The sequence below is a fragment of the Ambystoma mexicanum genome, chromosome 6q (genome assembly GCF_040938575.1).
Source record: "Ambystoma mexicanum isolate Mex_15411 chromosome 6q, UKY_AmexF1_1, whole genome shotgun sequence".
NCBI classification, from domain to species: Eukaryota; Metazoa; Chordata; class Amphibia; order Caudata; family Ambystomatidae; genus Ambystoma; species Ambystoma mexicanum.
The window spans coordinates 536,194,137-536,338,315 of record NC_090937.1 but is presented as its reverse complement, the minus strand read 5'-3'; positions in this window follow the sequence as shown (position 1 = coordinate 536,338,315).

Genomic DNA, 144,179 nt, shown 5'->3' with positions numbered 1-144,179 from the left:
TCTGTCTGAGTTCCCCGAAGGGGGAATAGAATGGATTTTGCCTTGTTCACTCTAAAGCCAGAGAATTGCCCATACTCGTCCATTAGTCTAAGGACTTGGGGAATTGACTCTGTGGGATTGGTCATGTGTAAGAGAATGTCGTCCGCATATAGCGCTATTTTATATTCCACCGGGACTAGTCAGAACCCTTCTATTGCAGGGTCAAATCTTATCCTTTTTGCTAGGGGTTCTAATGAAAGGGCGATGAGGATCGCGGAGAGGGGACATCCCTATCTAGTCCCTCGTTGTAATTCAAACCAACGGGAGTATTCCCCATTTACGGATATCGATGCTGTAGGAGATGTATATATCGCCTGTATGCCCCTCCTAGTTTTGGGGCCTATTCCAACCTTCTGCAGAACGGCTCCCAGAAAATCCCACTCGACTCTGTCAAAGGCCTTTTTGTCATCAATTGATAGCAGGACGGGGTCCCCAGGGAGGTCGCGGGCCACATGAATGAGGTGCAATGTTTTGCGCATGGAGTCGGCTCCCTGTCTCCCGAGTATGAACCCAACTTGATCTGAATGGACCAGGCGGGGCACTAGCGTTTCTAATCTAGCCGCCAATACCCTGGAGTAAATTTTGGCATCAAGGTTGAGAAGGGAAACAGGGCGATAGGATCCGCAGCTTTTGGGGTCCCTACCCTCTTTGGGAATCACCGTTATCAAGGCTTTTTTAAAGTAGTCCGGGGCCTGCCCTGTCTCTAATATTACATTAAATAGAACCAAGAGGAAAGGGGCTAGTTGTTTGGCAAAGGTCATAGAGAAACCGGCGGTATAGCCATCTTCACCCAGGGATTTACCTAGTGTTAGCCTTTTGATTGTTTTGTGCACTTCCTGTTCATTAATTGGGGAATCCAGAAACTCAGTTTCTGCGTTCGTTATCGTGGGCATAGGGATTGAAGATAGGTAGGCTGATGGGTCAGGTTGGCCGGGAATTATCTCAGAGGTGTAGAGTTTCTCATTAAATTTGGCAAAGGATTCTGGGATATTAAGTGGGGTATGGCGAGGGGGGACAGGGTCCTCGATAATTTAGTTCACTCTACGATCAGCTCTCTGTTCCCTAAGTCTGGCGGCCAATAAGGCGTCGGCCTTATCTCCTTTCTCGTAAAAGTTCTGTTTTAAAAATTGCAATTTACGCACCACTTGATTGTGCTCCAAGAGCCTCAATTCTTCCCTTTTCAACTGCGCAGTTTTCAATTTGTTAGGGTCAACTCTATGTTCTTTTTTCATCTCCGCTTCTAGTAGACCTATATCGGCCCTCAACTGTAGTTCTATAATTTTCCGTTCCCTTTTCTTTGCGGCCCCCTCCCGTATTAGAGTCCCTCGCCATGTGGCCTTCCCTGCCTCCCAGATCACTTGTTTGGAAACCTCCCCATCGTCATTAATTTTAAAGTACTCTTCGATTTCGGTCTCCATCGTCGCTTTGAAAACCGGGTCCTTCCAGAGGGTTTCATTGCACCGCCATTTCCCTCCCATGGTGGGTAGGTCCGCCCAAGAAATGTCAGCCTGTACCATGTCGTGGTCCGACCAGGTTATTGGAATAATATCTGAGTGCTGTGTGATTGGTATGAAGTTGTTCGACATGTATATATAGTCAATGCGCGTAAAAGTGTGGTGGGGATTTGAATAGATGGTGTATCCAGCTACACCGGGATGCATTATTCTCCATATGTCCCCCATGTTGTACAGGTCCGTTATCTCGACAAGGTCGGTACGTCTCTCTTTAATCTGACTCCTTGTGTTTGGATTCCCCGGTTTCCAATCAATACCTGGGTCTGCCCATTGGTTGAAGTCGCCCCCCAGAATTACGTGCCCCGTTGCCTCCATCATTATTTTTGGGATTACTCTCTGTAGGAATGCAGTCTGACCAATGTTTGGGGCATATACAGTGGCAATAGTCACTTTTACTCTGGCTATTTTCCCGTGATCAGGAGGGCCCGACCTGCCACATCAGACCATGTCTTTTTTACCTCAAATTGGATGCCCCTCTTGAGCAGGATGCCAACCTCACCTTTTCTCAGTGGGCCTGAGCCCCAGAATTCCAGACCCCCCGCTTCCCGATGATGCTTCTCTCCTCCCCCTTGGCAAACTTGGTCTCTTGCACGAGCATTATGTCAATGTTGGATCAGCGGAATTCCCTTGCTACTAATGACCTGTTAGTTGGAGAGTTCAGCCCTTTTACATTAATGGACGCCACTCTGAGTGAGTCTTTCTTTTTTGGGTTATCAAAAGACGCCATCTTCGAGTTTCTCTGGGGTGTCTCTCAAGACTGTTGGCCAGACAATTGCTCGCTTTTCAAGGCCCATATCAATGTTGGTGTTGCAAACGAATCCAAATGGTGCTTTCAGTATGCCCACATCCCTAACCCTCATAAGTTGTTGAGGCTCAAGGAAGCCCAAGAACTGAGGGTGCTGCATCAGCAGCTTTTGACGGCGTCCGAAACAGACTTGGTGACAGTGTTCCGTCCATTGTCAGACCATCAATGGGGACCGTTACCTCACGGTCCCATTCAAATTTTCCATCAGAACATAAGGGTGAGCCCCCGTCCCACTCCCCCCCCTCGCTTCATGTAATACAACAGTGGTAACAACAATAATCATACAACGATATATCAATATAACGTTACGTGCATTCCCGGGGTCATCTCACTCGGGTTCCTACCCCCTCTTACTTCAGAGGGGTGTTCTACTTCCATCGTCCCCCGAGCACTTGACGTCCCAGCTCTCGGTCTCCATACGACCAGCGTCCTGTGCTTCAACCATGGGTACTAGTGCTTCTGGTCATGGCACTCAGGAGGAACATCCTCACTTTTCGTTATCGGGTGTGTTATTGGGGCTTCGGTATTTTCTGGATCCTTTTACTCTTTTGCGCCTAGGTCCCTGTTGTTCCCATTGCATTCCGTCTCGTTCGTCATCCCCATTGTCGTTGTCTTTCGGGCCTGTATTCAGAAGGTCGGCGATGCATTCTTTTATGTCATCCTCTGATCTAAGGACGATTTTCTTACTTCCGAGTTCAAAAGTTAGTGAGAACGGGTAGCCCCATCTGTATCGTATGCCCTGTTCCTTGAGCCATTTTGTCAGGGGGCTGCAAAGGCGTCTAAGTGCTAACGTAAGCGCAGATAGGTCCTGAAAGATCGTAATTTGAGCCCCTCCCATCGTGAGTGGGCCTCCGGATCTGGCCTTCTCAAGAATCCTAGTCCTGTCCTGGTATCTATGAAATTTGGCCAGGACCGAGCGGGGGCCACCGGGGGGTCCACCAGCTCGGTGTATTCTTTCAGTTTTAGGCTCATCGATTTCTTCATCGGCCGTTAGAATTTTTATGATATCGTGGATCGTGTCCTTGAGATCCTTTTCGGTTTCCCCTTCACGTTCCGGGATTCCAAAGAAGTGCAGGTTATTCCTTCTTTCCCTATTTTCTAAATCGTCCATTTTAAGGCGCATCTCCTCTTCCTTTTTCTCAAAGTTCCGTATCCTCATGTCCATTTGTATCTCGAGTGTATCGATCGACGTCTGATTGTTTTCGACACCCTCCAATCTTTCTTCGAAGCTGTCCATTCTCTTGGTAATCTTATCGATTTTGCCACCAAGGTTGGAGCCCATGCTTTTGATCTCACTTAGTAGTGCCGCAATGTCCCCCCTATTGGCCGTGGCTCCTGCCTCCGAGGCCTCCAGCGACATGGTGGAGATGTGTCGAACAGTCGGAGAGGATGGGGTGTATGCGAATCTGGAAAGTCTATGTCGCACGTTCATAAAATGAACCCACCGTCAGAGGAGGCACACGCCACTGGATCGGGGGCCTTGCCCTCTGCGGGGTCGCGTGGGGTCCTAAGCACAGGACAAATTCGGATGCTTCGCTTGTGATTTCGGGATGGTCTTCAGTGCGGCTTGGGTTCTGCGTATCACCAGGCCGCGGTTCCTCTTCCTCAGGCCGTTGACTCAAGCGCAAGGACGCTCCTCACGCGTATTCAATGTGGGGCCTAATAGTGTCTGGGTTCGGGGGTCTAAGGCACGATGGTAGTGTGGTGCCGTAGATCTTCTTGCGCCTCGATCCGGGCTTGGGTCTGGGGTGAGAGGAGGCACACGCCCCTGAGTCGGGGGCCTTACCCTCTCCAGTGTGTCACCGGCGATTAAGTTCCGGGGGCGTTCATACACTGATACAAGGCTGTCATTCTAGGCGGCAAGGCAGGGTGCCAACTACTAACTCAGATCCTCACCGTGTAGCCTGATGTTAGGGTTGGGCCACAGTCTATGACCGGCAAGAACGAGGGTTTCAGCTCGGGATTCTGATGGCACGGTGTTCCTGGGGCGCTAAAGTGGCTGGACCCTCCTTAATTACTATGTTCCGTACTCGAGGGGCACATACATCCACATTCAGCGGGGGCTGGGAGATTCGCCTTCCAAGCACCGCCCACACGATCAGTGGGTGCAGGAAGTCTTCCGCCGGATTGCCGTGACGCGAGGGCGCGGTCTCACTGTCGCTGCTGGGCCACCTTCGGGCCTAGATGTTCACACGGTGGTATCTCTGCTTCTACCGGTCCGATTTTGATCGCATTTTCTCCCAGGTGAGGAGGGGGGCCCTCATACAGCTCCTCAGCACTTCTCAACTGGTGGGGGGTCGTGAGACGGGGGCTCAGGTTGCCTCAGGGACCATGGGTGCTGGAGCTCACGCGGAGGTGGTGTTCATCTGCGTGCCCCCTGGTGGCCAGTCACCAAGCTTTTTTATGAAATGATTGAGAGTTGAGTATTGAGCGATTGCTGATGTTCATTGTACTCCCTGTTTTAGTTTATTGCATTAAAACAGAGAAACCTTTGCCAAGCTTTGTGTCGTCTGAATTTTTGATGTTTGATTAAAATCTGCATCTCCATCCATCTCCAGGGTTTTCCTATTCATCTTAAAGGGATGGAAGTCTCCAGTTCAACTGTCAAAAATTGGTCATCTATTGTATCAACCATTAATTCAACCTGTCAAATGCATTGAGTACAACAAGCCTGAACACACTGTAATGACATTGCCTATTGAGCAATGGACTTACTTATGTACATATGGACACAAAAATCAATAGCTGAAATAGGTGAATATGAAACAGTACCCTTATTGCAAACCCAGAATGTGTTTTTCCCAATAAATGTTTAAGCACCGTAAACAGGCACAACTGGCCCTGCTGACAGGGGATACAAGTGTGATTGCGAAATCATAGTATATTTTGGTTTGCATGGTAACATTCTGAAAGGGGGGTGAACACTGCAGATCAGCGGCTAAGTGTGACCGTTATCATGCAGAAATATATGACAAGGATGAGAGGAAGGTTTTACTTGGGACTTAAAGAAGTGTCACAGGCTTTTGATGGTGTGGAACATGGTGTAGGAAATGGAGTGACCATCCCTATTACAGTCTGAAAATTTTATTTGAAGCCGTAACCCTTTCACAACAATGCGGAATGGCTGTATAAAATACAGTGAACCTACACTGCGGGCCTGAGGTGAAGCATGGTCTGTATACTCACCACGTCACATATTACTTTGTACAGTAATGGCCAAAAAAGGAGACTAAAGTAGTACACTCCCAATTTAACCCCATACTGGTCCTGATATATGAATATGATATAGTTTAAAGGTTGTGCTTGCTTATCCTTCAACATATATGATTAAATACATAGGTAGAAATCATCCATCACAGGGACCTGAGGGTAAAGCAAATATCGTTTGCTTACCTATTCAATGGCCAGAAAGAGTGAGAAGTTGGAAGTTGGAATGGGTAAAAGAGTATCTTAATATGACGGTATGCAAGGATTTCTGTTGGATGCAATGTGTGAGAGGTGTGAGAGACGTCTCAAGGGAACCGGACCATCCTGCAACATAACATCTTTATGTCATTTTATCACTGGAACTAGAGGAATGTGCATATATCCAAATAATTATAGTTTTGAAAATAAAGAAGCCTTAAAGCAACCGAGGGCGAGTTCTCAGATTATTTGTGAAAAATATGTTTTGTGTGATAATGGTCTGCAAAACTTGATTCACTTGATATTGAGACTGCCCAATATGTGATTACAAGGGGAATAAAAGAAAGGAATCCTTACATTGTGCCAATTTAACTATGTATTGTGAGTTCTCCATTGGTTAAGGATCATTCCTCTTGTGTACTTCTAAGTAAAAATTGTTCCTTGGCATGTGTTTCCCCACCTATATTCGGTGGTACGTCAGAAGGATACAAACAAATTATATGTGTTGATACACTCAAACTAAATTGAGTCCATTGAGTGTGGATGTAAATGTTGCAATAGGGGGTAGGATTTCGATTTTCTTCTATACCTATATTTCTTTGTTTATATTAATGCCAATTTTGATGAAAAGGTTTCCCCAGATACAATTGTCCTCGCAGCGTTGGCATCCAAATAATTATCACAATAATTGTACTGAACAGACATTGAGGGTCTACACACAACTAAAATAATTTGGGAGACGTCTTCAACTTACGTTTGAATCTAGCACTGTAATGTTGCATCAGGAGCAAATCATAAAGGATCTCATGTTGCCCCGGTGAATGCAGTAAATTAAAGGTTTAAGGCTTTTACACCTTCCATTCACATCCCAAACTATTTTCATGCATTTCTATTTTGGAGATGCAGGCTTTTGTTCCGGCATGGATTTGTATGCCAGTGCAAATGCTGTGGATTTCTTTGGAGTCTGCAAGCTTTTTACACCAGCAAAAAGCAATAGGACTCTATAGGAATGTAAATGCAGCATGCCATGCGTACATGGCAGGTGGCAAACAATGCAATTGCAAGTTTCATGCGTTTTACTCTTTGACATTTCTGATTAAATCAAAATATGTTTTGCAAGTGATTTACACAAATGCTTTAACATGGGAAAGTCCTATTGAAATCTTTTTTCAAAATCAGGCCTTAGTTTGTATAGAGTATTTCAGTTATATGCAATCTATTGTTTCATTGATTTCAAATAAAAAGAAAGAGTTTCTTAGTTTTCAGAAAATAATCTTCATGCAACGAGGAATAAAATATATCAAGAGTCTATTCATTTACACTATACATTTGGTCTTTTAAGGAACTCTGGAAAATATAAAACAATTCGAGTTAGGACAATACACAGCTTAGAGGAGGCTGAACACAGCACACATATGTTAATAGCATAACAACTATCCACACACATGCCAAGAATAGACAATAAACCAAGTACTAGAGCCTTACTTAGAGTGAAATCTATGTTGGCTAAGAATTGGTGATAGAAACGTGATGATTCTATTTATATATGTGTTTAAAGTGACAACATGATTATATTCAATCATAAACAATTGTATCAAGGACGTGCAGCAGGTCATGAAATGGGATTGACTAAGAAGTGTTTACAGAAGGCTAAGAAGGAGGAGGTGACACAAATAATATGGCTAAGAAGTGTTTAAAGGAATATAATTATCCTTGATATATGTGTATATGTTAACATTGACTAAGCTAATATATGTATGCATAATCAATTGTATCAATGGCCAACAGAAGGCCACACAATGTGAATGACCGGGAAGTGTTCACAGATAGCTAAGCAGTGATGACAACAATACAACTGTTTTCCTGACATTGTTCATCTGACATGATTTGTATTTTAAAAGATATTAGATATAACCTCATTTCTCTCTGTATTGACCATTGAAGGATGAAAGACTGAGTTGGCTTTGGTGAGATTCATACCTGCAACCTGCAGATCACACATATATCGCAGCAGAAAGCGCTCAGCCCGCTGAGCTATCTTCCACTTGAAATGGGATTCCTCAGCATCAAGTCTAAGTAGGCACAGGCCAATAGCATGGGAATGTCACACCGGGTTCCTTGCCTAGCTTGCACTGACAATGAAAAAAGGTTAATTCTGACAATGAGCATTCCTGAACAGTGTTCTACTTCTTAGCATTAAAATAAACTTGCTTTTAATGGCCAGCGTATGAAACGCTAATTCAGAAACAATGTGCTGGACAGGGAGACAATGCGAATGGTATTAAAGAATTAATACTAATAGTAACACATGAAAAGCACATCAGGCAACATATATGATGATTTATGTTCAACAAAACATTTAAAACAAGACATGTTAATGCAGATAGGTCTTGTGGGTGTACGCCCATGCAGCTGAGTGTGTTTTGGTCATCACTGCCGTGCAATGTGTGGTTATAATCTTATCTTCTTTCAGTCTATTCATTATTAAGTATTAGCATTTTAAATGTAACACTTTGTGTCAGCTAGTTGCTTGAATATTCATTTCCCGTATTTTTATTTTCCCAAGAATCAAGAGAGAGAGAGAGAGAGAGAGAGAGAGAGAGAGAGAGAGAGAGAGAGAGAGAGAGAGAGAAAACAAGCAGCCATTGAGTTAAATAAGATCATGAGCACAGGACGGATTGGTCATGCATACCTTCCAAGGAAAATTGCCATCTATGTGGGCAATTTATTTAACATGTCATCCTTTTCAAATGGCATTCATTTGATTCGTTAAATTGGTATTTATTTCATTAGTAAACCTTTTATAGAATGCTGAATCCAGTTGATACATTGAAAATATAAATTAACGTTGTTTAATGCTCTTTATCTTTCTGACCTTGTTTGTGCTAAAAATGAGACTCTCTGGAATGGAAGGCATCATTTCATACTCTCTGGGCTTAAAGACATGCCAAATAGCTTCAAAAGACATTTTAATTGCTAAAATGAAAAGACGACACACATCAAAGAGTCCTTTTATATTTTTGTTCATGGTCATGCCTGCATGGCGTTTTTTTACTCATCTATTTAAAATGGTTAGGCGTCTTCCTTCCCTTGAACATTTCTTTCACTAATGCATGTTACTAGCCGCTGACAGTATAACGAGAAATTACAATGTGTGTTAAAAGTAAATCTTCAAACTTTTTTAAAACTTATTTTTGTTTCCGAGAGCATTTTTATCAATACATTTACACGTAAGAGTTTTGTTAAAAGAAACAGTGGAGCAGTGTCTTTTTTTAATACGACATATGTACACAATTCGGATTCCTTATGCAGTATTTTTGTAGCGTCAAGAAATGTACTCCTTGTACAGAAATTAAACAACTAAAAAAATACATTTCTATCTCTTTGAAAGTGGGACAGCAAGGACTGAGACTCTTACTATCCCGTGAAGACATACATTGAAGGATGACTAATGACCAAACTCGTGTAGTGTGTGCCGCCAGTCATTTCAAATGTAAATCTCATTGATCGTTAATATAGCATTGGGATTCCTGGAAATGTCCTCTGGCACCTCTGGATTTCCACAACTAAGTAAAGGGATTCGTGAAAGGGCACCAACATGTGTCCATCTGCACTGTCCTTTAAGAATAGATGACAACATATTTTCATGCAAGTGGCACGTATGTTCTTGGACTTGTTTTTATAAAGTCCAATTTTACATCCTCCGTTTGAATTAAGGTAACGTTACAAGTAATTTTGGGAGAGGTGTGACTAATATTTATTTTTCATATTAACCCCATTAGCACACTGCCCCTTCTCCTCGTTGCAGCTGGTATGTTTTATCCATTCCTCCATACAGGTAGAAAAAAGAGCAACAACACCTCTTTTTGTTTTGTTGTTGGACTCTCCCTCAAAGAAGGGGGCAATGCTCCCAGCAACCACCTTGTTGTGCATGTTTTGAATACAGGAATGGGATGGTGGTGGCACTTCTCTGCGAGATCTGCATGTAAGGCCACTGGACTGGGAGCTTGTTGCCACACATAAGCATAGCTTTCCACAGCATAACTCTGCAGCTCCTTGTGGTGAAGTGCTACCTGTCGACTGAGAAGGGCCCATGTGGTGGGTTATAGGCCCAATGTCTTTTTAACATGTCATTGATTTGGTTTAAGTTTCTTGCATTACAGCTAATTCTGTTTTTCCCTTGAGTGATATTGATGCACCCAATTTGGTCATCTGATAGAAGTGTCCGCTCAAGGATCCAAATAGTTGTAAAAAGAGGAAAATGATCACTCTCTTCAAACGGCATAACAGTCAAATACAAATCTACGTTAAATAGCTCTTCATTAGCAAACAGGTCATTGATTACGGAAGCACTAGTTGCAGAAACTCTGGTGACATTTTCCAGCGTATCTTGGGGACATTGACCATTTAACATATGAAGTCCCTGGTTTCCAAAGAGACTAGACCATTCCTCACCATGAGAGTCTTGTGTCTGTTGTAATAGCATGGAATCGGGCATGGCTTCTTTAGGGAAAAGCTGGAGAGGCATTCTCGCATTAAAGTAACCAATAACCAACACATGGTGACTGTTACTATAGGACTCATGTAAATTATGAACTGTGTTTGCCATAATTAAATTGGTTCAGTGACCTGGGGATCATGTATGTTAACTATCAATAGATTAATTAAGTATCCTGTGGGAGCTTTCCAGATTAACGTACCTGCTAAAATGTAATATGAATACATAGGCAATTAATTAAATGAAATGTACATGTTTGCGCAAAATATGAATCCCCCCTTTGGCTGGCCCATTGTGCCTTTAGTTGATAAGTTATGGATGGTACATCTACTATCAAGTGTAATTTCCTCAGTTAACCAAGTTTCTTTGGGAGCAATGATGAAGTCATTAGTATGAGTGAGTAAGCAATCCACTTCGAGAAGAGGGAAATGGCCATGTGTATTCCATGATAACAATGGGGAAGGAATGGGGAGATCCAATCCCTGTTTTGTGTGCAATCATTTTGTTTTAACATATAAACTTTTCTCAAGTCTCTGTAATTGGTTTATATCTTAATATTATCACAGTTGTTCTCTAAAGATTATGTTGGTTCGGGGACTTGATTTGCATGGGAATAATATTTGAAATGCAATTTGATGGTGTCTGTCAAAGAATATTGAGACTTACCCAGAGGTGCTCATTTAGTAATTGGGAAAACATTTAACTCAATCAAGCAATCATAGAACATTTGGCAACGTTTCTCTTCAAAAACCATGATGAAATCCAAAATAGATTCAGAATAAAAATGAACAAACATAGTAACAGGTTTTCACTAGGATTTGTACTATGTCTATATCAGAGAGGAGATAGCCCTCCAAGGTAGGATTTGGTGGTAGAGATAAAGGAAAGAACACAGTGGGCCCTGAGAGTTTTTTACTTTGAACTTGGTGGGTCGTTGACGATTTCAATCAAAGGATTTATTTAAGTGAGCTAGAGGAGATAGTAGTAGACCATTGAATATGGTTAATTGGTGCCAAAGGACTGGGGATTCTTTCACAAATTATATGAGTTGGGAAATCATTACTGTTAAAAATGCAAGAGGAATGATCTATGGACTATCACATGTCTAATGTGTGTGACTAGTGATTTCAGATGTGCAATTTTTAGATGGCTTGTTTTCAAAGTCAGTAAGAGATTTACATTTCTTTTTAGCAGCAGAGTCCACAATTTCATAATTGCCCTTTTCATTTGTGATTAGAATAGTCTAAACTGTGTTGCTGTTCAGTGAGTGTGTCTTATCAGGTCAAGTATGAATTGAGGATTTAGAACTTCTCATTTTATAGTGTGTCTTATTATTATTATTATTATTATTATTATTATTATTATTATTATTATTATTATTATTATTTTTCATCACCTTTTTATAGACCTTTTGCTTTCCATAAGAGAAAACGAGATTCTATCATCAGGCTACTATCTTTTTTCTTAGAGTTACTATTGGCAATATTTGTAACTGTTTCAGAGAGGATACAAGCACCATTAGTCATTGCTCTCTTGGGGGCCATTTGTCCAATAATCAAACTTAACAATATTGTGTGCTCAGGCATATTTTTATGGAGACCCTCACACAGTCTTACTAGGTATGTAAAGAGAAAGTCAAGGGCTCAGAATTGGAGTCAGGACAGAGTGACATGGTCATCTGACATTTACAAGTAGTTTTCCTCATAGAGATTGGTGTACCAGGTGGGTCCCCGTCCCTTAAGGTGGAGTTTAATGTAGATAGTTGGGGAGTCGATAACAAACTGGCATTCATTAAATGATTGTTGACAGGAAGATGAATCTCTAAATCATTTAAGGTAATGATTTTCGTTTTCAAGATAATATTATCATCTGTATATTTTTACACTTTCTCACCAATATCCATGATGCAGTTTTGTTGGGCTATATCAACGATAATTGAGCATGGAAGTTTCCATGGGGGCCACCCAGTCATGAAGTCCTTGGAATTCCAATGGAGTCACAAGATTATTGCTCACCATATTAATGCCAGAAATGAATTTCCGCTGAACTAGTAAACCGAACGTCGCCAGTGGGCACCATTAGAGAAGAAGTGAAATTATAATGACTTGTTTAAAGTTACTTCACAAGAACGCCAATGATTTAGATAGAGAACTTTTAATTTTATGTTCATACCAGAAGTGGATTCTGCTGCTGTTGAAAAAAAAAATAGAGATTTTAGGGTTGGCTTTCACAGCTGTCGGTAAAGAAGTGCAGGACTTGAGGTGAGAAGACTTAATACAGAGACTGCATGTCTTTATGTTCATTGGAGCAAGAGAAGAACTTATCACAGTTATTGTTGAGGAATGAAAATGCATGCTGTCCAAATCTTTGGAAGGCTTCACCTTGGGTCCACTTGAGCAACAGGCTCCAGTCCATCATCCATCATACTGCCAGACGGCAAGACAGTGACACGCTTTGCAGGCTTCATGTGTGTCGCTGTTGCATAGCTTCAGCTTTGTGGGATGTTTACTAGCAGGGGGATGGGCAATTCAATGGGTCTGAAAACACCAAGCATTCACTGCCACAGGCACAGTAAACTCTGTGGAACAAATAAGTGAGCATCAGTCAGCTCCACTTCTGCTCTGTGACCTGTTTTGGGGGAGGTGTAGGGGGCTCTGCAAAGGGCCTGAGAATGTCCAGCAGTCACTGCTGCACATGCATCAAGATTCGTGGAACAGGTAAGAGAGGAACAGTCAGCACTGCTTCAGCTCTTGTAGCAGGGTGATGGGGTGGATCAAAGGGCCTGAGAACGCTCGTAAGTCACTTTTGCACACACACATCAAGCTAAGTGGAACAGGTGAGGATTAGTATAATATGATAATTAGTTTTGCATATCAGGAGTTAGCTGAGGATTCCTGCACTCTCAACTGCAGCAGAAATATCAAAACATTTGGTAGAAATGAGATTCCGCATTGCACTTCTATTCTTATGCACCTTGCCACTCTGCAGATGATGAGGAGGGAATGGAGAGATATTGGTCAGATCCAGTTCCGACATGTTATGGTTGTAGCCTACCATTTGAGAACTTGCAGAGGGATATTCCAGGGACAGTTAACACTGATTTGTAGTTGGCTAACAATTGAGGAAAATACACTGTTTCTTCCAGCAATGCTACACTAGGAAACGTGAAATGTTGGGATGAATCAGCACTCAAAATATTTGAGGCTAGTGTTGCACTGGCCAAATGTGCCCACCCGTGATACTTGGGAATATTACTCAGTCTTAGGATGCCCCTGAATTCACAGATCAAGTACAACAATTGAGGGTCATAAAGATTCCTTTTCTCAGCACACATTTCTTAGACCCTCCACTTGAAGGACAATGAGAAAGGCATTACATCTTATAAAACAGTTACTGTATCTTGTATTGAACTCCTGGGCTCCTGCATCAGTTGGCACTTTGAAGATCCATCCATTATATTAGGACCTCTTTTTGTTCCCCATTATGAACTACACAGGAGAACAAGAAATAGGGATGTGTTAGCTGCGTCCTCACACTTACCCCATGAGACAGAGGAACTGCCTTCTCTTTCCAAGCTTTTGGACAATATGGGATACCACTGCTCTCCAGTGTTTGTCAGGCTCCTCTTTTCAGGAATAGCAGTAATGCCACGATTCAGGTATTTGGGTTCTAAATAATCTGTTTTAGTGTATGGAAGTCCATCTCACTTTTACCATCCTAAGGTACATAAGTCACACATTGGCTCATATGTACTAGAAATTGAAGTTCTTCCATACTGAGGAACTCCTTCAAATGGCAGACACCACTCTGGTGCCTCATTTGAAACATGGCCAGGGAGAATAGGCAATTGTTGTTCTAGTGATCATGGTCTCAGGCAAGAGCCACCTTGTCATCACATTAAACCGGTTACATTCATTCATCCAGAACACCTATTTCAGAATGGGGGCCCTTCAGCACATTTTACCTCATTTGTCCCAGGGGGACATCCTATTGTCTTTTCATCTGGATGATCTTTACCTACAGATGCCTGTTATAGCAGTTCAACAGTGGTTCTTCAGAGTCACAGTAGGGGATACAACATTACCAATTAGGTCCTACCGTTTAGCCTCAAGTCACATCTGAGAGTAATAACTCTCCATGTCTTCCTCAAGCCATCAGTGACATCATTTTCTTTTTTCACAGTTTGACTCATTAGAAAATGTCTTTGTCAAGCTGTTGTTTTTCAGACTATAGGCAATGGGCCTCATTACGACCCAGGCGGTAATCTCCCGTCATTACCGCCATGGCGTAATGAGCGTTTACGCCGTGGGCCGATGGCATAAAGAGCGCCACATTACGACCCATCGCGCACGAGCATTACGCCATGGCGGTAATGCAATTAACGCCATGGCAGAAAAGGCCCTTACCGGCATCGTAAAGCGATCAAGGTGCACTTCCGCCACCGTAATTAACCGCCACCGTAATTAGCGGTCACCTTAATTTGCGGTGGCCGTAAAAAGCTGAACCGGAAATAGCGTCATCGCGCCGGAACGGGAAACAGCACCTCGGCCATCTTTAAAAACACAATCCATTGCCATCCTACCGAACAACACCAGATCCAACCCTGACACCTGTCCCAACCAATCACCCACCCATCCAAGTACCCGAAAATGCCTAAAGTTGTAAAGAAGGCATGTGACCGCCAGCGCCAGGAGAGATTCAGCCGGGAGGAACTCTGCATGCTTGCGGAGACCCTGCAAGACAACGCAGGTGTCGTATTCTCCCCGGAAATGACCAGGACAGCGATAGCGAAGAAGAAGGCCATCTGGGCCCTGGTGGCTGAGCGCGTCAGCGCGGTGGGGACTGTACCCCGCACCCCACAGCAGTGCAGGAAGCGCTGGGATGACCTACGCATACGGGTCAGAGCCGTCATCTCTGCAAACCGCAACCTTGCCCTGGGTACCGATGGAGGGTCGGAATCCCCACTAAAACTCCAACCGTGGGAGGAGATCTGTGCAACCACGATTGGCATGGAATCCATTGAAGGCGTCGGAGGGATGGAAAGGGGAGCTCCGACATCAGGCGATGAAGGTAGGTGCCTCAAACAAGACATGCCATAGTCACTGCAGTCCATTCATGTGTAGCACAAGGTTGCCCTACAGTGTAAATGCAACACATTTCAACACTGCCCATAGCCACATGCGAGCACCACCATGTATACACTGCTGGCACCCGCATACCTGCATCCACATACCACACTAAAAGGAGACAACCTGCATGGCCCTGCCTGAAATCTGCCTCATCTACTGACCAGAATAATGTCAATCATTGTCATTCCAAAGTCCGCAGACCCATCAATAACGCCCTCCCTCCTTTGCTCCACCACAGGCACAGATTCACACCCCGAGGACCAGGACACCCCTGCGACGAAGAGAGCCAAGAAGGCCATCAATACCGTCCCCGCACCCTCAACCTCAGCTGCAGTGAGGCAGACCCCACAACAAGCAGGACCCACTGCGAGCATACCGGACGTCCCACCGGCAAGCACCCCTGTAGGCAGCAGGCCAGCAGCAGCTGCTCCACCTCTACCGACATTGCCTGCCACAGAAGGCACCGGGTCAGCGGCCAGCAGCAACATCGGTGAGACAGCTGCAATAGCTGCATGTGTAGACTCAGACATGGAGCACGAGGTCAGAAGCCCCACTGACCTACTACATTCCCCCTGTTTCTCAGACGCCAGCCCCCATGAGGATCACACACAGGGGCACACAGAGGTAGAGGAGTGGCCTTCCACCCCATGCCCAGTCCTCACTCCACAGGAGGGGAGCAGCCCCTCCATCACACCACCAGCACTGGCCATGGGCCAGCAGGGGCAGCAGTCCCTCGAGGACATCACAGAACGGCAGCAACAACTGTCCACGATGCTGACTGAGCATGCCGCGGAATGTGTGGGGGCTAGGGCAACCATTGAACAGGCCACGGAGACCCTAAGGGCCGAAGTAGCGCAGTGCACTGCCACCCTGAGGGATGCCATGCAGGCCATGTCCAGGGACATCTGTGCTGAACTTGCCGGCTTGCGTCGTGCGCTCACTGAGCACACCCACACCCTACAGGACGTGCATGCACGGGGGCAGGCAGGGACATCCTCCACTGCCAGTTCTGCACAGAGCAGCCCCGTGCGACGTTCCGGACGTAACCTGCGCTCCACAGCCAGGGGTGCCCCGGGGGCCGGGAGAGGGGGCTTGTAACAGCCTGTGGCCACTGTCACAGGCATCTGTTGACACCTACATGGGGTGTGTTGGGGTGTGCAGGGGGGTTGTGGGGGGGGGTGTGTTGGGGTGTGCAGGGGGGAGGTGGGGGGGTGTGTTGGGGTGTGCAGGGGGGAGGTGGGGGGGTGTGTTGGGGTGTGCAGGGGGGAGGTGGGAGGGGGTGTGTTGGGGTGTGCAGGGGGGAGGTGGGAGGGGGTGTGTCACGTCGTTTCATAGTTTGAATACACTTTTTTCTTTCCGAAAAAGAATTGTGTGGACATTTTCATTGCGTATGTGTGCTTTATTGTTGTACAGTCCACAGTGTGCATGTCCCAGAGCCACACAGTGCCCCAAGTGCAGTCACCATGTGATACACACCAGCCGTGTGTGCTAGAAGCAGTGGTCGATGATACTTTGGCGCATTGCACGCCCCTCCTGTGCATCGCCTCCTCCATGGGGTGCCGCCCCATCTGCACCCTCCTCATCCTCATCGTCAGGTGGTTGCAGTTCTGCGTCAGGGGGCAGGGGCACATTCCGTCTGACGCACATATTGTGTAGCATGACACATGCCATGACGATCTTTGCCACCTTCTCATGGCCATACAGGAGTGCCCCACCAGACCTGCTGAGGCTTCGGAACCGTGCCTTCAATAGGCCGAATGTCTGCTCTATGACCACACGAGTACGTGTATGTGCACGGTTGAAGTCCTCCTCGTGCTGGTTCTGTGGGTTCCGGACTGGTGTAAGGAGCCACCTCTTCAGGGGATAGCCTGCATCACCTGTATGTAGGCGAGAATGTATGTGTCAGTCATGTTGTCTGATCAAGAACATGATGTTCCACCATGGCTTGCATCCAACTGTTACTTTGGCTCACTTCTACATGCACTAATTGATTCACACAATGCAACCAGTATATGCTCATGGCTCCCATGGCCTGTTTTGCATGCCATCACCCAATGTATGCAGAGGGGTTGTGTGCATTGTGAGTGCCCATCCTCTGTCTCCGTTCTCTGTGTTACTCACAGCCAGGTGGTGTATGCATCCCCCCCCTTTCAGCCAGGTGGAGTATGCATCATCCCCCCCCTTTCAGCCAGGTGGAGTATGCATCATCCCACCCCCCCTTTCAGCCAGGTGGAGTATGCATCCCCCCCCCTTTCAGCCAGGTGGAGTATGCATTCCCCCCCCCTTTCAGCCAGGTGGAGTATGCATCATCCCAACCCCCCCTTTCAGCCAGGTGGAGTATGCATCCCCCCCCCTTTCAGCCAGGTGGAGTATGCATCCCCCCCCCTTTCAGCCAGGTGGAGTATGCTTCCCCCCCCCCTTTCAGCCAGGTGGAGTATGCATCGGTACGTCATTCACCTGCCCACTTCCATGACATTGGACTCACCGAGTAGCCAGGATCTTGGCCCTGCATGTCGCTCCATGTAGCGTGGTATTGTGGAGTTCCTCAGGACCATAGAATCATGGGTTGATCCGGGGAATCGGGCACAACGTGTGATGATCTTGTTGGAATCACAGACCATTTGCACGTTGATTGAGTGGAACTGTTTCCGGTTGCGGTACGGTACCTCCATGGCACGTGGAACCACCAATTCCACATGGGTGCAGTCGATGGCACCAATGCAACCGGGTATGCCGGCTAGTGCATAGAAACCCACTTTGGTGTTTGCAATCTCCTGGAGAGTCTGTGGTAATGAGATGTGGTCGTCTGTGTGCTTGAGGAGGGCATCGAGCACTTGGATGAGTGTTTGTGAGAATAATGGTTGTGAAATGCCATGCAGGTGCCCCACTGTGTGCTGGTAGGTGCCTGTGGCCAGGAAGTGGAGTACAGACACTACCTTCAGTAGGGGGGGGTGGCGGTTGGAGTTTCTATCATGCTGACGGTGTCGTTGTGTGTCATGTCTACGATGGCGGTGATGGTGTCCCGGTCCAAACGGTACAGGGTGTGGATCTGCTCAGCAGTGAGGTTGAATGGATTGGCTCTGATGCGTGGGATTGGGGGCTGCCTGCGTGGTGGCACTGGCTGTGCTGGTGGGGCTTGCTGGGCCTGCTTTGCCCTCCTTCTCCTCCTGCGTCTCCTCTGTGCTGCCTGTTGTTGTTGTTGCTGTTGTAGCACATGCATTGCTATCAGGTCCTCCAGCCCCAACATTGCTAGTCGTATTGGTATCATTGTGGAGTGTGACTGGGTGTGGGAAGGGGTGGGGTGTGCTCTTTTTGTACTTCCTGAGTCTGTATTGCCTTCACCTGTGCTGTTTCTGTGCACCTGTGGCAGCTGCATTCACTTAACATGGCCCTTTACGGTTGGTTCGCGATGGCGTTATTAGCACCATGGCGGTAAGGTACTTAACGGGCTGGGTGATGGCGTTAGGTGCATGTCCGCTTGCGTCGGCATTTGCGTACCTTTCCGCCATGGCGCTAAGTACGGTGTTGGCGGTCGCGTGCGTGCACCCTTGGCGCAGTTAGCGGCAGCGTTAACTACGATGCCGCTAATGGCATCGTAGTTAACGGTCACGGGTCATGATCGGACCTGGCGGAAAACGATGGCGGTAACCATTTACCGCCATCGTTTTTCACTTAGCGCCAGGGTCGTAATGAGGCCCAATGAGTTCTATGTCCAAGGCTTCAGACATTTTGATTTTTTGTTTTACAAAGTGTGTGGTTATTAAGCAGGTGACATTTAAGGTTGCATTTATGATCTTCAGGAAATTTTTAATTCAGTGAATCATGTGAATTTGTGGGTTGTTACAATTAACCTAACTGTAACGCTCACCTGATTCCCGTAGAGGCGCCGGTCTTGACTGGGCGTATACCGTATCTTCAAAGGTGATGTGTTACACACGGCTGGCTCTTTGGGCTGGACCTCTGTGCACTGTATGTCTGGCTCAAAGGGTAAGATGTCTTAGGTAAGTGAACGCCGTGCTCTCCATCTGCCTCGGGGCAGGGTGCCTTAACCAGTTTCTTCACTGGATAAGGGGAGCAGGCCTCTTGACTTCAGAGGACTGCTGTCCGTCGTTTACTGCACGAACGGTAAGTCTCGAGTAATTCTAATGTCTTTAAAGTCTTTAGTAATGATGTCTCTTGTTTTGCAGGGTTCCGGCGATGGCGGATGACGGGCTGAAGTGAGTTGAAAATGGAGCCCGTGTGATGAATAGAAGCGCCTGGAAGCACGTAAGTAAGCGCTTGTTGCCTGCTTCACGATGCGCTCTAACTGTCTTTTTATTTTGCAGGTACAAGTTCGGAGCGGCTGCAGGGTGCCGGAATACCCACTGGGTTAGATGTGGAAAGGAGTAATGGCACGTGAGTATTAAAGTTCCCCAATGTCTTTAAACGCACCTTGTTTTGTCTTTCAGATGCGGGATGCAGCGCCGAAGGCCTCCGGAACGTGCGAAGAGTTGGTAAGCTTTAGTCTTTCAGATGCCGGAATGCAGTGTGAAGACCTCCGGAGCGCACGAAGAGTAGGTAAGCCTTTGTCTTTCAGATGCCGGAATGCAGCGCGAGGCGTTGGTGACAGCCGATGGACCAGGTAAGTGAAGAGCTGTCACTGAAGACCGTAATGCTAACCTGTTCTTTCTTGTCTTTATAGGTGTTGCTGAAGACTGGATTCAGGATGGTAAGCCTTTTCCCTTAGGCCCAGGATCAGATGCAGAAGACACGATGAGCGTTCTGCTGCAGAGGATGCAGAATAACGCAAAGCAGGATTCATCCATCGGGTGTGTTTTAAATAGCCTCCTGTAGTGCTTAGGTGTCTCCTTCCACAGCCACGCCTAGGTAAGAAAAGAGTTCCTGCTTTCCAGAAGAGTTCCAGTGTTCTGAATCTAGGGCGTGGCTCCTGCCCCACCCAACAGGAAAAGTAGTTCCAAACAGAAGAGGATCAGAGGCTCAACTGGCAGGCAAGTAAGCAGCATGGTCTGCTGCAGGTAAGTCCACCCAAGCATTATGAGCCCGGCGCTTCCAGCGCTGGGACTGGGCATATTTATGAGCCTGGTGCCACTGGCGCCAGGACTGGGTCCAAAAGGTCCCAATTGGGACTGGTTGGCACTCGGAACCTGGGTTATGGATCTGCTTCCAAGGGAGTTGGGAAAACCCTGACCTTTTGGAAGCAGAGATCATGACAGTACCCCCTCTCAAGGCCCCTCCCAAACCGGGCTTCTCCGGGGGTTTTGGCTTGTCAGGAAATGTTCGGTGAAATCTTTTGATTAGGCGAGGAGCGTGGACATATTCAGCAGGTTCCCAGGATCTCTCTTGGGGGCCGTAGCCTTTCCAGTCAATTAGGTAAAATAGTTTAGATTTGGAGATCTTGGAGTCCAGAATGCTTTTGACTTCAAACTCGAGTTCTCCATCAACTAGGATAGGTTTTGGAGATTTAGTTAGTCGGGTTTGAGGTTGCACGGGTTTTAATAGAGAGACGTGGAAGACCGGATGTATCTTCATGTGCGGGGGCAAGTCCAACTTGACCGCTACTGGGTTTACTATGGTAGTGATGGAATAGGGACCAAGGTATCTTGGGTTGAATGTGCGTGGCCCTTTTAGAGGTAGATACTTGGTGGATAACCAGACTTGATCCCCTACTTGATATTGATGGGCTTCCTTCCGATGTTGATCTGCTCCTTTCTTGTATTGTTCTTTAGCCCTTTGAAGGTGAGAAACAGCTTCCTTAAAGGCTTGGGTGATTGTAGAATGCAGGTAGTCTACTGCTGGTGTTTCAAGATCTTGGAGGGGATCCAACTCCGAGGTTCGAGGGTGACTGCCGTACAAAAGAAAAAATGGGGTTTTCCCAGTTCCGGAATGGACAGAGTTATTGTAGGCATATTCGGCTATCCAAAGGATGTCTTTCCAAGTTTTTTTAGTTTGTTGCAGCATGCAGCGTAAATACTGTTCCAGAGTTTGATTGGTCCTCTCGGTTTGTCCGTCGGTCTGAGGGTGGTGACTGGTCGATAGTCTCACATCAATTTGAGCCGACCGACAGCAACTTCGCCAAAAATGAGAAATAAATTGACTACCTCGATCCGAAATTAGAACCGAAGGAAAACCGTGCAGTCGGACGATGTTTTCGAGAAATTCTCGGGCCAGAGTTGCTGCTGTTGGCAAGCCTTTGAGTGGAATGAAATGCGCCATCTTGGAGAATAAGTCCACGATTACTAGAATCGTATTGTATCCGGAGCATGGAGGTAGATCGGTGATGAAGTCCATAGAAAGCGTATGCCAAGGGCGAGGTGGGATGTCAATAGGGCGTAAGAGGCCTGCTGGTCTTTCCTTTTGACTCTTGTTTTGGGCGCATACTCCACAGGACATTATAAAGTCTCTGATATCTTTTTTCCAAGACGGCCACCAGAAGTAGCGCTTGATCTTTTCTGAGGTCTTGGCCATACCGGGATGTCCTTCCATTAAAGAATCGTGATAACAAGAGATTACGTTTTTCTGTAAATCTGGGTTGGGTAGGTATAATCGTTCTTGGAAATACAATAAGTTGTCCTTTACTGCAAAGTCCTTTCCCTGCAGATGCCAATTCTGTATGTCTGCTCGAGTTACAAGTTGCCTGGCTTTATCCTTAACTTCCTCTATGGATTCTGTGGCGATTACACCCAGAATTCTTTGTTCGGGAATGATTGGTACAGGTTTAGGGTTGATCAAGTGTTCTTCCACTCCCATCCGAGAAAGGGCATCAGCTTTACCGTTCTTTGTACCAGGTCGATAGGTAATTATGAAGTCAAACTCGGCAAAGAATAATGCCCAACGGAGTTGTCTAGAGGATTGGGCTTTTGCGGTTTTCAAATATTGCAGGTTTCGGTGATCCGTAATCACAGTAACGGTGTGTCGGGCCCCCAGCAGATAATGCCGCCAAGCCTTAAAGGCAGACTTGATAGCCAGAAGTTCCTTGTCAGTAATCGTGTAATTGATTTCAGGAGGCGAGAATTTGCGGGACCAAAATGCCACGGGATGCAACTGATTGGTTACCGGGTCCTTTTGTGATAGAACTGCCCCCATGGCAAGGCTTGAAGCATCAGTTTCCACGATGTAGGGGAGTTCGGGGCGAGGGTGTTTTAAGATTGGTGCAGAGATAAATTTAGTCTTCAAATACTGGAAAGCTTGTTCCACCTCGGTAGACCATTCAAAACGTTTGTTTTTCTTTAACAAGGCAGTGATGGGCTGGACTATTCAAGAGAATTCGGGGATAAACCTGCGGTAAAAGTTAGCGAAGCCTAACATGCTTTGCACACCTTTTACGGAGGATGGTGATGGCCATTTGAGAACTGCATCGACCTTCTTTGAATCCATACGCACTCCGCCAGGTGATAATATGAATCCCAAGAATTCAACTTCAGTCACGTTGAAAACACATTTTTCCAACTTAGCGAAAAGTTTGTGTTGACGCAATCTTTCGAGGACCATTTTCACGTGTTTCCGATGTTCAGATTCCGATGAAGAATAAACGAGGATGTCGTCAATGTAAACAACAACACACACATCTATGAGCTCTCTGAGGACATTGTTCATAAAATATTGAAAGGCGGCCGGGGCATTGCAAAGTCCGAAGGGCATGACCTGATATTCAAATAGCCCATACTTAGTGCGGAAGGCCGTCTTCCATTCATCGCCCTCTTTTACTCGTAAAAAGTGGTAAGCTCCTCTAAGATCCAGCTTTGTATATATGCATGCTTTTCTGACTTAGTCCAGGAGTTCAGGGATCAAAGGTAACGGATATCTATTCTTGACGGTGATCTGGTTCAGGGAGCGATAATCTATACAAGTTCTAAGGTCTCCTTCCTTTTTTGGAACGAAGAACAAAGCTGAAGAAGCAGGGGACTTGGAAGGACGAATAAAACGATTTGCCAGGTATTGATCCAGGTATTGTCGAAGGTGAAGGTTCTCAGGCTCGGTGAGGGCATAAATTCTACTACAAGGAGGAGTAGATCCAGGTATCAGGTCTATCTGGCAGTCATAAGACCTATGAGGAGGTAGAGAGTTAGCCTGATCCTTCCGGAAAACATCTTGGTATTCTAGGTATTCGGGAGGTAACTGGGGAGTCTCTGAAGAAATTGCTGCCAGTGCAACACCAGGTGGAGGGTGACAAGTAGAGACACATTCTGGAAACTGGACCGTTCTTGCTCGCCAATCGATCAGAGGATTGTGTTTCTCTAACCAAGGTATTCCTAGAATAATCTGAAACTGAGGGGCCTTGATCACATCGAACACGATCTTCTCATGGTGTCCATCTTGACTTACTAGCGTCACTTCTTGAGTGGTATGCGTTACTGGCCCGGAGGCTATCTCCGTACCATCCACCGTAGTAATGACGTCCTTTACAGCCTTGGGACAAAGAGTTAGATTCATCCTCAAAACCATTTCATGATCCACATAATTGCCGATGGCACCGCTGTCGACGTAAACTTCAATTGCATGTAATCGATCCGGATTATCAGGGCTAATGAGGACCATAGGTATCACGAAATGCGAGGTCACGGAACTGGTTTTCACGCTCGGCAAGAGGACCTCTATTCTTGTCGGGCGAGGTTGTTTCCCTGCTCAGAGTTTGTAACTTTGGTAACTGCAGCTCCTACTGCCTTCTTGGCAGGTTTCACCGGACAGTCTCGAAGAAAGTGCCCTGAGTTTCCGCAATAGAGGCATAATTGCAACTGTTTTCTCCTTTCCCGCTCCTTTTGTGTTAGAGGACCTTTCAGACCCCCTATTTGCATGGGTTCCCCGGAGTCTACTCCTTTGGAAGGAGTTGGCGGTTTGGAAAATACTCGAGCATCAAACTTGGAACGATCGGCCTTCCTGTTCTGCAGTCTGTGATCTATTTGAACGACTAAGTCTATATAGTCCGAACAATCTTGTGGGGGATTCACTACTTGGGCTAACACATCTTTGAGCTCTCCACGTAGACCTCTATAAAACAGCGTAATCCTTTTGTCCTCAGGCCATTGAGTTTCCACTATCAGTCTGTTGAAAGACGCAATATAAGCCAAAAGGTCTTGATTACCTTGTCGCAACGAAAGAAGCTAATTGTCCAAGGCCTGCCCCTGTGAATGTCTTGTGAACAGTTTTTCCATACTGAGCTGAAAAGCTTGAAAATCATGGAGGACCGGATCATCTTGATTTACTAAAGGGATCGACCAGTCTGCCGCATTGCCACTAAGGTACGAAAGCACAAAAGCTACTTTAGCTTGATCAGTTGGAAAGGCTGCTGGCCGGCATAAGAAATGCAACCGGCACTGATTGATAAATACTGCAAACCTCTTTGGGTCACCAGAAAATCGTTCGGGCGGAGCCAGAGGTACATTCCCAGGTAGGTTGATCTGCACTGGATTCATAGAGGATGTAGAAGGAAGATTTCCCCCAGATGTGGGTAACGGGGTCTGTCCGGCTTGTGACTGTAGCAATTGTCTAGCGAGATCATCTGTTCGCTCCTTGGAAATAATCAGTTCCCTTCTTAGAGCGTTCGTTTCCTGACGGGCTGCATGCACTTCTGCCCTTAGTTCCCCAAGTAACTGGGCTAGCTGGTCGGTATCCGAGGTTTCCATAGCGCCTGGACGGGAGTTTTGTGGTAGGCTTTGCGTTCTGTAACGCTCACCTGATTCCCATAGAGGTGCCGGTCTTGACTGGGCGTATACCGTATCTTCAAAGGTGATGTGTAACACACGGCTGGCTCTTTGGGCTGGACCTCTGTGCACTGTATGTCTGGCTCAAAGGGTAAGATGTCTTAGGTAAGTGAACGCCGTGCTCTCCATCTGCCTCGGGGCAGGGTGCTGTAACCAGTTTCTTCACTGGATAAGGGGAGCAGGCCTCTTGACTTCAGAGGACTGCTGTCCGTCGTTTACTGCACGAACGGTAAGTCTCGAGTAATTCTAATGTATTTAAAGTCTTTAGTAATGATGTCTCTTGTTTTGCAGGGTTCCGGCGATGGCGGATGACGGGCTGAAGTGAGTTAAAAATGGAGCCCGTGTGATGAATAGAAGCGCCTGGAAGCACGTAAGTAAGCGCTTGTTGCCTGCTTCACGATGCGCTCTAACTGTCTTTTTATTTTGCAGGTACAAGTTCGGAGCGGCTGCAGGGTGCCGGAATACCCACTGGGTTAGATGTGGAAAGGAGTAATGGCACGTGAGTATTAAAGTTCCCCAATGTCTTTAAACGCACCTTGTTTTGTCTTTCAGATGCGGGATGCAGCGCCGAAGGCCTCCGGAGCGTGCAAATAGTTGGTAAGCTTTTGTCTTTCAGATGCCGGAATGCAGTGTGAAGACCTCCGGAGCGCACGAAGAGTAGGTAAGCCTTTATCTTTCAGATGCCGGAATGCAGCGCGAGGCGTTGGTGACAGCCGATGGACCAGGTAAGTGAAGAGCTGTCACTGAAGACCGTAATGCTAACCTGTTCTTTCTTGTCTTTATAGGTGTTGCTGAAGACTGGATTCAGGATGGTAAGCTTTTTCCCTTAGGCCCAGGATCAGATGCAGAAGACACGATGAGTGTTCTGCTGCAGAGGATGCAGAATAACGCAAAGCAGGATTCATCCATCGGGTGTGGTTTAAATAGCCTCCTGTAGTGCTTAGGTGTCTCCTTCCACAGCCACGCCTAGGTAAGAAAAGAGTTCCTGCTTTCCAGAAGAGTTCCAGTGTTCTGAATCTAGGGAGTGGCTCCTGCCCCACCCAACAGGAAAAGTAGTTCCAAACAGAAGAGGATCAGAGGCTCAACTGGCAGGCAAGTAAGCAGCATGGTCTGCTACAGGTAAATCCACCCAAGCATTATGAGCCCGGCGCTTCCAGCGCTGGGACTGGGCATATTTATGAGCCTGGTGCCACTGGCGCCAGGACTGGGTCCAAAAGGTCCCAATTGGGACTGGTTGGCACTCGGAAGCTGGGTTATGGATCTGCTTCCAAGGGAGTTGGGAAAACCCTAAACCTTTTGGAAGCAGAGATCATGCCACTAACATCTCCCGCCCAAACTAAGCCTGTCCTCTCTCAAAGACCTGTCACTGCCCACTTTTTCTTCCCAACCACATCACCTCATCCCACCCTTCCAACCTACCCCCTGAGACCCTGCCAAACACCAACACCCTCCCAACACTATGACCGGCCATGCCGTACCCACCCCCCCCGACACCCAGAGAAGTGCCAACCCTATCCCAGCCAACAAGTTCTACTGTCTTCTAATCAATGCCCACTCTGTGGCCAGGAACATGCATTGCATCTTTGATCTCCTCATCTCCGAAAGCCCTGGTCTCATAGTCATCACCGAAAATTGGTTTTCAGACAACTTCAAACCCAATGCACATAAAGCATTCCCCCCTGAAATTTCACTTCTCACCCACAACCGACCCTCTAGACGAGTCAGAGTATCCTTCCCACACAAACCACACATAACTATCACATTATTTGAAACAGAGTCTTGCACAGCTAACTGCAAATCCCTACTAATCAAACTCTCCTGCATATCTCCCACAGTTTCCTACTTATTTACAGCCCCCTCAGATACAACTGACACTTTGCCAAAACCCTATGCTACTCACTAACAGCCATAATGGTCACCTACCCTGCATTTACCCTACTGGAGGATGTCAACATCTGGTTTGATGCCCCTAACAATCCCAGAACTCTACCCCTGGTCAATAGCCTGGTGGCACTCAACCTTACCCAGCAGATAATGGACCCCACCCACACCGCCAGTCATACCCTTGATGCCATTTTTAGCTCAACCAACCTCATCACCTTTGTAAGCGGATTCAATTCAACACTACAGCTAAGTCAATGCCTAGTCTGGGATGCTGAGGGAAACCTTTATTGATATATTTTTATGTCCAGTTCGTTACTCTGGATGACTACCCTTATATAACGCCCCTCTCTTAGAATCCCCCTGACCCCAATGATGAGCCAAGAAGTAGGTTTGTTTTGCAAATTAAAAGGTTTATTTGAAAATTAAACAATATATCTATATATCACACGTTTATAAATAAATTGATAATTTATAGCACACTTGTGAATATGAGCAGTAATCAGCAATAGGTAATCCTACAGTAGCACAGTTCTTGGTTACTTATAAATAGGAACAGAAGAATAAGGTGGCAGAGAATGCTTTATATGGTTCAAGGAAAGGCAAGGTGAGACAGAATGCAGCACAGAAATAACCTTAATATGATTTCAACCAAAAGATAATATGATCACTTTTTCTTGAACAATTCACTCCCCCCCTATGCAATGTAAGGAGATGAAAAGGAGAGCATACAGTTCTCAGGAATGCAAACAATCTAATTCAGTTCCACCCCAGCAAGCTTAGAGGAAAACAGGCAGGAGTTTTAAACACAGGCAAGATACTTTGTTGTGGTTGCAATTAAGTGAAAAATATGCAAAAAATGCTTTTAATTCCCTATAGGAGGTTCAGGGTGAGTGAGAGATACTTTAAATGAATTCAAGATCACTTTAGCAATGCTCTATGAATGATTGTCAGGTTGCACACCAATTTCAGAAAGGAAAGCAAGGACAAATATTTTTACACGTGGCTGAAATTAAGCAAAATGTCAAATCGAAGGCAAATTTAGTTGCATGCGTCGAGCGCAATTACGGAGGCAGTATAAGGAGAAGGAAGTCGGGCCTAGGCAAGTTGGAAAGCTTAGAATATTAGCTTTAAGATGACAATTAAAACTCGCTCCTAGCCCAAACGGTTCCGGAGATACGATTTAGTAAAGGTAGTTTTTTGGATTTGAAATTTTAAAACTTAGAATGACAGATGACAGTTTTCAGTTTTAAAAATGACAGAATGACACGATTTTAGGAGGCAGTTCTAATAGGCTAAAATAGTTTGGATTAGATTATTTTAAACTAAGAGATTGGTTTTGCACAGTGAGTACTCACAGTATATTTTTGAAATAAGCCGTCAAGGTCTGGTCAAGTTAGACGGGACTTCCGGCGTGTGGTTCTGAAGTTCCCAGCTATCTGGGTCAGCTCTGCTCTCTGGGTCTGTCAAGCACTGGTTCTGCTCACAACGGTCTGGTTTGTGGTTATCTCTGGTTCCGGATACAGCACTGCTTTCTGGATACTGCTACAGGTTCTTGCAAATGTTCTTGGCAAAGAATTCAAACAGCTCGCCCGGCTGTTGCATAGTTTGGTTGGTTTTGAGGCCAACTGAAGAGAACTCAGCTTGTGGTTTAGGCCTTTGCTTTAAATTGTGGAGTCAGAGTTCTAAGTTCTGGTCTCTGTCTAGCTGGAGTCAGTCTAGGTCTCTGGAGATTGATGGATTTGAAGTCTGGAGTCTTCCGGCAAAGCGTTCCACAAGAAAGTGGAAAGTGAATGTCTCTACATGGGTTTCAATGTTCCTTTTATGTGTTTTGAAAATGGGTGTGTGCCTGGGCCTAGTTAAGCCTGCCCCTCTCACTTATCATTGGCCAAGCTTTCCTCTCTCCCTTGATTGGGGGAAATAAATGGAGTGTCAGAGTGATGCTGTAGGTTTTATGGTCAGAGGAACCTCCCCTTGTCAAATTGCACACAAATCTATTTCTGACCCAAATACATATTTATCAATGTACCATTTTTCTAATATTATAGGTCCAGTTAACATATTTTCTGTAGCACCAAACTATCCGATCCCTGTCTTCGGACGATGTTGTGTCCACTTATGACCGAGTTCTCCCCTTTTCATCCAGATAACGACCTTTAAACCTTTTTAGATTTTACACAAATGTGCCCCAGGGATATGGGTTGCAGATGATAAAGTGTCAGATTTTTAACATACATACTTTTGGAGTAACAACCTTTTTCCCCCTACTATCCCCAAGAAGATCCCACAGGGTCCTAACACCTCTTAAAATGTGCACAGAAAAATCACAAAAATGATGATGTTATTTATATAATTTTGACAAGTCCGCACTGTGAATTATCTATCTTTTTAAAATCATGCTCTGGCCCCAAAGGGGTGTGGTTTTCCAAAGCACATGGTGGAATTTCTGGTTTATCCACTTCCCCCAAGCTCAGCTTGGTCTCACAGGCACTGCCCCTCCCAGTTTCTCCCAAGAGGAAGCCACTTTACAGCCCCCCAATATAACATTTGCCTGAGCCAGTGACAGTGCTTTGTTTAGTTTCCTGTAGTCCCCAGGTACCACTCCCCTAATTCAATCAGAGAGGTGTCACCTCCTTTTGGTGGCGGCAGCAGGTTGCAGCCAGGCCTGGGAACATTTGTTGAGCCAGTTCAACTCCTGTCGAGGGTAGTTATCAGGCAGAATTCAGCTCAATGTCACTTTAGTTCCCAGTTTTCTACATTCAGATCACACTGACAATTTGTACACATGCAGCTAGAACACTGATTCTAAGTTCAAAAGTATGACATTTAAACAATTGCAACCTATGTGACACTCACAAGTAGGTCACTCATTTATTCTAAACAATTCGATTTTAGTGGCTTTAAACCCAAATTCACTTAAGCTGCTGACATCCCCAGCTATTTTTTATATATACATTAAATAATTACTTCCTTCAAGTCATTTCAGAATATAGTTTTACATTGTATCCACCTCTTAGCAAGTCTTTCCTTGGCCTGGTCTGGGTTCATTTGTTCAGTTTTACACAAAAGTCTGGTGGTTTTAAAACGCTGACTTTCTGATAGTGGTGAGCACCAGTATTGCATCCATTTTTGACATTAAGAAAATGAATTCCCCACAGTTCTGGGTTGCTTTTGGCAATCAGCATTGCCATTCCCAATGGTTTCAGGCTACTGTGTGTGTAGCCCAATGGTGGTTTTAGGCAGTGCCCTCCTGTGCTCACAACATAGGCAAAAATGGGTGGCAGCCTATTCTTCATGTTTTCCCTGTGCACTCTCTGGGGAGTTCTGGCCATCATAATGTTTTCAATGCCAGTACTGCACAGTTTTATGGTAGGGCTTGGCTGCATGGTAAAAACATCCCACAAGCCCCCCCTCTTGCGATGGCCATTCTGAACTTTCACTGATGGAACTCGCAAGATCTGGGATGTTCGCCTCATCTTCTTCCAGTTCCGTAGATGGCACAGTTCAGCATCTTTTCCTCCATCCGGTTGGATCGATCGGTTTTCCTCGCCTGTCCTGATGGGAATATTGGGCGGTACCCCGGGCCCCTCGGATCTTTGCTCCCGGTCTCCGGGTCGTTCTCCTTGGTCAGTCTCCGTGGTTTCATCTCTCCTAGGATGATAAAGCAAAAGCGGCAATACCTATTCGTAGACATTTCTCCACCACTATTAATGGTGGGGCGGCATATACATTTTATACATCAGGATACATTTTTCAGTCTTATTTTAAAACAAGATATAACATGAAACATTTTTTTTCCAATCATAATATTTTAGAGACTATATGTGGGATATTTTAGGTTGGAACTGGATTAATCTGGAGCGGTCCCCTGTGGGATACCCGAGGATTCCTCCAGTTGTTGCAGAGTGTGCCTAGGATGGCAACACTTTAGCTGATTTATATGGACCCACTTATCTTCCCCTTCCGCCACACTACCTTTGGGGATGCGGATCTTATACACTACTGGGGAGACCTTGTCTATAATTTCAAATGGTCCCTTCGATGTAGGCAAACATTTTCGCTGTTTGGCCTGGTTTCTTTGGAAATCGTATAGATAAACCCAGTCTCCCACATTATATTCCTTCCTGGTGGTCTTCAGGTCGTAGTGGGTCTTCATGTTATCAGCTGATCTTTCTAGATTCCGCTTAGCATAGGCAAAAGCATGTTGGAGGTGTTTCCTTAAATTCTCCACATACTCATGAGTTGTGGAGGCATTTATCAGTGTCTGCTCTTGGGTCCTGTAGAGCAAATGCTGGGGAAGCACCATCTTGCGTCCGGTCATCAACTCAAATGGTGACATTTTAGTAGCAGATGAAGGGGTAGATCTGATGGCCATTAGGACCAGAGGTAATCGGATATTCCAACTTGGCCCAGAACCTGCCACAAACTTTTTTAAGATGCTCACAATGGTTCGGTTGTATCTCTCTACTGCTCCAGAAGAAGCTGGCCGGTAAGCAATATGTAGCTTCCTTTTAACCCCCAGTATGTCCCACATCTTTGTCATGACCTCGCTGGTGAAATGGCTACCTCTGTCTGACTCAATCCTTTGAGGTAGACCAAAACGGGAAAAGATGTGGTTAATCATCAGGGCAGCTGCTGTTTCTGCCTTGCAGTTTGGGGCCGGGAGACATTCCACCCACTTGGTAAACAAGCATGTGACGGTCAACATGTACTTGTTTCCTCTAGACGAGCGAATTACAGGGCCTACGAAGTCGATTTGCAAATCTGACCATGGCAGTGTCATCCCCCTCTTTTGGAGAGGTGCACGGTGTGTGAGGGATGATGGCTGAAATTGTGCACACACAAGACACCCCTTCAAGTATTGGTGGAGGTCCTGCCCCATGTGTGGCCAGTATGCAACCTCTGTTAAGATTTCCAGTGTTGTATGAAACCCCCTATGACTGGCGGTGGCCGCATCATGGGCGTGACTTAACATCAGGCTTCGGAATGAGGTAGGGACCAGGCCCGCTTGGGATTTCCTTACCAACAAACCCTCTTGGATTCGGAACATCTTTGGACATTTCATCAACACTCTAAGGTCCTCCTTCCCAATGTAATTGGTATCCGTCAGGGGAAAGTTCTCAGGGTCCTCAATGTGTTGGTAAAACTAACCAATTATTGGATCCCCTTTCTGAGCAGTAATCAAATCAGCATCAGGGGTTTCCTTACTCCATTGTGCAGTTGAAAGATCATTGTGATCATTTGTCTGGGACCTAGTGATAGCAGTGACCTAGATTTCCCCCAACAGGGACTGTATTTCTATTAGATCCCCTTGGATGGCCCCGGTTTTGGCCAGCTGATCAGCTTAGTCATTTCCAGTTTTGTCTGGTCCCTCTACTTTGGAATGACCCTTGATCTTTTTCCAGTAGATGGTCATCCCATTCGAGGTGACCAGATCATCAATGTTTTGGATTAACTTCCCATGTTTCAAAGGTTTGTTATTAGCACATAGCATGCCTCTGGTTTTCCAGTTAACCAGGTGCTCCACTAACCCGTTCCGTACATAATTCGAATCTGTGATTATGACCAGTTCGTGGAGTTGATGTTGGACAGCAGTGAAGATGGCTTGATGCACAGCCATCAACTCTGCTACCTGACTACTTCGGGGACCAATTTTGTACACAGCGGAGGGTTCTGGAAACTCCTTCACCCATGCATTCCCTATGCTGGCCACCAGTTCTTTCTCCCCGTTGTTGTCAACATGGTAAGAGCATCCATCCACATAGACAGTGGGCATTCCCTCACACTTGTCTTCTTCAAAGACTTTGTGTGGGGAATTAAGGTATGCCTCCATGTTGTCCTTGACTTTCGTCCTCGAGACAGTTTTCTCTGGCACAATCATGCAAGTCAGCCAGACCTTGCGCGAGGGGACTCTTCTTGTTTTGGCCATATCTGACCTCCACAGGAAAGCCTTGCATTGACAGAATCCAGGTAGTAATTCGGGAATTACTCACATTCCCGTCCCGGATTCTGTCACTTTGGAGGTATTGCAGAGGCTGGTGTGGAGTCTCCACTATGATGTGTTCCCCCTGGATGAACGGGCAGTAATTCTTCAATGCCCACACCGTTGCCAGGAGTGCCTTCTCACAATAGTTGAATTTTTCCTCCACAGAGGATAAACTTTTGCTCGCATAGGAGATTACTTTATTCACCTTGTCATGCTTTTGGTATAACACTGCCGTCAAGCAATGTATTAGAGAACCCTGTCTCCAGAAAGAACTCCTTGTTTCTGACAGGGTAGGCTAGGCAAGGCGCTTGTGAGAGGCTTCTCTTGAGTTGCCTTACTGCCTCAGATTGTTCTGGACCCCATTCCCACTTGACCACCCCTTCAAGAGATGAATCAGGGGTCTAGTGATCTCTGCGTATCCTTCAATGAACTTTCTGCTGTAATTAGTCAGTCCAAGGAAGCTCCTTAGTTCCCACAGAGTTGTGGGATCCTTCAGTTTCTGAAGTGCTTCCACTTTCTTTTCTTGGGGACAGAGACCCTGAGGAGTAATCTCATGCCCCAAGAAATTAACACGGGTTCTACACCACCGTGCTTTCTGAAAGGAAAGTTTTGCTCCGGCGGCCCTGAACTGTGTCAGAACATAACAGATCACCGCTATGTGTTCTTCCACAGATTAACTTTTGATGAGGACATCATCTACATAAGCCAGGTTACACCTCGCAACCAGGACGGGCATGGCCTTATGTAGGAAAATGTTGAATTCATTGCCGGAATTGAGGTATCCGAAGGGAGTCCGGGTCCATGTGTACTGCTGGCCCCCAAAGGTAAAAGCCAGTTTGTATTGGTCCTCACTACTGACAGGCACAGTCCAGTATCCATTGGTCAGGTATATTGCAGTGAATGCCTGTGACCCCTGGATCTGGGCCAGCCCTTGGTCAATGTAGGGCAGAGGCCATCGGGAAGTATGGACCCGTTTGTTGAGCTCCCTAAGGTCGGCACAGAGTCTCCACTGGCCGTTTGGCTTCAATATTCCCAGCACCGGATTATTGAAAGTGCTGTGGACTGGACGGATTATTCCCCGGGACTCAAGGTTCTTAATTATTTCAGTAAGGGACTCCATGGATGCGAGAGGCAAGAGATATTGCTTCACAAACACTGGAGTCATGCCAGGGTCCATGGGAATTGTTGTTGTGTGGATGTTGGTGTGACCACAGTCATATGAGTCTACCGCAAAGAGATCTTGGAAATCCAAGAAAACTTGTTTCAACTTTTGCTTCTGTTCCAGAGTCACACAGGCATCAGCTAGGGTGACTCTCTCTTCCACCATCTGCCTGAAGGCTAGAAAGACTTCTGGTTTGGCTATCTCAGCGGCCTCCTCAGCTCGGTGGAGAAGTCCCTGGTCAGAGTTCTGATTTGGACTGGAGGCTTCAGGTGGGAAAGGCAGCCCTCATGGACCTGGAAACTCACCTCATCCCTCCTGAAGTCACAAGTCACATCTTCCTTACCATAAGGGCAAGAAGTGTACACCAGGAAGTTCCCCCCATGCCGGGTGAAAATCCTGTCTGGTGTTGTATTGTCCTCACTGTCACTGTCAAAACAGTGCTTGGGGATTGGTCCTAACAGTTCATTTCCTAAATCAATGGAGAAATGTCGGTCATCAACCGCCATTCCAATAATGGTGCATGCGGCTAGAGTAATACTCTTTAAGTCGCTGTTATCCACCTCTATTGGAATGGTGTCATGTTCTATGTTGACTAATGGTGTTGGGTTTACCCCTAACCCTTGTTGTTGGAGAGAAGCATTTAGATGAATATACGCATCAGGGTTTTTCAATTTTTGTCCTCTTTTAACATTCACTTCCAGGGAGAATTGTCGGGTCCTTTCTGGGATGGTGACTTTCTCTTTAAGCTAAATTTCAACTGCATAAGGTAGCAATTGAGCTGACCTAAATGCTTTTTCATGATCATCAAAGCCCATGGAATTATCCGCTAATCGGGACCAAGCTTTGAAGTTTATTAGGTCCAAACTAATGGCGAAGCGATTGAGAATGTCACTGCCTAAGTAAAAGGCGGCAGTGACGTCTCGCACGACCCAACAATTATGGACTATGCTCTTGTTGCCAATGGAGATTTTGAGCATACACCTGCTTGGCAGGAGATGTTTGGAATTGGGTGTTTCCAGATCCATCTCCCATTTGTCTATCAGTTTGAATGTGGGAATGGCTGGATCTTTTGGGAGTTGGCGGAACATGGCTTCGCTGATGAAGCTCTTACCATTGTTCACACACACTCGAGCGAGAACAGAGTCCTTCCCATCATTTAACTGAACAGGAATGAACAACTGATCTCTCATTTGCTGAATATCAGCCAGGCTCTGAGCTGATTTCACATCCTTTAGGACTAAAGGAGTGGGAGAGTCTGATTGTGGATTGGTAAAGAATTTCAGAGTGTTTCCTTCCAGTGTGGAATACTACCTTAAACTGGAAGGAATGTTGATTTTTAGAAATAGAGAGGACCCCCCATCACCAGTCTGTTGTCCTACTGCTATTACTGTCACGTCTGGAATTTGGTTGTTCTGGAAGTGAAATTCTACTTGGTCAGATTTTTGTTCAACCATGTGGCAGGTGCCATTTAAACTAACATGGTTGTTTTAATTTTATTGGTCGGTTAGTCTGGGTCCAGAGGACCTTGTTTACACAATCTATTAGGGGTGACAACCTTCTCAGGAGGTCGTTCCCTAGTAAACAAGGGGTGCCCTCTGGAGTCACTACTATGACCGGGTGTTTCACCTTGTGTCGCCCAATTTTGATGTCCAAATCTGCAGTCCCCTCGACAGGAATTTCCTTCCCGTCAAAGTTCTGCAGTTGTCCAGGAAGAGAGGTGAGAGGAATACGGTAATTCTCCCCCCTTCCTGCATTTAGTTCATCAAAGGCCCTTTTGGACAGAAGGGTAGCTTGGGATCCAATGTCCACCAGTGCCAAAATTGTACCCTGCCCCTGTACTTGTACCAGGGCAAAGTATCTTCCCTCCTTCTCTTCAAGCGGGCACAGATAATGCAAATTTTTGGGCAACTGGTGGGCTAATTTTCTGGTTTTGGACATTGCTAGCGAAGAGATTTGGGCAGAATTCTGTGGAGAGCCTGGGAAATCTGAAAGAAAAAGTTGGCAACTGGAAATGGTTTCGGGTTCTGGGCCGCCCCCCCCTTTTTGGAGGCAGTCATCAGGATGGGTTTGACCCATGAGTTGGTTCTGGGATAGAATGATGGGCGGCGACAGCTCAATCCCCACATCTACCCAGTCTGTTGATTCGGTTTTAGGTTCCCCTGGTTCTGGGCCGCCCCTGTCTTTTGGGAGGCAGTCACCAGGATGGGTTTGAACCAGGGGTTTTTGGTTTTGTTGGTTCTGGGATAGGATGATGGACAGCGACAGCTCAATCCCCACATCCACCCAGTCTGGATTGGAATCTCTTGGGACCCATTTTTCCTTGGGAGGAGTTCCCCCATCTCTGAAAGAGAAGATCCTTTTCCCAGGGTCCTCTGAGGATCCCTCTCCCTCAAATTGGAAGCCCTATACCTCCTTCACAAAGTGGGTCTGTTTGGGTCCTTTGTTTCTCCTACCTCCTCTCTGCTCCTTGGGGGGCAGACTTTCAGGGGTAGGAGATTTTGGTTCTGGTTCCTGGTTTTCCAGGGGCTGTTTACAAGTTGGGAAGGAAGCTTCCTCCAAGGCTTTACACCCCTCTTCCCCTTGTGCCTCCTCCCTGGGAACCGGTGGGCTATCGGGGTGCTGCCGCCATCATTGTTCTGGAGCACCAGGTCCAGGGTTTGGGGTATTCTGCGGTGACATGCTCATCTGAGGGTTCTGTTGAGCCCTCAGTATGTGACCCAGATCCGGTGCCATATTTTGGACCTGGTGCTCAAGTTGGGAAACCCGCTCTGGTTGATACAGGGTTCTGTTTTCTCCCCTTGGCTGATGTAGGAAGGGTAGCTATCCCTTATGTCGTAATACCCTGGGTTGGGAAGATTTGGGTACCCCTCCACCCTTGGCCTCCCCTCTCCCGGATTAGGTTGTCTGGGCTCAGGGAATTGGGGAAAGAAGGATGGATGGTTTTGGGGTTGGACATTGGGTGGATACCTGGGGAAAAAGTTCTGCCCAGGATTTGGTGAATTTCTGCCCTCCCGGGGGAAGTTAGGAGGAAAGTTCCCCGGGATAGGCGCTTGGCTGGATTCCCCCCCTTGGGCTGGAGGAGTCCACACATAACCCAGGATGGGTCGGTTTCCCTTGTAGCGGGGACTTACATAGTCAGGGGAGCGGGGGACCCCATTTGTGGGACTACCTCCTCGACTCCCTGTCTTTGACTGGCACGAGGGCCTTCTGGGATGTGAATTATTTGGTGCAGGCAGGTTTTTAGGCCCCCCCCATCTCCAAATCTAAAACGGGGGCAGCCTTTACCTCTGCCACCTTGGCAGAAGCAGGGGTGCTGTTGGTTTTGGGGTTTTTCTGCGCATTACTTTTATTTTCTATGGGCTTCTGCACCTCATAGATCCGGGTGCCTTGCTCAATGACCCAGTCTAAAGATCTTTTCTCGTGAAAATCTCTCACGAGCTGGGTCGTCATGTACTTGGGAAGAGCATGGAAAAATGTGTTGATGAATTCTCTGCTGTCCGTGCGCACCCTTCTGGTGGTCTGCGCAAACGCACGCTTCAATTCTTGCACAAATTCTTGTGGGGCCTAATCCTCCCCACATTGCAAATTGTAGGCTGCCTTGCGAGCCTCTTGGGGATTCCTATGTACAGAAAAATGTTTCAAGATGGCTGCCCTATATGTGGACCATCTTGAATGGTTTTTGTCCTCCAGCCCCGCAAAGAAACTGGAGTATTCAGGGGAGAATGTCCATTTGACGTATTAGATGCAGCTACTGCTGTCCTTCAAATGGAAAGTCTCCATCATTTGCTCATAGAGCTCCAAGTGTTCCCAAACAGAATACTTGGCGTTCTTATGATAAGGCGTGATGACACTCCTGATTGCCTTAATCTGTTTTAAGGGATCCTTAAGCAAGGCCCTTTTCACCTTATTGGCCTTTTTGGTTCAGGTAACCCTGGTCCATTCATCCTCTGATTCAGAAGCACTGCTCCCAGAGGTGCTCGTCTGATCTTCCAGGTTTTCCCGGATTCTGCGAGCCTGGGAATAGCTGGCAGAATGTGGGGACCTGGTCTTCTGTGTCCTGTGACGCTCAGAGGAGTCTTCAGATCCCTCCTTGCTACCAGGATTTGATGGGTACCCCCCACTGACCTAACTGGGCAGAGGTTTTCAGGATGCCCTTAGTGGGCCTACTCTCCTGGGGTTCCCCACTAAATTGGACTGTAATTAGGTGCCCATACCCGGATGCCCGCCCCTCCATTCTTGGGTGGTACTGGCCTATGAGCCCCATCCTTTTGGCTGGATAGTAATCTGCCATCCCTGTGGCCCTGTGCTCATGTGCGCCAGGGGACATGGGGGTGGCAGAGTCCAGGGAATGGGAGAGATGAAGGCCTCTGGTACAAGTGCTCCTGAGGTTATGCTCAGGCGTTTCCCTTTCCCAGTGAACCTCATCTCTATCAGCCCCTGCTCCCTGTTGCCATGCAAGAGCCTGCGCTTTCAGTTACTCAGTTAAGGCCTTACTAGACTCTATCAGTCTCTACTGCATGGCTACCTGTTGCTGGAGCCTATCATTGTGCTGGCAGAGAGCCTCATTCTCTCTCTGTGCCTCCTGATTGGTCCTGGAATACTGGGCTAGTCTTTGCTGCAGGAGGGTTATCTCCTACAGTCCCATCCCTACTGGCCTGCTCCTTTCTTGCCAGAGCCACTTCCACCCTCCTGGTGTGCTCTAACAGGTTCTGATGCTCTTTTTTGGAGGTCACCCAGCCCCTGGAGGGCCAAGTGATTTTCTTCAGTTTTTCTTTTTAAATGGCAGACTTCCTGGTCTAAGGTGTCCCCTTCCTGACTAAGAGTCTGCATCTGTGCCGCCAGGTCGTCCCTTTGCCTTTGAAGGGCACCAGCTTTCTGGCGCTCCTGACCAAACTCTGCCTGGGTACCCAGGTCTTTCAGGATCAGTTTATTGCTCTCTGCCTTTTCCCTATCTAGGTGGCTTTGCAGGGTGACTACCTGCTCAGCACATGCCCTATTGAATTCTAATTGTTGCTCCAGCTTTTTTTGGCTCTGCAGTAGGGAGTCCAAACCTTCTTGGTACTCCTTCTGCAAGGCCAGAAATCTGGTATCCTGGTCAGACTTTTCCTGTTGCAGGATACACATGTCCTCTTTGATTTTAATGAGATGCTGTCTGCTCTCATTTTCTGACTCCTGGCTTCTGTGCATCCTCTGCTCAGAGGAGATCAGGTCAGATTGGGCCTTCTCTAACGTGATCTGTTGCCTATTTGCCAGATCTTGGCCTTCAGCACATTTGTCCTGCATGGCTCCCATATATAGATACAAATATGCCGCTATCCTAACCATCTTGTCGTGTTCATCTTTAGCTTTAGGAGCCATGTATAGTTCACTCAGGGCCACATGTAAGGGACCCTGATCTCTCCAGATATCTAACCCAGTTGCAGTGACCTGTCGTGTGATTGCCTCCAACCACGCATCCTGGCCCTGCTCAGTCCATTCACCTCTCACAAATAGCTTATGTAAGAAGTGCTCTCTGGCAATTTTGATGTCTACCAGTGTCGTCATTCTGGAATTTGAGTTCCTTCCTGATTTACATAAGTTTGTATTTTATTTTGAAAAACAGACCGTTTACTTAGAGCGTTCCTTTGAGGGGTGCTTTCACAGTGTAGAACAGCATGGCGATCTAACCGGATATGTGTATCCGGTCAGTTGACACACTGTATTAAGCTGCACAAGTGGTAATCCTAATCCAGAATATCCCGGCTACGAGCCCCCACTTTGTAAGCGGATTCAATTCAACACTACAGCTAAGTCAATGCCTAGTCTGGGATGCTGAGGGAAACCCTTATTGATATATTTTTATGTCCAGTTCGTTACTCTGGATGACTACACTTATATAACGCCCCTCTCTTAGAATCCCACTGACCCCACTGATGAGCCAAGAAGTAGGTTTGTTTTGCAAATTAAAAGGTTTATTTGAAAATTAAACAATATATCTATATATCACACTTTTATAAATAAATTTATAATTGATAGCACACTTGTGAATATGAGCAGTAATCAGCAATAGGTAATCCTACAGTAGCACAGTTCTTGGTTACTTATAAATAGGAACAGAAGAATAAGGTGGCAGGGAATGCTTTATATGGTTCAAGAAAATGCAAGGTGAGACAGAATGAAGCACAGAAATAACCTTAATATGATTTCAACCAAAAGATAATATGATCACTTTTTCTTGAACAATTCACTCCCCCCTATGCAATGTAAGGAGATGAAAAGGAGAGCATACAGTTCTCAGGAATGCAAACAATATAATTCAGTTCCCCCAGCAAGCTTAGAGGAAAACAGGCAGGAGTTTTAAACACAGGCAAGATACTTTGATGTGGTTGCAATTAAGTGAAAAATATGCGAAAAATGCTTTTAATTCCCTATAGGAGGTTCAGTGTGAGAGAGAGATACTTTAAATGAATTCAGGATCACTTTAGCCATGCTCTCTGAATGATTGTCAGGTTGCACACCAATTTCAGCAAGGAAAGCAAGGACAAATATTTTTACACGTGGCTGAAATTAAGCAAAATGTCAAATCGCAGCAAATTTAGTTGCGTGCGTCGAGCACAATTACGGAGGCAGTATAAGGAGTAGGATTTAGTAAAGGTAGTTTTTCGGATTTTAAATGTTAAAGCTTAGAATGACAGATGACAGTTTTCAGTTTTAAAAATGACAGAATGACACAATTTTAGGAAGCAGTTCTAATAGGATAAAATAGTTTGGATTAGATTATTTTAAACTAAGAGATTGGTTTTGCACAGTAAGTACTCACACTATATTTTTGAAATAAGCCGTCAAGGTCTGGTCAGGTTGGATGGGACTTCCGGCGGGTGGTTCTGAAGTCCCGGCTATCTGGGTCAGCTCTGCTCTCTGGGTCTGTCAAGCACCGGTTCTGCTCACAACGGTCTGGTTTGTGGTTCTCTCTGGTTCCGGATACAGCACTGCTTTCTGGATACTGCTACGGGTTCTTGCAAAAGTTCTTGGCAAAGAATTCAAACAGCTCGCCCGGCTGTTGAATAGTTTGGTTGGTTTTGAGGCCTGCTGAAGAGAACTCAGCTTGTGGTTTAGGCCTTTGCTTTAAATTGTGGAGTCAGAGTTCTAAGTTCTGGTCTCTGTCTAGCTGGAGTCAGTCTAGGTCTCTGGAGATTGATGGATTGGAAGTCTGGAGTCTCCCGGCAAAGCGTCCCGCAAGAAAGTGGAAAGTGAATGTCTCTACCTGGGTTTCAATGTTCCTTTTATGTGCTTTGAAAATGGGTGTGTGCCTGGGCCTAGCTAAGCCTGCCCCTCTCACTTATCATTGGCCAAGCTTTCCTCTCTCCCTTGATTGGGGAAAGAAATGGAGTGTCAGAGTGATGCTGTAGGTTTTATGGTCAGAGGAACCTCCCCTTGTCAAATTGCACACAAATCTATTTCTGACCCAAATAAATATTTATCTATGTACCATTTTTCTAATATTATAGGTCCAGTTAACATATTTTCTGTAGCACCAAACCATCCGATCCCTGTCTTTGTACGATGTTGTGTCCACTTATGACAGAATTCTCCCTTTTTCATCCAGATAACAACCTCTAAACCTTGCCAGATTTTACACAAATGTGCCCCAGGGAAATGGGTTTCAGATGATAAAGTGTCAGATTTTTAACATACATACATTTGGAGTAACAACCTTTTTTCCGCTACTATCCCCAAGAAGATCCCACAGGGTCCTAACACCGCTTAAAATGTGCACGGAAAAATCACAAAAATGATGATGCTATTTATATAATTTTGACAAGTCCGCACTGTGAATTATCCATCTTTTTAAAATCATGCTCTGGCCCCAAAGGGGTGTGGTTTTCCAAAGCACATGGTGGAATTTCTGGTTTATCCACTTCCCCCAAGCTCAGCTTGGTCTCACAGGCACTGCCCCTCCCAGTTTTTCCCAAGAGGAAGCCACTTTACGGCCCCCCCAATATAACATTTGCCTGAGCCAGTGACAGTGCTTTGTTTAGTTTCCTGTAGTCCCCAGGTGCCACTCACCTAATTCAATCAGAGAAGTGTCACCTCCTTTTGGTGGGGGCAGCAGAATGCAGCCAGGCCTTGGAAGAGTGGTTGAGCCAGTTCAACTCCTGCCGGGGGTAGTTGTCAGGCAGAATTCAGCTCAATGTCACTTTAGTTCCCAGTTTTCTACATTCAGATCACACTGACAATTTTTTACACATGCAGCTAGAACACTGATTCTAAGTTCAAAACTATGACATTTAAACAATTGCAACCTATGTGACACTCACAAGTAGGTCACTCATTTATTCTAAACAATTCGATTTTAGTGGCTTTAAACCCAAATTCACTTAAGCTGCTGACATCCCTAGCTATTTTTTATATATACATTAAATAATTACTTTAAATCATTTCAGAATATAGTTTTACATTTTACCCACCTCTTAGCAAGTCTTTCCTTGGCCTGGTTTGGGTTCATTTGTTCAGTTTTACACAAAAGTCTGGTGGTTTTAAAACGCCGGCTTTATGATAGTGGTGAGCACCAGTATTGCATCCATTTTTGACATTAAGAAAATGAATTCCCCACAGTTCTGGGTTGCTTTTGGCAATCAGCATTGCCATTCCCAATGGTTTCAGGCTACTGTGTGTGTAGCCCAATGGTGGTTTTAGGCAGTGCCCTTCTGTGCTCACAACATAGGCAAAAATGGGTGGCAGCCTATTCTTCATGTTTTCCCTGTGCACTCTCTGGGGAGTTCTGGCCATCATAATGTTTTCAATGCCAGTACTGCACAGTTTTATGGTAGGGCTTGGCTGCATGGTAAAAACATCCCACACCATATCCACCTAGACTTCTTATTTGGACAGACCACTCAGCTTTCCCCTTCACAATTCAACAGCTGGAACAAGGTCAACGTAATCCCAGACCCGGCAGAAGCCCTGCTTCTCACCCTCCACACATTCCCTATACCAAAAACACCTCAACCCACTGACATTCTTGACTACTGGCTCCACAACACACTTGTTCCTCTCACCCTCATTAGCTACACTCCGGCCTGCCAAGGCCTGTCACACAAGTGGTTCGCCCCCACCTCAAGCCATTCAAAACCCAAAACAATTCCCTAGACACAAATGGTGAGCCACCCAAACCCCACAAAACAAATCAGTGTATACCTACCATCACCATAACTGCAGAACCGAGATCTGCAAGACCACCAAATCCTATTACAATAACAGAATCTTGAACTGCTGCACCAGCAACTATGAGCTCCACAGGATCATCTCTGAATTCCTGAAACAACCATGTACCACCCCATCTACACCTCCTCCCAATTTCTCTGCAATTCCCCCTCTCAACACTTCCGAAAAACAGCCCTGGACAGGACAGCCACCATCAATGCCAAACAAACCAACCTCACCTACCGTCCAATGGCGAATGTCCAAGAACCAACCCTTATGCCCACAGAGACGTCCTTGTTCTGCTCTTTCAGCCCCATATCAGGTCTGGAGTTTATCAAACAGCTGTCTGAGAGAGGACCATCCAACCCCCCTGACCCTTCTGCCCCACCTCATTCCTTAAAGAAATCTTCACATCAACATGTGTAGGAGAACTGGCCAGGTCCATCATGAATGACTCCCTCACCACTGTCATTTTTCAGAACCCTTCAAAATCTCACACGTCAAGTCCCTTCTAATGAAACCATCCCTTGACCCACTCCAACCAACTAACTACAGACCCATCTCCAACACCTGGTTATTGGCAAAGCTCATTGACTTCACATCATATTCCCAGCTCAACTTAGTTGTAGAAACCAGTCTCCTCGTGGACCCCTCACCATCAGGTTTCCGTCCTCTCCACGGAACAGAATCCACACTATACTCTATTTGGTTGGACCTTAATGTTAGCAAAGACACAGAAGGCTGTGCCATCCATATTCAATCTTCTTGACCTCTCACTGCCCTTTGACACTATCAACCGCACCATCCTCCTTGACTGACTACTTTCCCTTGGCATCCTAGACCCTGCGCTCAACTGGATCACATTGTTCCTCATGAACAGACATCATATCACTTATCTCCCACCTTTCTCCTCCATTGCACACCCAGTGATCAGTGGAGTCCCCCAAGGCGCCTGCCTATCACCCCTTCCTTTCAACCTCTAAATGACCCGTCGGCCTACACTCATCTGCTCCCACAACGTCACATGTGCTACTACTACATCAATAACACATAAATCATTCTGAGAATTCCCAAATAAACCTCTGCCCCTCGCCCTGTCCTGGCAGCATGCCTGAGAGGGATTATTCTCTGAATGGCGAGTTACCATCTCCTTCTCAACTTGGGAAAAACATAGATCATGGTGTGCAGAAAAACAGCCCTATTTCCACAAGCTTCACCCTGGCCACCCTCCCTTGGCCATCACCCTCTACCTCCTCCTCAGAGAAAAACCTTGGCTGCTCAATGGACTCTAACTTAACCCAGCCCCTATCAAATTAACAATCTATCAAAATCCTGCAACTTCCACCTTGAAGCTACTGAGACACATCTTCCCTTATCCCACCTGCCCCCATAGACTTACAGCAATTATGTCCATTGTCATGTCTATACTTGACAATATGAACTCCCTATAAATGCCAAACAAAAAGCCCCTGAGACCCCATTGGATCCTCCAGTCACCTGTAAGCAACAAGAGCCTCCACCAAGAACAATGAGGCTGAATTCTTAAAGATGGCCACCGCTGCCGATGAATTGCAGAAGGCACTGTTCCAGAATGCCCTGCCTGGTTCTGCTCTGTTCTCTGATTGGGCAGAAGTGCTTCATATGCAAAAAGCACAAAATAGCCCGATGACGGAGCCAGCTGGACTTCAAGGCTGGTATTTAAGGCAGAGTTGGGTCTCTGCTGGTCTCCGCTGTACGACACCAACTTTCCAGGGGGATCAGACCCATACATCATGCCGTGCATCATGTTGCCCACCTGGCCTCCAACTATCTGCCACTACTTCCAAGGTAAGCCTTGCAGTGCAAGATGCACAGACTTTCGATTGCCCATATTTGATGTCCGTCCACCTTGCACTGCAGCCTCTCAGCAGCAGCTGATATCCTCCTCCCCATGCATGCCCCTTTTGTTATGTCATACGATGTTGTCCACAAGGAGCCAAGGGCCCTGCCTGCGTCCCAAGACACTGTTGCACCTCTAGACCCTTCCCTGACCTTCAGAGTCACCCAGCTGGGGCACTCAATTTCGCCTAGCAGCCTTGTATATACCGGCATTGCAAATACAGCTTGCCACAGGAGCTTATTCCTACATCTGATTCACCTCACTATGTCCTGTCCCCCTTCAATAAAATGCAGAAATAGAAATCTGTGTCTCAGAACCCATCGCCCAATGACATGCACACCTAGGTGCCTATGCTTGCCCAAAATCAAGAAAAAAGAAATGCTGACTCGAATTCATGCCCTACATACAGAATTCTACAGAGGCAACTCACCCTACAAAATGTGCACACCTTTCAGCCTTGACATGTCTTTGCTATGAAACACCCGGGCACCTCAAGCACATGACTCTTGCACTCTGCCCTACACACCTTGTGCATAGCACAAACACATATGCTACACTTGAGCCCTGCATTGCCGGAAAAGAACTATGCCTCTTGTCTGAGGTCCACAATAACCTGAACTGCCTCACCAGTACCCAACCTTTGGCTCGCCTGGATGCTACCAGCCCAGCCCTAGCTGCTAGCCACATGAAAATGTGCACATGAAAATGTGCACATGATGTAGAGCACAATATGCTACCATTTCCTCCTCTGCGCCTAGCCACTATGCAAATGCTAACTGCCCTGTTGCACAGAATATGTGCTCCACGTTTGTCGCTATTAGCCTTGCAAATGAGAATACCCTCCCTGTACACATTGGGCCTCATTATGGGTCTGGAGGTAACCCTGCCGGTGCCACCAGCAGGTTGCCGCTTGACCCATAATAATGAACCGGCACCTGACCACCTGGTGACACCGGCTCATTACGAGTCCGCCAGCCAGGAAGTCAGGCGCCGGTATATTTGTTAATCCCCATTCCAGTAGAGTCCTCTCGGACTCTATGGGAGTGGGGACATGGGATCAACGGTGCTGGTGCTCCTGTGAAGAGTCTGCCTACTGTGGGCGCTGTGCCCGGCATGGTCAAACCTGTCAGGCACATCGGCCTTGGCAGCCAGGCTCATAGTTTGCTGGTCTGGAAACAAGGGTCCCGGTGAGCTTACCAGCATCCTTGTTTCCGGACCGGCAAGCTGTTGTCTCTGATGCTAATGATTCTACCTGTCCCACACCAAACTGTCTTATTGAAAATGTGATTGCTGCTAACCATACAGTTGCCAATATTGCTTGCCCTATGCCGAACATCACTGCTGCAAATGTTATTGATGCCCCAAAGCTTAACCACACAGATGCTAATATTATTGCTTGTCATGCACCAAACTGTGTTTATCAAATATTTGTGCTGATATGACATCTAACCATACAGTTGCCAATATTGCTTGCCCTTTGCCAAACATCACTGCTGCAAATGTTATTGATGACCCCACTGTTAACCACGCAAATGCTAATGCAAATCATGCCCTGCACCACTCAATATTGATGCCAGCACGGCTGCCTATCCTGTATCTACTAACATTATGGGAAGTGTTTCTGCATCTATACTTAATGCTAGTATCTGCGCAAAAACCATCTGCTCCCAGACCACCCTCACGGCTAGCCTTGTGACTGACACACCCAGCCCTAGCAGCAATACAATCTGCCCCATGCTGAATGACAGCAACCCAATGGCACTTCCTCTACCAGCGATGAATCTAGCCATGACAAAAATCCCAACTGCCCGGAACCCCTTGACTCGGATGTTAAAGTACCTAGTAAGCCTCTCATCAGCACACTTAATGAGCACTCCTTCTGCTGCGCCCTGATGAGGACCTGTTCCTTACTAGCCCACGTTCTTTACATCCATGACCTGCACACAACAGGAAATCTCGACATACATGCCCGCAAGGAAATGTTACGCCATACTACTTCAGGCCCCGCCCTCTCGCTATCCATCCCTGCAGGATACACAATTCCTAGGAAAGACAGACTGAAGACCAAAGGCAGGGGATTCATCATCATAGCCAAAGGTCATCTTTGCATCAGGGCATTTGACACCTCAATTGAAAACTGCAACAAATCTGCGAAGCTGAACTGCATGCCAGTAAGCAACATGCAGAAACCTGCTGAAAAAAAACAAAAAACTGCTCAATGGACTCTAACCTAAGGCTACCAATCACAAGGGCTGCAAAACTATACAAGCAAGCCATAGTCCATGCCAAAGCTAACGACTTCAATACCAGAATAGCCAATGCCAATTTTGACATTAGAGAACTCCTCACCATCCTCAAAGAATTGGAAGCCCCTATCACCCAACCCTCTGCCCTAACTAAAGAAAAGGCATGGTGTACGAACATACGGACTGGGCCTCAGCACGCTTGGGCGGTAGCCCTTAAATGCGACAGTAATGCTATTACAGCCGCATTCAAGGGTCCGCCCAATCACGAGTCTGTCAGCATTTATCCCCACCTCTGAGCTGGGGGTAAATGTGCCAACTTAACGCCCATTTTCAAGCACAATAAGCGTGCCACTATTAGCGCATGCTAATTGCGCCGAAAATGCCTCATTGTGTCCAATGGACCCAATGGAGAATACCCATTACCGTTCAACCCTTGATCCGGTGCTGATAGCGCCTGACGGGGGCCGATAATGCTATTAGCCCAGGCGGTATCCCGGTGGTAATACTGCTGGGATAACACCCAACTCATGATGAGGCCAGAATGCTATCATCCTGAAAATCGACACTCTACACAAACCAATTCTCAGCAAATGATTGACCTTGAAATCCTCCCAACTAGCCACTGCTGACACCAACTTTCTCACGGCCAATTGCCTCAGAATCCTTCTATTCAGCTTCAAAAAAGTAACTGAACCAGAAACCCTTCGCATCTTAAAGAGCCTTAAACTTTCAAGATGTAAAGGAGAAGTCCACCCTCCATCACTCGTTAAACACTGTGGAGAATCATTAACACCCTTCATCACAGCATTCATTAATGCCTCCTTTGAGTCAGCTACAGTGACTTCCAGCCTCAAGGAACCCTGAGTTCTCCCCTTACTGAAAAATCCTACTCTTGGACCCTGCCCTGCCCAACAACTACTGGACGATTACTACATCCCACTTTCTACTAAAGATTCTAGACAGAGCAGCCTATGTACAAATTCAAAATCACTTGGAAATGAACCAAATCCTAGGAATCTGGCAGTCCAGATTCAGAGCCAGGCCATGGCACAGAGTCAGCTCTCCTAGACCTAAAAAAACAGATTGATGAGTTTGGGGATGAAGGGAGATCCACCCTGGTTCTCCTTCTAGATCTAGTCACTGCCCTCCACCTAGTCGACCACAAAATCCGCTGCCACCATCTGACCACCTCAGCATCTTTCTCACCTGAAGACACGACCTGGATCGCCTCCTTCTTAGATGGTAGAGCAATGAGTGTTTTTGCTGACAATGCAAGCGCTCCCCCAGTGCCAATCAAATGTGGAGTGCCACAAGGATCTTGCATCTTTCCCATGGTATATAACATATTTACTAAGCCCCTCTTTGACCTCCTGGAAGCCCCCGGCATAGCCTACACTTACTATGCAGACAATATGCAAATCCTTCTGCCTCTCTCTCGAAATTATTCCAATGATTCTGACACCCTCAACATGGCCTACGAAACCATCCAAGCTTGGATGGCAACCATGACGACATGTCTAAATGACGACAAGACTGAGCTCCATTTTGTGGGACGTTCAACGCTGCTAAATAAACATGACCCTACGTATTCAGCATTCAAAATTTACAGCACACCGATTACAGTCTCCCCTGCAGTGAAAATGCTGGGGCTAGACCTTGATGATACCCTGTCCCTGTCTCGCCAAATGAATGCCATCTCCTCCTCAGCAGCATACACTACCAAACTGATAAATGCTGCTAGACCATTCCGATCCACAGATAGCTGCCTCATGATTGCGCATGCAGTGGTCAGTGCCCGGCTAGACGATTGCAATGTATGTTTTGCTGGGACATGAGCACATAAAATTCAGAAACTACAGACAATTCAAAACAATTCCTTGCGAGCGGCACTGAATATTCCCAAAACTGAACACATCTCTGCTTCCCGTAGAGCTGTACATTGGCTCCCCATCCAAGAAAGGATTATGTTCAAGACCCTCTCCATCACACTCAGGTGCATTTCCATATCTTCCCTCCTACCTGTCTCAGAAAATCGCCAAGGCTGTCTCGTTCAGGCCTACCAGAACACTGTACTCCCATTGGTTAGTCCAGCACAGATTTAAAATTCCAAAGCGGGAGGCTTGAGATGTATATCCATTGCAGCCAAACAAAGGAATGCCCTACCACATGCGCTGAGAGCTGAAGAATGTTATTGGGACTTCCACAGGGCTCTCAAAACCTGGATGTCTACAAAAATGCAGGAGCTCACCCCTTATCCTCCTTCCTTTACTGTCTGCATGCAATACGAGATCCATTATCAACTGTGTCCTGTATGAAACTGTTAATCTGTCTGCAGGAACTATCAAGCACCATCTGGCCACATGTAACTGGTACCTGTAATAACACCTCAATGCCTGTAGGTTTGTGTGCGCTTTATAAATGAAAATAAATGTGTGCACCCACCTTCCAACTAAACAAACTCCAAAGTCCAGAACTCTGCCACCAGCTTCCTCTATTTCCTCTTCTGAAGGGATCACATTACGCCTGCTCACTGCACCCTACACTGGCTCATGTTAGCCACCTTCAAAATCATGTGCATTACTCACAGAGCTGTGCACAAAACTGCTCCCAAATACCTACAAGAGAAGATTAGAACCTACCTTCCAACCCGCAACTTGAGGTCAAGCACTGCCCTACTACTGGTGCCCCCCCCCCTCCAAATCAGCCAGGATCGGCAGATCTGCCTTTTCAACCCTGGCACCAAAAATCTGGAAGTCTCTCCTCTCCCCACATTCTACACACACAAGACTACATGGTGTTCCGAAAAGCACTAAAGACGTGGTTCTTCCCCTAAATCATCCTAAAGAACACACCAGTCATTTTGAACCCATGTGAAAACATGCCTCCCTGGTAACTATCCCCAGCTAGGGAAAGGCCACGTTTTTACTACAATGGACATGTAAGAATACTCAGGACAGGGAACCCTGGGCCTAGAAGCACGTAATCATGCATGACTATGAACCACAAAGCAGAGAAAGAAAGTACCAGAGACCTGGTGCTTAGGAGTTGCTTACCCCTCTATGAACTCTATGAACTATGAACCATACTTAGCATTGCACCTAGAAACCTTTAGCCAAGTCAGCCATCCGCTGCACTTGGAAGATTCAGGCATGCATAGCACTTAAGAAGATGGCCTGGTTCAGCACTTGGAGGATACAGCCACATTTTGCAGGAAGTATTCAAAATGTTTAAATAACCTGGATGTATCTGCCACCCCAGAGGCTTATACTCCATGAACAATACCCAATTAGGTAGTTACCATTGTTATTACACTCAGCAGTCATAGCCATGCCTGAACCTAGACTATTCAACATTCCTCTGCACATGGAGGCTATCAGTCTTGTACAGCAGGTGGGAGGTGGCCAACCACAGCATTGCCTTAAGTACTCTACCCTGGGAAGGTGGTGCAGCCATGCATTGCAGATATACCTGAGATTCAAACTAGACTTAGAGGCTCTGAATGCACCAGACACATGTAAATGTGTGCATAGTTAAAATGGCAGAAACAGGAAGGCAATCAGTGAGAGAGCGGCCTCTTTCAACTCCATGGATATTCACACATAGCACCCACTACACAGATATGATCTGTCTCCTCAAATAGGATTTTCATTTACCATTCCTCTCTGTTGAGGCACATAATAGAGTTGAATGATAAGCGTAATACGAGAAATGCACCCCTCGTGAAGCTAAATTATGAGTTAAAAGGGACAAATAATGAACAACTTAAAGTTGTGGTGCCATCCACGATAAATGGTATCAACATAAATCTGTTGAACTGAAAACAAGTGACGTTATCAACAAAAGTGGGGAACAGGTAACTCCAGCTTCCCCAAAGGGAAAGGAGGTTTCCACCAAAAAAAAAAAAAAAAACTGTACAAAAAATAAAAATAACGAAAAAAAGCCAGGGAAAACACAGAATAAACCGTCAATAACAAATTGGCGCAACTTCATAAGAGAGGATCTAGCAGCTAGTGAGTCTAACTCTAATCTGGATATCTCAGAGGAGGAGGAATCTTTGTGTAGTTGAGAGGGCGGAACTCTAGCTAAAGAAACTATTACTGAAACTATGAAGAAAAAGCAGAAAAACAAAAATCAGAAGGGACAAACAAAAGGCTCTACCCAAGCTATCAACAATAATCAAGCTCAAGGTAATCTCTTCACTTTCTTTCCTAGAAAGCAAGTAGTAAACCTAACGGGCAATAACCTGACTTCCCAACCGGATTTAGCTCCCACCAGCACCTTAAATTGTAGTGAGCTGACGACGAGAAACCCCGATAGCGATAATTTGAAGGGACAGTCATTGATCCCCACCAATGCAGCTATCATCACTGCTACCCCTACAACACAAACTGACTTCAGATGCATATCCCCAACCTCATATGCAAGGATTTTTGGGAGTAGTGAAAATCAATGTATCGGCTTGGAAGGGGTAAAGTCCGGCAAGCTGGAAATTAACAATCCAGAACGGGTGGGGGGTAATCTTGCCCTCGTAAATGAGGGCTCTCCAGTTAATCGTAAGATATTACCAGTCAAACCAATGGAGCCTCCTATGAGTGACGGCCAGGCTATAGAGGAAACAGCGCTGAAAATCATGAATACATTTATGATGGAACACAATACCCTTCGTAATCCGGCATTACCTCAAATGAATAGTTCCATTTCTGGTCCTGAGGGGCCCAAACTTCTTAGAGGAGAAAAAAGGGATCAACCCGCCTCACGGTATACTCCAAACAAAAGTGAAAGGGTGCCCGAAAAGATCACAAAAATCCCCAAATCGGGTGCAGGAAACCATCAGGAGTTTGAGTATTACCAAAACCTGAATTGTGGAGGAGGGGAAGAATCACTCTGTCAAAAAAACACTAACGGCCTCGGTGACAGCAGATCTAAATCGCCAAAAACAGTACAAAGAGCTTCCTGGATCAGGTGCAGTGGAGGCAACCCGCCCACCCAGACCTCCCCAGTATTCTGTTGGACTATCTATTTGACTACGGGGGTCCAGTGTTGTTAAATAGATGGCGGGTTCGGCCTTAATGAATGAAATTCCAGCTTTGAGAGTGTTCTCTTCGACGGACATCAAATTGGTAGATTTTATTCATCCAGAGTGGCTAGATTATGTCCGTCTGGCATTCCATTCTAGACAAGTCTACGATGCAGTAATGCAATAAGTTAGCTCCTTTAACAGGATGGCTACGATGTGCTTTCATTTTCAGCTTGATTCTCATATAGAGAGAAGCAAATACCAGCAAGAAATCAAGGGAACCCTGAGCATCAAGAAAATCCCATCCATAATGAGGTTAAGAGCATGGGGGCCGAAGGAAGCAGTTGGCGATGGCTGGCTATGTCTCTGAGATATTCTATAATGCAACTCAAGGATCTGAAGGCCAATCTTTAGGAACAAGAATATTAACATTTTGTCATGGAACACCAGGGGCAATGCCCACCTGCAGAATTCAGATGAATTGTGTAGTCTTCTGAGTCAATATACTTTTATCTGTTTACAAGAAACATGGCAGAAAAAGTGGCAGTGACATAAGTATCCTGACATGTACTCAGGGGCGTTGCTAGGGTGGGGCTAAGGGGGCTATAGCCCCTGATCTTTTGGTTGTAGCCCCGGATAGAATCTCAGGAGCTACAGCCAAAAGACTAGCTAGCCCCCAGTCCCAACAGTTCCGACATCAGCGTAGCCCCGGGTCTTTTCCAGACCTAGCAACTCCCCTGCATGTACTAGAGTGGCGCAGGGCATGTTGGCACTGTTGCTAGAAGTTTTTTGCACTAGGGGAAACTTGCTTGTCCTACTGATCAATGTATATTGGTCTCCTAAACAGAACTTGTACAAAGCCTTAGCCAAGCTGAGCCGCTTTGTTTCTGGGCAATTGAAGGAACTAATGGGTCTATAATTGGTAGTGGCAGGCGACTTAAATGTGGATATCCTACACTCCAAGGAAGCTAATCATGTGACCAACGAAGGCAAAACTTGGGATAACAGCTTATCGACTAAAGTGGTGCAAGGCAGATTGTGGGCTGCATTCTTTAATACTTGGGGGCTAACCTCGGCTGAAGAAGTAGGGAATGGATATGGTCTTGACTTTACATGGTCTGACGGCACCAACTCGTTGGTTATTCATTACATCTACATGTCACATCATTTAAAACCGAAAGCCCTCTCATTCAATATTCGACAGACAAAATGGAGTGACCATAGCATTATGGATTTGGTTTGGGATATGGGAAGTGCTGCTTCCAATAGTATAAAGCATATGGAGAACTTGAATGCAAATCAATCCGGCAACTGACTAATATGGCATCCAGGAAATGTAAGGAAGGTAACTAACATATTCCTTAAAGAAAATGTTGAAACAATGTTTCACAAAAAACAAGCCCTTTATACTCACAAACTATTTGAGCATCATTTTAGTGGTAAACTATTGCCATTATTAAACTGTAAGAAATTAAAGAACATACAGGGGACTCAACATACACATATCTATGATGAACTTGTTAGGCAAACTAAAAACACAAGTAACAGAGAGATAAGGCACTTTAGGAATTCTGGTCTTGGGGGTGACTTCATCAGGAAGGGAGTTAAAAAACAGCTTAGACAGAAAAAACTGGCTAAATGGTCACAAGTTAAGTCTGTATTAAGCAGACAATGAAGTCATGTTGGAGGCATTGAGAGAAGGCACTAGTAGACACTTCTGGCAATTAATTAACAGGTTGGAAACCAGTCATTGCACCTCTCAATTGAACTCAATCTCTGATCAGTGATGGTGGGGGCATTTTGGACATATCTATAAAACTAATGAAAATTCAATTTATTTAAAGTCCACTTGCAATTCTTCCTGGGATCTCACATTTACAGTTAACGAAATAGATACCCAAATTAAACAAGCTAGCTCTTCTCGTGCTGTGGGACCAAATAAACTGTCTAATGCCCTCCTCAAAGGGGATCCAGGTTTGTTGGTAATGTTCTCTTCTTTCTTTTTGAGGACATAATTCAAACTAAGAAGATGCCACAATCTAGGCACTTCTCTTATGCTGTCTCCATCTATAAAAAGGGAGACAGAAACCTTCCGAAGAACTATCGTCCTATATCAATCTTCGACGCGGAATCGAACATTTTTTCTGGGTTAATATTGAATAAGATAAATGAGTGGCTATTTTTAGAATCTAAATTGTCTCCTCAACAGTACGGTTTTAGGAAAAATACAGGGACGGAAGCGGGTGGCCTCCTTTTGGCAATACTACAACAGAGAGCTGGAAAGTGGGAGCAACTCCAATCTATTTAGCAGCTATAGATTTATCTATGGTGTTCGACTTAGTTGACAGGAACATACTCCTGGCTAAATTAACATGTTTGGGAATGCCAGGTAATATCATCTCTATCCTTACTCTTCTTCATGAGGACTCTTTTGTTCAGGTTAGGCTAAATATGGACGGCCTAATGTCATCTCCAATTAAGATCGCCAACGTCTTAAGGCAGGGGTGTATATACGCTCCTACCTTGTTCAATCTTTATTTATCGGATGCTGGGAAATGTTTGGGTAAAGTAGCTTTTATATCCCCCAGAATACAAGGAAGGGCTGTTGCATAGTGTGCGTATGCAGATGACTTTCTTTTGATTGATCAGTTTCCAAACGGCCTGCAATGCATGATCACAACGTTTAGTCTCTACATAGATATTCATTTTCTATCGATGAATGCCACCAAAACTGTAATCATGAGACATTCTTATTCTAAAATTCAACCAAGATATTCATGGTTCATTAAGGGGACCCGTATTGAAGTTAAGGATACAATGAAATACCTAGGCTTCCCTATTTTTTATCAATATAAGAAATTTCATTACAAGGAATATCTTAAACAAAAATCTAACACACAAATTAGCCAAATGAAAAACATTGTTGCGCTATTACAACAACACCTTGGGAAATCTTGGTTTGTCAGATGTAACCATCACTGAAAATCCAGTTAGGGTCAAGAAATGTTTGCAATTTGCAGACTGGTCAACCACAATGGACAAACTGATGGATACTAGACTGTTTGCACAACTGGTCACTCATCAGAAATTTCTGGGTCAGCCCAAGCCATATTTACCTGGATTTTCCCATAAAGCTTTAATTAATGACATCATGAGGTTCCGCCTTAATGTGTGTCCTACGGGTGAAATTTTGGAGATTAGAAACGCTAGACTGTTGCATAACCCACCAAATCCTCTATTTCCTTGTAGATTCTGTTGTAATCCTCTAGTTAAGGAAACGCTGAGACACCCGCTGGATTGCAGGACGCTGCTTCCAGACCATATCAAGTACTTTAAAAACTTCATTACAAATCTCGAACTGGTCAGTTCTGACCAACTCTGGTGGGAGATGTTGCACGGGTCCTCTATTTCGATGAAGATAGCAGTGACTTGTTTTCTTACACTGGAATGTGGTATTCTAACCGACAGTTCCGGAAAGGAAGTGCCATAGTTTGAGCCGGAAATGGACGAGAGCTCATTTGTGCACGGTTGATGTTATTAACGTGAACTGGTGTTGCTTACATTGTATGGCGGACACCTAGGCTACTGATACTATCACAATATATACTATAGGGATCAATGAGGAATTGCTAATGAAGAGAGCTTTTGGCTTTGTGGTTGTGATGTTTTCATTTTCAATGTTATAAATTGGTGATGCACTTTACTGCAGAAGCATTTATCTTGCATTGCAATCGTTAAACTCAAATGTGTAATGTCCTTTCTCTATGAACTAAAGCTGCTAATCTTAATTGTTACATGTTCTAAGCTTTGTCTCAACTCTATGTATTTTTATCATATGAAATCTTTGTTTGCTGTACATTTTGTTTGTAAAAGTTGGATTACAAGCCATAGACAACTAAATAAATAAATAAAAAAAATAAAAAGATATTCACACATACCACCCACTAACCAGACTCCCCGCTCCTGCACCTACAATACTAGAATGCAGCTATCCCCCATGATAAATTCAGCCTAGCTGCATACATACCTAGTGCAGACATGCACTATCTACGTCGCTTTCTCCACTTACCTGGACTGTAGTCCCCGAAGGCATTCAGCCTACAGCGGATTGAGACCATACCAATGGGGAAAGGTGCTATTGAAATGCCATTAACATAAAATGTGTTGCCAAAGTAATTACAATGTTCTCATTTGACACAGTGGCTCCTGAAAGGTAAGATGTAATTAGGCAGAAGATGGATGACTTCTCATCAGCAGAAAAAGGTCGACCAGGTTTGTGTCATTGGTACTGCTCTCATTCTTCTTTTTCTGGATGCTGGTGTCTATAACTTAACATACCATAACTTGGAAATGGTTGGGGTTGACAGTCCCACCTTCAAAGAGCATCTTATACTTTGACAAGATGAGAATTAACATTCCTCTATATTACAGTGTTTGGTGCTAATTACCACGATTAAACGGTATTTGTCTAAATAAAGAGAATAAACACAAAAAAAGATTCAGACATGACATTTTTTGCACAGGTATATTTAACTGAGATTCTGAATTTGCTGTTCTTGGTACATCACAACCATACTTGAAAAACAGGGGAGCACCAGCTTCGCCATCTATATGATCTGTCTCATCCAATAGGATTTTCTTTTACAGCAACACACCACCTCTCTCTTTCTGCTTGCAACATCACGTAATAAGTTGCTCACATTTATGAAATTCCTGCTGCTAAGATCCACGGTTCATAAATATACTCCCGACCAAATCCTGTACTAATTTAAACTCAAACTCTGAAAAATTGTACTAGTGGCATCCATATGCTGTGTCCTTTCAGCTATCCCTTGTGTAGAACCTGGCCATCCGTGGCCATTCAGGCATTGGGGAGTAAGCAGAAGGGATTTTTCCTATTAGTTTGTGGACATGGTTTCTACATGCCCTGGCTCACCATGACAAAACTCCATCAAAAAATTTTTCAGCAGAAGTGCAGATGGGCCTTGGACAGGGCTGGTGGCATCTTATCTTTTCGAGTATTTTTAACCCTTTCTCGCCATGCAAACTGTGTTTACCCCGGTTGGCACAGGAAGGTGGCCTGGCTCCAAAATGGCCATGTAACAGTGTTCTTTGTTCTGTCCTTTGGCCATCTTGCCCCTTTGCCTGCCCTAGGTCGAGTCACCTGGTTCAGTCCTTATTTGGGCATGCATTCACCCACTAAATGGCAAGGTTTTGCACTCTTCTGCATGCCTTGTGTGTGTGCTTCCAGGATGTGGGCTGCACTGTCTAGTTCCAATACGCATCCTGGGTGCCAGAGAGTCTGGTGTGCTCTGAATGACTGGGAATGCCATGGTCCGTGTTTGGTCCATGGCTGGTGTACCTGTATATGAGCAGATCCCTCATTGGGTCCTCATCGTTTTTGTGGTGAAGGAGATTCTAAATATGAGAAGGGCCCAAACACCCACACCAGGTCAATCTCTTGAGTTCTCACTGAACCTAGGAAAGGTTCCCAGTATCCAGAAACTAAGAAGTTGAGTCGAGGAACCGTTGGTGACCCATCCTGAGTCCGCTGTTGTCCCGCTGGACACCTCTGCATCTGACCGAACTAGAAGGTCTGCGAAGATGCTTTGACCCATTGGAAAAGTGGGACCTACTATTCTCAGCACCTTCATCAAACCCTGCAAGTAAGCCTTCTCAGAAGTGTCCCTGGGCCAACCAGTGGCTTGGCCAACTTGCACAGGACCTGCCGTTTCAAGGAGACCCTTGAAACTTGGTATTTCACAAGCTCTGTGTTGACGGCACTCTCACTCCGAATTTCGTACACTTGGCATTCCCAGGTCTGGAATAAAGAGAGAGCGCCCGAACCGGAGTACACTTGGTTACCAAACAGCACAGCCATGGTGACAAACTTCGCAGGTGCCTTGATGATGTGCCAATCTGTGCCCTGAAGCCTGCTACAGGGGAACCTGCCTGATCCATCCACCAAGAGCGGAGAAATCACCACTGTCCTATCAGGGAATCATTGCTGTAACTTTGCAGCTGAAAGCCCCAGCGCTGCACAACTGCCGCATTTGAACCTGCAACAGAAGTGGACTCGACTGCCGAAGTTTGGTCTGGAGTGCACCGCGGGTCAGTGAGTACCTGCAACCCTTACCGGTGGCCCCTTGCGCATCCTTCAACTTTTACGCACAAGTTTCCCCTGAGGATAACGCACCTCTTTACAGGTAGCATGTGCTACCGCCCCATTCTCAACTCCTGGAAACTGTTCTGCCTTCTTGGGGAGAGCCTCCACGAATACTGGGAATGTATTATTCATTGTGTCACCCATCTTCCTTAGATGCTTCAGCCCCTGTAAGGGACTCTGTCATCACCCTTCTGCACTATTGCGTGCACCAGCATTTGAAAGTACATTGTTCGCTAGCCTCCTCTCATCCTAGGGAATTGACTGCCTCTCAGTTAGGGTTAATTTAATGAAGAACTGCCAAAAGACTATTTGCACTGCTTTTTGCCTTCCCTCTTAGGTTGTGGACCCATTCTGTGCTTTTAACCCTTTAGGCCACTTGGTATTGTATATATGTGAATGAAGTAGGTTTTCTCCTGGTTATCTTGCTTCAGTATATGAAATAATTGTTTTAACACAGTAGTTAGTGCGATACAATTTTTGCTTTTATTGGTGATAGTATTGAATAGTTTCTCGTAGTACATTGATAAGTGTCATATACACTTGATGGCACTTGTGCGCCTGGTTGGTCAGCCGACATGTGTTTCGACCCTAGGGGTCTTTATCAAGGCTGAAGAATATTCAAAAAAATTATTGTGATTTGTGACATTTGGTGACATAGTTTATTGAGGTACATGAAAAGTGGTGTTGAAGTGAACTGAATTGATTGTGACACATTGTTTACAGTTAAATGGTACCTACAAACAATGTTAAAAGGTTTGCATTCAAGAGGGGGAAGAAGGAGGAGAAAGAAAGGTAAATTAGCAAGGAGAACGTTGGGGGTGGCAGTCCATGATTGAAGAATTTTGTAGTGAGGATAATAGCCTCTTACCTAATGTCAATGTTCCTGAGCCCCCTGTGGGGTCCTGATTCCGTTAGGATGGCTGTCTTATAGGCAGGCGTGGCTCCTGTTAGGCCCTGAAAAGCAATTGGATTATTGTTAGGGGGCCAGATTGCCAGTGGGGTGAGTGGGCATGGGCCTGGGTCGGCCATTGGATTATGGAGCACAAGTTCAAAGTTCAGGGAACAAGGTTTGGTTTTAGGGAGATCCCAGGTTCAAGTGGTGTGATTTTGTGAGTGATTTGAGTGAGGTGTTGCTCAGGGGGGGCGGTTGGTGGTTGCCCTGGCACCATAGCCCCACCCCTCCAGGCACAAGTTGTAACGGTGGGAGTGCCCGGAGGGGTGGTGCTGTGGCGCCCCTTGGAGGAGTGATGTCGTGGCAGTGCCTTGAGCAACACCTCACTCAAATCACTCACAAAATCATAGATCATAGCATAGATCCTGTGGGGTGGCAGGGTATCGGCTTGGTCCTTCTGGAATACATCCTGGAAATCGCGGTATTCCTCAGGTAAGGTACTGGTTACACATAATATAGATGTCATGGTTCCGGGAGTTGTAGAATTACTGAAAGCGGTCTTCTGTTCTTGATAGTAACAGGCTGGAGAGCAGTCACTGGGGAAGATTAATTTCCTGGCTCGCCAGTTAATCGAATTATTATGAGCGACTAACCATGACATCCCTAGTATAAGCCAAAATTGAGGTGCCTTGATGAGGTAGAACGAAATGAGTTCCCTATGCCTGTCCTGGCATAGCTTTGTTATCTCAGCTGTGCATTGGGTTATGGGTCCGGAAGCGATTTCAGTCCCATCCACTGTAGTCACCCTAACTGTAATCAGCTTGGAACATAAGTGAAGTCCCATCTCTGCAGCCATATCTCGATCAATATAAATCCTGACTGCCCCACTGTCAATGTAAGCTTCTATGGCATGCATTCTGGATGACCGTTGGTTATTGATCAAGATCACTGGTATTGTGAGGTCGGTGGCTCCTTTCCCTCACTCGACAAACTGACCTCTACGTTTGCAGAGCTGAGTAGTTTTCTGATTTTCTTTCTCTTGGTCTTTTTCCGTGGCCCCAATGACCTTCCTAGGGGGTTACACCGGGCAGTCCTTCAAGAAGTGCCCAGATTTTCCACAATACAGACACAGTTGTTGTTGCCATCTTTTGTCTCGCTTTTGTTTAGTTAATGGGGGTCGCACTCCTCCAAGTTACATGGGCTCAGCAGGGTTTTCTTGTGCATGAGTTACATTGTCTCTAGACCGAACATACACCGCCCATGGACCCATTTTGGAGCGATCTGCCTCCTAAACCCCGATGAAACAACGTGGTTCTTTTGTTTTCAGGCCACCTAGCTTCAGCGACCAATCTGGTGAAAGTAGCAATGTACGTTAACAGGTCCCGATTTCCCTGTCGGAGGGAAAGGAGTTCATTGTCCACTACTTGTTCTCGGGTATGACGTGCAAAAAGTTTCTCCATTTCCCTCTGAAATCCCCCAAAGTCACGTAGCAGAGGATCATCATGTGTCACCAATGGAACTGACCAGTCTGCTGCGCTACTGCTCAGGTATGCCAGACAAAGGCCACCCGAGCCTGGTCGTTTGGAAATGTTCTAGGCCTGCAAAGAAAGTGAAGGAGGAATTGTTTCATGAATGTGGCGTATTTCCGTGGATCACCCGTAAATCGCTCCGGTGGGGCCAAAGGAACTGTTCCTGGTAGCACGACTTGCACCGGAGTAGAAGAAGTGGATGGCAGGGTAGGATTCTGCATCGTTGGGTTGTTCCCCGGTAGGGGGGTCTGGCCCGCTTGTGATTGCAAGTATTGTCTGCTAATGTCTTCAGTGCACTCCTTACTCACTATTAAATCTCTTCTGAGAGCATTAGTCTCCTGACGGGTAGAATGAACCTCGGCACGCAGTTCTCCTATTAGTTGGGCCAATTGGTCTAATTCTGAGGTTTCCATGGCACCCAGGTGGATTTAGTTTTGGAGGCTTTGCATTCTGTTATGCTCACCTGGTTCCACGGGGGCGCCACCCAGCAGTTGGGGTTCAGATGTCCCTCCTTGCGATGCCCAGATGCGACCAGCGGAAGAGTTCTGCCTGGAATACAGGTAAGCTATGTTCAGGACTGGGCAACCGGGGTAAACAGCCTCCCACCTCCCTGTAGGTCTGCGACCCTTCTGGACTTCTCCCTACCTTGTGTTAGATGTTGGCAGGTTCTCCGTCCTGCTGTCTTGGCAGGGGTGTGTAGAGCTTGGTGGGCAATGGTGATCGAGTTGCTTCACTGATGCCAGCCCGTCTTGAGTCTTTCAGTCAGGTCTTATTGCTGTGAATATTGCTGTTCTTGCATGCCTTTTAAACAATGTCTTTTTCGTCCTAGGTATGCAGAAGTCCAATATGTGGCAAGGCGGAATCTGTGTTTCGCCGGTAAGTATGGGCGTTTTTGGAGTGCCTTGATGCGGTGAGTAGGCGCTATGCGCTGTGCTTAAGATGCCTTGCCTTTGCTAACCTGTTATCTTTTCCTCTCCACAGGTCGCGGTACTCGGCCGGAGTTGGAATTTCCGTTGTGATGCTGATTGAGGAGCGGCCGGCAAGGTAAGCCTTTCGGCACAGTTCGTTAATTGTACAATGTCTAATGCCTTGTTTCTTCTCTTTTTCAGATCCTTCGATCCGGAGGAGCGCTGGTTCCAGGATGATGGTCGGAAGAGCTGTGGACCGCTGGCGATGAAGTTCAGGTAAGCTGCTGCCTTTTTCTCACAATGTCTTCTCCTTTCCTTTGCAGGTGCTGTCCTTACGAGGTTCGTGGCTGAAGCTGAACACAGTGAGCGTTACTTTGCAGTAATGCAAACTAACGCGAAGTGTGTCAGTCTATTTGGGTGTGGTTTAAATAGCTTCAAGAAAGAAGTCCAGGAAAAATAGTCCCCATGGTACCACACCCAAAAACACTACACTGCAAGCCTAGTTTCAAGGAGCCAGGTTATGAGGAAGCCTCCACATGACTGGCATTAATGAAAAGTAGTTCCCAAGCACAAGTCCATATTCAAACATGAGCCTGGCGCCAAAGGCCCTAGGACTGGCAACAAGAAGGCCTATGCTGCAATTTCTTGGGTTCAGTGGGGGCTGGAATCAAGACTCTCCCTGGCCCATAGGTTGGCCAGGGGGTCTTTAGAGTGTGGGTCGTGACAGGAACCACTGGTGACCCACTGGAAACTTTGGCACCCTGAGCCTGCTGTTGTCCCGCTGGACACCTCTGCATAGAAGGTCTGCAAAGACGTTTTGACCCATTGGAATAGTGGGACCAACTATTCTCGGCAACTACATCCAACCCTGCCAGTAATCCTTCTCTGAAGTGTCCCTGGGCCAACCCGTGGGCTGACCAGCTTGCACAAGACCTCTGCTCTGACACCGCCCCTGTTTTGAGGAGACGGCAATCACCTATGCTACCGCAATCTGCTCTGCTAATGTGAGTATCTATGCCATAATTGAATTAGCCTATTGCTACGGTGAGTATCTATGCCATAAAAGATTCACTCTATTGCTACTGTGAGTATCTATGCCATAATTGAATTAGCCTATTGCTACTGTGAGTATCTATGCCATAATTGAATTAGCCTATTGCTACTGTGAATATCTATGCCATAATTGATTCAGCCTATTCTGTTGCCTGACTGAACGGTACTTACCTATGCTCCTGTGATTACCTATGCCACCGTAAATACCTATGCTATGAACGAACCCCCAGGCCCACTCTGATTGCACCTACCAGTGAGATCCTCGATCTAGCCTATCTTGCTACCTACACCGTCTCTGGCCCAGCCTATTGCCTATATTGTGCCAATATTGTCACATATTTTATGTACTTCGAGCATTGTCTCTGTACTACTTAGCATGCCTCTGATACGCCCATGACCTCACTGTGCCTACAACATATCCAATAGCAGGCTGCACAATCTTGATTAACATAATCTGCACTCTCCTCCTGTTACCCACCATTGCCATCACCAGGCTTGGCATCAGGACATCTAACCCGGCCCAAATAGAGCAACAGCACCACCCCAATCAGAGCCTTACCACAGCATTTAGCCCCATGATCAAGGTCAACCCCTTCCTACTTGTACTGAACACCTTCAGCTTAGACTCCACAATCAGACCTACATCTTTTTTACCAAAACTTCACCATGCCTTGTTCCTGAACAGTAAAGGCACACCCCCATCCCTATCATTGCCAATACTCAACCCAACCTCATAGAAGGTACACTCACCTCATGCCCTAATACCACTACTAGAAACACTAGACTAAGAACTAGGCTTCATACTCACTGCAGCCGTCAGCCAAGCTCAACCCAAAGCACATGACCAAACCTCACACAGAACGCACAGACCAAATACCTACGCACAAAAGACCTCTTGACAATTTGAAAGACTCTAAAGCCAGTAAACACCCTCACCTCTCATGGAAACAACCCATACGTGAAGCCCTCATAAACACAAGATCCCTCATAGCCCATGCGACTGAGATCGCCTGCACCATTCTGGCAAACAACCTCGACCTTCTCGCAGTAACAGAAACATGGCTACATGCTGCAGCATCTTGCCCTAGCCTACAATTATTCTATTCTCAGAGTTGATAGACCTAACTCTAGGGGCGGAGGCACCATCATCATATTTAGATCCTTGCTAGACATCAGACTAACCACCTTGACTCCCTTCACCTCCTGTGAACACCTATCAGTTAAATTCCAAACATTACCCAAAAGTACTATCACCATCCACTTAATTTACAGGCCTCCCGGTCCCCTAGGATCGTTTGAGGAAGACATCTTGTCACTAGTTGCTGACAACACCAAACCCACTGCGCAAAACCTCATCCTAGGCCACTTCAACCGTGGCAATAATGACCTGAATGACCTACCAGCCACATCTCTAGCCAATGCCAGTCTGAGCACGGATTCTACCAAAAAGTCACCCAACCTACCCATGAGAAAGGCAGGATACTCGATTGGGTAGCAGACCTAAACCTCAACATCACAACCATTGAGGCGTCACCTCAATTATGGAACGACCACTGCCTCCTTACCTTTGAGCTTAACATCAACAATCTAGAGAAGAAAACCAGCTAAGTTGCACCACCATGCCTCACGAGAAATAAACGCAACATCACAGCTGAGGCCATTTTACCACTAGTTATCCCTACATTAAATGCTCTACCCTCCGCAAATGACACTATCTATTGGTAGACACCTACAACAAATCCATGGCCAAAGCCGTAGATACTATCGCCCCACTAAAGAGATTTAATATCCTTTAATAAAGCTCTCTTGGCCAGCCGGCATTCTGAGTCTTACCATGCGCTGCAGAGAAGGACTTGCTTCTTGAGTAAGTTAGCAGGTTTAGTGATTATTGGAGTCAGAGCTGCTAATAGGGCATTATACCAGGATTGTATGGTCTCCAGTATACAACTCTCTAATACTAAATCTGATTTGACAGTAGTGTGATAAACCAGAAGTTGTCTCACAAACTAGTCCCCGGGGATCTGTCATCCAGGTGGCCAGGACATGGCCATCACTTTTGGATCCAGTTCCTGAGGGTGGACTAGTGCGGGAGGATCACCTGGGTGAGGGTTCTTCGGAGATTGGGACACCGGATGTTGAAACACAGTATCCCCTTCCGTGTAACAACTTTACCCCCATCCAACCAGTTAGGATATTTAGGAACTCTACCCTCCCTTTTATAACACAAACACTTTCACATGGACAGACCGCTATAAGAGAAAACAGACTAACACCCGAGCAGTATACTTGACGTGTCACAATACAATGGTCAGGTGACGGCAGTCAATTACTGACCATAACACACAAATAACTTCCATTAAGAGTCCCCACATGGGTAAAAGGTGAAGCATGAGAGCACACTCTGAGCGACACAAAGCAAACAAGGAAACAGCAGTTTTTAGACAGCAGCTGAACAAGCTCAACCTTTTTGACAAGGAACAATTACTTTCCAGAAACCACAAAAATAGAAAGCGTTAGACCAGGAAATCAGGCTGAAGAATAATGCATTGTGAGTTGGAGGTACCCGGGGCCCTCATGGATCAATAATCAAAGCAGGGAGAAGCACCAGCTGCCATGGTACTGTCCTTGGCTCGTCAGCATCAGTGAAATCAACACAGCTGGTCAGTTGGGGAGACCGAGACAAGACCAGTTGTTAGGCAGAATTGCATACAATACCCTCTGGGACCACCACATACAATTAGGACTACAGGTGTAAGCACAAACCAACCTTTGGTATAAGTCTGCACTGCACAGTTTTTGGTAGCGAGCTGAGCAGCCAGGCTTATCTCAAGAGTGAATGTGAGCAGTACAAGCAGTTACACAGAGGTCTTTCAATCACAGTGGTTCAAGTAGACACTTATACTCAAGGTTTCTTAGCAAAACACTTATTAATTTTATTACACAATCATTTGGAAAACATTTCACTAGCATAAGACAACTTAATATTATAGGCAAATACACTTCAATCAAAAACTCTAAGATTTTGAGACAGTTTGAGCTCCCCTGAAGTAGGAGCAAAATAGCAGTTCAGTTACTTAGAAGTGAGCAAAAGGGACAAGGTAAGTAGAATAGATCCCATATGCTTGTTTAGACAGTCCAAATAGTTTCAGTTCACCAGAAGAGTTCAAATCAAGTCAATAGGCCTAGGCCAAAGTCAATGGGCTAGTGTTCTAGATAGGAAAGGGGGGTTCTGATATCAAATGGTAAAGTCTTTCCAAAAGTTCTTAGAAGTAGTTTAGGCGAAAAATAATCATATGCTGGGTCACAAGCTGATTAGGCCTGCAAGCTGGGAAAGTTTCACAAACTTTCACCGCGAGAGTGGCGTTCTCTCAATCGGGTTGGCACAGTACCTTATAATGAAGAAACAAATGCTGCTGAAGTCATTGGTTCCTGGCAGTTCCTGCAGAACTCACTGTTCCTGAGCCTCAGTCATGGGGACAAGAGGGAGGACGTCGGGGGACTCCTACGCTGCACAGGATCGTTGAAGAAAGCAAACAAGATGGACTCACTTCAGTTCCAGTAGCTGTAGATTCAAGAACACAAGCTGGTGTCCCTCTCCCTGGTTAATTCTAACCAGCCTTGAGAATGGTATCCAGGTGTTTTACGAGTTGATTTGTCCCACTAACTCAAAGGAAGAAGCCGTCCTTGAAGGAGCTTCTCTGTCAAACGGAGTTTGACAATTTGGACTTGCAGCAGGGCTTCACTGGGCAAACCAATGGTCCAGGAGTTGCAGCAGCCGTCCTCTTCCAGCTCGTCTTCGGTTCTTTTGTTCCAGTGGTCGACTCTGCTTTCCAGTCCAAGAGACTTGCCTTTTAAACAGTTCTTTCCCTTTCATTCCAGCCTAGCTGTCACTCACCCAGCAGGGTGGCTGTCCTTGCCGGACAGTCAGCCAGCCAATCATGCCAGAGTGCATTTGGGTCTCCTAGGAGACTAAGCACAGGGAGTTTCGGGCAACTCCCTCATTTCCTGCCCACCCCAAACACTCAGACGCCAGAGGCTGTCTTCTCTCCTGAAGTCACCAAAGGCACACAAACAAAAGGACCAAACCTGGTTTGGCATGCAGAGACAAACACTAGAAGACCTTTCCAAAAAGAAACAGCAAAAAAAGTAGACCAGGAGCTGTTTAAACAAAGGGGCTTAAGGCGCCATTTTGAAAAACATGGCTCCCGTGATTTTTAGCTACCGGTGTTCGCACTGCCACCAGCCTGTTCAATAGGAAATGGTAGCATTTGACTGCTATGTGAGATACTATTTAACCCCTCCAGCAGTCCATTGTAAGATGGTGTGTGCTGGGTCTAGGAATTTGGAACGACTAGTAAAGTCAATTTCACTTTGCAATCTCTGGGAAACAGTAGTTCATCGCAGAGAAGGTATTTAAACCTTTGGGAAGTCTAAAAGACATTCCTGTGTCACTGCACTGAAGGTGCTGTGTAACACACATGAAAAGGTGATGCCTATGGAGTTATCTAAAACCCCATATTCAAAGAACACAAGTATACAACATACATCAAAATACATGAAAGAGTGGGAAAAAAAGGCTCACGCTCTTTCCAGGAAAAAAGTCAAGTCCTCAAAATCCATCAAAGTTGCTGGGGGTCTCTAAGGTGAAGGGAATTAGCACATTTTTGAGAATTCTCCCTAACACCAGTCTGTGTTGGAGCCAAAGTTGCAAATAGCTACATTGTGTGGCGAGCGCTGGATCATACATTGTAAAAATGCATGTGATAAGATTTGCAAGCAAAGTTGAACTGCTGATTGGTGACTGAACTTTAAAAGCAAGATACAGTACCTTTGACAAAATGGTCTGGCACAGCTTGGGTGCTCAATCAAATGTCTCTCTGTAAGGTATCCAGCTGAGAAGTGGCAACATTGAAAGTGAGGAAAAGGTTATATCAAGAAGAGATCGAGTAATTGTGAATCATAGTGGTCCTGCAACGGGTCAAGCAAAATCCTGCGCACAGTCGAAAGTTTTCGATTTTGAAGAAGTAATGAAAGTTTGGAAAAGTAGTGAACATTTTGGTCTGAGCCCGGCAGTGGGAGACCAATCGAATATTATCTGTAAAACTAGGTCTTAGCCCGGCAAAGGGGAACTGGGGTGAACAGTAAATCACCTGAGAATTTGTATATGTGAATGATTTGGTCCGAGCCCAGCAGAGGGAGACCAATTGAAGATTTTGTGTCAAAGTGGGTCTTAGCCCGGCAGAGGGGAAATGTGAACAGTAAAACACTTGAGAAGTTCTATATGTGAAATCCTAAGGAGAAAGGAACTTTAATGTTTGTATGTTTGTTTTGTTGCATCAGGCCCTCTGAAATAAGAGACTTTGAATGTCAAAGAGACTTTGACACAGAAGGCTCTGCTGTTGAGGTTTTGAACTGCATCCTCATGCTAGAGAAGCCAGAGAGTGTGCCAAGCTCGAGTGTCCCGCCTTGTCCCCGCTGAAAACTTGGTGAAGAAAAGACAATGGCCTGAATATCCAGACATATCATTTCTTGAACATGTTTCTTTTGCATAACATTGTTTCCCACACAATTTGTATTTAGAAATAAGGATTGCCAATAGGCTTATTAGTATAGGCCATTTTATTTTGACAGACTTGACCAGGACTGTGTTATTATTATTCAATGGTCCTAGCTTGCTCCCATCTTTTAATTTAGGATCATGTAGGCATTGTTCAAACCTAATTGAAGTTCATTAAACACCCATGAACTAAACATCCTTGATGTATTACCATCCTAGTCAAAATCTGCACATTGAATTCTCTTTATATTGCTCTTGAGCGCAATTTCAGAACTATTTGAGCTATGTGAGTCTGAAGCAATCATTGGTACGGAAAAAAATTCCAGGTAGCTAAACAGGATCATGGTCACTTTCAGCCTATTATATAACCACGAGGGATTTCCCATTTCTCCACTTGGCTACTTCTTTAAGAATATAGTCAATATGCAGCCCTCTTTTAAATGTTGGAGCTGATGGGTGAGATGTTCATTAGAGGCATGGATATCCAATATGGAAACGATAGCAGCTATCTCCTTGGCTTGAGGGTAACCATGATTGTGAGAAGTGCAATCCAATACCAGAACATCCCAAAGGGCATCTTCTTCAACCAATAGATTGGCAAGAATTGGGAGGGGCTGCATTTGTGCATTAATATTTCCTACCACAATTTTATGTGTGAGAATTTCTTTAGAGACCCTAAAGTAGTAGTGAGACACCGGATCCTCATGTTCTCCCAAGACCGACGTTACATTGCCAGACCTACATGTATTCAAAAAATAGGTAAAATATTAGCAATGTCACTTTAGGAAAGCTTAGATTTAAACATAGCAGATTGTTTGCAATCTAATGTCCATCAATTCCATTCTGGCTTTTAAGATAGTACTTCCCCATATGGACTGGCCACTGTTTGATCTTCCTCTGTGTCCGGAGGTAGTTGGTTTATAAAATATGGCATAAACCACGTTTGGTAGATTAACCACAAACCAAGGTTTCTGGAAACAAATAACTTGGAATTGTCTTAGGAAAGTGTACCAGTCTAAATCAAGGTTTTGGTCTTTAGCCCAGTTATACCCCATGATATAATTGCAAAATCGTTACATGCCCTATGAGTTGGAGAACATGTTAGGCTGGCAGGAACATTGGCAGGGTTTCCAATATGTCACTCTCCATTATCTGTTGTAGACTCAGCAGTCCCCAGGGGAAGATTGGTATTCGGGATTGATAACCAAAATTGGATTAAATTGGTGTTGTTCGTTGACAGATCATGCATTATAATGCTTGATAGATCATAGCCTCTCTTCATCAACACATAGCTCAATTCCAAGAGCCAGTTGGCTCGAAACAAGTGTTAGCTCAAACACCAATTCATTTTTCACTTCAAATACAAGAAGGAACTTTTCTTTACTCATACAAAATCCAAAAAAAGGAACATTAGTGTATGTGTTCATATTGGTGTATTTAAAACCTAGTACATGTTTACTCAATTTGGGTAGTGCTCTTAAGCAATCTAGGTTTTCTGTATGTAGGATATATACTTTGGGCTGTTAGGGAAAATCCCATATGCTATTTCGTATAGATATTAGTTGACTATAATCATTCTAAACCGAATATTGAGTCACCAAGTATTAGTTAAAATTCCTTGAACTGTGTTAAACAATAGGACCTGTAGGCGACCTTACCGGATGTGGTTTGACTGCAAGACAAAACAGCTGTAAGGTGTATTAATGAATGTTACAAGTATCAATTTATATCAGATATTTTGCCTTTGTCTGTTAGGGTCCACAACATTATTCACATAAGGAGCAATAATGTGCTCTGCAATGTGCCAGTTGAGATTGTCAACACATCACTGATAATGTCTTTGAAAGTAAATGGAATCCATAGCAAATTTGCAGATGCATATTCCATTGAATTTGTTCATAAGAACACTATTTTGTTATTTCAAATAAAATGTTTGCAGATGCCATTCACTTGAGATGGTTCCCTTACAGATTTTACAAATGAAAGATTAAATAAGCATGACAGATATTTTGGAGGATTGTGTATCTTTTTCTCTCATGACTTACAGTATAAGGCTGACATTTCAAGCAACACTGACAACATTCCAATAATTAAATCCTAGTACCATAACATTACTATGACTAGTAAACTGCTACAAAACAACTAAAGCTGTAAACAAAGTTGTTTTTTCGAAAGGTTCTGCTTCTGGTGCAAATAACATTTTAGATATTGGTCTTAATAATATACCATTCATTTTGATAAAATGGCAATGTCCCATCTACCTGGAAGCACTTTTTGATAGTCTATATGTTTTTGATAGTCAAAATGATGATGTCTTAGGCATTCCCAATTCTTTGATGGAAGATCGATCTATTTAAAATTTTGGGCTCTCAATACAAATGCACAAAATACTATATGAATGGGGTTGGAGAGCAACAAATGGGAGCATAATGGTTCTTGAGGTAGACCATCAATAGACCATATTATTCTTGATGTAAAACATGGGTGTCTAATAGTTATAAGGTGACACCAAGGATAAGTAATGATCACATGACCTTGCACCTATCAAAATAAAATCTGCTAGTTAAGAATTATACTAGACAATTGGTAAAGAACACGGTTGACAAAAGCTTTGTTTCAACAAGTGGGCAGCCAGAAAGAGAGAGAGGAAATATACATGTACTATCAGTACTCAGAGAAGCCAAAGGGAGAGAGGAAATATAAATGTACTGTCGCCACTTTAGAATTCTGTTCCACCGCATTCAGCTTAATCTCTGCTGCCAAAACGCCAGGATTTGCCTCTGATAATAACTGCAAGCTTTTTATCTTGGATTTTCTCATATCAATCAGCACACCACTAGAAGGATGTCCTACATTAGAATGTAAAGCCTGTTGATGATAGATCAAAAAAACATCCATCTGCATCTTCAAAATAAGCCATGTCTCCTGAAATAAAATAATACCATATTTTCAAAAGATCATATTTCTGGCTTCATCATCCATAGAGCTATGGAGCCCTAGTGTATTCCAGACTAATAGTGATAACTTATCAGATGTTAGAGATCCTTTATGGCTCCTCCTTTGTTCTTAAATTCCCTATTCAACATTCCTAAAATACAGATCCATTCCACTTGACCATGTTCATCTTTGGTTTTATTTACCCATTCTTCCAGCCCCACTTCCCCTTGCTTATTCTCTAACTCCTTTGACCTCACACCAGATGCTTCCCATATCATATTAAGCGTCCAAGGTGTCTTTCTGGCCACTTCATTGTTTTTTGTTTTCTTTCGCTATAAACTGAACAAGCCATACTTCAAATTGACTCTGTCTCCTTTAGTATTGATTTAACAACAAAGGAGGATCTAAAAAGATCTTCAACTAAGTCAGTACATGAGTCATAAGGAAAGCTAATATAGTATATGTCCTGCAATGAAAGAGAACATAGTGCAGGGACTTCACAAAAAATGTTTCTAGATATTAGTCGTATTCAGAACAACATTTGTATTTGATTTAAAATTGAGCTCAACATATAACATCCTTCCCAACTGATCATACACACATCTCTGAATTATTGTATTCATACCTTTCTTTGGCATTGACAGTCTTTATTCAATGTGTTTCAGTATTGCAATTATCCTATCGCTACAACCACATGAAAAATGTTTTTTCTGGTTCTGACCTACCAGTCATACACACACCAACTCTATTATTCCCATCCATACCAAGTATTTTCAACAATCTATCCATACCAGAAGATAGTAATGACTATGGGTCTCTTAGTAGAGGTATATTTTCAGGATAATTTGTCTGGGTGCTCAATGAGCAAACATTTTACCCATATGAGTACGTAGAGCGGATGTGTACGTAGAGCGGATGAGTACGTAGAGCGGATGAGTGTGTAGACTGGATGAATGTGTAGACTGGATGAGTGTGTGGAGCGGATGAGTGTGTGGTGCGGATGAGTGTGAGGAGCGGATGAGTGTGTGGAGCAGATGAGTGTGTGGTGCGGATGAATGTGTGGAGCGGATGAATGTGTGGAGCGGATGAGTGTGTGGAGCGGTTGAATGTGTGGAGCAGATGAATGTGTGGGGCGGATGAGCGTCTAGAGTGGAAGAGTGTCTGGAGCGGAAGAATGTCTGGAGCGGAAGAGTGTCTAGATGAGCGTGTAGATAGGATGAGCGTGTAGATTGGATGAGCGCGTAGACTGGATGAGCACGTAGACTGGATGAGCGTGTAAATTGGATGAGTATGTAGATTGGATGAGGGTGTATACTGGATGAGCGTGTAGACTGGATGAGCGTGTAGATTGGATGAGCGTGTAGATCAGATGAGCGTGTAGATTGGATGAGTGTGTAGATCGGATGAGTGTGTAGATTGGATGAGCGTGTAGATTAGATGAGCGTGTAGATTGGATGAGTGTGTAGATTGGATGAGCGTACAGAGCGGATGAGCGTACAGTGCAGATGAGTGTACAGAGCGGATGAGTGAAACGCCTGATCTCGAACCCCTGAAACGAATAAAAGCACATAGAACGGACTTGATTGCATAGAATTGCATGACGTGCATAATATGCCTTGAAATGCAGGGAATATTTGAAAGAGCATACATCCCATCATACCACACCACACGCTTACTCTCTTCTTTACACCACCACTCAACTAGAACACAGAGATAATATGACACCATTCGGTATAACTGTTCTCATATCAACATCTCCCGCTCACTCCCCATCACTCTATGTAAACACTGCTGGTTACACACCCCCCAGCCAGGCGTTCTCCTCAGGCCTAACGCAGCCACACTCGGTCTGGATAAATCCTGCCAGAGCGAACACATACTCCTGATCTCAACCACCACACCTACCGCTATGAAGCAGCCACTACACGAATTCCGCACCAGCTGCACACATACCTGGTGCGCACACACACCTTTGGACTCTCTGTTAGGGAGAATTCTCTGTTTAGGCTGAATCTCCTAACCTAGTGAGTCCCCCAGCAGCTTTGCTGGATTTCTGGAGTTTGTTTTTTTCCATCCTGCCAAGAATGAGACTCTTTTTCTCCCACTCTTGGACATGAATGTGTGTAATTCCTTGGAATGTCAATGTGTTCTATGGGCTATGGGGTCTTTTACTCCATAGGGTCTCATATGTTTTGCTATGTGTGTTACACTGCACCCTCCATGCCGTAGCACTGGGGTGTCCTAGCGGACCTCCATCATAGACTCCATACCCAGGGACTGACTACTGTCTCCCCGGGCTGTAAAGTCACCATTGGCTTTACTAGACCTAAATTTACTAACAGAACTAGTACAAACCATCCTATTGTGGACGTGCTAGTAGGGGTAATTCGATTACTCCTGGATCTGTTATTCGAGGGGGCACTGTCCCGTCCCCCCTCGTCGAGTTTTGGCTGGTGGCAGTGGAAACTACTTGTTATGTTCGACCCCGAACATAACCCTATGGGATTCTTCCCATTGTTGGAGATTGATACTTTTTCTCGTTAATCTCTAACATACCACCGGTTTACTTATCTTAAATAAGTCTATTGGATGGTATTTGTCTGCCAGAACTCGGTTTTTAAAATGGCGTCTGTGTTTGTCTCTGTGACTCCTAAACCAAAGGTTAAGCCCTTTGTTCCACTTTTGGCGGGCTTCTGTACAGAGACCCTCCAAAGTGGTGCCATTCTGTCACATTAGGATAACTAACCACAAAGCTTAGCACTAAAAAAAAGCAACTTTCAAAAACATGTCTACGATGGAAGCTTACAGTCAAGAGACCTTGTCGGGTGAAACTACTGAGAATTTACAAGCTCTCTGTAGGCAAGAGAATCTTTCTGTAAGAGGCAAGAAGTTAGAATTGATAGCGAGATTGCTGGAAAACCAAAGTCTGGGTACTGGTTCAGAGGAATCAACTTCTCCAGCAAATGTAGATAAAAGTGATGGTGTTGATCTAAATCATAATTCTGATGTTAGTGATGAAGAGGCTGACAAGGAAGGAGAGGCTAACAAAACAGTCTCCCCTGCCCCTCTACCTGCCTTACCAGCTGTACCTACGGGGTCCATACCAGGTCCCACATGTAACCTTTCTTATTTTGAACTTGAAAAAATGAAGCTCGAATTAGAATACAAACGGTTCTTGGCTCAATCTGAAAGAAACCAAGAGCTCGAGTTCAGACGGATGAATGCCCAGGCTGAGCAGAAACAAGCTGAGTTAAGGCTCAGGGAAATAGAACTTGATCACGAATTAGAGATGAAAAAGTTGTCTGTAGAAAATGCTTCTCCCTCCTCTGGTTGCTCTAGGAGCTCCAGTCCCAAAAGACCCTGGATGCCGAAGGAATTAGTGGATATGTATGAACCGAGATTGGATGTATTGGATTGGTTAAAACTGTTTGAGTACAATCATGGGCTCCACGACATCATCGGGAATGATTTACTTCCCTGGTTGTTCTCTAGGCTCCCCCCTGTGGTGACTGATGTGGTAATGGAGTTGGGGGAGGCGGATAAGACGGATTACGAAAGTGTGAAACTAGCTTTGATAGCTAGATTTGGCAAGACCCCTTCCCAGTATCTTAAGAGGTTTAGCACCCTCACAAAGCATGATGGTATCCCTTGGGCTACCTGGGTGAGTGAAGGGTTGAAAAACTTAGAGGGATGGATTAAGGGTTACAAAGTGAACACTTATGAGGGAATGAAAAATCTTTTTATGTTGGAGTCTATTTATGATGCCTGTTCTCCTGAGCTCAGACAACACTTGGTAGATTCGAAGGAATTGTATTCCCGGAAGCTAGCTAAGGCTGCTGACTTGTGGGTTGCCAACAGGGCTACTCATAAGGATTCTGGGGCAACTCAGAAGAAGAATGAGGGAAAACAGCCTAAAAAAGACTCAAAAGAGAATTCGAATAACTCACATTCCAAAGAGGGCCCCAAACAAAACCAGAAGAGTAAGCCACAAGGAAAGACGCAGCAGAACAAAACCAGAAGGGTAAGCCACAAGGAAAACCGCAGCAGAATAGTGTGTCTTCTGGTGCCAAACCGGAAGGAGGCCAGACCAAGCCAACATTCCAAAAAGCATTCGGTAAATGCTTTGTTTGTGGCTCGACTGACCACGTGAAGGGAGATCCCAGATGTAAGGGTAAACCTTCAGGGGTCCAGCTTGTCTCCTTAGCCTTCGCTCCAGAGGAGGAAGTCCAAATGGCAAGTGGAAACTTTCTACTGCTAGCTGATGAACCCATTGGAGTCTCAGCCAGCGTTTCTTTAGTATCTCTGGGGCTGTGGGAACAACAGAATTTAGATGTCTATAATTCTATCCCCGATAATACTAAAGAGTATTATAAGGACAGTGTCCAGGTGAATGGTCAGGAGACTCCTGCCATTAGGGACACTGGGGCCAGCATAACTGTGGTGGATAAATCGTTTTTTCAGGCTGAGGATGTTGCTAAGGCACCCAAACGCCTCACCAAGTTAGCTGGAGGGCCTGTGCAGATGCTTCCCCAATTACCAGTTCTCATCCAGTGTAACGACATGACTGTGAAGATACCTGTCAGCATACAGAGTGAGGTACTAGGACGCGTACTGTTGAGTAACGATTTGAAAACTCTCAGAGTTGTATCGCATACTCCCAGACCTCCTAGTAAACGGTTACAGGAGCTAACCGGACCTGCAAGGGAGAGGACCATGCGGAGTACTCCCCAGGAGATGATGAAGAAAGAAATCACTCCTGCTCCACTGGAATTGTCGGCCGCTGTCTCGAAGAAATCAGAAGCGAAAGGGAAACCTAAGACTTCTACCCCGAAACCAGCAGCCAGCATTTCAGTGCAGCCAACACGGACTTCCTCGCGGTTGTCCAAAGTTACACCCGTAACTCCACCTCCAGCCGAGGCTGAAAGGGAGGTACGACCCTGTGTGGTAGAATTAGACTCTGAAGAAGAGCTAATGGAAGGCCAGGAACTCATTGGAGATCTGGATCCTGTTGACCATCCTGAGCTGCAGTCTTTACTGGCAGAAGGTGGACCCAGCAGGGCAGACTTCAGTAAGGGACAGAGAGAATGTCCAACTCTGGAAGGTCTTCGCCACCAGGCAGAAGCTCAGGCTGAAGGGCAAGAGCCTGGGAAATACAGGTTGCAAAGGGAAGATGGCCTCTTCTACAGTGAACCGACCGAGTCTGCACCTGGAGACTACAAGCGGCTTGTAGTACCCCAAGAGAGCAGACCACAGTTCTTGCAGTTAGCCCATGAGATTCCTTTGGCTGGTCACTTGAGTTTCAGGAAGACTAAGGAAAGGCTCTCTCTCTACTTCTATTGGCCAAAAATGGGGGCCGAAGTGGAAAAACACTGCAGGAGCTGCCACACCTGCCAGACCTCTGGTAAGGTTGGCTCCAAGAATGTGGCACCTTTAGTGTCTCTCCCAGTTGTGGGAGTCCCATTTGAGAGAGTAGGGATTGACATTGTTGGTCCCCTTGATCCTCCAACCTCCTCAGGCAACAGGTTTATACTTGTTGTAGTAGACCATGCTACTAGGTATCCTTAGGCAATTCCTATGAGGACTGTTACAGCTCTGGCTGTGGCTAAGGCCCTCCTTGGTATCTTTACTAGGGTCGGGTTTCCTAAGGAAGTAATCTCTAACAGGGGGTCAAACTTTATGTCCCACTACATGAAAGCCATGTGGAAAACCTGTGGAGTTACTTACAAGTTCTCAACAGCCTACCACCCACAAACCAATGGGTTGGTAGAACGGTTCAACCGAACCATGAAGAGCATGATAGGTGCTTTAGAGGAACCCCTTAAGCGTAAGCGGGACCTTCTACTGCCATGCCTTCTTTTTGCTTATAGAGAAGTCCCTCAGGAGGGAGTAGGTTATTCTCCCTTCGAACTTCTCTATGGTCATCCCATCAGAGGTTCATTGGCCCTGATTAAGGAGGGGTTGGAGAGTGCTCCTTCCCCCAAGCCAGTCAGAGTAACTGACTACGTGATAGGTCTCCGGAGGAGAATGTCGTACATGATGACAGAAGCAAGCGATAACTTGAAAGCTGGACAAGCATTGGTCAAGCACTGGCACGATCAAAAGGCTAACATGTTTGAGTTTGATCAAGACCAGCTCGTTCTCGTTATGATCCCAACAAGGCAGAGGGCCTTGCAAGACAAATGGATGGGACCCTTCAGAGTTGTGGGTAAACTCGGAGAGGTTAACTATCTGGTGGACTTGGGCAATCCCAAGGAGGCTCCGACCGTCTTCCACACCAACCGACTCAAAGCGTATCTCTCACGACCTGATGTAGGAGCGTTGCTTCTAGCATCATCCGAGGAAGAAGAAGAGAGTGAAGCTCTTCCGGATCTCCTCAGAGGCTTGCCTTTGGACGAACAAATTGAAGGAGTAAATCTCTCCTCCAATCTGACACCCGAGCAACAAGAAGAGTGCAAATCCATGTTGAATCAGTTTGCCTCTCTGTTCTCGCTTTCACCAGGCTTGATCCCCTGGGGCCAGCATGACATACTCACTGGTGACTGTCTGCCAGTCAAAAGCAGAGGATACCGAATGTCAGAACACGTACGAACCCACATCAAAGGTGAGGTCAGCAAGATGCTTGATCTCGGGGTAATAGAGCCCTCTACTAGTCCATGGTCTAGCCCAGTTGTGTTAGTACCAAAGGCCGGATCTAAAGAGCTTAGATTCTGCGTGGATTATAGAGCTCTTAATGCAGTCACCAAGACTGATGCCCACCTTTTGCCAAGAACAGATGAGTTGGTGGATAAACTTGGCGCCAAGTTCCTCAGCACATTTGACTTGACGTCAGGCTATTGGCAAATAGCCCTGACAGACCATGCCAAGGAGAAAACTGCATTTTCGACCCCCGTTGGCTTATACCAATTTAAGGTAATGCCTTTCGGATTGAAGAATGCACCTGCTACGTTTCAACGGATGGTAAACCAGGTTCTGAATGGGATGGAGGACTTCTGCATGGCATACTTGGATGACATCGCAGTGTTCAGCAATTCCTGGGAAGAACATGTAACCCACCTGAAAGATGTTTTGCAGGCTCTTGGACGAGCCAATCTGACCATAAAGGCGAGTAAGTGCCAAACTGGACAGAGTAAGGTAGTCTATCTTGGACATGAGGTAGGAGGTGGAGAAATAAGGCCTTTGCTCAGTAAGATTGAAGCTGTGCAAAATTGGACAACACCTACTACTCAAACCCAAGTGAGAGCCTTCCTAGACCTCACTAGGTATTACAGGAATTTCATCGAGAACTATGGGACCATAGCTTCTCCACTGAATGTCATCTCCTCGCCCAAATTTGCTAAAAAGGTTAGATGGAACGAGGAGTGCAATCAGGCTTTTGAAAACCTGAAGAAGGCTCTTTGCCAAGCCCCAGTACTCAGAGCTCCTGATTACCGCCAACACTTCATTGTGCAGACAGATGCTTCAAATGTAGGAATAGGTGCCGTACTCAGTCAACTGGATGGGAAAGGTAGGGAGCACCCCGTTTGCTTCATCAGCCGCAAGCTGAGGGATCCTGAAACAAGAAGGACAACAATCATAAGAGAGTGCTTTGCTATCGTGTGGGCTCTGAAGAAGTTTAAGCCGTACTTGTATGGTTCTACTTTTGTCATTCAGACTGACCACCAACCCTTGAGATGGCTAATGCAAATGAAAGGGGAAAACCCAAAACTATTGAGATGGTCGATCTGCCTGCAAGGGTTGGATTTCACCATTGAGCACAGGTCAGGGTGTCACCACCAAAATGCTGATGCTCTCTCTAGGATGTATGTCATCGACTAGATGTATGAGGTTCATCCAGGAGTGGATTAAATCCTCCTGTCCCTTAGTCTGGGGGGGGGCGAGTGTTAGGGAGAATTCTCTGTTTAGGCTGAATTTCCTAACCTAGTGAGTCCCCCAGCAGCTTTGCTGGATTTCTGGAGTTTGTTTTTTCCCATCCTGCCAAGAATGAGACTCTTTTTCTCCCACTCTTGGACATGAATGTGTGTAATTCCTTGGAATGTCAATGTGTTCTATGGGCTATGGGGTCTTTTACTCCATAGGGTCTCATATGTTTTGCTATGTGTGTTACACTGCACCTTCTGTGCCGTAGCACTGGGGCGTCCTAGCGGACCTTCATCATAGACTCCATACCCGGGGACTGACTATTGTCTCCCCGGGCATGTAAAGTCACCATTGGCTTTACTAGACCTAAATTTACTAACAGAACTAGTACAAACCATCCTATTGTGGACGTGCTAGTAGGGGTAATTCGATTACTCCTGGATCTGTTATGCGAGGGGGCACTGTCCCATCCCCCCTCGTCGAGTTTTGGCTGGTGGCAGTGGAAACTACTTGTTATGTTCGACCCCGAACATAACCCTATGGGATTCTTCCCATTGTTGGAGATTGATACTTTTTCTCGTTAATCTCTAACATACCACTGGTTTACTTATCTTAAATAAGTCTATCGGATGGTATTTTTCTGCCAGAACTCAGTTTTTAAAATGGCATCTGTGTTCGTCTCTGTGACTCCTAAACCAAAGGTTGAGCCCTTTGTTCCACTTTTGGCGGGCTTCTGTACAGAGACCCTCCAAAGTGGTGCCATTCTGTCGGGGTTACCACAGGGGTGTGGGAGGGGGTTTAGGCACCCTGGACCGAGTTGCCTTGCCAACTCCGGTCGCACTCTGGTGTGATTGGCCCAAGTGGTGAGCCACCCCGCTCACCACTTAGCGTGTTGTGTTTGACAGCTAGGCTGAATGAATGGAGGTTTTCTGCATAAAAGCAGGGCTTTTGGGACCGGATCTTCAGAAGTCGCCACAGGACCTAAGAATCCGACGAGGGTAAAGTTGAGCCGACCTACAACGACGACACCTCCGATGGAGACCTGCTGAACCGACTCACCACTTCCCGACGACAGAGGAGATCTCCCTGCCGGAGAGTCTCTTCCCCTGACTGGTGGGAACAACCAGTCCCCTTTGCTTTTTCTTCGCTCCAGGACGCAGTGGTCGAATTGCCCGTGCAGAGCACCTTGGCAACCGGATAGCCACTACCCCTGTACCGCGACCAAAAGGTGGTGCCTTGTGACGGAGCACTCTGTGGCTGGTCTCTTCCCTGGTGGTGCCACGATCTTCACTTTTCTTCGACGATGAGATCATCTCTACTCTTGGCAAAGACCCGACGTGCATCCACCACCAGGAACAACTGCCCCCTGCCGGAGCTGTCTCTCCACAAACAAGGTACAGTGTCCGCCTGGCTTCCCTTTCAGCCGGATCGAGTGAGTTGTCTTAATCCTCGCCTTTCCATTGGGTCGCCTCCAAGCTTTCTTTAACGTGTTGTTCTGAACCGGTCCAATCTTTCCATAACACTTTTGCGATTAAGACTCGAAGCGCATTTCCACTGAGACACTTTTTGGGACATATCGCCTTGCCTCTCTCCGAGTGGGCTAGGCCTCTGAACTTTGTGATCTGCAGTAGACTTTGCCTTACTTGCCTTGTATTTGTCCGAAAGGTATTGATACCGAGTTGACTTCATAACCTGCCTTATTTTTCTCTCCCGTCCTAACGAATACTAGAATACCACCTAGGTTAAAGCATACACCTTTGTCTGCAAATAAGTGATGCCGGTGAACCTAGACTTGTTAAACTATTGTTAGGGGGATTGATCGTTTTCCTCGTATAGTAATTGTGATTGAAGTTGTTTGCCGTATTAATGCCAGAGTGTTTTCCATAGATGTGTTGTTATAAAAAAATACCTTTATATCTTTACACCGAAGCCTTGTTGCGTGTTTGCTTGTCTTACTGTGTAGAATTGCCCTATGTTGTATACTCCACATACTGCCTAACTCTTCTTGAGGGAAGTCTGACTGCTCAGCCACAGCTACCAAGTGAATCTGTGTGGTACAGACTGCTACCAAGTGGGTTTACTGCCAAACACCTTTAGTCGTAAATCTTTTGCAGTGGTCCCAGAGGGAACTGCACAGGTTTCCGCCTAACACTCTCTACTCTCTCTACTGACCCGAACTTCGGTTCCCAAGGGCGTTCAACCTACCAGCGCCTTCAGACCATACCAATGGTATATAAGGCTTTATATAAATGATAAATAACATAACAATAACTTAACATATTAAACATTGGTTCCAAGCATTGAGAACAGGTCAGGGCAGGAGTTCTGATTACACCTTCAGATTGTGATAATTTCGAAGTTCCCTCCAGGCTATTGTTAGCAATATTAGGCTCTATTTTTGTAATCATCCTTCCAACTCAACCCTCTTGACATGCAAACAATGTCCCACCATTGACCCCAATAGTTTATTTTTCTTAACTAATCTCCATCTGCATTATTTTATCCTGAACTTTAGTCAAACTAGGAACTTTCTTCCCTAAGTACCCTTGTATGGGGGAACTTCAGGCCTCTCCAAATTCATGAAGGGCATCCTACAGTCACCCACTACTGCCGTCAAGTCAATCAAACCCTTAAGTACAGTGTGCGCCTCAGTTTGAATATGCATTTCTTTATTTGTTCCATGTCTTAAAGGGGTTTGCATCGTCTCTGCGTTCATCGAAATGATACTCGCTGAGTGCAGGGGAGCTACAGCCAGAGTGGACTCATCCTCCGTAAAATGTACATTTCAAAGGAACTTTCAGGATTTTTTTCAAATTTAGTTAATACTTCCAAATTTGGTTCATCCTTCCATTTTTAGATTTTTTCAATGCCGTTTATGCTTTTTTCCCCAGAACCTGTTCTCTTTCTTTCTCCAATAATTGTACCCATTGTCCCACGGTCTGGCCAGTCCCCTCATTAATTTCTACTTGCTCCAATCTCATTGTAGTTATTCACATATAAACAATCCTTACAATTTATAGCACTGTAGGGGCTCCCTGCTCCTCTTGTTCCGGCTCAGGTGGTATTATCAGTTTATTAATATTAAGTACATATTCTTTCTCAAGAGATAATTGAGCTAACTCAGACCCAACCCAGCCTTCCGATGAATGGAGAACAGGATTATATTGTGAACGAAGCAAAATTGCCAAACAAAACCACCTCCCACAGAGTTACAAATGGGAGCAATACTGGGGGCCCGCCTGGTTATTCCTTGATAAACCAGTGGGAGCCTTTGAGAATAGAACCCAGTTGCTTAAGATATATATTTTTACATTAAGTGCACTTAATATCAGTGTATGTGCCTTGATTTCATCTCTGATATTATTGTACAACTCAACTAAAGCACTAAGTATAGAGTTCAAAGCAGAAATATATGGTGAAGTCAATTTGATTCTGTCATCCACTTCTCTTAAAGTGTGATGCAACAGGGGCGTGGCCAAGAGGGCCATGTGAAGAGACGTGTGCCGAGGGAGCTCCTACAATCCTGCAGTGATCCTGTAGAATACGTGCATTTACAAATGCTTATGTTCGCCTAGACTCCAGGGGCGGATTCATGAACAGTGCGGCCGTGCCCGCTGAAGCTTGCATGCGTCTTAGTGGAGCCGCGACAGAGATAATTACAAAATAAGGAATGGAGAACCGGATATAAGAAGGAGGCAAAATGGCCGCCTGACAATGCAGACAAAGGAATCGGCTGGCCGCAGTATGATGAGACGGCCGCGGCGGTCTGGTGGGATATGGCAGTGCCCCCAATGAACGCGTATGTGTTTGACTGGATTCGGACGCCCGCAGCGTGATCCAATACTGAAGAGGGGAGCCCGGCGCACAAACGAGAGCCTCGGACACACGAAAGCAGAGGCTCGAGCAGCCAGTGCCCGTGGATCCGTGCTGGATTGAGGTGGGGGCTGCCACGGCCCATAATCACGATTCCGGAGCTGGCGGAAGGCCCGGACGACACATTGTAACAGACGGGCACGTAGCCCAATGAAGTTACAAAGAACAGCGTGGCCTGTGTTTGTGTGCTACAAGACGAAAGCCACAAACTCGGGGGAGCAGGCAAGTTGCGATCGCGGAGTCACCGGCACGGAATGTCTACCAGCTGAAACCTGAGCGCGCTGGGGGGCAGCGCTACTGCGGCGCTGGTAATGACTGATAGGCTTGATTGCACCAGAGCCTAGAAAGACACACGGGCTGCAGCATCGGCGCCCCAAACGGCTGATGCAGATACTGGCGCTGACCCCCATATTAGAGGCAGAATGCTTGAGCTGGGTCATTATTGAGGCAGCAGGAGAATGTGTGAATAACATGCTGAATGGAAATTAGAGGGCACTTAAAATAGTGCCAGGACATTCCAAAATACAACAAGGGCACTTCCAAGGGCACAATTGCCTCGGCATCACGTGTGACTACCTCTGGTGCCCTGGCACTGCCCAGCAGTAGTGAAGCTGAACAAGTGTCATGAGGTACCCCCGTGGAGGACTTATCTAATTACGTGCGAGAGCATAATCCATTGCGGCAAACGAGAAATAGGCTCGGGGCGCTGGTGTGGGGGCTGCCTCAAACACGGAGGACAGCAACGGGCCGCCCCGTTGGAACTACGCAGACAATAGCGCAGACGCACTGCATGAGACGTGTTACTAGTGCAATCAGGGCAGAGGTTACGGGGGAGGCTCTGTAATGTAAACAGTAAGTGTAAGCAGGAGAGTCTGCGCCTCCAACGAGAGGAAACTAAAGATACATTGTATCTTGGTGTGTACAAAGGCTCATAGGGCATGTCACGGAGGAGGCTGGCAGAGATTTTGAGGTTTTGAGGCCCCCATGCTTGGGTAAGGCCTTGGACATTAGAATGGAGTGTGCGCCCTTCTCCCCCCAATTGTGGAGCATAAGAGGTGGGCGGACCCACAACATACGGCTGCTGCGTCATGTCTAATTAGCCTCTAAGACAAAAAGTGAAGCAACCTACGCTGGACGAATTTGCCAGAACACCGCCGGGCCCGGAAAGTGCCAGGAGCAAAGACAAGCCCCCCGCAGGTGGCATGGCCGCCGCGGGTCCGAATCAAGAGGTTCTGGCTGCAATTGCGGACTTGAAAGCAGACTTGAAAGCGTCCTGGGAGGCCAAGCTCGAAATAGTTATGGCTGAATTGAAAACAGTGTTGGACCTAAAGGTCGGTGAAGTGCAGGAGGAGGTGAATCTACTCCGACAGGATGTGAGGTCCCTGGCGGAGCGCACAGAGAGCCTGGAGAAAGAAGGGAGTCGGAACTGCATGTCCTGGTGCAAAGAGTGGGCAACCTGGAGAGTAGAGCGGAGGAAGCGGAAGGACGCGCCCGAAGGAACAACATCCGCTTTGTGGGTATACCGGAGGGAACAGAGGGCCACAACCCCACAGAGTTTGTCAAAAACATGTTGCTGCAAGAGATAACCGGAGGAGTTCTGTCTCAAGGATTTGCTGTGGAACGAGCACACAGGGCCCTGGCGAGGAGGCCGCCGCCAGGCAATCTGCCTAGGCCAGTTATCGCCAAGATTCTGAACTATCGGGACCGGGAAAGGATTCTGGAACACTTTCGCAAAGGTGGAACAATCAAGCGAGGGGAGGCAAACATAACAGCATACCCGGACTACACCCTGATGGTGCAGAGGAGCTGCATGAACTTCGGGGCTGTTAAGAGGAGACTGAGGGAGGCGGGCCAGAAATACATGCTACTTTACCCGGCGAAATTGAACGTCTTTCATAAAAACAGAACTCTATTTTTCGACACTCCAGAGGATGCCATGGGATGGCTTGATACGCAGAGCTGCCCCCAGGAGCCAGACATCCAGGCGAAAGAAGGAGGCGGACAAGATAAGTAAAGAGTAATGGGAGCACAAGGAGATGGTGCGGCTTAAGACTATGGGACTTGATTATAGTCATTGATGTGGCCTGTTCGTAGACTGGACCGGAGTAGGATAGATAATGTATTGTGTGCACTGTGACTGTTGCTTTATTAAGGAGCCTTTCAGGGCTAATCCTCACACCCCCATTTAGTATTAATAGTTAAGTGGCCATTAGGGCGACTTCACCCTACTGAGCTCTGAGCGTACCAGACAGGGCTAGATGTGGGGGTGCCTGAGATCCAGGGATGGAGCTGGGCAACAGTTGGGGAGGGAGTTGTTGGGGAAGGGATGGGCGTGGGGAGGGGAGGGAGGTGGGGAGTTCGATGTGTATATAGTTTTGGGGAGTTTGAGTTTAAACACGAGCCTACAGGGAATAGCCCTAGAATTGCATCTGTATTGCGCAGGCGGATGGGGTTGGCTGAGAGGGAGAGAGATGGGTACTGACGAGCCATGGGGGACCTTAGAATAGTGACATGGAATGTCAGGGGACTCAATAGTTATCTAAAAAGGAATAAGGTCATGCTGTATTTGAAAAGACAAAAGATAGATATTGCATTGTTACAAGAGACACATTTGACACGGGAAAAACTGAAGCTGGTGGGGAGAAAATGGAAAGGTACTGTAGTGGGGTCTTCGTACTCGGCCTATGCTAGGGGTGTGCTGGTCTGGGTGGCGCCGCACGTCCCGTTCCAACTGATACAGGAAACGGTGGATACTGAGGGGCGTTTGGTCGTAGTGAGAGGGTTGGTAGAGAATAAGGATGTGTGCATTGTAAACACGTACGCCCCGAATCAAAACACGGTGGAGTACTTCCGGACTATGTGCACAAACCTGAGCTTGTGCATGGGTAGCGCGGTGATCTGGGGAGGGGATTTCTAGTGTGTGTTAAACCCCGAAGTACACAGGTCAGATGACAAGATGGTCAAGCCTGCCCCAGCAGCTAGGGCATTGCAGTTGTTGCTAGATGACTTTGGATTGGTAGATGTGTGAAGAACAAAGCATCCTAATGAGAGGCAATATTCACATTACTCGGCCCCACAACAGCTGCACACTAGACTTGATTATGTCTTTGCCACATCAGATGTAATGATAGAGATCATTCACATAGAATATAAAGCGAGGGTCCTGTCGGATCACTCGCCCCTGGTTCTGGGGTGGCATTACTGCTGCCCTAGGGCACGGATTCCGACGTGGCGCCTCCGTGCAGAGGCGCTTAAAGATCCGGTTTTTCGGGAGGATATAAGAGATGAGATCATTAGCTATTTTGAGGTGAACACAGGCAGCGTTGACTCGGCGGGGACACTGTGGGAGGCCTTCAAGGTGGTGATGCGGGGTGTGGCCATCGCTAAATCGAAAGGCCTGCAGGATGGGGTCCTGGCTGATTTACAAAGGGTGGAAGGAGAATTAGAAAGAGAACTAAAAAGTGAAAGCATAGACACCGAGCTGGTGCTTAAACTACAGCAACAGTGCACGGAATACTGGGAAAAGCTCTGCAACCTCAATTACAAAAAGTATGTTAAGAGACAACATGCGGGTGGAGATAAAACGGGCTGTCTCTTGGCGTGGCTATATAAGAGTGAAACCCCCAGGCCCCCGATTAGGACAAAAACCAGAGAAGATGGGGAGGTGGCAGACACCCAAGAGGGAGTCAACAGGGGATTTGCGGATTATTATAGAGAACTATATGAGGATAGAGGAGGAGGCAGCCGGGATGAGATGCAGGAAACTCTGCAAGACATGGGATTGCCCAAGATAAGCGCAGAAGAAAGAGAAGAACTAGATGCACCAATTACTTTGGAGGAGTTGGAGGAGGTTGTTAGACAGCTACCTACTAGTAAGACCCCGGGAGCAGATGGATTACCTAGTGAATTTTATAAAGCATATGGGGTGGAAGTGCGTTTGAGGTGGGACGGTTGCCGGAGTCGCTCAGAGAAGCGATCATAATACCGCTCCCTAAACCTGATAAACCTGGGCATAGCTGCGGATCGTACAGGCCGTTGTCGATGCTGAACCAGGACAGCAAGATATTACCGGCTGTCCTGGCGAATAGACTGCGGAAAGTAATAAGCAAATTAATACACCCGGACCAAACGGGCTATGTCCCGGACAGGAATATTACTCACAACCACAGGCGACTCCATCAGGTGATCGAATGGGGCTGTGACAATGAAGGAGAGATGGCAATCGTGTCTTTAGAAGCAGTAAAAGCTTTCGACTCGGTCAAATGGTCGTGGCTGCTGGCGGCCTTGGGAGAGTATGGAATGGGGCCGGGGTACATTAGGTGCTGTATAGTGCGCCACTAGCCAGGGTGCGAACAGGAACAGTGGTATCTGAGAGATGGCAACTTAGTAGAGGCACTAGACAGGGGTGCCCCTGGTCCCCCATGTTGTACATTCTGGCTCTGGAGCCCCTGGCACTATACCTGAGGCAGCAATACGATGAGATAGGTATTGAGGTTGGGGGGAACGGCACCTGATATCCCTATATGTGGATGATTTGTTATTATACTTGAGATATCCGGAAGAAAATCTTCAGTATATTCTGGAGGTGATGGAAAGGTATGCGAGGTTGTCCGGTATAGCGGTGAATCCCCAAACGTCTAGCATTTTTCCGCTGAGCAGTTATAAGGGAATCCCTGCAGAAAGGTTGCCGGTTTTGCAGATGCCGTGGACTGTGGGCTCCTTCCGCTACCTTGGCATAGATCTGTGCCATACGGCGGAGGAGGAACACAGGTGTAATACAGAGATGGCTGTTGGGAAGATCCGCAAATGTATGAGGTTTTGGGAAAAATTGCCCTTAGCGATGATGGGGCGGGGAGCGATGCTTAAGATGGTGGTTCTACCTAGGCTCCTACATTATTTTAGCAATATCCCACATATGATTCCCAAGAGGTTTTTTGTTCAACTTAATGGTATGTGTAGAGACTTTCTGTGGCATGGTACCCGGAATAGAGTAGCGCTCTGGAAGTTGCAGAATTTTCACGAAAAAGGGGGTGTCAAGCTAAGTAATTTTGAGGCTTATTATATAGTGAGTCAATTACAGTTTGTGGCCAAATGCCTTTCCGATGAAGCGACCCCTGAACTTATATTGTTTGGGCAGGACTGTGCCCCGTTTTACCTGAAAGAAATTATCTGGTTACCTGAGTCTGAAATAAAGGAGTGCCCGGGGATGATGAGGCTTGGGTGGAAAATGTGGTGACGAGCATGTATAATGATGGGGGACCCGTTCCCGTGTTCCCCGCAGGTACCTCTGGTTGCTTTGGCAGGAGGAGATGAGCAACTGAGGGTGATTATCAGAACATATTGGGAGTCGGTTGGGCTAGTAACGTTGGGCGATATACGGCTGGAGGGGACCATCAGGGAGTTTGAAGGACTTGGAGAGGAGGCAGGACTACATGGGGGCCAGTATGTTACGTATCACAGGTTGGTGCGGAAGATTCGGATAACGTGGCACGAGACAGTGTTGGCGGAGGAACCGGACGCCATTATGGGGATGATATATGACACAGCTGAAGGAGGACATGAGATCTCTAGACTGTATGAGATGGTAATGGCTAAAGTTGGAAAGGAATTGACACATTTGAGATTGGATTGGGAAACAGAGGTGGGAGCCCAAATGGAGGATGGGATGTGGGAGCGGGCCCTGGGATACCATAAGAAAGTATTTAGGAATGCCAGATTGCAGCAAATACAGCTGTACGTAACGCATAGAGCGTATATGACCCCGCTGAGGATATCGAAATTCAGGAATGCTGGGAGACAGGTGTGCCCTAAGTGCGATGAGGAGAATGCTGATATGACACACATGTTTTGGTCATGCCCAGTGATCGAGTGTTTCTGGAGAGATGTCGCACAAAAGCTAGCAGAGAAAGGGGTCACGCTCGCCATAGACAAGGCTTGGGCCTGCCTGTTGGGAGGGTTTCCTAGGCCACGAAAACTGAAGCATGTTGGGAAACTGAAAGACTTGGCGTACGTGCTTGCAAAGCGAAGGATAGCTATGGGATGTAAAAAGTGACATAAGCCACGGGTGGAGGTGTGGTGGAAAGAATTACAGAAATGGGCGGAGGCTGAAGCAGTGGTGTGGCAGGAGGCAAGTAGCATGTCTTGGGAGGAAGAAGTGGGTACCCTGAAGGCATGGAAAGCATTGATATCTGGACTATTTCGAACAATGTTAGATCCAGAGGAATCTGATGAAAATGACGCCCTGCCGTGTGTAGCAGATAATGGGCATCATCACGACTTTGGCGGTAACCCTTAAATCCGGCAGTAGCACTATTACCGCTGGATTTCGCGCTATTACCGCCGGCAGGAAATCCGCTGGCGGTAAGAGCGCAAATTTTCCCCATTGAGCCCAATGGGGAATGGGGCATTCCCGAATGGGCTCAATGGGGAATGGGGACTCCCAAGTCCGCCAAAGTCGTGATCCCGCGCTATTAGCACCGGGGGCTATGGCGGTCGCGCTAATAGCCCCCGCGCTAATAGCGTTACCGTTACCGCCCAAGTCGTGATGAGGCCCAATGAGTGTGAAGGACAAACAGGCTCGTGAAGGGGGGTGGGAACAGGGGGGCAGTGAACAAAGACTAATTGATGTTAATGTAATGATTGTGGATTGAACTGCGTGTTTGGTTTGTATTGTTGGTTGTATTGAAAAACTAATACAAAAAAAAAAAAAAAAAGTGTGAGGCAACGACCTGTGTGCTCTCTTGCTGGTATTGAGACTTTGAGAAAGTTTACTTTGTGAGAGCAATTCTGTCAGTTGTGTGGGCATTCCTGGGCGAGCCTCACGGTTAATAGATGGCATACATCCTTCAGACACCCTTTATTGTTCACCAAATTCCAATCCATCTTCACCCCTTCCAGATCCATATCTGACATGAGACAGCCCTTTACACCTACTGTCTCGAATAGACTGCCCTCATTCAAATGAGACCCATCTGTCATAAGAGCTGCATGTAGTGGGAGCGCTGATCTTATTTCTGTGCTTGTTCTGCCTCTTGGAAAAGAAAGTCTGTAACTTTTTGCCCGGCAATTGGAGTCATAGAGGTGTTATCCTGCTCTATAACCTTACCAGAGGCTTTACCTCTTGCACTACCTGACAAGAACATCTGATATAAATGGACACCTGAGTTAGCATGAAGTACCTTCCTCCACCATTGTTTACTCGCTGGCTACTTGGCATATCATGGAAATGCAATGGTCAAACTTCTGCTGTTGATATGGTGCACTCCAACAGAATTACCGAATTACACCATCTGCCATCTTGACACTTTGCATATCCCAGCGGACCACTCACTGCCACCCTCCACACCACGCTCTGTGCGATGAATTCTGTTATGTAGCTGCTGCAGAACCATGCAGCTAAAATATATCACCTCCAGAAAAAGAAAATAATCAAAAGACTAAGTCAAAAGACTGAGTCTCACAGTGACCATGGCAGACCACTCACTACCGCTTAGCGTCATGCTCCACGTGATTAATGCTGTAATGTAGCTGAACAGACTCCACCTCCAACAAAAGAAAATAGTGGAATGATTTAGTCTCACAGTCTCACAGTGACCATGCCTGAACATTCAGCGCCACTCTTGAGCTTACATGTTCTCCACCAGCAAACCCGACTGCCAGAACGTTCTCCCTATTGCCCACAAGGTGAGGGACGAAGCATTATTTTACATTGAAGCTCCCTCATCTCTCGTTTTGGGACTGCACATCTGAGTTGAAACCTTGGTGGGCCCGGATTGCTCAAACTGAATCCTCCCTCTTGGGCTGGAATGAGGCATTGGGGTCTGGCCCTATCGTGCATCGGTTCTGGTGGCCATTTTGTTTTTTTTCTACTATGATAAGTTACTGCAGGGAGAACATGCAATCCGTACATTTGAATGTATGCTGTAAGTACATGTTTTCTTGAGGGGTTTGATGTGTGCCTTTGTATCTTGTCAATATCTGTGGAGGTTCAACATATCTTATCCACATTTGAGGGCCTGTTGGCTATATGGCAGGTCCACCGTAGTCTCTGGATGGTTTGGAAACCTATCATATCATATCTTTGTGGTATTCTGTGTAGGGTGAGCATATGTTTCACATTCATGTTGCAGGCTGATTTGGGACTCTTGTGGCACTGGCAGGTAGAATAGCTATGTTTGCGTTTGTATTGGTGAAACTGCAACTGTCCACTGTCAAATGTCCAGGGTGTTGGGAGACTGCATTAGGGATCCTCCCCATTCCAGATCTGTCATCTACTGGTTTGGTGAGATATCTTTGTACTACTTGTCCACTCATTTACAGAGTGAGGGAGGGACTTTATCAGTCTGTATATTCGCCAAGGAGGTCTATACACTGGCTTTCAATCTCTCTATTCCGCAACCCATTTGAATCAACTCGACCATGAAAAACAGATGCCACAGGGATTGTAACCTGACATAAAACTCCTGAGTCTGTTTGAATATGTAAATGTGGTTCAGGTATATAAACACTTTAATATTAGAATGTATGTTGTGAAAAACGAACTGAGCAGCAAACCATGTATGCATTATGCCCTTATTCAAACAAACAACCGTTTTATCACAGGCATATTTGTCAAATAATATTGATGGCAATACTTATATTCCCAAAATGCTCTTTGATTGTATGCAAAGCAGCAATCAATCATCATTGCTGATATTTGTCCCTGAGAGGTATCTCAAAAAAGTACAATCACAGTCTACCATACTATCCATCTTGGAATGACAGCCTTCTATCAGAAAATAATTGTAATCATATTCTCTGTTTTGATGTTGTGATTAGCTCAGCAAGACAATTGTATTGTTCTTATTATGGCTACAACATATTTTGCAAATGATCCTTAGAAATCATATTGTAAAATATTGAAAAGAGAATGTTTACAATGTTAATGCAATGTCCTTTTCATTATCTTATTTTCCTTGAGAATACACACCTTTGTTATCTCTATTAATGCCCTTTCAGATTCTAAACACGGTCCTGTTTATTCAGTGAGCACCAAAGTAATGTTTAATGTTATGTGCTGGCCACTGGTAGGTTAGTAGTTTTTGGAACCCACACATTTTTTGCAATATACAGAAATTATAATTCAGAAGAAATACACACAAAAAAATACAGCTGTAGAGCCTACAGTCTCTGGTCAGTAAAAGGACGTTTAGAACCCTAACACCTCCATCATGGCATCAACACCCAACTTCTTCTACTCCCATATTGACAATGAGACCTCAAGGATATTGTGACGTTCCTGTAGGACACGTGCAATGATAATGGAGGTCCCAAATAACAGGCTTCACTCCGCCTCAGGAGTGCCTTACTTGCTGCTGCTCTCATTCTATTTTTGACAATTAAAAAAAACAACTCTCCTCAGCAAATATCTATATTTTTTTATTGCCATTCTACCGTCAGTAACGGATGAGGTGGCTTTAGTAAACACAATCCTGACAAAGCAACTCGCACTTATAGAGAGAGGGTGAGACAAAGAGTGAGAGTGAGACAGAGATAGAGAGAAACAGAGACAGAGCGAGACAGAGACCGAGTGAGGCACAGAGGCAAAGAGAGAAAAAGAAAAAGAGCACAGAGATAGATATAGAGAGAGAGCAAGGGGGAGAGAGAACGATAGAGAACATTTGATATCAATGTAAGGTATGCCAGGTGCATATAGTGTACAGAACACATGCATTGCCTTCTCCCATTCATTTTACCTACTCATAGTGCACTTCCACAATGAGGTTCCGTTCATTGCATTATTCTTATGAAAGAAAACATATATACCTTATGTCATTATATCGATCTGAATTCAATGCACCTTCTCCTACAATGCATTTAATTCACACTTCTACTCCTCAAAACCTATCCTTCCACACTTTCAGTCACATCATTCTTCAACTATTAAGTTTCTTTCATTTTTAAAGTAGGCCTTAACACAGAGACTACTGTTTCAAGCAATGCTCAACATTCCAGTGTTTTTGTCACAGAGCCCCTTCTCAACATGTAATAATTACATTTTCTTTCACTGTAGTACCAGCTATGGGACCAAGTGCACATGTATTTATAGAACATGGGCCATGTGTCATGCTCTCTGCATAATGGAACTTAAAGCTATTTGATGTGTGGAGATTCAAAACCACTCAACTATTACATTTCTGTAAAGTCCATCCTGGTAAAATGGACTTTTGTGATTGTTATTGACCTGTTTTTGAGTATTCATATAAATCCTAGCTTTCCATCACTGCATAGCCCATGTATTCACATAGACATGTAATCACTTTTTTGTGCCACCAGGGCTAAGGGTAATTTGTTTCAAACTGACTGCACTGCAAAACTAGAATGGCTGAGTTTTAGATACAATATTTCATGAGAAAGAAAAAGTAGTTTGCTATAATAAAAAAAAAAAGCCATCTCAATAGCGCTATATGTAAGTGGCCTTGCAGGCATTGCTGATTTCTGATGTATTGCAATTAATGCACATGGAACATTAATAACACTACAATATATCCATACGCCTTTCAATTGCCCACTCCCCTATCATCTGCTTTTGATTTTAAAACGTATCTGCTACATCACCGCACCTGTAAAGTGGACATATTTCACATTCCTTTCAAAAAAGTTGTCTTCCTCAGCTTAAATATCATGGCGCCTAGATAATGCCATTTTACCTACCTTTTAGTTTTCTTTAAATCTGCACACATTTCTGTCTCAACTCTGAGGAAATGATTTCAGCCTGTGTGTCAGTTCTTGCCTCTTCGGGGCCCTGGCCTTCAGACCATGGCGCACAGCTTATTTTACACACACACACCCACACACCCACACACACACAAACAGCATTGAACATCTTGCTATAATTAATTCTACATCCTACACATCTTGCTACACTAAGAAGATCCAACGAGGGTGGGTGCTGGAAATGTCCATAATGTGGCCTGTGGGAAGGTTGATATTTTCTGGGCAGGTCCCCTCCACCCTAAGAGATGTTTATGTATTTGACCAGAGGTCGATCCTGACCTTGGATTTCTATGCAGAATTTGAGACCTGTCATCTAATAGTCACGCCTGAGACTAGAGAAGGACACTTGGATCAGCAAATCAGGGGTGTTGAGCCATTTTAAAGCAGGATAACTATGTAGTGTTGCAGTACATTTCGACTGCCAAGATCGGAGCTGACCAGATAGAGAATGTGCGTGAGACACCATGACCCAGGAGCCTTTGAGTAGCAGTGGAGGGTGGATTGCAAAAGTGGTAGATCTGGATTCATTTAGGAGGCCCTGGAATATGTCTTCTCTAATGCTCATATTCAATTCAAATGAATGGGGACGAGCAGGACCCTGGTGAATGATCTTAAAACAATTATGTGACCCGCCACATTATTGTTTGTATCTCCTTCCCCCCACGCCCCATCTTCCTGAGAAGTATTCTTTTGCAAGCTACAACTGAAAAAATACGACCACACATGAGTCTCCCATTTTGAATTGTAGGAAGGCATGTGCAAACTGTGTCTCATAATGATGGTGGTGTTTCAGTAGGCTGAACCATGTGTGTGCCTGTTCCAGAAACACCAGCTATCAGATTACCAATGCTGTCAGCATGGCGTTACTGAAATGTTGTGATGGTTGGTCAAGTCAATGTATTGTCATCTGACAAAGCAAAACACTTGCGATGTGAGCGTCCGTCATTGGTATGCCCTATCTGCTGGAAGTGGAATAATTGCAACATTGTGCCTGCGGAATTTAAACCGGAAAAAAATAACAAGAGGTGAAGCAGAGAAAGTACTAGAACCAATCTACCTACAAAAGAAAAAACTGAAAAATCACACAAGGGAAACATACACATTCACCTAAAAAGATAGGACCATCCCGTTAATAAAACGCTATGTAAATCAGGCCCAGTGTCAATTTAATTAAATGTGTTCAATGAATTTGAAAGGATTATTAAGGTAACCATGAACATATTTTACCATTAACAATGTGTTTCCTGAACTGGCATAACGTGCATTGTTCAAGTGCAAGACAACGAAGATCCTGCAAAGTGAGGGAAACACAATACTGTTAGCTTTTTGAAGCCTTCACTTAAAGCTAGATGCTCACTCTTTGATTTTATAGTTATTTTTGGTGCATGCTGGGAACATAATCAACTCTAGGAAGCTGAATACACAATTTGGATGTTATGGTTGAAATAGAAATCAACACAATTTATCCAAAATAAAACTCCACAAATTCAGACGCTATGGTTCACAAAGCAACTTAGCCAATTCCGTGGATAAACGACCATAGGTCAGACACCACAATGCACTTCTCTTGACGCCTCTCGTTGTGTTGATTGACATGGGAAATGTCCGCTTTAAATGGACCCAATATATGTTTATGTCTGTTGTGTTTTAAACTTTTCAAGTTCCTCATATCTTGTACAAACTGAGGGCATGGTGGTATCATTTGTGGTGTTTGGCGACAGCCTATTTTGCTGGTGTTAAGACGCTGGTGGCCCTTTAAAGATTGCTTTAAGAACCATAACATGTGCATCTGCCTGTTTTTCATGTTTTGCATTGCAGCTATAATTGGTCTGATTTACAAAAGTGTATTTCCATGGAAAAATCCCTTTTTAAAATGTAAATCAGACCCAATGCCAGTTTCATACATTTTGTGCACTAAATTTGAAAGGATTTGAGGTAACCTTAATCATAATGTGCCATTAACATTTTATTGTTCCTGAATTGTAATGTTTTTGAGACAAATTTAAACATGATGTCCTATTAAGCCAAAACTAATGTCACTGACTCTTTTCTAGTGATGTGGATACACACAATTAGGCAATAAGAGTCTATATACCATGACGTGCCGACATGCCCATTAGGAACTTTGCCAAGGCATGGGCTTTAGCCATGTCTCCAGAACAAATAAGTCCCCAAATGCACCCTGTAGGGATGGCTTGCAGGCACACCCAGTGAGCACATTGCCAGGGACATGGCCTTCAACCATATGCTTGCAACCACAAGCAGACATCTGTGGTCAGTTGGTTTTGTTGGAGTTTGCCTGTTTTATAAACTTCTACAATTTTCTACAATGCCATAGGCATCTGGAAGCCATATGGGGTCCCTATAAGTTGCAACCATTGTGCTATTTTGAAGCTGACTTTGGCCATGGCTAAAGACCACGTTGCTCAGAGCTTGGCCTTGGACCATGGCCCGTGCCAACCAAGTCATCAGATTAACCATTATAGATGGGTGGCCATTGTCGTTCTAATGAGGGGTGTGGGCCTGGGAGCTTCCTAAAAGAAATGTGGACCCAAATCTATGTTTCATAGAAGTGTTTAATGTTGCTTTCACAATTCCACTGAATCCCTGGAATAATTGGTACCAACTCACCATAAAATAAAAAATGTGTATTATGTCGCAAAAGTGAGCTTGCACACATTAGGTGCATTTCTCCGCAGGTATGCCAAAAATTAGTGACAATATTGATTAGTAATATCTGGTTAATATGGGCACCCACATATCACGTTTTGGTCACCAGATAAGCTCCTTGGGATATGATCACTCTGCCCCTTCTGATTGGCTCAGGATTGTTACCGAGGCACTAAAAAGGGGGCACCAAGGACACCTGGCCTAGTATGATCGTTGTCTGTCCTCGCTTTGTTCCCCCTCCCTTGCCTCGTCGCGCCTTGAAACACTTGTTTATAGGCGCATTATAAATGCCATATCATATCATATCAATTGGAATTGATTCCTCTGAAACACAGTTAATCTGACAGGTGGCCTGAGGAAACATATGTATCTGGGATGTAGTCGTGGAATGACAATTTCTGTGAGGTTTGGCCAAAAATGTTTGAGGGGCATATAGGAAGGAAAGATATGAATGGGTATTGAGTAATTTTGTCATTAAAATATTTATTAAACTAAAGCACAATATCTGATTTACCACCCAATTCTACCCTATTGTGCAAAATCACTCCAAAATGCTAGGGATAAGAAACAGGCTGTATTTAAATGTATACTCCAAATATATTTTGATGAAAGAAAGAACTGAAAGGGCGCCCCTAACTTTCTGTTGGGGAAGTCACCACAGTATAATTTACAAATATAGACAGCTTGTCTACAGATTAAGTCAACCTGGCCACAGCATTCCCACTAATTTCATAACACACACAATAGTATATGTATACATCTCTAATCCTCAATCGTGCAATTTAAGAACCACAATATAATGCCACCTGTACATGCTGCTTATCGTTTCATATAAGATATTTGTTCTACTCATGAACATCATAAATCAGTTAACTTGATATCTATTCTTCCCAAATCTTTTTCTCCAATATCAGTAACAAATATTGGTATCAGAGAAATATTAAAATGAAAAATGTCCCATTATCAGTTTATTCCCATGTGAAACATGGTGTGGTTGGTAGTATATGCATGTAAATACAATATATGTTAGGTTGCATCAAAATGCACAAGATTGAGTTTGGGGGAGCGGTGCCATCAATTCAGAATGCACAGGGTATTTATTTATCTATGCTATATATCAAGCCTAAATAATGATTTTCTGAAATGACAACCCCTGCCCCCTCAAACCCCTTGGATGATGTGGGTGCATATACTTTAAGGTCCTCTCACTTCAACAAAATTGGGCTCATGATGAGTTGTACTCTAATACGGCAGTAATTCCACCTCATCGGTATCAACTTCTTCAATAATTTATTTGGAATAAAACCAGAAAGTACATATGAAAACAAACTTGCAAAAAATACAAATTGACTAAAACCAACATACAGTTGTGCAGAATCAGAATATTAACAAGATTGTTACCTTAACACAGAAGCAATTTCAAATACTTTGCCTAAAACTGACAATAAAATAACGAGGAGAGTATGCCCACAGCCACTTTAAAGATATTAAAATTTCAAAATGTAAACACCCATCTGTGGCGTTTCTAATATCATCGACCTGACCAGTCATGCCCTATGGACATAACGGGAAACTGCAAATATGATGTGGTGCTCCTTGGACACTCAAAGTATGGTAAGTGTTGATCTACTATAGCAATGAGCACATGTGTGTGATGTAATGTGGCAATAAGACCCGAGGCGACGGGCCAATACCACCCCAGGTAATGCCCCCGGGGCCATAGTTACGAAGCCCCGGAGGCATTACCGTGGGCGGCATTGGCCCGCCACTGAGGGTCTTATAGCCATTAGTCCCCCGGCCCGTTAGACCGCATTTCAAAACAGAAAAAAAAAGTGAAAAAATGGCCACTGGGAAAGGGAAAACGTAGTCCGTTTTCCATTTCCATGGCGGAACAGAAGTGTTTCCAGCTTGTTCGCTCACAAGAAAAGAAGAAAAAAGAAGGTAAGTGGGGTTGGGAGGGTGGAAGGGAGGGGGAAAAAAAAGTACCACAGTCTCCGGCGGGGGACAATTGGAAGCCTCCAGCCGTGTGGAGGCTCAGAGCAGGGATGGCCCCGCTCCAAGTCTCCATACGCCTGGAGGCTTCCATCGTCCCCTGCCGGAGACCAAGGGATAGAAGGTAAGTGGGGTGGGGAGGGCAGGGATGTAGGAGGAGGGAGAAAAGGGAAAAAAACAAAAAACAAAAGCCTTACCTGAGTCCATGGGGAGACTCGGAGCAGGGATTGCCCCGTTTTGAGCCTCCTCATTGGCTAAGGGGCTGCCATGCCCCTCACCCGGAACAGAGTACCCGGCACACGCAGGATGCACTGGCGTACAAGGGAATACTGTGTGGTATGGCTTGCAGAAGAGCCAATCCACACGTTGTATTCCCGGTGAGCAGCGCGTGCCGGGTACTAATGCGCATTAAGAAATATCTCTGGTTTCGAGATAAGGACTACCATCAGTAGAGACAGAATATTGTAAGACCTCCCACCCCTATTCTTTTGTTTTCTAGGGCTACAAAATAAGAGCTTAAGTTTGTTAAAGAAATATAGGAGCCTTTCTAAAGTGGCATCCAGAATTGAAACAGAAAAGGTAATCAACATTTCAAACATACATGATACTAGAAGCTATTTAAGTTTGATAACAAAAAAGACTGAAAAAACAAAAAAGGTTTGTGTCCTCCCTACCCTTTCGTCTGATTTCCAAAATCTGTGGAAATGTATGAGGAACATGACAAAGGAAGATAGGGGCCAGAAGCGCCTGGCCTGTATTCTCAAGAATACCACAGCAAGCAATATTGTCTAAATGTTTCAATTGTAAGTTCACTTGTACACCAATATGACCAGTATAGCGGGTATTAATATCCCGTAAACAAATAATAATAATGCAAAACCAATGAGGTTGTAATCAATATATCTTTAAAGAAATGGGAAATATGTAATTGAAGGAAACACAAATGTATTATATTAGACCTGAGCATGTGAACATAAAGACTGGAGTGCTGAAATCAGCTTAACAAGAAGCTTACGAAATGGAACAAGCATCCTAAATAATATATGTGATGTGGAAAAAATAGTGGATAAAGGATTGCAGAAAGGTGGACAGTGCTCCGCTGAAGAAATGCATTAAAAATAGTTTTTGAAGAACGGATGAAAGAATTGAAACATGTTGGGATACATGTAAATGGACAGAATGATTAATTTGAAAGACAGAATTATTGGTACAGTATTTTGTACTGTAGAATCTTATGAAAGAATGTATTTTTAGATGTTTAGAAAACTCTTTTCTGCACTGATAATTGCAAATGTACTGATCATTATGAACTTGTAAAACAAAGAGAGTAGTGAATGTACAGTTATGTGTTCACAGAATAAATGTATTTTTTTAAACTCATTGTAATATGTACATTAAGGTATATATTGTTTTCTAAAGCCAAAACGACTCCTAAGTGAGGTTATATTAGGTAGTTGTTGGTGTTTATACCTAATACGACATAAGACCATCATAGGACAAGTAATTGCTCATAGCTCCTTGACAATCCTAAAAAGTGGTCTTAAGTATCGGATTCTCAAGGGTTTCAATTTACCACAAACAAACAAGAAATGGACAAGGGTGTCCATACCCAAGCAACATAATGGCCATATTCCTGATCCGCCCTGACCCCGGGATTTAGTAAAAAAAGCCAAATGGAGTGTTCCCATCCTAAACCGGATGAACAAGGATTTCACATATGGTGGTTGGATGTAGTCTAGGTAAAAACCTAAGCCAAAATCTGGTTTGCTCTCAATGAAAGCTGGTCCTAATTTAAGTATTGTAGTTGCGACCTACATCAGCTCTTTATTTCAAATTTGTACTATTCTCTTTCACCTGGTCAGTGTAGGCTTATCCACTTTATCTGGGTACTCCCAAAATGCGGCCTCATTCAACCCTATTAGATTTCTCCTTGACATGAGCTACACACGGGATAGATTTGCCCCCTTCCAGGCTCAGTAGGTGTTCAGGTGCATCTTGCTAACTCCGCAGACTACCCGAACTCCAGAGCCTGAGCCAGTAGTATACTGAAAATATGGATAACAAAATTCCTATTGGGGAAATTCCAAGTGCAAAAGTGCAGGTGGTGAGATCTGGGGCAGTAGCAATAGATGTATTAGAAATCCATTCTCCACTTTCTCCAGTGAGATCATACTCCCATAGCCCCACATTTCAGCTCCAAAAGTTTGAGCTGGTATCTCCTGACTTCGATATAACTCCAAAGCATGACAAATTGCTCCTCTCCCATGATTAACATAGAAGGAATGGGTGGCGCCACCATACTTTAGAACAAGCCTTGGATACTTGGAGGTCCCACCCGCAGGTCTCATGGAATCTGATTCCTAAATAATCATAGAACCTTGTCTGTTCTAATGTACTTAAATATCTAAACTTTTGTAAATGGTAAACTGTGGCATAAACACCAACATTCTTTTCTTGTCAGTGTTTAATTGCAACCCCAGGGTCTCACATATATCCAGTTATACCCCCCCACTCCTTATGGTGAAGTTGACAATATCACTGAATCATCAGTGCAAAATAAGGCTGGGTAACAATCCCTGCCCATCTGTGGGCAATCCATACTTCAAGAGAAGGGGAGCAAGGACACAGCCTTGCCTTACCCCCTTCTCTACGCCAAAAGAGTTAGTTAGTTTGCCGGATAGTCCAAAGTGAACAGATTCCTTATTGGCAGTATACAACAACCAAATAGCTGTGATCGATTTTGAATCAACCCCTCCCTATCCCATAATTCTCCATAGCTTATCCCTCGAGATACTGTTGAAACCTGTCCTAAAATCCACAAAAACAGAATATAGCTTTAGTTTAAGCAACACACTGTATTTCTGGATCAACAGAAACAGCCGAAAACTTTGATCGACAGTACTCTTATGACTTTGAAATCCTGCCTGGAGTTCGCTAATGATTTTATTATCTTCAACCCAGACTTGGAGATGAGATAAAATTGCCTTAGTGTATATTTTCCCCATGCCGTCGAGGTGGGAGATGGGGCAATAATTATCCGGTTGTTCCCTCGCTCCCCCAATATATATCGGTACCACTGTCACATTTCTCCAGGAGGCAGGAACCATCACAAATCTGATTAGAATATTAACTTTTTTTACACATTATTGGACCTCAAATCATTAGCTCATCCTTTTAAAGAGCAAGCGGTACCACATTGGGCCCAGATGCCTTTCCACTCTTTTGGCTTAATATTTCTCTCTGCACTTCCTCAATATCAAATTGGAGAGATCCATCTCCAAGGTTCAATTTAATATCCTGAGTCTCACCTGGTTTAGCATACAGATTCTTGAAATGCATTTGTCAAGTCCCTGCCGTAAATACAACAATGCAAATGTGTTTCCCCATTCACATCTTTTCTGGCAACCAATTTCCAATAGGAGATATAATCCACTTCTTCATAAACCTTTAATAGTAGCGCTCATATTTGAGTGAAATAAGATTCCTTTGTCCTTGCTATTACAGACTTACATTAATTTCTATACTCCCTAAGGTGTAGCTTGTCCACTAACACAGGGGTCTTTAGGCATAACAATGTTTTCCTTTTTGCAGCTTTGCAGGATTGATTATACCATCCAGAATGTGCTATTGCTTGTTTTTTTCACACTAGAGGATGTTTACGTCATACACTGAACTTAAATCTGCATCATCTTTTTAAACCCAGTAAGTATCTCCGCTTCCGGGACACTATCTGGGCTAATAACAACAAGATTGTCCAAGATAGATGTGTATGTTGTGGGCTTTAGATCTTGCTCAATCCCCCTGGATCTTTCACCATTTTCTGTGCGTTCCAGCAAGAACTATGGCTTCAGTCCTCATTTGGCTGAAACATACTGGGTTAGTGGCCTTTTCAAATCGGACCAATGCACTTAAGGGTTTATGATCACTTTTGACTCTCTCAACTATTCTAAAACTACCAATCCTTGCCCAATCCTTGGCCAAGATCAGTATACATTCTATAATAGATCCAGATGGTCTATTATACTTATTGACTAACAGGATCCAGTTGTCGTCCCCAGTGCAAATAGCCAAATGTTGGAGTTCCCCAATGTCTGTTAATCACACCATCACTTCCCAGTTAAGGGTGGAATCTAGCCAAATGAGGGCCCCCCAGACAGCCTACCTTTAAGGCCCTTTTTAGCCAGGATACAGAATGATCAAATCCCCTGTAGATCTACTTTGTCAGTAGCTCATGTTTCTTGCAGGAGGATCAGCTGGAACTTCCTCATGAATTCAGTCCAAATTATTTAACGTTATTACTGGAATTTCCGGCAGAATTGCCACCATATCACGACTTGGCGGGAGCATGCACACAACACCTCTGGAAATGGTAATACTACCCAGCATTGTTACTGCTGAAAATGAGTTTCTAGCAGTAATACCATCCGGATATTATGGTATTACTATTAACGTTGTCACAGCCAACGGTATTACCACCAGCCAAATTACCGCCGGTGGAAATAACGTAATTGCAGCAACAGGAAGCACAGCAGAGGCCACATTGAAAAAAATAATCCACTCTGAATCTCCCATTTCCTGTTTACATTCAGACACCACAGGAAAAGGGAAAGGTATGACTACCAGAAATTAGGCCATGGAAGCAGAAGTTCCCTGAGCGGGAACTTACTGTCCTGGTAGATGAAGTCATGAGCCAAGCTGAAGAGCTGCATGGCAGCAGACAGCACAAGACCTCTGTCCGGAGGAAGGCTGCCATTTTGTCCTCCATCAGGGACAAGGTGGTGGCTGTGGGGATCATGCCATGTGATTCAGAAGACTGTGGAAAATGCTGGAATTACCTAAAGGCCAGGGTCTGCAGCCTCATATCCCACCACAGGAGGGAGAGTGAAGCCACATGAGGTGTCACTGGGAAACCCCATGCCCTGACACCCTGGGAAGAGCAGGTCAGCTCCATCCTCCATATGGAGTAGATGGAGGTGGTCGGGAATGCAGAGACTTGAGCAGCAAGCCACGAGGATGGCGGTAAGTCTATCAGACCCCATAAACTTCTGAATGCACTGTGCCATAGCATGCATCCCCCAGCATAGATGGCCACAATGCCCATGGGAATATACAAACATATAGCAATTAGTGCAAATGCACACTGACTTCACACCTGTGCCTGGAGAGTTTGGAAAATGTAGTAATGCACATGAACTCTAGTTGAAATGTGCATTCCAACGCATGGTGAAGCTCATGTTCCATGAGACCGTAAAGTAAATGAATAGGGTAAAAGCCTAGCGTAAGGCTTTTACACCATTCATTTACGTCACCACTCATGTGAATGGCAGAGAGCATGGGCGGAACACAACTTGCATTTCCACTACCTCCTTCCTCTCCATCATGCAAATACTGAGTCATGTGCACTGATATGGATTACCATGCCAGCTGAGATTCCGGCCATTCTTATTGTTCAGCATGCTTCTTGGACCAGCATAAAGCAGGAGTTCCACATAAGGAACAATTGTACCTTTCCCTGACATGCAAGCAGCCAGGCAGTGTTTACTCATTTTGCACTTAGGAATACTGACGTGAAGGGCAAAAGGCACTGTACATGATTATACACCACCCTTTGCATTTTCATTTGCACCCTGTAGTGCACATGACAAAAATATGGTGGCAGGGAGCTACTTACGTCACAATGTAAATGTAACATCTCTCCATGGTGAAATCACTCATTTTAGAAAATGAGCCCCTGAAACATGAGAAGCACCCATGTATGCCATGACAGTCCATGTTGGCAAGTGAACCCCCAGCACCCCTACAACAAGCAACCATGGCGGGCCAACAAGAAACATGCACACACATGTACAGTTGACACCATCAGTAGGCACCACCTCCACCTTGCAGTAGTAGCACTCATTGCCCTAAAACCACCCATGGCAATTATATAAAATGCACATATGCAATTGAAATCTAAGCAAGGCCAGAGGATGCCACCTCTGTGGCAACTCTGGCAGGCATGGAGGAAAGCACCATCCCAACATCGTTGCCCAGTGGCCCCTCCACCAGCCATGCATGTGGCATGGCAGATGCCAATGCTGCAACAGACACTCCAGCCGCTGTGGAAAAAAGTCTGTAGTCCACGCCCCGGCACCAGCACATCAGGCCACTGGCGCAGCCTCCTCACCATCTCGGGAAGTGTGTCACTAGCCCAGTAGTCACTAGCCCCAACACCATCCTGACACAGCCCGCAATGGCACCATCAATGAGGTGGAGGAGGAGGACATGGGTTTCAGCTCTCCTTGCTTCATCCCCATCCCTCCCAACAGCCAAAGACCTGTGCCACTACACAACATGGCCGTGGGCATGGCTGGATGCCATTGAGAGGGTCCAGGCCACACTGAAAACACTGGCTGACCAGCAGGTGGAGAACATGCAGGCCATGACAGAATTCCTGTAGGGATCATCTGCAGTATTTCCTGTTCCCTCTGCCAGGCCAACACTGCCATCACCATGGTTGGGTAGAGGATGAGCGAACATACAGAGGGCATGTTAGTCCCTCAGTTACTGTATGCTGTTCAATTCACAGCATATCCGGGACCAGGGGACTGAGCCCCTCCACCTCAGTGAAACCCAAGCAGGCATCAGTTCCCAGAAACCCAAGGCACTGCTCTCAGCCCCACCTGACACCTAAGGTTCTGGAGCAGGCAGCCAAGACCAAGAGGCGCCAGTAATTACCAGTAATATAGACATGTGGTTGCCAATCACAGGGAGGTGTGTTGGGGTGAGGGGTAGGTGGGGAGGGGAAGGGTGTGTTGGGGATGGCATGTTGGGGAGCGTGGAGGTGGGTGTGGTGTGTGCTCTCACTTTTTTTTTTTGTTAAATACTAATTCACTTGAAGTAATACTGGGACATTCCTTAGTGTGTGCACAGCATGATTTATCAACACAGTACTTTCATGTGGAGCCATTCACTATGGGGGAACATTTGCTTTGTTGTGTAACATCATTCATGCAACTCACGGCCAGTACTCATCGCTTTCAAGGTTTGTGATTGTCATGACAGAATTCCATGGTGCTTGTGGTGGGCCTGTGCATTACATTGTGATTCCTGTTGTCCTGTGTGTTGCTAGCCTGTTGGGAAAATATGCATTGATGACTTATTAATGCATTGTCAATCACTTCCAAGTCCTGTGGTTTGTAGGCTGTTATGTGTGGGGGTCAGAGGGCAATTATTGCATGTACAGGACCTTTACATGGAATACATTGTTCAGGTATGGTAATGCCCCCCCTTCACAGAGCCGGTGAGTTGGCAAGAAACCTGAGAGACTGGTTTGTGCTAAAGTGAATGAAGTAGCAACATCATGAGTGAAGGCTGCACGTGTTTGGATGAGATGCGAAAGAAAGGCAGACCAGAGAATGAACTCTAAAGTAAAATGAAGCTGCGTGATCAGCATTACTAAGTAACAGAATGGTCTGGTGAAAGGAAGTAGCCCATTTGAAAGTCTCTGTGAAAGGTACATTGTTTGAAGCTAAAAGGCAGATAAACAGCAAGAATGAAAGTAAAATAGTGAATGGAGAATGGTGAGTCAAAATGGTCCAGCAGAGGTCTGTAAGAAATCCATGCACATTCAAAAGACTTTGACATCCGAAATGGGGTCTGAGCCCAATTGAGGGAGACCCGAAAGTATACTAAACTTGGGGAAGGGAGCCCCCTTGCCGTTATGTGTTTAACTTTATCATGAGAGGTCTGATACCAGCAGAGGGGTACCTAAGTGAACTTTGTGATGAAAGGTCTGAGCCCGGCAGAGGAGGACCTTTGTGAACATTTTGGTTGAAACAATAATTTTGAAGTCAGAGAAAGAGACTTTAACATGGAAGGCGAGGCAAGCCTTGATCCATCCTGCCTACAAGTAATATCTTACTTTGTGAAGCCTAATGTGTCGGAGGGGACCTGGTTCAGCCACCTTATCATTTGAACAATGTTTTTTCCTTTTGCATACATTTTCTCTGTTTGACACATTAGTATAAGAGATAGGGCAAGCATTAGGTTTTGTTAGCATAGTTCATCTAGTTTGACAGACTTCACTAGGACTGTTTTGTTTATCATTTGATGTTCGAGACTTCTCACATCTTATTTAGAAGGCAAAATAGGAGTTTCTCCAACCCCAACATGTGAAGGTTTTACACATTGTATCCATTGTGTCAGTGTCAATACTTGTGATACCATGCCTTTCCTACATAACATGCTGGAACATTCTACTTGTGTTCCATTGGTTATTGTTTATTAGACACTATACATACTATTTGTTCTGCACAAAAATAGATATCACTTAGGTTTAAATAAAATGAGAAGTTAAATGTCGGGGGCGTGGCTTGGCGCCGATGGCGAGCGGTAGCTGATCTGCCGAGCTCCGGCCGAGACGCCGTTTCCTGATCCTTTTTCTCCGGCTCATGTGCGGCCCCAGCCCTTGCAGAGGAATGCGCGGTTGGGGGAAGCGGTTCTGCAGCTGAATAACCATTGGGCCCGCCGAATTGGACCCCCCAGACGCAGCTGCGGCCCTAAAACGGCTCTCCACCCCTGCCGCTCTGATCCAAGATGGCGCCTCGCATCGCATAGCGGAGCCTACGAGGGGTATCCCTCCCTCAACGGACTTCCAGGTCGGGTGGGGAGAAGCGGAAGCACGAGAAAGGAAAACGACTTCCCCGGGTGCCGCCCGTCTGACAGAGGACTGGCCTGGCTCGGGTCACTCTACCGATCCAGCCCCACAAGATAGGGTGCGCGGGATCCCGCTTCACCCGCGAGGGGGGCCTCCCGCCTACCCTTACTCTTCTGATACCCGACTCTGTGGGTCCCACAACCAGACACAGGGGCAAAACACAGCTTACGGCCCGAAATTTCGGCTAAGAAGAGGGCCTCACTAGCAACCCTGCAAGCGATCTATCCTTTGAGGCCTAGGACATCCGCAATCATCACCTCAAGATGGCCGCCAAGAATAAGACCAGAGCCGCCACCATGGACTCCTTTGTTTCCACCAAGCTGAAGACCCTCACTCAAGCCGGGGCCGGCTCCTCTGAAGTCGCCCGGACGGGCGAAGGGGTGGCCGCCGATAATCACTCTCAGATACTTGATGCCATAGCCTCCCTAAAAACGCATATAGACTCTAAGATCGACAAATTCAAAGTTGATATCCAACTGATCCGCCAAGACGCTCGCAACTTAGCGGAGAGGGTCACGACCGTCGAACAGTCGACGGAGGAAACATCCACGACCACTACAGCCATGAAGTCAGAAGTTGCCCTCCTGAAGAGGAAAGTTGCCTTCCTGGAGGAAAAGGCGGAGGAGGCCGAAGGTCGGGCCAGACGGAGCAACATCAGGATCCTGGGCGTCCCAGAGGGGAACGAGGGGGCAAATACCACATCCTTCGTCGAAACCCTTCTGCTGCAAGAAATAGGGGCCGGCAAACTGACCCAGGGATTCTCGGTCGAGAGGGCCCACAGATCCCTCCAGAGGCGCCCTCCCCCTGGATCGCATCCCAGACCTATAATCGCTAAGATACTGAATTTTCAGGACAGAGAAACTATCTTACGGCGATCCAGGGAAGGGGGCCCCATCGAAAGAGGGGACTCAAAATTCTCCATCTATCCGGACTACACGCAGAAGGTTCAGAGAGAGCGGAATTCATTTGTCCCGATAAAAGCTAGGCTCCGACAACTGAACCTAAATTATAGATTGTTATATCCGTCACGCCTCAGGGTCGTCCACAAAGAGAGAGTGGTATTCCTCGATAATCCAGAGGCAGCCAACATGTGGCTAGAGGATAATAACCTGGCGGATGGCAAGGACAACTCACGGAATGAGGCCTAACCCCCCCTGATCCCACAAGAGACCCCCGAGTAACAGTAAGAACTATCGTACATGACGCTGGAACACAGAAGGTAATCCAACTTCAGTTTCTCACTTGGAAACGGCCTCGCTCGGTTCCGCCGCCAGACCCTCGCCCCACCCCCAGCGTAGAATTCACCCGGTCTGGGCACCTGCCTGACCCAGCTCGCGCCCGACTCCCGGATGGGCTCCAATGGCTCGAGAGCGCCTGAGCACCGCAACAATGTTGTAGTCGCTGGGCGCACCAGTTTGAGTTTTGTTATTAGTTCTATTAGTTATACAGTCTTCATGCTTCTTTCGCCAACAAAGACCGAGATGGGTCCAGGACGCGACCCCGACGACCGGAATTCAGTGATATTCCCCCCGCAGCCCACCTACGGAGGACTAAAACAGAGCCGGACTCCGGAGACCGAGTCCCGCATCAAATCCGAAACTCAGACCCGATGGCGGCACAGTTCACTGTGATGACATGGAATGTGAGGGGTATGGGCTCATACCTCAGACGCAATCGTATACAATCCTATCTCAGAAGGAAGAAAGTCTCAATTGCACTCCTTCAAGAGACTCACCTCACGACGGAGGCCATGTCCAAGATTGCAGACCGATGGGCTGGGACTGTGAGAGGGTCCCCCTACTCCAAATACGCTAGAGGGGTGCTAATATGGATAAGCCCGGATGTGCCCTTCCAGATGGAGGGGAGTGAACAAGATAAGGAAGGGAGATACGTAGTGATTTGGGGCACAATGGAACAGACCCCAGTCTGCTTGGTCAACTCCTACTTCCCACATCACGGAACACCGGCGTACTTCGCCACAATGATTACGAAACTGACTCGGCACCGGGACCGCACTTTCATATGGGGAGGGGACTTCAATTGTGTTGCTGACGCAAGCGCGGACAGATCGCTGCCCCCCCCCACACCCGAGCAACCTTGCATCCCGTGCCCTGAGGGAAACTCTGGAGCAGCTCAATCTAGTCGACATCTGGAGGGAACACCATCCGGCCGACAGGATTTACTCCCACTACTCAGCCCCACACGGAGTCCATACAAGAGTTGACTACCTGTTTATCAACAAGGAGCTCGCCCCATGTGCTGCATCTACAGAGTATCTGGGGCGAACGATCTCCGATCACTCCCCACTGACCATGCTATGGCAATTGAGGGGCCCCAGACCCCCGATCCCCATGTGGAGGATGCCGACTGCAGCACTTGAAGATCCCGAGTTCAGGGAAGACCTTGCCGAAAAATTGGAAGATTACCTGGAAATCAACATGGGGTCGGTATCCTCCTGGGGCACATTATGGGAAGCTATGAAGGTGGTGACCAGAGGGGAAATTATATCGAGAGCCGGCGGTACTCGCAGGCAGTTGCAGAGAACGCTCGAGGCACAGGAGGCTGAGATCTCCCGACTAGAGTCCGCTCACGACAACTCCACAGAGGCCGAGAATAAATTGAAGGAAGCCCGTGCAGAATGCCAACAAGCATGGGAAAGACTGGAGAAATTCGATTTCATCACGCATACCACCCGATCCCACAAAGAATCGGACAAACCAGGGAGACTACTGGCCTGGCTCTGCAAGCGGGAACACCCCAAACACCTCCCAGTGGAGATACGGGACGCCGATGGGACATCCCACACGACCCAGTTGGGGATCAATGAAGCCTTTGCCAAATTTTACACCGATCTGTATGCCCACAAGACGCAAATTCCTACTGAAGACATTATAGACACACTTGAGGAGATAGAACTTCCCAGCATCTCACTCGAGCAGAGAGAGGAACTGGAGATGGAGATCACTCTTGAGGACGTACAAGGGGCGATCAGGTCCCTCTCTAACAACAAAGCCCCTGGCAGCGACGGCCTCCCACCTGAGTTTTACAAGACGTATGAGCCCATCCTTACCCCAGTTCTCCACGAGGTCTACCAGGAGGCATACACGAACGGGATTCTCCCCAACACCATGAAAGAAACCATAATCGTCCCTATGCACAAGCCACACAAATCGCCCACCGACTGTGAGTCCTATCGCCCTCTGGCCATGCTAAACTACGATGCCAAGATCCTCACATCCATATTAGCTCGCAAGCTGGCCAGAGTGGTGGGATCCATCGTCCATGAAGACCAGAACGGATTTGTACCTGGGGGCAACACCACTGCTAACCTCAGGAGGCTACAGCATGTAATGGCTGAAACACACGAGAGGGACGAGGACCTGGCGGTGTTGTCGCTCGATGCTATCAAGGCCTTCGACTCCATATACTGGGAATGGATCAGGGAGGTCCTGAGAATATTTGGCTTCGGAGAGGGCTTCATCAGGTGGATCGAGGTCCTCTATAATTCCCCAACGGCGAGAGTGAAAACGGGAAGAATGGTATCAGTAGCCTGGGAAATACAAAGGGGAACGAGACAGGGGTGTCCGCTATCGCCCATGCTGTACATACTGGGCCTGGAGCCGATTGCACTATACTTCAGGCAGCAGTTTTTCGACGCTGGTATCAAGGTGGGCACTGTACACCACATAATATCTCTATACGCAGACGACGTCCTCCTTTACCTAAGCACTCCCGAAGTTAATGCACCGACAGCACTGGAGGTACTAGATAATTATGCGAAGTACTCGGGGATCCGATTCAGCAGGAGCAAGTCCTCCGCCTTCCCCCTGGCGGGCCTACGCAATATTCCAGAAAGCAATCTCCCAGTGATAGGAATAGGTTGGCAACTGGTCAAGTTCCGTTATCTGGGGATCAACGTAAGCCATAACTCGCTACTCACGCACGAACACAACACTGAGGTCGCCATCATGAGTCTTCGACGCTCTATAAAATTCTGGTCCAAGCTCCCATTGGCCATGGTGGGCAGGGCAGCGATAGTCAAGATGATCGTACTCCCCCGATTCCTATATTTCTTCGTGAACATTTGCCATTACGTTCAACCGCCCTTCTTCAAGAAGCTGGAGGCTATTATCAGGGACTTCCTTTGGGGCCCCCACAGGCACAAACTGTCGCTATCTGTTCTCTCCCTGCCACACAAAGAGGGTGGAATAAAGCTACCGGATCTCCAGTTATACTATCTGGCTGCCCAGCTGAGTCACATAACGAAATGGCTCTCGGACGAACCTTCGGCTGAGACGGAAATACTGAGGCAATCCTCGAACAATGTGATCCCCAAGGAAACCCTGTGGCACCCCACACGACAATCCCCGGTCACCTCACAAGTGATTGACCTGGGAAGGAAGATATGGGCCAGGTCCTGCTACATCAGGCGAGTACAACACCCATACTCTCCGGATAATCCCATTTTAGCAGACACCTGCCGAACGGATGCAGACCTCTCCACAGCAAGGAGGTGGGAAGAAGCCGGCATATACACATGGGGCGACTTGTACGAGGAAGGAGAATTCAGGGACTTTGAATCTCTTAAGGCCGCCGAAGGAATACCCCCGGGCCAGTTCCTCTGGTACCACCGCCTTAAACAGACTGCCAAGAAACAATGGAACGGCTGGCCGGAGGAACCCTCCCCTGATCCTCTACTTCAAGAAATGCATGACCTCTCAGATGGCTGGAGACCAGTCTCCAGGCTCTACAGCAGACTATGCGACAAACCTAACCCTAAAGGCGAAGATCTGAGGGCGAAATGGGAAGCGGACCTTGAGACCCCGATCACGGATAAAGAATGGGAGAGAGCGCTGATATTTCCCAAAAAAGTGTCCAGGAATACCAGATTCGGCCAGATTCAACTGAACGTCCTGTATAGGACATACATGACCCCACATAGGGTCGCCTCCTTCAATAAGACATCCTCCCCTGCATGCCCATGGTGTGGGAATGATAAAGCGGACATGATCCACATGTTCTGGACTTGCACTAAGGCGATGACACTATGGTCCAAAGCCAAACAGACTTGCATGGACGCCGGAATGACGAGGTACGAATGGACCCCCGGAGAGTGCCTCCTGGGGAATTACCCCAGACCTAGCAAGTCCAAGCACACTGTCAGACTAATGGACATCTCATGCATTCTGGCTAAGAGAACAATTGCGATGGCCTGGAAAACGCCGTCGGGCCCCAGGCATGAACGATGGCTCAAAGAACTCGAGAGATGGACAGTAGCTGAAACCAGGGCCTGGCAAGAAGGAATCATGTCAAGCGGCGAAACCGAGTGCGGCACCCTGGAATCATGGAAGGCCCTCCTGAGAGACATACGCTTCAGCGCCGACCACAAACCCCCCTGAAATCTCGTAGCATCACACTGGCACTATCCCCTGATGGCAGCACTGGAAGGACAGCCCTTGTATGTGACCCCTCCTGCTCTCTGAAACTTTGGGTCGCAGGCCCTAACCCATCCATCTATTGTAAGTTCGCTGCAACATGAAGACTGTTGTTGATTTGTTTGACCCTTCCCCTCCCCTATCCCCCTTGCACCGTCCCCTCCCTTGTTTGAACCACTGTTTGATTTCTCGTTGTATTGCACGTTTTTTTTTTCTCACCAAAATCAATAAAATACGTTTCAAAAAAAAAATGAGAAGTTAAATGTCACACAAAGTGAGAGCATTATATTTGGCATCAATTCCTTAAGGGCATTGGGAATTTGCATACTCACTTTCGGATAATTATTTGAATGCACACAGCCAGCATGGGCCCTCAAAGCCTCCAGGTAAACTCCTCAGTTAGCTACAAATCTATGCTCTCCGCATTATCCTCATCTAGAAATAAGGTCTACCTCAGGCAAAATCCGTTTCAGGATTCCTCTTGGAAAACGCCCATGTTCACTCGCATCTCCAGTTATTAATCTATCTCATCACTCATCCTTTTGGACAGAGTTTCCCTTTTAGTTACAGTCATTACAATTATAAAGGTCTGTTAATGTGGGTTTTACTGTTAAAATAAATAGGTACAGTCCATCACTCATGAGCCTTGAGTATGGAATTTCTTTGTAGCTTTGTAGTTTTGATGAACAATAACTATGTTGTTTTTTCACCACATGGCTGAGATTATCCCCTGGGGCCTTGCACCTGCCCACATCAGTAATGTGTTTCAGACTCACTCCCAGCAAAACAGACATTGGCAAAACAACAATCAGAACTGCTATCTGTCCATGCAGACAAAACAGTGATGTATTCCCTGTAACAAATCTAACAGTCAAACATGTCATTTTGGAATGTATGTCGATTTAAAATATGCTTCTCTCTGTTGTTTAGTTGCATCACAGCAATTTGTTTGACATATATTCTTCGAAAATGACAATGAGTAAACTGAGTCAATCGCAATGCTTTTGAAAAAAGAAATCGGTGTTTGATATTTCTGCACATTTTCTAAATAAGATACACTTATCAAGTATAAAACATTTCCTATTTTCCACAATCATCATTGTAATAGGAATAAGATTTGAATGAATGTTCATTTTATATAAGTTTAATTAACAATACGGGGCTACCTTTAAAACAACATGGTAGCATTTCCAGGTGATATGCAACAGAATGGTGGTTCACACGCATTTTGAATCACATTATTTCAAGAGAATTGTATTATATATTGTCTAGAGAAAGTGTGGGCCTGCATTTCAGAGGCTTCATACTTCTTGTTTGTAGAGTTCGGTAAATGACATTGGCCCTCATTACGACCTTGGCGGAGGACCATGGTGCAATTTGCACCATGGTCCATGGCGCTAAACTGCCAACTCCGCCATGGGGGTTGGCGGACTTACCGCCCCATTCCGAGGTTGGCGGGGCGGTAAGTCCCCAATCCCCATTTACCCTTCCCCATTCCCATTCCTGGCACCATAGGGCATAATGGGAGTGGGGAAGGCGTTAATTACGCCACCGTAAATTACGGTGGCGTAATTAACAACAAGGTCCCTTAGCGCCATGGATTTTAACGCCTGCTAAAAGCAGGCGTTAAAATCACCATGGCGCTAAGGGAACTCGTACTCAGGCGGTAAGGTACGCCATGGTTTACGCCGGCGTAAACCCCTTACCGCCTGGGTCCTAATGAGGGCCATTATGTTTTAGTGCGATAAAGTACCACACATTCTTTTCAAGGTCGGAGAAAAAGTACTCCATTTATAAACACAGCAAATTACCTTTCATCACTATGCACTCTGATTTCACCAGTTTCTGTCTTTGTTTCAATTTTTTTTCCTTAGGGGACAGGGGTTCAATATGCCCCCCAAAAGTAAAAGCAATTGAAGTTTACCTTCTGTGACACTGTACACATCTCCAAACTGGAACATGGCATATGGTCTGGGATGGGGACGTGCACCCCAACTTGTTGAGCAGTAGAAAAGCCATTAGAGTCAGTGTGATCACAAGGTCACTGGACCTAAGTCCATACTATGGATATGCTGTCCACGGTTGTTAGTCCTGCCCTGAGAACTGGATAAACAATGTTCAGGCTCACTGGGCATTGCTGGCTATCGTGTTTTGTGGCTACTGTGATTCAAGTTATTGCATTGGCCCCTTCCACAGCAACCCCAAAACTATCTGATAGACCAATTTGTCTTGGCCTACTGATATGCCAATTAGCTACTTTGACCTGATTAGGCGAGTCCCGGAAAGTCCATGACCACCAGATGGAACAAGTAGTCATGGCATGTGTTGAGGCACAGTGACTGCTTTGACGGGAACTACCATGTGGGCTCACTGGACATGGCCATTTAACATGCACAGGGTTCACCTTGAATGGGGAGAAACGTAACCTTTACCCCACAAACCCCAACACACCAGGCATGTCATGAGGCAGGAAATACACAGTGTACCTTTCAGTTGCTTATGGGTTTTCTGCCAATGACCAGCTTTGTTCAATATGGTTCTGTGGTCCTGCCCGATAATCCAAGAGCCACTGAATGTGCCCACTGTGTCCTCTGAACATGTCCAGTGGCTACATCTTCTTATGTTATTTTAAGAATGTAAATTATTTCATTGTAATGTACTTAGTTGACATAAATTCAACATTACTTTTTGTTTTTGGTTTTACTGGAGGTATTATCCCAACCATCATATCCCACTTCCCTATCACCCCTACCCCTAACACACCTTTAAACATTAATTACATCTATAGAATTATTTATTTACAAAGTAATCAGAAGTAATTTCAACAAAATAAATTAGCTTGAAGTAATTCACTGCGTTGAGTAAACAGCATATGGCTGCTTCAACCAGGTTAAGGTAGTCAGCCCTACTATTGCAACCCCCAATCCACCCAATAGGAAAACTTGCCATGGTCTGATGCCATGGCCAGTGTCCATTTTGTCCAGGGTGCCCTGGTTCCTCTAAACCTAAAAATCCAATGGGCTAGGTGTGCATGGGTTCCAGACATGCAAAGTGGCTGCTTTATCTGAACTAACAATGGGCCCTATAGCATGGCCTGTGGCCATGCCTGGTTGTTACCTTGAGAAGCACAGGTGTGTTGACCAGCCCCCAAGAATCCCAAAACCACCCAATAGGCCCTTTGGTCATGGACTGAGGGAAATGGTCAAGGATTGAGGCCTTAACACATTGGTGTGTTGGGTATGTTTGGAGTTGCAGAGTCAGAGGCAAATCCTCTGCCCCAATCAAAGTAGTCACTAGGCATGTTCATATAGCTTGCCCAAGGGGCTCATCTGAGGGCTCAGGACCTTTCAGTGCTGGGCTGGACAATGTAGCCACAGATAAAAGGTGTGCATGAAGCCCTATGGTCAATTGTGAGCTTTAGGGTTTCAATTAGCCTAGCTGATGTAATTAAAGTAGACTATGTATAGGGGTCTACTGGGTTGTGCAGGGGGTTCTATGGTTCAGGCATGGTTACAGTAGAACTATGCATAGTAATAGGGCACTAAAAGCTATACCCATTTGTCTGATCAGGTGGTTGTGAGGTTCCAGGGGCAGGGGAAAAAGCTGCCCCTGTCAATGTTGCCACTTGGTAAAGCTGTATGCTATGCCCAGTGGCCCAACAATTGGTTCTGGGGCTCCTGATTCAGGGCCAGAAGCCATTTCCTGGTCTAAAGATCCTTTGGGCCTATCCATGCACAGTTGGTGTTCCAAGGGAAGAGCAGAAGGTCAGGCTCTGGTCAAAGTAACTAAGAGAAATGTGTGTAAGCCAGTCTCTGGTCAAAGTAGCCAAAGGAAATGTTTGCAATCCATGTGCAATTGGCTGTGAGGGTGGTTGTGGTGATTCTCATGGAAGGAATTAAGTTCTTCTCCCAGCCCAAGCATCTACAGGCCATGACCAGGAGGCCCATCAGGTTGCTTGAGAAGTGTTGAAGTTGCTTCCTCAGGAACAATCATCTGGTAGAAGGTCCTGCTCTGGCCAATGTGCCCACCTAGAATGGTCACAAACAGTTTCTGGTGCATATGTTGCAAAGTTAACCAGTTTCGATTGCCCTTAAAAAAAAATCCAATGAGAAAGTAAAAAAAAAAAACTTTTTGTGGGACATTATGGTTGTAACACGATTGAGATCATAGGTTGGTGGTCCAAAATTCCAAGGGGGGGAAAGACTCTGTTGTTTCTGTGGCGATGTTGAGGTAGAATCGGCACAAGACCTCTTTTCCCGTTGTAATGCTTTAGCTCAGCTGCATAGTCAGGCCCTTTGAGCACCAGGGCTTGAATTTTCTGGGTTCCCCATTGTGCTATGGGAGTCCATTTTGTCTGGTTCTAATTTTCACCAAAATGTGGAGAGAAATGAATGACATAATTCTAACGCTTGAGGAGTGAATGTTTTCCCCCTTCTCTTCTCAATTGCTATTTTACTTTGTTATGGTACATTCAATTGGCTGGCCATCCTGTATATGTGAAATGGGCCTGATGAAATGTATTAAAAGTTATTTATTTAACTGTATGATACAATAACAAAATGCAAAAAACATTATGGTTGTAGCACAGGTTAAACAACAACACCATTTATAGATTGAAATGCAATCATAACTTCATGTCAGAGAATAACCACATTAATTAAGCCAACACTAATAATCAAGCTCTTCATGGTCTAGGAATATTGCCTGTATGTTTGAGAAAGAAGTGCGGGTCTGAGTTGATATTAAGCCGGACCCTGAAACCTGACACTGCCCTGTGGATGGATCTGCAGACCCAAATTTGTAGGGGGTCTACAAATCTACAGGTCAACCCAAAAGATCATAAACATCTTTTTTTTGTCTCTCTAAATTTTTTGACAAAGCCCCACACAGATTGGGTTTGTTATACACACACTGGCCCTCATTACGACCCTGGCGGAAAGTGACTGACCGGACCGCCACAGCGTAAATAGCGTTTCCGCCATTGCACGATGGAGCAAAGTGCGGCCCATTCCGACCCATCGGGCACGAGCACCACGCCATGGCGGAAGTGCAAAGTCCGCGATGGCGGAAATGACCCCAAAACGGCCCACACCGCCGCCGTACGGCGCCCTAGGTGCAATACCGCCACCCATCATAGCGGACACCGCAGTGAGCGCCAACCGTAAAGTACGGCGACCGTAAATATACGGAAACGGAAGTAAAAACATGGGCCCGGAACGGGAAACAACACCCCGTACACCTATAAAACCACAAAATACACACAACCACTAAAAACACCACCCTGAGACACATCCCAACCCGTCATCCACCCTAGTGAAACCAAGAAAAATGGGAAAAGTAGCGAAGAAAGCGTGCGACCGCAAGCGGCAGGTCCACTTCTCCCGTTAGGAACTCACCGTGCTAACAGAGACCCTCCAGGAGAATGCCGCCGCCGTCTTCTCCACGCAAATGACCAGGGCGGCACTTGCGAACAAGAAGGCCATATGGGCCCTGGTGGCACAGCGGGTAAGTGCGGTGGGGACCGCACCCCGCAACCCACAGCAATGCAGGAAGCGGTGGGACGACCTGCGGATACGCGTCCGTAGCATACTTTCTGCCAACCGCAACATTGCCACAGCCACCGGGGGAGGGTCGGAATCACCCATCAAGCTGACCCCCTGGGAAGAAATCTGTGCCTCCACCATCGGAATGGAGAGCATAGAGGGAGTCGGAGGGATGGAGAAAGGAGTGCAGACATCCGGAGAATCAGGTAGGTGGCCCAAATAAAACAATGCCAAAACCACAATGTACAATCATGTGAAGTACCACGTGCCCACATAGTGCAACAGAAACACATGGCCAGGAGAACGTCCACACACATTGGCCTGATAGCGCACTTTAAAACCACAATAAATACATAAATAATTAAAAACCCCAATAACACCCACTACACGTGCAGCAGGCACACCCTAACTGCAGGCTGCCAAACAACTGCACCCTCACTCCACACACAAATGAAAGCACCTCCAAGGCCCCGACCCAAATCACCCTCAGGTACCACCCCAATGCATGTGATACATTGCCATTCCAATTCCCACAGACCCATCAATAACGCTCGCCCTCCTTTACTCCACCACAGGGTCCGATCCAAACGACGAGCTCCAGGACACCCCTACCAGCACACCTGCAAAGAGGGCCAAGACCGATGGCCAAAGACCCTCCACCTCAGCTGCACGCATCAAGACACGGCAGCAGCACATATCAAGTGGCAGCACACAGGAGGGAACATCAACAGGCACCCCAGCAGCAAGCATGCCCACAACACCACCACCACAGGTCCCCCCAATGGATGCCACAGAAGGTACTGCCTCTGGTGGCAGTAGCACCATAGGTGACACCCCATTAATGGCAGCATGCTCCGACACAGAAGACGGGGATGTCGAAGTCAGATCCATCCATGACCTGTCCCAATCCCCCTGTCTGTTCCATCCCGTACACCATGAGGATACCACGCAGGGGCACCCACAAGACGACGACTGGCCATCCCCCACAAGCCCTGTGGCAGGGCAACATGAGGCGAACAGCCCCTCTGTGACACCACCGCAAATGGCCATGGCCCAGCAGAGGCAACAGTCCCTCGACCAGTTAATCGTGCAACAGCAGCAACTGGCCACGCTCCTCAAGGACCATGCCGATGGATGTGGGGGCACTAAGGCAGACATAGAAACATCAACTGAGACACTTAGGGCACAAATCGAGAGTAGCACCGAGAGCCTGAGAGTCCAAATGGAGAGTAGCACCGAGAGCCTGAGAGTCCAAATGGAGAGAAGCACCGAGAGCCTGAGGGGGGAACTGCATGCGACGTCCAAAGACGTATGTGCCGAACTTGCCGCAGTGCGCCGTGTGCTCACTGAGCTCTCACAAACCCTTAGGGACATGCATGGACGTGAGCAGGCAGAGACATCATCCCAGGGCAGCCCCCAACGTAGATCTGGGAGGAACCTGCGCTCCACAGGCAGGGGTGCCCCTGATACCCGCAGAGGGGGCTTGCAATAGCGACTGCCCACTGACAATGAGCATCTTTGGACACTGGTGTTCGGGGGGGAGGTAGGAGGGTGGAGGGGGTGTGTTGGGCTCACTTGGGTGGCGGGTCGATAGGGTGTTCCACATGATATCACATATGCCATAAACAATGCACGATCAAACAATGAGATGTGCGGACAATGATCTTTGTGTACTAGGCCATCATAGGCGTACAGTCCATATTGTGCATGTACCAGACACACACAGTGCCACGAGTCCCGTGTCCATGTATCAGCCACCAGGCGTGAGTGCTAGAAGCATGCATCTATGAGATGCTGACGAATTTCACGGCCCTCCTGTGCCTCGCAGACTCCTTGAGGTGCTGCCACATCCCCACCCTCATCATGACCATCTTCAGGTGCTTGCAGTTCTGCGTCAGGGGGCATGGGCACATTTCTACGTACGCACATGTTGTGGAGCATGACACATGCCATCACCATCTTTGCAACCTTCTCATGGCGGTACAGGAGTGCCCCGCCAGACCTGCTGAGGCACCGGAAACGGGTCTTCAGTAGGCCGAATGCCTGTTCAATGACTACACGGGTACGTGAGTGGGCATGGTTGTAGTCCTCCTCATGCTGGTCCCGTGGGTTCCGGACTGGTGTGAGGAGCCATCTCTTCAGTGGATATCCGGCATCACCTGTATGTGGACGATAAACGAATTATGTGGAATGCCATTGCTACGTACGCACCCCCCCCCCTTCCTGCCAGGTCATTGCCGCATCACATACCCCACATCATCATGCATGAAATGAGACTCACCGAGTAGCCAGGATCTGTTCCCTGCGTGTCGCTCCATGTAGCGTGGTATTGTAGAGTTCCTCAAGACCATAGAATCATGGGTTGATCCAGGGAATCGGGCACAACAATGTGTAATGATCCTGTTGGAGTCACACACCATTTGTACATTCAGTGAATGAAATTGTTTTCGGTTGCGGTACTGGGCCTCCATGGCATGTGGGACGACCAATTCCACATGGGTGCAGTCTATGGCACCAATGCAACCCGGTATGCCGCCAAGTGCATGGAATCCCACTTTTGTGTTGGTAATTTCCTGCTCCGAGCGTGGTAGAGAGATGTAGTCGTCTGCGTGCTGCAGGAGGGCATCGAGCACTTGCAATAGTGTCCGTGAGAACAGTGGCTGAGAAATGCCATGCAACTGTCCGACTGTGTGCTGGTAGGTGCCTGTGGCCAGGAAGTGGAGTACAGACACCACCTTCAGTAGGGGTGGGATGGCGGTTGGGCTATCTATCATGCTGACAAGGTCAGCCTGTGTCATGTCCACAATGGCGGCTATGGTGTCCCGGTCCAAACGGTAGAGGGTGTGGATCTGCTCAGCAGTGAGGTTGAACGGATGTGCTCGGAGGCGTGGGATTGCGGGCTGCCTGCGTGGTGGTAGTGGCTGTGCTGGCGGCCCTTGCTGGCCATGCCTTGTCCTCCTCCTCCTCCTGCGTCTCCTCCGTGCAGCCGGTTGTAGTTGGTGTTCGTCTTCTTCTTGGAGTTGGAGTACTTGCAGTGCTATCAGGTCCCCCAGGGCCAACATCGCGAGTCCGGCCGGTAGCATTTCGGAGTGGTTGTGGGAGGAGACTGGGCGTGCAATTTATGTGTTTTCAGGCTGTATGGCCTCCACCTGTGGTGATTCATTCCACCTGTGCAAGCTGCTCTCCCCTTTGGGCGAGCACGTCCCGCAATTCGAGGAATGGCATCTTGCTATTACAATCATGTATTAGTACCCGATGGCCGTGTAACATTGGTTGATATGTTCATTCGGCTATGGTCCCATTGTTTCACATGCATTCTTTGCAGTCGCGAACAGACTAGTGAAGGGTCAGTGGAACGTAGTACTCGAGTAACGGTGGGCCCTCATGCATCACTGTACCGAGTTGCACCGACGGGCGGGGCGTTCCATTTGTGAGTGAAGGCAGTTGCCATTTTCACACACAGCCGCACTAGATGGATTAATTTGTGGTTTCAAGCGGCCACAGATGCCTTTTCGACGTGATGTTGCAAATGAGGAATTCGGAGGGCGGCGCTTTCGGTTTTCAGCTAGCGGCGAGGAGATGCCCACAGGTCTGACTGCAAATATAACGTTCTATTGTTCAGTGTCCTTGGGACAGGGGCCATGGCGAGGATGCAATGATTGATATGAATAGTTTGGGATGCGCAATAGCGAAGTGGATGATGAGGCCGGACGTTCCCAAATACATGTTACTTCACAACACTGGAATTACGGGCTGGGGCACAGTGGATTTTGCAGGCTGCATAACGCACAGACTCAATGGAATTCTCACATGTTATGTGAGTATGGAAACAGGCGTTATCATTACGGGATGAGGGAATGATGAATGGATGCATGGGCAGATGATTTGATACGGTGTTTGCCATGTACAGGGCTTCTTGGAATCTGTCCGCCTCCCCTGCGCTATGTGATGCAGGGCTGCCATAGTGGGACCATCGTCTATCTGGCCTTGTTGAGCCCTCCCTGTCTCGACGCGCCTTCAGACACTTGTGTCCATGCACGTTACCAATCCCATCTGATGGATTCTGTTTTCACAGACGCATGCACAGGTACACTCGTTTGTGATGGTGTTTCACCTCGATATGGATAGTTATGAGTCGCAAGTGGTTTTGGGGTGGTGATGATCCTTTGGAGTGGGCTAGCATGCATATGGCTGTGGATCTAGTGTGATCATTGAAGTGAGTTGTTCGAATGTAGTTCTGATGGCCATTCTTTTTTTTTTCTTTTCTTTTGGTTGACAGGTATCTCCTCCCCTTTTGCCACTGCCATCTGTATGCCACTCCTGCAGATGGGTTTTACTCCCGACACCTGCTGCTTCGTGTTAATCAGTGGAGCAGCATTACGATCTTATGGGACGATCGCCAATGGGCCACATGCCCTTACGCAGTACTAGTGGCTCGGAGCAACATTTCGGCCTTTCAGCTGGACTAGTGCCTCCCTATTGGGACGGCCCTGCGGTTCTAGGCGCTTCCATGTTGCCTTTTCGTACGGAATGTAGCCCCTGTGTTCCATGAGGGAACAGGGCGTCACACAGGAAGTAGCTGGTCATTTCTTGCGGATGCAGCCCACAATGGTGAAATGTGTTTTGGAGTTCATGGCCTAATGGCTGTATGGGCTTGGTGAATCTGTTGTGCATTAAATTTCTATTCTGATATGGGCCGTGTAGCGTTCTTCTTTGCAAGTGATGTGGCATATTCCTATTTGGGGAGCGATGTATTGTGAGGAGATCTGCATTGGGTTCCAGCTTCGGAGTATAGTTGCGTGGTACTGTGCTGGGCGCGTTTGCCTACGAAGCCCAGTGAGGTCAGGGGTGAGGGCTGCCAATATGACTGTTTGAATGATGTCATGCTCAGGGGCTGGGGATTAGGTTTTGTGTAACAGATGCCGGTCAGCCAGGTGGATTGGTGGAATGATGTGATTATCGGAATTATGCTGCCTGTGTTTGCGTGCGTTTCTTGGTGGGAGACTGAGGTCATGTCCATTGGTATAGCTTCTGTATTCGTGCCATCTGTGCCCTGCAGCTCCCATTGGCCCCTCTTGTGATTCTTTTGTTCGTTGGCATGCATGGGTGACTTGTACATTTCACTGGTTGCATTGTGACTTCGTTGCACCTACGGGGAGTTGTACTATGTGGCCAGGGAGCGGTGTACAGGCACTCAGTGGGGCCGTTTACGGTTGATTCGCGATGCCGTACTTCTCACCATGGCGGAATGGTACTTTCCGCCGTGCTTGATGGCGTTAGGTACATGTCCGCTAGGGTCGGAATTCGCGTACCCTTGCGCCATGGTGCTAATTACGGTTTGGCATGGCGCGCGCGCGCGTACTTGGTGCAGTTAGCGTTGGCGTTCACTACGGTGTCGCTAATGGCATCGTACTTTACGGTGACGGGTCATAGTCGCACCGAGCGCTATTCGATGGCGGTATTGCATTTCCGCCATCGTTTTTCGCTTTCCGCCAGGGTCGTAATGAGGGCCACTGTCTTTATTGTCGCCTGAAAAACGCCTTGATACAGTGTGTTGAAAACATATTCTTGTTTTTTCTGTTGTGGTCCAAGAAACCATTTTGATGTCTGTTTCTCCCTGGAATTGTGCTTTAATGTATACCACTCACACAGTTCAATATATAAAATAATTGTGTCTGAGAGATTTTTTTTTTCTCTACGATATAACCTCTATGAGTATTGTCTCATTGAAGAAACGGCAGAGTTTACACAAAAATTGTGGGATTTCGCGTGTATGAGCAATAGTGTTCTTGAACCTATTCACTTGTGTGCTTTGTTCTTCAGTTAACCCTCCTGGGTAGAATAGGTTCCATACCAGGAGCCCAATTGTTTGTCTCCAATTTTAGGGAATAAAGTATTCTGCTGTGTCCCCAATAACCTGGCTTAGGCACTGCTAAAGGACAGTGATTGATAAGAAATGGTAATCATTTGGCAAATCTTTCCAGGTACCAAACAAATCAGAATGTATATTTTCAAATAGCCAATCTTTTCCCCCCAAAGCCACATTCACAGACAGAGTTGACAGTCAAGGTCCTGTAAAGTCTTCTGATTTTTCTGTGCAGACTCAGAAATCAAAAACGTGATTTTAGTGACTTTTTTCTTTAACACAAACTGCTGGATGCTTTCTGTGTCAGACGCGCACTCCTCACAAACGTTTGGTGAAAGCCTGTCTAGCGGTTCAGGCTTTAGGTGAAAGCAAACTTTTGCATACGAAAAAGAATAGGACAACCCACAATTTGGGTCACCTGCTTATAGCTTTGCCCCTTCCCTCAGGTTTTTGTTTTTTTGGAATGTTTTTTGAATATTTGTTAAACAGTGGCAATGTAATAATTATCGGAAATAGAGCACTGCTGACGGGAGGTCCAACGTAACCATAAGGACTCGGTCACTATTGCCAAAACATTGATATACATTATAGTACAAATACAGCATTCTCCATATGGGAAGTTATTAGCAAATGCAAAAAGGCAAACAAACAAGTTATTTTGTGTTTCATAACTTCTGAACTGTTGGATGGATTTGCACTTAAAGGTTTACCGATATGTCGATGACAAAAATATAATCAATGCATGTTTATTGTGTTTTATATTACAAAATCCCATCAGAATTTATTTTGCTAATGTGTGAGCAGTAGGGCAATGAAAAGACCGATTTAATTTGAACGGGTCACACACGCAATCGGAAACGACTCTGGGTCGAATTGAAAGTTAGACTTGATTATTTACAAGTGTGCGTTTGAACTAAAGAAAAAACACACATGCGGCAAGCTCAACATTTCATTTTGCTAATTGACAGAAAAAGAAATGCTTCGAAGAAGGATTCCCGTAAGGTGTCCTAAGGGACAGTTTTGATTGGTCTGATGGCAATCTTCTACCATGTGCTCTTGATAGAGTGTTCATTTGATCTCTGATTTATAGAAAACCATGTGATATTCCATTTTACTGAAATAACCAATGTGTTAAATACAGTATTTCTTGAAGATTGCAAGGAGATGCTCTGTGTATTTTACACAATATAACAGCATATTCATTCAGAAATTAACATTAGAATTATATTGCTTGGGGCGCTTGGCCTGAGTGGTCACAACTAATGCACGTGTTTCACAGCAAGTTGGATTCTGCAGTTCGTATCCAATATCATTGGTGTGTTAATATGTGATATCCACATTGGCATCATCATATTGAACTATTTAAATAAAAGTCAATGAACTGATGCAAAAAAGAAAAATGAGATGATCCTCGAAAAAGAAACTTTGAACGCATCTATAAAACTCTAACTGGCATATTATAATAATATGAGATGTTCTGGTGGAAATAAGAGAGACATCTCTGCCCAGCACTGCCCACGACTTCAAAGAAAAGGGTAGCAATCAAAACATAGAGAACATGCTATTAAACATACAATATTTAGGCTTTGCAGTACAATCTGTCTTGGAATGATGAAGCAAAATCAACTGTGGTATGGAAAGTGCAGATTAGGAACTTGAACTGGAAAAGAAAGACATGAAAAAAATTTTTAGAAAGCAAATGACTGTGGGCTATAACGTTAAATGTGCTAATGGAACTCGAGACTAAGAGCATAGCACCATTTATTGGGGTCACAAATAAATGTTTCATGCTAGGACAAAATGAAGAGAACATACATGTAACTTGAAACTTATTTCAAATGTATTAGAAAGTTTTTTTAAAGGAAGTAACTAAAAATACATGAATTTAATTTCTTTGTAAGAAGCTATCTCTCTCGTCGGGCGTACCAGGTGTCTTCATTTTGAGTGTTTTTATAAATCCACATTAGAGAAATGATCAGTGCTTCCCAACTAAATCCCAGACTCCCCTACATCGCCAACTACAGTTCAGAAGTGAAGGAGTCTGTCACATGCCTTGAGCAGTCCCCCAGATGTTGGTCTAGGTGACACTGTAACCCTGTCATCTTAGAGATAACCATTGCACTGCAGAAGCTTCCCTTGGTGCCCATACAAGCTGTCTTCCTTTTCAAAGCCTTTCTTTTAGCAGCTTGGTGAAACCGTCAACCATCTTGCACTATTAATCCCTCTCAAGTTACCCCACCCCTATACACTGAGCCCACAGATCCAGGAGGCGGTCACTTGACCAGAGATTCCCGACTTGGACAAGACACCTAGCATACATTTCCATTGTAGCTGATGGAGGTAAAAGCCAAAGAGAGTCATCAGTATGGCTGTTTGCCTGCCTGATATGTCTTCTACATCATTCTCAGAATAATGTCCCCCCCCAGAACCAGACTCATTCATGACCAGATAAGGGACAATGCCCCACTGTGATTATGCTCTTTGAAGCCCCCCTGTATTTTAGTTGTCAGGTGCCCACATTTCACACAAACCACGATTCTGCTCACTTTTGTCAAAGTACAATGTGTGTACTACTGTAGCTTTCCTCTCAGGTGTACCACTGAGCATTTGCTTTCTTGATCCCCATTGCAATTCATCCTGAACTGGAGGGCAGTGGCAAGTGGCACGACCCATCTGCCATCACCCTAGTTCTAAGCAGGCGAGCTTTGCTGGGCATCTTTGAGAACTCATCTTGCCTTCTTCGACATCCTGGAGCACCATCCGAGGCCCCATTTGCCTTTTCTGCTTCCCTTGTACGTGCCACTATGCCCGTAACAGTGGTTTCAGCCCAAAATGGCAGATTAGACCTTTGTTTATGGTTGCCTAGCAACATGGTTTAAGTGTACAAAGCACGTCGAACATCTGCCGGCAGGCGGAAGCCGGCCCCGTGAGTGAAGGCCCACAGGAGATAAGGCCCTGTTTGCCCCTGTTCGCCACAGGGCGCTAAGAAGCAAACATCGACCCTTTGCAGTTGCCATATCCTGCTCTCGACTCTACTCAATGAGGTAATACTCTACCCCCACCCTAAATGTCTTCCCATCTTCGCCAGTAAGATGTGCATAACGGCATAGTGTCGTCCTCACATGCACTGCACATTTATAAACTATATCAGTACCATATCTGCCCTCCCCCTATTACCCAGACCCATGTGCTGAGGGCAGGCTATCTGTCCTACCTAACGGCGAATAGACTTGGAACATTCTTCAGAACCAACCCAAGCAACGTGACCCGTAGTTTAACGAGGTTGCACACTCTCTAATGGAATATAAACTGTGCTTATGGCTTTTGATTCTGATCTCTGCCCACACTCACGTATGCATTGGTACTCTTTGATTTACTGTGACGTCATTGCCCATGCCTATAATCACAGCGTGATTATACACAATGTGTTTTTATAAGGTGTTCTCAGTGCATGCCTACTGCTGGGTGCACTTACCCATTGTGCTCACTCATCACTCTACTTTGCCTGCTAGTTGAATGTGTTCCTAGTGTATGCCCACTGCCAGGTGCATGTACTCACTGTGCTCACTCGCTAATCGATTTGGCCTGCTAGTTGAATGTGTTCTTGTGCTTGTTCACTACCAGGTGCATCTACTTCTTGTACTCACTTACCACTTGATTTCGCCCACTACACTCAACTGCTACCTGAATGCCACCAAATGTGCTTATAATGTCCATGGGCTTATCATGTCCATCACTAGATGAACTTGATTGCTGTGCGAATCACTATTTGAACTCGCTCATGGTGTCCTGCCTCCTCCTGCCTTATGCACCTAATGTTGTAATAGCCTGATGTTACTTTTTGTACATTGTGAATTGACTAACTGAATTAGCCTCCACTACTGTTCATTGCCCAAATATTGAAATATCACACTAGCACTCTGGCATACTGCACATTGCCTAATTAACTGTGCTAGCCTACGGTCAGGAAGCCTGCCTAGCCTTGTCCAAGGCCTTACAAACTACGTTTTTCATCACTTAGATGCTATAATGCTGAATTACCCCAGAGCTCGGTTTCTGTGTCTCTACAACTACAGTTCAGTCTCTACAACTTGCATGATGTCCATATGGACATTTTTAATTGACACAAATCATATGATGTCCATTTGCAAAATTTGCAACCGCTCATTGTAACTTGCCTAAATATTGAAATAAGATTGCTATTACTTTTGCATACTGTGAACTGCCTAACACTAAAATATCACATTATGCATCCTAAGCTGCCTAAACTAGGCTACCAGGGCGTCCTTTTTACGCTAATGGTACTATATACAATGGCTACTCAAACCAACATAGCAGAAACAGTGGTCAACCCCACTCTGCCTCTTAAACTACTTATGCACAATTCCAATTTACCTTTGCAAACGACCCCTTGTAACATCTTGCTTAGAAACCATGGACTTCGGGAACGATTACCTAGAATATTTGACCCGCTTATTAGATTCGAGACTTCCTCTAACCCCCAAAGGAAAATATCTCAGAAACACCCACAACCAAAGTCCAGCCCCATTACTAATAGCAATAACAATAAATCCCACAACACAAGAAATATGGCTTGTACCCACTCAGCTGCACTAGACTGCACTACCATACCTCTTCCAGATAAGCCCTCACCAAACCTTAAAGGAGCCCTAATAAATGCAAGGTCTTTAGTCGCTCATGCCAGTGAAATAGCCAAAGTCATCTTAGCAGAAGACAGTGATTTCATTGCTGTTACAGAATCTTGGCTTCAAGAAGCAGCAGGCCCAGCACTAACCGTAGCCGTACCAAAGGATTACAGTATCCTCAGAGCTGATCGATGTGAAGCTCGAGGCGGAGGACTAGCCATCATCGACAAAGCGAATCTCTCTATGAGAATATCACCTGCGCCTATTATCAAATCAGGTGAAGCTATATCAATTAAAATCCCTACAGCTAACTCGCAAACACTGAATATCCACCTTATATATATACCCCCTTGTCCTATGAACACCTTCATTGAAGACCTCTCGTGATTCTATCGGAAAAACTTAAAGGATATATCCCAAACTTTATTGCTAGGAGACCTTAACATAGCCTTTAACAATACTAACAACCAACATGCCACTGCAGCATCTAACATCCTGACAGAACTCGGCTTCACCCACAAAGTGAACCAACCAACCCACAACAAAGGGAGAACTCTTGATTGGGTTGCAGATCACAATTGCAAAGTTTCCATCACCTCCATCTCACCCCAAATCTGGACGGACCACCACCTGATATCCTTTACATTAGCAACTAAAAGATCCACCCTTCAACCACCTCTAGCCCCTCCCACACTTACTAGAAATAAGAAAAATATTACAGTAGACAAACTACTACCTTGTATCTTGCCCAGCCCCAATTCCTTACCTGATAACATGGATCCCAGCCTTCTAGTTGAAGAATATAGCAAAGTTATGAACAAAACTTAGGATACTATCGCCCCTCAAAAACATAGAAATAGTAAACCTAAAAGTCACCTGAACAATTGGTTTACTCCTCATCTAAAAAAACCTAAGACCAGACAAAAGGAAATGCGAAACCGCCTGGAAACTTCACCCCACCACAGAAAACAAACTAAAACGAATCAATATCTCCTCCCAATACAAGAAGGACATTTTCCTGGCCAAACAAGAAACCTACAACAACAGAATCACGCAAGCGAATTCTAGTACGAACGAGCTTTTCACTATTTTAAAAGAGCTAGAAACTCCTATCATATCCCAAGACAACTTTGTGAAAGATAAAACATGATGCGCGGATATCCAGCATGTGCTTGCCAACAAAGTTTCCAACCTCCAAAACAAAATAGCAATAAAGAAAGCGTCACTAACCTACTCGATACCTTCCAACCAAACGGCATTGCAAAAAATCAAACATGCCACCCAATTTCACTTTACTAAAGTCTCTATTATAGAGGTCGAGAAATTTATATTAGGCCTCAAACCATCTAACTGTAAAGGTGATCACTGCCCAGCACAACTTATCAGGGACACCGCTAGGGATCTAGCACCCTTTATTACCAAACTTATTAATGCCTCTTTTACAACCGGCACGATACCTAGTAACCTTAAGGAATCCTGGGTACTCCCACTCCTTAAGAAGCAAACATTAGACCCTTCTATACCGACAAACTACAGGCCCATCACCACTGTACCATTCTTGTTGAAAATCCTAGACAAGGTTCCTTATATCCAAATCCAGAACTTCCTAGAACTCAACCAACTACTAGGCTCCCGTCATTCTGGTTTTCGGCCATTACATAGCACAGAAACAGCTCTCATTGATCTGAAAGCCCAAATAGACAAACTAAGAGATTGAATGAATCTGGAACCTGCACATCAAAAGGAAGCAGCAGGAGGTAATGAAAGATCCACATACACTCTAGAATCCAATTTGCACATGCAAGCGCAAAACCAGAATGCCCACCCTATCAGTACTGGAATAGACCCGCTTTCTGACTACAGAAATTAGGCAATAAAGGACCTTCTGTTCACCACATGAGATAAGAACAGTTTGACACAATACATAACCAAATAGGAAAGTTCAAGTAGGAACCTACTGCAGTAGAGGATGGAGTCACAATAACTGAACACAAGTTCAAGTAAGGAATATGAACACAGAGGACAAGAACCACCTGAAAGTAACAGGAAGCATAGGACCACACATCAGAACAAACAGGGTTTTGACAGTGCGGAATAAGATGCAATGCAACCATATCAATACTCATGCATGGTTATGTTATGTTATATTATTGGATTTCATACTGCGCAGATCACCACTGTAGTGTTCTTAAATCACAGATACCTTATTCGAATGACTGAACTGTGCCCCCATCTAAGATTAAACCATACCGTGGTCTGTTGGATCAACAAAAAGCAGGAAAAGGTTAAACGGGACATAGCGAAAAGGGGGGAAAGTCAGAGCAATAAAGATAGACTTAAGTCACAACAAAAAGGGAATGATAGCAAAGGGTTCAATAATGGCGATTGCTGGGAGGCATGTATGGTAACATGGGATTAGATAAAAAAGGTCATACAAAATAAATTATTGGCAATGTTAGACAATTTGGTTATCTTGTCAGTTAGAAATGCAATTTGTTGTTGCCATAATTTAAAAGCAAGTGATGGATGTGTGATGGCCTTGCAATGTTCCCAAGAGTTCCTTAAGTTGTGGGGTCTTAAAACCAGGTAATTGTAGTGAGTCCCCTATGAGTAGAACTCAAGAGACTTGGTAATGCCAAGCCCACTGAAAGAGGTGTCAGAGCCAAGAGTCAGCTTTATGCTGAATGAAAGATGGGGAAAACAAAATAAAATAAGACAAAGAATTCCCCCACACTGACCTATATAAGGATAGCAACCAGCGAAGGGGAGAGAGTGAGTGGGACTATTATATAATACTAGCAAAAGCACCCGTTCTCTGAAAGGGTTCTTTAGACAGACATGATACCACTCATCAATTTTTGAAAATCAACGATCATGTAGGTCATTTGGTTTCACTTATCGCTTGATGTGCTTTCCACCCTGAAGTAAACTGCACTGAGAATGGGCGTGTGTGGCTGGCTGACATACCCCAGAGCAGATGTTGCTGGGAGGTGAGACTTGGTGTGCTGCTGCATGCAGGGACTTTCTGTGTTCTCTCTCCACTCTGGAGTTATGCAGTTTGTTGTGGTGCACTGTGATGCAAATATCTGAGAAACGGTGTATCCTAGAGTCTTTAAATGTGGTTTTCGAGGTCCCATAGAGACCTTGTGTTTTGTTTCTCGTGTCGCAAACAATCCTTCTACAACCACATTGATGTTTCACTGATTTTAGGCAACCATCTCATGTGTGAAGGTGCTGAAATCCGTGAATAGGCATGGGGTGTCCAAATGTCTTTATCCAGTAATGTCCGGAAGGTCCTAAAAGGAAACTATGCAATATTTGGTGCAGATTAGTGAAATTGTGTGCAATTGTATAAGGAACAATGCTTCGCCAAGCCACAAACCCACAACCCACAAGTACATGTTTACTTATGCTGAAATCTGGGGATAGGGGTGGGTTATCATGTCATGTAATCAGTAATGTCCAGAGGTTCCTAACAGGTAAATATGCAAATTTGATGCAGATTGGATGGCATTTTGTACCTGAAATCACTGGTGAAGGCAGCATGATTAGCAATCATGCTCTGTACTGGACCGCATTGATGGGCCCATGCATTTTATATTCATCATCAAGTGTGAAGATAGCAGGATGAGTGTTCCAATCTGTATTTGCCAACAGTGGGTCAAATCTGGAAATGTGGCATGGCAATTTTCTACTGGGCCTTAAGGGCCTTAAGGGTGAAGAAACCATAATGATAGTTCCTGTGGTGTACTGCCCAACAATGTGGGACAGTATCCCATGGGAACTATCATTATGATGCTTTCACTGGTAGTGATTCCAGTCTTGACATGTTTCTGTATTGTGGCAGGGAATTTTCTTTTTAGTGGGCATTCATGCTGAAGACAGAATATTATGAGTTAGTATGTGCTTCTGGCCCACATTGGTGGGTCCAGTCTGGGCAAGTTTCTTTACTCTGGCATGATATATTTTACCGGGCATCAATGTTGAAGGTAGCATAATTAGTGTTCCTATTCCATTGTTACAGCTGTCCTGTTGGATCCTGCTGCTTCCCGTTTCCAGGTACCAATACCCACTTTTCGGCTCGGAATCGGGACGACTCAACATGGAGGAGCCCGAGACTGTGAGCAGCGCACTAGTTGTTCTCGCTCCCCGGAACGCGCGGTTTGCTCCGCCCCCGACTTCCATAATGGAATATCCGGCAGCTGGAACTTCGGTCCTACGCGTTGCTTCACTCTTCAGAGTCGCGCTGCGCACCGTAAGTTCGCTACCTTTCTGAATTCCAAATTGATCTACTACTGCTACGCTGAGTTTCCACTCTTCATTATCATCAATCCTTTCTCTCTCCTTTCCCCTTCTTTGATCCGTAGAAATCTCAATTACTTACTTTGCCCTGCGGATCAACAGGAAGACACCTCCCCGTATTCGCAGCTGCTCCTACCGGTAGTGTTTTCGCCTTCTAGCGAGTTTTTGGGTTCGTGACTCTCACAGGATTTCCTCCCTCTTCATCTTGTTTTCCTTTTACGCCCACTTAGGAATCAGCCTTAGACCTCCTATTCAGCCTTCTGTTCCTTCGAGTTCAAGCCCCTTATTCTGCTCTTCACTATTCCTCCCTGGGGCTAACTCCGTTGGGTAAGATCCCAATTCTTACAGCATTCTATTCACATTTGTGTCTTGAACTTTGGACATATTCTCATCTGTTATATTTTGCAATAGGCACCTTGTCTGCATTTCCCATCAGATTGAAATACAGAAGCCTAGAAGAGAATAGGTCTGTCAGGGTAAGCTTCTTTTCTAAATCCTCTACCATCCAACTGATTTGGGATTCCGTATCCTTACTTACCTGAACCTCTACTCTGTTTCACTCAGAATCCTTCCTGACAAGATTCCAGACCACATTCAAAATAGCGTGATCCTCCACCAGCCGCTGCAGGAATCCACGCTCCCCAGCAGCACATCGCGGGGTTTTTTCCCTTTGGGGTTTCCCCTGGAGACTCCACTCCAACCTAGCCTTTTGGCTGGGGTTGAGAGGGGTTTTCAGGTAATTCCCTCCAGCTTCTATCCCGAGAGGGCTGACCTTCGTGAAGGTAGGTGTCATTTACAATTGCCGAGAGATAATTTGCTTTCAAGTGCTTATTATTATAAGGTTATTACATCCATACTGCCCGCATTGGTGGGTCCAGTCAGGGCATAACGAGTGAAGGCCGCATGATGAGTGATCCTACTCAGTAGTGGCAGACATTTGTGGGTCCAGTCAACACGGTTTCCTTTACTGTGGTGCAGCCTTTTAACGAGGCACCAGGTCTGAATTTAGCATTATCAGTGTTCCTACATGGTACTGGCCCATATTATTGGGTACAGTCTCTGCATGGTTCTTTACTGTGACCAGTCTGGAGGTATGTCTTTACTTTGACATGGCATTATTTACTGGGCATCAAGGGAGAAACCATCATGATGAGTATTCCTACTCGGTTCTGGCCCACATAGGTGTGTTCAGGCATTTTGTACTTAGCACCAAGGATGTGGTTTGCAGGATGAGTGTTCCTGTGTGGAACTGGCCAACATTGGTGGTCCAGTCTGGTAATGGTGCTTTACTGTAGCATGTCATGTTTTCAGCTGGGCATCTATTTTTGTGTGTCCAGTCTGGACTTATTCTACTGTGGCATGGCATGTTCTTACTGACCATTAAGAGTGAAGGAAGAATGGTGAGAGTTCCTATGTTGCACTGGCACACATCGGTGGGTCCATTCTGGGTATGTTTCTTTACTTTGGCATGGCATTTTTTACTGGGCATCCAGGGTGAAGCCGGCATGATGAATATACCTACTGGGCCTCATTACGACCCTGGCGGTAGGGGGTTAACGGGGCCGGTAGAGCTGCCGGCCCATTAACCCCCTACCGCCTCATTATGAGGTCTTACATGTGTTACCGTACACAACCGATTGCAAACTGGCTATTGATCCATTTTCTTTTTTAAAGAAGCATGTTCTAAGAAAAAATATCAACCCAATATTTGCTTGGTTTAGACTCGCTTGCCAAGCTTGGTCCCTCAGCATATCCTGGTGAAAGATGTACACCCCTCTACTTAAATATTTAACCCAACTACACTGCTCTGCTAATACTACCAAAGTAACATGTTTTCACTGCATTCAGTAATAGGAACGGTCTACACGATGTGTGGTCATGTCCACCTTTAGCTAGTCCCCATTCTAGAGTCCCAGTAGACTGCATGCTCCACACAATGGCAGGCAGTTTTGGAGAGACTGAAAATTGAAACTCTGAATTTGGCTGAGCTGATACACAAGCAGCATACGGGAATGCGGCATCTTGTACTGTCACCCCCAAACTCTGCACGAGGCTCCTAGTAGATATGGATAAGCCAATGTCTTGATAACTTCCTTTTCCTGTGGGATCTTCTTAAAAGGACAGGTTTCAATGTCTGGCAGATTATTAGGGATCCAAAACCCACAGTTGGTCACAAATCTATTCAAACGTGGTTTAATTGGACGACCAGAAAAATGACAATATAAAAATGACAATATTTTAGGTGGCAAAAATCAAAGCTTAGTCCTTGCTCTTCAAATCTCTTGGTCGTTCCCCCAATAACAAAGAGTCCAAGGCCACAATTATTGGCTCCTTTTGTTATGGACTGGAATATTGTATGACCTTCAGCAATTACAAGCAAGGACCAATGAAAAGGGGTACCATATACAAACATATGTAAATGTGCAGCGCTAAGTCTTACTTTCAATTACTACTGTCAACCTATTTTCCAAAACTAGTTTTGGAGATCCCACTCAAATCATGTATATTAAAAATCGTCTACAATAAGTAATTCATATAGCGCTTATTTCTAAGCGATTGACAGAGAATATATGTACATACGATATGACCCAACCGATGTTGGTACTCATTTATCAATCTCGATGGATGAAAGGCTTAGTTGGCCTTGCCGTGATTCAAGCCTGGCTGCAGATCACACTCAAGTTGCAGCAGCGAGCACTGAACAAGCTGAGCTAATTTACCGGCAATGTATTTTATTAAATAATCCCATTTTAGTCATTGGCGCCCCTCTGCGAGAACGAACATGGCACATTGACCTGTTCCTTGAGAAGGTACCCACTCGAGAGTGCGCAGCCACACTTTAGCTCACTGTACCTTTCAGAGATCGGAAATATCCATAGTTATATCAGTCTTTGTCCCACCCACATGGGCAGTCCAGCACCAAAATGCTATGAGAGATGTGTTTGTTTCTAGCAAACAGACTTTGACGCTGCCTAAAAGTACTAATCATGCGTCTATTTCGGTATTTTTGAAAAAAGGTAGAGATTGTAATTTCCCGGCCAGTTATCGTCCGATTAGCCTAATCAATACAGATAATAAGATTCTTGCTAAGGTCCTAGCTATGCGCCTGGTGCAATTATTGCCTACTTTGATTGGAGAGGAACAATCAGGTTTCATGACAAATAGGCGTACATCTAGTAAAATCAGGAGGTTATTGCTTACTATGGAAATGGCAGATAGGACGAACTGTGATGCCGCGGTCCTGTCGCTTGATGCAGAAAAAGCGTTTGACAGGGTTAGTTGGGATTATTTATATTCTGTACTGAGGAGGATGAATTTGGGTGAGGAGTTCATCTCTTGGGTTGCTCCTCTAAATTCCAGACCGACTGCTGCCGTTAGGACTAATGGAGTAATTTCAGAACCTTTCAGTTTGGAGCACGGCACGCGTCAAGGTTGTCCTTTCTCCCCTCTGTTGTTCATTTTGGCAATTGAGCCTCTTGCTGTTAGCATCAAACATGACCCAGATTTGCACGAAGTGAGTTGTTGGGGTGTGACACAAAAGCCTTGGCTTTATGCGGACGACCTTTTATTGGTACTGGAGAATTTGCAAGTGTCCATACCCAGTTTGATGAGGCTTTTGTCTGAATTTCATGATTGTTCAGGCTATAAAATTAACCGTTTGAAATCTGAAGTGTTGCCTCTGACGAACAGATGTGATAAGACCCTGGTTACGGGGCAGGGGTTTACGTGGTGTGAGGTTCGCTTGCTTTATTTGGGGGTATGGCTGACGTGTCCTCTTTCCAAGATGGTAGATGAGAATATGAGTGTGGTCATTCGAGAATATAAATCGGAATTACAAAGGTGGTCTTTGCTTAATCTTTCTTTGTGGGGTAAAGTTAATGCCCTGAAGATGAATACAACTCCTAAGATCAACTTTATATCTAGCATGCTTCCTTTGAAAATTAACAGCTGTTACTGGAATGATTTGGACCGCCTAGTTCAGGAATTTTTGTGGGACAAAAAGCCACCAAGACTTAGTCTATGGAAGTTGCAGCTTTCAGTTCATTTAGGTGGACTGGGGGTACCGAATTTTCGGGCCTACCATTTGGCTTTTTCTGCTCATTCTTTTGTTCCATTTTTAACTAGTGAATTAGACAGCTGGGCGGTAGCAGAATCGAGTGCCTATGGGCCGCTGGGGCCGACAGCCTTGTTGACCACAAATACCAAGATTCAGGGTGGTGATTTGTTGGCAACGTCTTTTTTTGCGCAATTCTTGGATTGCAGTATTATCATGGCTTGGTCGGGATGCATTCAAGTGTAAGAGTGCCTCTATCTGGTTGAATCCTAAGATTAGGGACAATTTGGGGACAGTTTTTTGGCCTGAATGGTTTTTGATGGATATTAAACAGGTTTCTGATTTGGGGAATGATGATCGATGGTTGACTGCAGCAGAGCTGAGAGATAGATGGAATTTTGAGGGTTTATCGGACTCTGCATATAGACGGCTTAAGAGGGCAGTTGGTGAGGTTGACTGGTCTGACTCTTTGGATGTGTGCGCTTTGCTGACAGACTCTAGTGGGAAGTGTGGCGGTCTGGCCAGTCGGCTTTACAAGCTAATGGTGTCACATTTTCGGAGTAATGACAATTTGCGGAGAGTATGGAGTGAGAAAATAGGATCAGAGATTGATTTGGATGATTGGCAGAAAATGTGTAGTAATGTATCTTTGTGCTCTCTGAATCTAGGTGAACGGTCTCGACAGATCAAGATCCTGAACCGGGTATATTGGTGCCCTGAAACATTGCATAAAAGAGGCATGTCTGATAATTCTAACTGTTGGGGGTGCGTCCAGGCAGTCGGGTCATTGGAACACATGTGGTGGGATTGTGTGAGAGTCAGAGATTTTTGGTGTGAAGTTTGTAGTCTGTGTGACAGGATTGCAGGAGGTGGGCTGGTCCTTGATTTTAGGACGGTAATCCTAGGTGATGATTCTGGGTTGGGAGATGTCAGCTCAGCTCACAAGAAGTGGATTTTTCGTGCATTCATTGTGGCCAAGAGGTTGATTCTCCGTGGGTGGAAAGGGCGGGTCTCACCTTCCTATGAGGAGTGGATACAGGAAATGCATAACCTGTCACGGACAGAGAAATTGATTTACAAATTGAAATGTAAATTGTCTACATATGAGAGGATCTGGAATGTGTTTAATGACTTCTTTTAGGTTATTTCTTCCTTGTTTATTTTTCTCATTAATACTTTTTGTGTACTTCCTGTTTTTGGTTTTTGTTAATATTGCTGTTGCTGATATGTTGTATATATTGTATATAGTATAAATAAATAATTTAAAAAAAAAATGCTATGGCAATCCCCTTCTGAACATGAGTACCAACAGCAACCCCAGACACGTGTTTCAGCCTTGTTGGGCCTCATCAGTGAGGTGGAACTGTGCCTCTCTGAGCACAGTGAGCAAGGGGTCCACGCCTGGATGACCCTGTGGAAGGTACAGTGAGCTGAAGTGTGGCTGCGGACTCTCGAGTGGGTACCTTCCCAAAGAACAGGTCAATGGGCCGTGTTCGTTCTTGCAGAGGGGAGCTCATGATTTAATATTGATTATTTAATTAAATAGGTTTGACCATACACATAGTTCAAATTTGGCAATCTTTGTAGACTATTCAGAAGAAAAAAAGCACTGTAAACCAAAGCTGGAAGCTTACTATTAATTTTAGAAACAATTTGTCAATTGCTTGAGTAAAATCCATATATTGTTTTCATTTTAAGCATTTGAAATTGTTTATCGGAAATTTACTCAGTTTCCTTTAAAATTGGTTCATATTTGTGCAATTTGAATAAAAAGAAAATACTAAACAATAAGCTTAAAATATAAAAATGGATTTTCTACAAAATGCAAATGCTTGCACCATGTACAAAAGTGAATCGATGGTAAGAATACATGGGATCGGTGCTTCACATCAATGAACATTTAGCTGCCGATTTTCCATAACAATGTCAGAATGCACTCCATTGCAGAGATCCAACAATTCCAGCGACTTTATTGTCAATGTACTCTCTCGTGCAGGCTTTCTACATCATCATCTTCGAACAGCCTAAGGTGAGTACCGCGATCCAATTGCCAGCCTACTAGATGGAAACACCTCTGCAGGTTGACTGTGGGACACTGGAGAATTGTATTTAATAAAACCGCAGCAGTATTTTTTAAATGTTATACAGGTACGAATGCAATTAGTATTAATATAAAACGTGCCCTACTTCAAAAAACCTATTCTTTCAATGCCTATTTTCACGAGATAAAAGTTAACAGTAGTTCTATTTGTTTGCCCTGGTGTAAAAATACATTGAAAATTATGTTATTTGCAGTAGAGCAATGTGTACCCGTGCACGGGTGCAAACGTTTTGAACTGCCTGCCCAGAACATTTGAAACGTATCAAAACTCGTTTGTAGGATTTCACAAAGACACTATAAGGCATCACATGACTTGGGAAGACACAGCTACATATACACACTTGCAATTAAAGTGACAATTAAAGTGGCAACTTGCAAAGCGGTGTATTGCAACGCTATCTAAAGCGACAGTGCAACATTTCCCAATTAATCAAAAAACAAATTCAATACTTAAATCATCATATCAATATATAACTTAGACAAGAGTAAGCCACTATATTCTCTATCCAATCCAACATGTACTTAAATCACAGTCCAAGATATAAAATGCTTGCTGCAATGTATACATGCCATCTTCTCACATGTATTCCAATATCACTACCATTCACTCTGTGACCTGCTTTTTCGTGTCACACTCCAGTACAGTCTCTCACAGTGACAGAATTATCAACACAGCTCTTTTAGAAAACCCAAAAGCCACTTCATTTTGAAGAACACACATATAATGTAAATACTCCACTAGAGACATTTACATCAGAGTCGTTGCCACAAGGATTGCAATTAACTGAATGGTCCAATATTAATGTCAGTAGTAGCTGCCTCCTCCGACAGTGACCTGTGCACGAATTGAAACGTGCTACTTGGTGTCAGTCCATATTTCACATTTTGAATCATGTGGCAGTTTTTTTTCGTTATCACCTGTCACACGCACTACTGTTGATCTTCAGAGAAGCTGGACCAACTCATGAGTTGTCCAACTGTCTCTAATTCCTCGCACGAAGAGAACTCCGTGTGACATCATAGAGCAAACTCAGCTTTACGCTGCAGGGGGCTTTCATCAAGGTAGGTAGTGCGGGCAGACACATCATGTTAGTGCCGCGTATCACTTCCAGGGGATCCTATGCCATCTTCTAACCTTCTGCCCACAGTCCCCAAAGGGAAGGGCTGGGGTGCCACAAGTTGAAGGAGGGGACAGTGCATACCTCTACTAGGGTGACCAAGGAGCACAGTCTCTCATTACACACCTCACTTAAATGCGCGGGATGCATTATACACTGGACATCACTTAACTGTCAACCTCATGCTGACTATAACCAATGGCGAATTGTACGAGTACCCCATTACTATGAAATCAGCTGTGAAAATGCGAAACCAACACAAACTTGTACCATGTGTTTAATTTGCAGAAAACTAAGCATATGTTTTTGAGCAACTCGTGTTGCACGTTAGATATTGGAATCTTTCTAGCTGAGAAAAACACTGTAGCGAACGTTCCCCGTTTTGCATGGATAGCTCCGCCCAGCTTTCAACGCACATGCTCCCACCATCTGCACGCAAACAGACGGAGCTCGAAGACGCGTTGACAGGCAATCCCAGACATCCTCTTCCCGTAATAGAAAAAAAATAATATCTCCGAGATCGGTCGCATCCTTTTGTACCAAGCACTCCGTGAATGAGATGTATTCCTTAATTTCAAACCTCTCCTCCACAGGGAGTTGGAGAAGATCCTTCAAAGAGTAAATGATAATGACTGCACTTGAGACCTATCAAGGAATGGTAGGCAACATTCTGTATCAGCTGCAGGCATTTCGCTAAGCCCTTTGTCATCCTGAGAGGTATGGAATTACCATAATCCATCCCGCTGATGAGCGGTGCATGGTGACAAATGCTAAATGAACTGAAAGAACAACCCTTAATAATATTTACTGATGAAAACAGCTCCGCATGACTATGAGCGATCAGCATTCTACTCTTTGGTGACCTTTCCCGGATCATGAACGCCTCCATCACTCTGAACCTGTCAAAAGTCAGCTAGACAAAGACATGAGTTCATATTTGCGTCTAGGACAAATCAGAATTAATACATGGCTATTTTAATGTCCTGCTTTCGGTGAGAATGATGTGTCAGGCATTACCCACTAATCTACAAACATCTCTGCGCTCTAAAAACACTTTGCAAAGTTGCATACCTATGTATTTTTTAGTACTGTGCTATCATATTGACTTGGGGACATTATACTGTTCTGTGACTCGAATTAATATTCACATGCGACCCACAATCAAGGAAGACGTGTTGTGATGTTGTTTATGAACTTCACCAGGTGGTCTACAATAGGGTTGATATTAGGGTCCTGTCCTCTTCTATCTTGTTTGGCTGGACCCGTGGTGGTCTTTCTTGAGGAAATGTCATGTTACTGTGGTTGGCACAGTATAGTTAAGATTCTCCTCTGATGCTAGTTGTATTTAGGTGGCTGCCTTAACTGGGGACAGTCTCCAGAGAGAGGGACGTTTTGACATTTTATCTGAAGATTTGTATATTAGTGGGGACTTCTTTATCTATTTCAATATCTGGTCCATGTAAATATGGCTTGTCAGACTTATCTGGCTTTCCTGGATTTAAGATTCTGTCTCAGGACACAATATGACAACACCGTCTGAAGGTAGTTTGGGTCCTTCATTGACTAAGCCTTGGACATTTGCAGCGGTCTTTACGAGTGCACATGTTGAGTCACTGGAAGCCACTCTAATGGCAATATTCTCTGGTATGCCGTGTTTGGGTGCAGCCTTTTCAGCGGTGGTCGTTTTGGTTCAGCACCTTGGGTGCAAGGCCCGTGCGCAAGGATAAAGAAAAGTATTTGGTAAAGGAGCGTTTACTCACAGTAGCTCCATGTACTGTTTAATGTTTGCCAAAATATACTGATTTAATGTTTTCCTAAGTATAATTCCACCAAAGGGCTGCATTTTTTCGGAACTTCGGTTGACACTATATTTAAGCAAATATCAGTATCCAGGTATGTGGATCTAAAAGTGCTTTGTCAGAATGTCCAGCTTCAATGTTTCTTGAGTCCACTGCAACTTCAGTTGAAGTAGTTGCATCAGCAAACATCAGATGTTACGAAACAATGAAAGTATTAGAGCTATTATGGTAAATCTCATCATTTGCCAGCTGCCCCATTCCTGATGTATCGGACCAAGGAAGACCATAAGCCAAGGGACAAAGACCATTAGCATCCTTTTATAGATCCCCATCATTAAACAGAACACCATTATTACATTGATGATTTCTATGCTTTCTTTAATGTCACATATTGGCAGAAAATCAGGGTCTAGTGTGAGTACAAAAGAAGTACTACGGCACACATCCCACACATCCGAGCCCTTAAGCTGTTGTCAAAGTCTTTCCCCAGGTCTTGCCCTCATCTAATCCGGGCTGGGAGTGGGTCTCTAGGCTCTGCCAGTAGTAACATCTCGTATACCCAAGTAACCAGTCTTCTAGAGACCTTCTTCGTCAGAAAAAGCCATTCAAAGTCTGTCAGTACCCTCCCCAAGTTCTCAACCCATTGGCCGTCCATCAGCACTCCCTTCAGTTGTAGGTAATGGAATATGAATAGCTTTGCAAGGCCCAAACCCCCTTTCAGCCTACTTAACGAGAGGAAAGTCCCAACTTCCCACATGTGTCCGGCCATGTTCATCTGTGCCTCATACCAAAGCTGGAATGCTAGCGGCTCCTCAATCCCGTCCCGCAGAGGCGAGGCACAACTACAACTCAGGGGTGATGGCCATGTGGACAGCCACCTGTCCCCCCTTCAAATAGACCACAAGACCTCCAGAACTGTACGGTGCAACACACTTCTTGAAATACCGGGCCAAGGCACCCACAACTATTTATTCAGGGAGACCGGGCACAGGATCACTTTGTCCATCGGCACCCAATTCTTGTCCCAGAGTGGGTTCAAGTGATCCACAAGGACATGAAGCTGGGCTGCCCTATAATAGATCTCGAGCTCGGAGCACCCTCACATTGACAACAAAAAAATGAATGTGTGATCACCACCTGAAGCATTTGGAATAAAACAAGAATGTGGGCAACACCACCATATTAATACACTTTAGGCGTGCCATCCAAGACAGTCTCAACCTCGCCCACCTCTCCATATCCTTTCTCACAGCCAACCACAGTGGCAGAAATTTCTTGGAAAACAGATCACTGTAGTGGCGTGACACCTGTACCCCCAAATAATTAAAACAGTCCTCTTGTACCTAAAACAGCAACCCCTTAATGTACACCTTCTCTATCCGAGAGAGCCCCTTTACAACATGGGGCACTGATTTCTCCAGATTCACTTCAAAACCAGATAGATCCCAATATTGCTCTAAACTCTCCAGCAAGGGTGGAACTGACTGTGTTGGCTCGGTGATGTAAAGCAAGGCACCATCAGCAAAGAGGCTGACTCTGCACATTAATCCGACCACTAAAACCCCCTTATTCCCTTATCTTTCTTCACTCCCATGGCACACAGTTCCATAACCAGTGCATAATGCAATGGGGAGAGTGGACATCTCTGTCTAGTACCCTGATGTAACTAGAAGGCCTGAAAATCACACCTGCTTACCACCATGCTAGCTATCAGATTTGAGTATAAAGCCACAATCCATCACTTCCACCTCGGGGCCCATCCCTATGGTCGAGAGAACCTCCCCCATGAAGGCCCAGCTTACCCGGTCAAAGGCCTTCTCGGGATCTAAAGCCAACAGCAGTACCCCTCTCCCACCACCACCTGTTGTTAAGAATGTGAAGCATCCTATGCATGTTGTCCACCCCCTGTCCATGCATTATGAAGCCTGCCTGGTCCACATGGATCAGCCGGGGAAGGCTGAACTCCAAACGAGATGCTAGCACTCT